The sequence below is a fragment of the Diadema antillarum genome, unplaced genomic scaffold (genome assembly GCF_040938485.1).
Source record: "Diadema antillarum isolate AM-2024a unplaced genomic scaffold, OU_Dant_1.0 seq00000203_RagTag, whole genome shotgun sequence".
Lineage (NCBI taxonomy): Eukaryota > Metazoa > Echinodermata > Echinoidea > Diadematoida > Diadematidae > Diadema > Diadema antillarum.
This window is the reverse complement of record NW_027271262.1, coordinates 2003769-2147947: the sequence shown is the minus strand read 5'-3', so window position 1 is coordinate 2147947 and position 144179 is coordinate 2003769. Positions and strand designations below refer to the sequence as shown.

Genomic DNA, 144179 nt, shown 5'->3' with positions numbered 1-144179 from the left:
CTTTCAGTTACTATTTTATTGCAAAAGAAAATACAGTATAATCTTTTTAATGTTATGACTGATGTTATAATTTCTTCTTTTTTATGATTTGCTGGAAAAGAAACGATTACATATCAATATCTACATTTTAACAATGGTAATATTTTCATCTATGTCTTTTGATTTTATATCGTAGATTTTGTTTACTCAGTATGCATTTATGTTATGTATTTTATTTTGCATGAGAAGTGTGTTTTCTTTCGATATTTGTATCATCAAAAAGTTTCAGATATATATATATATATATATATATATATATATATATATAAGATTAACTGAGCTGAGTAAAACGATTTTATCATTAATTTTCATCGCGTCGGTTTGCATTATCCTTATCATTCCTAGAATCACACCCATCATTGACCTCACTAGAATAATTATTCACCGTCATCCAAATAATTGTATTACTTGTCATTATCTGTTAATGCTTGTAGCAATGTCTACATATATTATCACTATCATACTGGTCACCCCTCCCCCAATAAAAAAAAAACACAAACAGACAACAAAAACAACAACACACACACCGCTACCAAACAGTGGTATTCAAGCCACGTGCCCCACCTAGCACCCTCTTGACCACCGGGAGCACACCCCCGTGCGAGTATCGTCGCCCCGTTCACTCTCGACCTCGTTCCCGCTCCCGAGTGGTTGGTTACACTGTGCGCAGAGGACAGTGACATTCTCAATCACATCCTGCCTAACACTTTTGGCTTTCACCTGATTGGGTTTCACCCTACAAACCAGACAGACACCCTCAATATTAGGATATGTATATATATATATATATATATATATATATATATATATATATATATATAGGTGTACCTGTGTTTTGGTGTCTTGTCTGCTACCGGCGCGGCGGTTTCTCGCTGTGACGATCTTCAGGCAGTATATATATACATATATATATATATATATATATATATATATATATATATATATACATATATAAATATCATATATCATATATATATGTATATATATATATATATATATATATATATATATATATATATATATATATATATATATAGTGCGAGAAGATGAAGCGTTCAACGGACGTATCTGGTTCAATGTGATTTATTGCCGAGCTTTCGGTCTAAAGAAAAGACCAAAAGTATATATTTTACTTATGTATGTCTCAAAAAGAAGTCGCTTGTTTATTGAAGCAATCTCAGAAACGGGAGTTCTTTTATTGCTTCTTTGAATATTGCTGATAAAGAGTTAAACAAGAGCGCATTAAAATTTATAGTACTGGCATCATGAGCGGAAATGCCATGAAGTGCCGTTTTGTCATTTCTTGTAACAGCATTATTGTTTTATTGCTAGGAATGTTACACTGCCTTCCACCAGCAGTACATGTTGGCTTTCGGAAAAAAAGAAATGTTTAAGGGTAATACATCACTGTCATGTAAATACGCGCTTGAAAAAAAAAAACCGACCGAAAGTCTTTTTTTTCTGTGTGTGTGAAATGTAATTGTGATCACTTCCTGGCTTGCGAAGATTAAAAACTGTAGACGTAAGAGAACGTTCTACTAATGTGAAGTCACATTACATTAGGAATCGGATAGTGTATCCGCCGGCGACGAGCCTCGCAGACAGACGTCACATAAATAATTCGGGGAGGCAGGGGGACAGATCTTGAGAAGTAATTTCCACATCGTCAGGAAGTCGGAAGTTTCTCGTCACACTTTTGAAATATTAGGTTTACGAATGGTGTGGCAGTGGCAGGCAAAGAGCTAATTGCTGAACAAGGACATTGATATGTCCCTTTCTCCCTCTGTCTGTGTGTCTGTCAGTCTGTCTGTCAGTCTGTCTGTCTGTCTGTCTGTCTGTGGCAACATTTCATAATTCAGAGCGTGCCGAAACGCAGATACCTTCTCTATTCTCCTCCGTCTTTGAAGTTTTACGACGCAAGAGAACATTAGTTTTATATACACCAGTGTCTTTTTTTCCCTTTCTGTCTCTTTCTATCGTTCCATTTATCAATCCATGCCTCCTTTTATTCTATCTAGGCTACATATCATATGTGCAAGCACGCACGCACACACACACACACACACACACACACACACACACACACACACACACACGCATTCACACAAGTGAATACGTTTTAACCTACATGCGCGGCATGCGCGAATCGGAACCTAAAAAAAATAACTCACCTCGAAAAAAACTTTTTTTTTCCGGGGGGGGGGGGGGGTCTTTCTATGACCATGATCTTATTCGGGACGATGTTAATATCATTTTTTAATTTCTGCACGTGGTAAACATAATTGATCGATATTGAATTTTGGTTTTCATCTCCTATAATTCTTATAAACTTTAATTGCATCACGTAAGAACTTAAGAGTTTTGTCAGGAACGATCACGCCAATTCGTAATTCTATCTTGCTATATTGTTCTGCCTCCCCTCCCGTCTCATTAAGTGTAAATATAAAATGCTAGATTTGGCAGCTGTTTTTCTTTATACAGGTTTTTTTTTTCTTAGATGTAATATTAAATTTATGTTATTACTGCCTCTCAGAACGAGCTTAACATAGTGCCATTAAAATAAACCTTTTCATTATTTCTCATTCTCTTAATTTCGTTATGAATGTTCAAACAAAAAAGACTACATTTACATTCAATTCAGTTCAATTCAAGTGTTTTTATTACAGGTAACTTCAATAAGGAAAAATCATTTAAAGTAGGCTAAGATGTTTTGCGTTTCATCTATATTTCACTTCATTTGCTTCGCTCATCTAGGCGCGAACTTTACTAAGAGCGATCAGACTAGATCGAGCAGTGCGTTTATGCTTGTGTGTGTGTGTGGGCGCGTGTATTTATGACTCTAAAGAGGACCATTTGATAAAACTAAATGAATTTGCGCACCGAGATCTTCCAATATAACTTTCATCACAAAATTATATTAATGTAGGCTTGAAATATGACGCCATGGCATAGATTGCATGATAGCGTAGGTCGTTGCACTCAATACGTGGTGTCGCCACGCCTGAAGTTCAGTGTTTACAACAAAGACTATACTACTATCTATGTATTCTGCACAAGACCCTACTTCAAAATAGCAGAATGTATCACACAATCATGGCACTCAATTGTCGGAGGTTAGGAAACCAAGTTTGCATGGACTTGGACATATTAATTCTGTTAATCTGTTTAATTAGTTAATTCGGTACCACTGTATGAGGGTTATCCCACATGAAAAAAAAAGATGTTTATGGCAATGCAAGCAAGAAAAAAGTCTAATAAAAAGCACTGAAAGCACACGTGGGGAAAACAGACTAAATAACAATAACAGTAGTAGAAAAGGCAAAATAGTAATAACTAGAACATAAGCAGCAAAAATAGGTGTACAGCCTGCGAACTCGAAAAGCGAGACCTTTCAAAAAGTCGTTTGCCCCAGGGATGTGTGTCGTCTGTCATATCTCCACATCGGGAGGTTGCTTTGTTAGAAGTACTTCGCGAATCTATCCCCCCTCCCCCCCCCCTTCTCTCTCTCTCTCTGGAGAATCATTTCGCGTTTGAAGGCATCATGACCTGTAAGCGTCTTTGTATCTGAGGGTTGTTGTGTTGCGATTAGCAAAATGCATTTTGTCGATGATACCATGGAGCTATGCTCCACGGTGATATATTTTGAGTCACACGGTGGTGAATACTTCGAGAAGTCTCTTGCTCCTTGTATCCCAGCTAAAAGCAGGTCATGGGAATTGTTCTTTTGTCGCCATGAATACCCATGTCTTATATCCCTTCAGAGTATTACGTGCATTTCATGTTTGCAGGGGAGATCCAACAATAAAATCTGTTTCACTCACTGGTAGTGTTAATAAATTTATGGCCTGTCTATATAGTATACCCTATGTGTCCCGTTTAAAGGTATCCTCTCTGTTGTAGCGGAACTCGGACACTGAATGAATCTTGTAGGTCCGGGGGGGGGGGGGGGGGGAAGAAAAAGTTCCATAAATAGGAGCTTTTGGCATATGCATGCACTGAATGAACTTGACTATTTATAACCGAAAGAGATATAGTCAAAACATTTCAAGAAATACATATTTGATATATTGAATCGCCGTGGAGCGAATTTTCAGCAAAAGAAAAAGATCATTTGTTTATTTCTGTTTTGTCTGTCACTTTTTTTTATTGTTTTGTTCTGTTCCCACCCCTTTAATTCTGCCTTCGTCTTCCATTCTCAAACATTTCATGTCACCTTCCGTATTCTTTGCACTTTGACAACTGCTTTAACATGTCCTTATCTATGAACGGTTTCTCTAAATGGCTCTGCCTTGTTTGTTATGATTTGTCTTGCTGATTGTCATCTAATGTTTGCTAGTGATTTTCCATTGCCCTCCATATTTTTCCACTGTCCGCTGTGAAATCGTTTTCCAATGTGTTAAGCGTCTGCATTGTCACTGTGTGGATGCCCTAAGAAAGACTGAGTTGCTCTAACCAATGCCGAGCAAGCTTTAAAACCAAAGTTATAGGAACTTAGTAGCTGCCCCAAGGAGTCGACATGTCGGAGCATGCTACTCAGAATGAGATCAGTAGTGATGATAATGATAATGGTACTAAATAATAAATGTCAGGATTTGTAACACGCCAATTCCACCCGGTTAAGACTCTCTAGGCACAGTGACGAATTTTCTTCACACGCTCAAGAAAAATAGCGATGGGAATAAAGATGGTCAGAGGAAGAAATACACAAAGGCAAGATTGATTGAGCATTACAAAATATACCTTCGGGCAGATTGTCAAGGATTCTGCAAATGAAATATTTTGAATCTGTTTAGGGCATTAATTTCAAAATAACCGTTCGGCATGAGGCGCCATTCCCTCGAGTGTTTCGCTCTCGAGTGTTTGTCTCTTAGATATTCCAGACTATAAGCTTTTTAGTGATAGGTGATTTGTCGAAATTTCTTTCAAAAGCTCTTCAACGGCAACGGTGAAAACATATTGGATATTGGATTCGGCTCCCAAGTCTTTATGCAGTCAGTCAAGCATGCACCAAAATTAGGAATCTACGGGTAATTATTATATTTTTAATCACCTTAGTAACCTTCTTCATAACAATCGAAATCTTTTCATACAAAGAAATACAAAGTATAGAAGGCTGGTAGTTCAGATACCAAACTTCATAATTCGGAACCAACATCTTATTTTTCAGCGAAATCACATTATTTTGCTGTTGTTTTGTTGTTGTTGTTGTTGTTGTTGTTGTTGTTTTTGTTTCACTGTAGGCGACTTAATCAGTCTAACATGTTCACGAAAATGAGCTAAGTAGGTCGTCTGTAAATTTCTGCTGAAGCATGCAATTTTCTTTGGAGCTTTTTATCAGCATTAGAGCCAGATTGCACGCAGCACCCATTGCTGGTAGTTTCACTTTAAGGGTATTTTATTTACATTGGACTGATTATGAAAAGAGTGTTTCTGTATTTGTATCCTTAAAACGCTCGTCAACCTTCTTCTTTTGTGTTGTTGTCTTATCACATCTATGTGATAACCAACCGCCGATTCCAATTATTTGCACTCTCAACTGGGACGAATTCTGCTTTGTTATAGTTCGTCATGCAGTTTACTATATGTGACTGCAGGATGCTGGACCAAAACACGTACCTTGTCAATGGCACTGAAAAGGTATAATATCACGTTGGCGACTAACTCACGAGTTCGACGCAAGCGCACCCTATCTCAGTGCGATCTAACCTCGCATCGCAGTCTCCGATGATGATCTTTGTCAGTACTTGGGAAGAGATAGGGGGCGGATGATTTGGAAGATCAAATTGCAGGGAGCTGAGGTAATTGGCGGCTAAAATTGCACGAGCACTCCATCAAAGCAATGAGAGCGAGTAGTCATTTGCAAGATTGAATCAAAACAGACTGCAATATCCGCCCTCCTTATATATTAGGTGTCCCATGGGAAAAAAAAGAAGAATCATAGGCCTGCTGGCTTTTGTTTTTCTGCTGATTTGGAAATACGAATTGATGTTCAAGCTTTTATTGTTGTTTTTTCCTCAGTCCTCTTAGATCCAGATAATAAAAGTAGATTTCATGTAGGGAATTTATGATACTTATTGTACCCTGGAGGCGAAGAAGCATGCACCATGAAACCGTAGAAAACAGGAGAGAAAGAATAGCGGAACAAGGAAGTATCACCACTTTCCCCCAAGAAGTTCAGCGGGCGAAGAGAGAGGCAGCAGAGGAGGGAGATGATATAGGAAACTGATGTCGATCGGCAGAGAAAAAAAAAAGAGAAGAACAGAAAGAAGGACAGAGAGAGAGGAGAAACAGACATGGATTGAAAACAAAAGAATTCAGATCCTTATAGCACTGTCAATGTTGATTACCTAGGCTGATTCATTTCGCTTTTCTCAAATCAAGCACCAGACATCCCCTTAGAACTATACCATAGCACATGACGGAGTGTTATATGAATGTTTGAATAATACAGTGATCACCACAAAGATTAAAATCCTCCAGTGTTACACACAGGAGTTGAAGTAAATCTGCGAGTAATGAACGCTTGCATAATTACAAAATTGAAGCGTTTTTGTTTAAGTGAGTTAATAGACCTACAAATACTACAAATGGCATATCCTTGGTAGAAATGGGATATAACTTTTATTTGTCAAGATTTTCATTTTCTATTATATTGACATGTTTTATATTGCCAAGTAATGCATGGCACAGGGGAACCTGCAATAGTTTTCAGTTCAGCTTAGTGCACTTGTGATTAAAGTTCGTGGATATACATTGTTGTCTATACTCAACAAAATGTGAATAGTCGAAATATGGTGTGATATAGTTTTTGCCAGTCCGACAAGACTATATGCCCCGATGTTTTCATGTTATAATGTATATATATATATATATATATATATATATATATATATATATATATATACTTATACATACATGTTTGGGTTTGGTTGTTGTTGGGGTTTTTTTTGGGGGGGGGGGGTTGAATGAGCCAATGTGCGCAATGTATCACAGTATGTATATTATATGAATGTGTTGTCTTCTTTTAGTTTCAAGATTGGTAGGAAATGTTAGCACTGATCTCGTTTTGCAGAGACAACTCTGATGCATTAATGTAGTGGTCCTTGGGAGATTAAATTTATGCTACACAATTAACGGCGAGCTTCGGTGGCAGTCAATCATTGTGCCTAATGGTGGATGACCTATTACAGTTGCTTTCTCTGCGCTGATTCATTGTAACCCATCATCAGATATAACCACCTTTCTCGACTCATTTTGCATTGTAATGCGTCTGTCTTCAGAAAACATATCCCTTTTTGAAATCTGATATCACAAATATAACGCTTGATATGATGAGCGATGCAACAGGTGTCCGGAAACCACGAGAGATTTTCGATAGGAAAAAGAAACAACCCACCCTTTGAAATAATAAGGGTTAATTACTCAGTATGTGGATTCATTAACAGTCCCGATTTCCCCTATACACTGTCTTGACAGAGACCCATATACAAATATATATTGCGTAATCTCTGAAGCTGTATTTTGGAGTTATGTGGCCCCAACTGGAAAATAGCTATTCCTTAAAAGAAAAGGGTTTCTTATTGTCATTTGTAGCAGCTGTTTAGTAGGCTATCAGGAGCGGATCCAAGAATTCCGTAAAGAGAGGGCACACGCGCCCCCTCGATTTTTTTTTCTTTTCTTTTTTGTCTTTTGTTTTAGCAAATGATAAAGCGGGGCGCGCACTCGGTGGCGCCCCCATCTAGATCCCACTGGTTATGATCAGTACAGGAAGGTGCACATTGCGTAAATAAAAACGCATCAGAGCATATCACAGAGTAAGAAAAAACAAGATTTATCTCCTCCCAGTTTGTCTGAATCCATCAGTGCCTGCTAAATCTATTCCTTTTTTTTTTCGACATGTATATTTTATATACCTTTACTAAAACTTCAGGTGTATCTCCGATTCTCCCACTAATGGAGGTGAGGATGATCCTTCCTGCATTGAATAACTCAGATGCGTTATGTATCTGCTTCCTTTTTGCCGAGCGTTATATCGCACCCTGGAGATGTTTGCCATCGATGCCCCATCTTGTGTCTGGGATCTGGTCCATTTGTTTCAGGAACGAGACCTTGTTTTTCCACTTCAAATAATGAGTCGGGTGAGAACATCATGGACTCAAATTCATGGCCACCCAGGGACACCGGAGATGAGAAATTCAGAACGTCGGGGAAAAATGTTGACACTGACATAAATCAGATAAGAATAAAATTTTTACTTATCCTATCGGCAAGACACGCATTAATGTCTCCCGTGGTGTACTACTTTACCCCCCCCCCCCCCCAAAAAAAAAAAAAATACATATTCCAAGAATTCATATCCCAACCTCCTCCAAGACTCTTTCTATCTTAATGTCAGTCGTTTTATTCCCAACTGATGAAGTTTTGACAAATTTCTTCTTCGTTCTTACATACAATGCTTCGAGGGCACTTGTCACTATGTTTCGTATTAGACCAAAGTATATCATGTGCCCAAAGCAACTGCTATTTCAATTTCGAGCCAAACTCTATTTCAGACCTTTAATGTACAACATTGGTGATTGATATTCGACACGTATTTGCGTAATACACAAAAAAGCCAAATAACAGTATGCCTTTGTCTATAATCAACTAAAGCACACGCACACACACACTAACACTAACACACACACACACATACGCACATACACACGCACACACACAACTTACATATTCTGCGAAGAAATGGAGAGGCCCACTGAAAAGACTGATGTGCTTGTAATATATGAGTCTCCCAAAAAATTTACAACTATAAGCACAGGAGAGAAAGAAAGGAAGGAGAGAACAAAGTAACAACAACAACAACAGACAAAACGGGAAAGCGAAAAATGAAAGAAAAAAAAAGTGAGCATTTCATATCCTAAAGCAAAATCCTAGCAGCCTAAATCAATGGTAAAAGTCGACAGAGAAGATTAGCTAGGACGGGACACTACAACATAAAGCAACCATACAAGACGTGCATGAAATCACTGGCAAATGATCATCCATATGGATAAACATACCAGGGGTTTAGTCTTTGAAGCATGTAGAGTAGGTAGTAAAACGGATATGTGATGTGATCTGTTATTATGCTAACACAACCTGCGAAGAAACAATAATGTCATTGCTCATCAGCTTTATATTGGACAACCTGCTTGCGTCGCTATTGTCACGGATCACAGAGTTAGGGTTCTTTGAAGGTGAAGGGTACGAAACCTACTTTTTTCCAAGTTTTTGGTTTGTAAGGTACGAAACCAACTTTTCTGTAGGTTTTTGGTTTCATCGGGGTTTTTCCCCACCAAGTTTCAATGAAATGCTATCCCCTCTGTTAACATTTTGCGAGTGACTGTAATTTACCATCTCTGGTGAGTACATCATTCAGCCCTTTTCCTTTTATGCACCAACACCTTTGACGTGTCCAACTCCCCTGTCGACACAAAGCTGTGAACGACGCTGCATGTCTCGCACTACTCTTCTAACCATTACGAGATCATGACGAAGAACATCGATCTCATGCTGAATACGTGCCTGCAAGTCATCCATATCACGTGGTGGGGATGTGTATACCCTGCTCTTTGGGTATCCCCAGAGGAAAAAGTCACAGGGTGTCAAGTCAAGAGATCGTGGAGGCCATACCACCTCATGCATTGAGGGTTATCATGGCCGAATAGCTCTACCAGCCTCTCACAGATAGCTCGAAGACGGTGAGCTGGAGCACCATCCTGTACCCACCAAAGGTGGCGAACACTCCTCGATCCTGTCTTTCAAAGTTTTCTTCCAGCTGGAGCACAATGTCCTCATTGATCAAATCTAGGTACATGCCACCATTCATGTTTCTGTTGAAGAAGAATGGCCTAATTATTTGGTCCCTTCTCTGCTCATGTTTACGTCGTTATTGAACTCCGGTGGGTGTCCTGCACTTTCCCGTCCATGCTAAATACGCCCTCAATCCTGCCCAGGAGCCACCTCAGAAAGTTGAGCCTCCTCTAAAAGCAACTGCGTAGCCAGGATTTCATCTTAGGGGGGGCGGTGAGTCTGCGAGGGAGCGAAGCGACCGAGCCCGAGCGAGCGGAGCGAGCGAGGGGGGGGGGGAGGGTGTGGGAGGGGTGTCCCCCCCTCCCACGGTAAGAACTTTTTGCATTTTGATGTTGTAAATGGTGTAATTTGATGCATGTTTTTGCGCGTTTTATCGACGTGAAACAGTACCACTTGTTTATGGTAGCAGCTTATTTTGATGTAGATTATTATGGAACAATTTGCCTATAAAAGGGTATTAGATACACTTCTTGTATTAATTCTTTTCACTGAATATCATGAACGCGACTGAACCCGAGCGAGCGGAGCGAGCGAGGGGGGGGGGGGAGGGTGTGGGAGGGGGGTGTCCCCCCTCCCACGGTAAAAACTTTTTTGCATTTTGATGTTGTAAATGGTGCAATTTGATGCATGTTTTTGCGCGTTTTATCGACGTGAAACAGTCCCACTTGTTTATGGTAGCAGTTTATTTTGATGTAGATTATTATTGAACAATTTGCCTATAAAAGGGTATAATTTAGATACACTTCTTGTATTAATTCTTTTCACTGAATATCATGAACGCGACTGAACCCGAGCGAGCGGAGCGAGCGAGGGGGTAGGGGAGGGTGTGGGAGGGGGGTGTCCCCCCTCCCACGGTAAGAACTTTTTGCATTTTGATGTTGCAAATGGTGCAATTTGATGCATGTTTTTGCGCGTTTTATCGACGTGAAACAGTCCCACTTGTTTAAGGTATATAGCAGTATATTTTAGTGTAGATTATTATTGAACAATTTGTCTATAAAATGATATAATTTAAATACACTTCTTGTATTAATTCTTTTCACTGAATATCATGAACGCGACTGAACCCGAGCGAGTGGAGCGAGCGATGGGGGGGGGGGGGGGGGGGGGGAAGGGTGTGGGAGGGGGTGTCCCCCTCCCACGGTGAGAACTTTTTGGATTTTGATGTTGCAAATGGTGCAATTTGATGCATGTTTTTGCGTATTTTAACGAGTTGAAACAGTGCCACTTGTTTAAGGTTGCAGTATATTTCAGTGTAGATTATTAATTCATTGAACAATTTGCCTATAAAATGATATAATTAAAATACACTTCTTGTATTAATTCTTTTCACTGAATATCATGAACGCGACTGAACCCGAGCGAGTGGAGCGAGCGAGGGGGGAGGGGAGGGTGTGGGAGGGGGGTGTCCCCCCTCCCACGGTGAGAACTTTTTGCATTTTGATGTTGCAAATGGTGCAATTTGATGCATGTTTTTGCGTGTTTTAACGAGTTGAAACAGTCCCCACTTGTTTAAGGTTGCAGTATATTTTAGTGTAGATTATTATTGAACAATTTGCCTATAAAATGGTATAATTTAAATACACTAGTCTTCTTGTATTAATTCTTACACTGAATATCATGAACGCTGTCTGTTCAGCAATCAAACAGAAAAAGCATGCACACGAGGGTGTAGATAGGGGCATATCCCCTGCCACACGAAGGTGATTTTGCGTTTTCAGACCTGAAATTCAGCGATCTGGTGCAAATTTTTGGTGCAATACTTTTTCATCGAAGTGTTAAAATCACGGAATTTAGCTCTTATTCCGAATGTACACCATCTGTGTGTATGTATAAAGTCTAGTGAGGTAGAGCTTAGGGGAAGGGGGATTCCCCCTCCCGCTCGTGGAGCTTTTGCGTTTTTAGAATTGAAATAAAGCGATCTGGGTATAGCCACAGTCTACTTCTATGCATGGCGGGGGGGGGGGGGGGGGGACGAGCAGGGAGAAGGTGTGGGCGAGTGTTATCTCCACCCTTCCCTTCCGATGGAGCTTTTGCCTTTTTAAGGTTGAAATTGAGATATCTCGTATGCGCATATTTGATGGAATCAACATTTGGGAAATCACCAAAAAAAAAAAAAAAAAAAAAAAAAACCTGATGGGGGGGGGGGCTGAGGGAGGAAAGGGTCGATTAAAAGGGGGAATTCCCTTTATACATGAGGGAACCTTGCGTTTTCGGAATATAAGTGATAAGTCTTGTGCACTCAGAATTATTCATAATTTTTTGTAAATCTAAAAAGTGTACATAGCTAGGGAAAGAGGCACAGAGGGGGAGGGTTTGGGAGGGGGATACCCCTCCCAAGCATGAGAGATTTTGCATATTTTGAATTGAAATTCAACGATCTGGTGCACACTTTGAGTGAAATATTCAAAAAAAAAATATCTTATTTGATGAAAGGTTGCAAAGGAGACCCGCTTCATGTGCATGCATACAGCATACACGCATTTTTTTTTCCGCCTCCCAAATCCCCGGTCCAAATCTTAGGGGGGGGGGGGGGCGACCGCCCCCATCGCCCCCCTGGCTACGCCAGTGTCTAAAAGTCCCTCTCCAGCAGTAAATGACCCTCATGCACCTTGTAAGGATACAAACCAAAACTTTTCATGATCCATGCCCTAGCTTAGGTAACGTACAGTATCAGGAACGAATACAATATAGATAGTAAGTGTTTGAGAAAGTATAACTTTAGTCTATTTGTGACGCCTAATATTTCCATGAAACAGTTCTACAAACGTTATCAATGTAACATTTCAAAGAGAGTTTGTTATCTACTGCAATGCCAAAAATTTTGAAGGCATGCATGTGTACTTATTTGTGCCTTATAGATCTCTTTATGATTACGTTTATTTTCATATTATTCGTAATGTAATAGATATTTTTCTTTTTTGTTTTGTTTTGTTTTTGGTTTGACAGAATGCAATATGCAAATACTATTGTAGGGTCTTACAAGAGTAAGACTTTTAGATCAGGATATTCACACTTACCACTTGGTTGATATCATCATGGATCGTTTGCTTTGAATGTCTGTCTTTCACATCAATCCTCGGTAAAGAAATCATGTATTATGACACAATGATAGATTCACAAAACGATTCCTTGTAGAAAACAGTTAACTAAGAAAATGCTTGTGCTATTAAACGCAAAATGAGTTACGTCACACAATCAAAGGAGGTCGTGAGGTGGCAGAAAGAATAAAACATTCTGTCCGTCATTCATTCAGTCGTGAAACCCTGACCTTGTCTTCACAAATCCCGGTCTAACGTATAGTGAAAGCTTGACGTCAAATTGCGTCAATCTTTCTACTTTTTTGAAAAGGGAGATGACGCATTCATTACTATGCGTTTTCCTCTCTCGCCCTCACAACCACTTACACTCACACACACACACACACACACACACACACACACACACACACACACACACACACACACACACACACACACACACACACACACACACACACACACACACTCAAACTATAAATGTAAGAATCTGAAAAAGTTTTGAAACAATATTTCACTCATCACACACATTCACGTGAGTACCTGGTTGTACCTGCTATAATATGCATAATTAAAGACGCACACACGCACACACACACACACACACACACACACACACACACCTATCCACCAACACATACAGACACACAAGCACAGTATTGTCTTATACAATATTTGCATGTGCTTTCATAATATATTCAAAAGTATACCAGTGTTTGTTTTATTGTTATGGTTTGTTTGTTTGGTTTTTTTTTAATGTGACTTTACACGCTCCGTTGTCCTTTGTCCTTTTATGCTTTTCGAGAGCTTCCCGAACAGATAAAGGTTTTTCCATCCTCCCAAAGTTCAACAGCTTCCCCTTTAACAGTCCATCTCAATAGAACTACATGAAAAAGCACTTCGATATTATAACATATCATTTCAAACTCACAGACAATCAATTTGACACACGATTGTGTCTTCTTCTGCGTGCAGTGCCATTGATATTTTTGGGGGTTGAGTATAGTTATGATTGTTTTAACCGTGATAATTTATATGCCGAAATAACAGCTACCTAGTCACTTTGACGACAATGCAAAACTGTTCGGGAAGGTATCGTGAATCTGTAAGCATTATAATGAATGACTCGATAAAGCTGTATCATCTGTTCAATGTGATTTCATTTTTAGACCTAGCACATGCAGGAATGAAAATAAAGAAAACCTAAATTTTAAATAGACAATCATGATCTAAAATTACGTCTAATGATTTTCTCAGCACTCCTCTATCCATTGAACAGCTTGCATTTGTCTTCCTTGATAATTTCCTGAAATCTTCAGAAGACCTCATGTCTCTTACACATCGTGAGGGATAGAAAGAGAAAAAATGGAAAAAAGGATAGAGATGAGATTTTGTGTTTTACGTGTGGAGAGTATGACTGAGGTTATCTCATTCGGATCCCATGTGTGACATTATTTTACTGAAAAAAATTAACTTGGTATATCTTAAAATCTATACCAGCCGACGTTGACCTGCAAGGCGAGTTGATAGATTGAAAAGATTTCTTCCCAGATTGTACTGAATCAGAAAGGCATGGCTATTTAAAATGGAATGACACCAATGATTATTACGACGAATCACAAACGAATGCAGCTTAGGATGAATCGTCTTTGCATTTACGAATGAATATTCATTCTGAGAAATCCGGAAATTGAATCCGTGTGTAATATCTCATTAACTTATGTCCGTGGGCATTTTTGTCTGTTATCTTGAATTTCTTCGGTCGCAATCACTTAATCTATGATTCCCTCTTCATTGACCATCTATTTTTTTCTCCCTTTTTTTTCTCCCTCTTCTTTTTTTTTTCCTTGACAATCCTTACATCTCTTCTTGGGTGCGATGGACGAACCGTCTTGCAATATGTATTCGAGCCATTACGGAGGATTCTGGGAGCGGCGTATAGATTTGCGGAGAAGAACGTCAAGGATTTGAAACCTATTAGAGCCACTAGAAAAGGATTCCTTCTATTTATTGGGAGATGAGTGGAGTATCCAGTGCGACGTGAACAAGAAAGCGCCTTGCCATAGCTTACCCATGCTTTCAACCGACTTACAAAGCAGATCACACTTTAAGTTTTCCCTCCAATCGCATGCCGAAAAAAGACAAACTAAACCCTTGTGCATCATAGACACGAATGCACAAACCCCCAAATTTCATTTGCGTATCTTGACGACGGAGATTTTTCTGTTTTTCTGTCCCTCTTTCAATCGTTTCCAACTATTTTTCGTCAAATCTACAAGTACGATGCTGATTTCCCAAGGCAGTGGTCCTTTAAACAGATACATAGTAAAACGACAACGAAGCTTCCCCGTGTTGTTCAAAGAATAATTCAGGACGAGCCGACGCCTTTCCAAATAACAACTCTCCAGATACATTGTCCCAAGACCACTTATCGATGGAATGGTTTTCTTACTCCTTTTTTTTTCTTTTTGCTTTTGTAACGCAGCCTTACGTAAATATAGGTTTATTCGGAAAAAAAACGCAGATAAAGAAAGGCACCCCCACGCAGAAAAGAAAAATAATGTTAATGATTTGATAACTTAGCATGCAAACATAATTTGACTTATTCGTTTGGGCTTCAGCAAGTACGATAGCTAGCGATATTATTACAAGGTCAAAGCATGTCGACTAAAAAAAGGGATAAAGCGTAATATGTAATGCAATAAGGTCGTGAGTATAGGTGCAGGTCCGTAGTATGATTACCAGCTGGGTAGCTTAAACTATTATGTGCTCTAATTGCCAAGGTTTTGCTCGTATATGAATGTAATCCGCTCGATTTTGCTTGATGCAAAGGTCTTTGATTTATTTTACGAAACAAAGCTGAAGTTTCTTAAAGCTATTATTGTTGTGCAACGAAAACGAAGATTCATTATTTGTAGTAGACATCCACGCTAAAAGTATGACTTTGGAAAAGAAAATAAATATCATTGAATGTCAACTTTTTTGTCTTGATAAAAAAAATTAATCTTAACTTTCAAAATACGTGTTAAAAGATAAGAATAATATCTCGATCTCTTCTCTCTATGCTCAAAATAGATATATTCTAATATACTTGCATATTCTGTTTTTCCTAGCGCAGATGAAAGTTAGATTAATCATTAAATATTTGCAGTTTGAAATTTGAGATAATCATGTTTATAGAAACAAGTTAAATTCTGAGATTCTCAGCTGAGAGAAGTAACGTTCCGTTGTCAAAGGTTTAGGACAATTGGATGATTGTGCAGTGAACATCTTCAGGCCAAGCAAGAGGGGAGGATGATGCGAGGAGCTTTTTTAAAAAAATCTCAATATGATTTTGATTTTGAGGAGATACTGGAGCAATTTGCGAAGTGTATTCAAACCGTAACAAAGTGAAAAGTGCCTTTGAAAGCAAATGTGAACCTTAAAAAACCTCCTCAAAAAATAGGGTAACTAACCTCTCACAGCCAACCTTTAAGGCAATTTAAGGCAAACGTACAGTAGTCAATACGATGCATCTAGGTGTATTGGGGAAACGATGTCTTCTATGGGAAAGGCAAGATGCCTACTCACGGGAGGGACATCTCTACCGATTCACGTTTACGCTCTCGGTGATGGGCTACCATTACATTCCCCGGTTTTGGCAAATGTAATTGACCTTATGCTCACGGGACTTGGTTAAGTATCTTCTGCGGAAGGTATCCAAATCAGGAGACTTGCATCAAGACACTTCTAAAAGATAGAAGGGTGTGTCACTATGCATGTGATGCCGAGAAGAGTCAATGTTCTCCATAAGAAGTAATTCCTATTTATCACGTTCATTATCAAGGACCTCGAATTACGAAAATCGACACACAGTAGTAATTTTGTGAAACACATTCTGAGCGTACTGTAATCAGTCTTGCAGTTAATTGAGCTTTGTACAGTAAGGAATCCAGGTCGTGTAATGTTCAACCTGTGATGCTAAAGACGTTTTTAATGTTCATTTTTATCCATCAAAGTTTTGCATTGCTTCGTCCAATGATTATCGTTGGGTTTATCTGATCTACAAGGGTATCAGTAACCCGCATTTTTACTTATTCTTCGATTGCTTCGTAATTACTTCGTGTAATTTCTCCACAAGTATAGACAGTTTAGTCATTATGCGTGCTATGATTATATATTATATATTACCTTCATTTTTTCGGGATATATTTCGAGCCATATTCGGGAAAGTAAAATCCTTCTCTTAACAGGGACAAGAGCAAAATGTCTCTTATATTTTGAAATGCTCTCCTAACGCGCAGCACAATAGTCTTAGTGAGAGTGCACACTCTATGCAGCATGATGAACAATACCCGTTGTCTGTTGATTGCATTCATGAAAGTGACATGATACAAAAGATATTAAGTGATTTGCTTCCGGATTTCAAAATGAGGGGTTTCTGTAGTATTGTCCAGCATACGCATCAAATTTTGAAATATAGCAAATGAATTACTACAGCCCTGGTAGATTCTGGTTGTCTTATATCATGATAATGTTTGTTACTTGTGATTCCAATATACTTCATTCAATGTTCGTGTAGAGAAATTAATGGGTTTGTGTATATACTTAAGAGGAAAATGGCTGCAATTTCATGTATATATCAAAGAACCCAAATTCAACAGTGAGTTTTCAGAAGTTCAACAATAAAAGCCAATTTGCCAATGTGTAGTAACAATGCAATTTTTCTCAGAGGAAATCAGGGGCTCAAAGAGGTTGCTTATAGCATTCTAATTTTAGAATCTTGCTGAACAGTAGTTCTGCTTCCATTCAGATGAGAGAAAGAGTACCAGCATAACTCGACGAACAATATGTCTTTTGTTCATAACGTGAGCAGGCATTAAATTGCAATATGAGACTCCAAGATATAAAGTATTCTTTGAGTGGGAGTCCAAACGTGTCGAATATTCGTATCAGACATCTAGTTGGTAATCCGATCTTTTACTCAATGATGATAAACCAAATATCAGCAAAGGGCGGAACGAGTATTCCAAATTGCGAGTGGGACGGTTTTTGGCGGCTCCAATACAGATCAAGCCGAGTTTTCTGAATTGTTGGGAATCACGGTTTACATTACGGTCGCGACGACAGCATAAATTGAACGATGTGGCGTGCTCTCGGGATTGCTGAAAACACGTTCTCCGTTAGGGGACAAAAAAAAAAAGATACGAAAAGGTGACGTGAGCTTTATTACTCTTGACTTCTCGATGATCGGAAATAAAGGGGGACACAGTCTCTGGTGAGAGGACTTATCGTCGCTTCAATCGTCAACTTGAGCTAAATATTTAGTTTCGTCGGCTGTCTGATGCGAAACCCATTCCCGCCTTCTGCCATTTGTATGCCATCGCATCCTGGGTGATGATCTTCACGATTTGGTCTGTTCGATTCTTCTTTTCGAAACTTGTGTTTGCTTTCCGTCAGGAGTTTTTTGTTGTTTTTGTTGTATATTTTTTCTGGTAATTTTTCCCCCTGGTCATAGAACCGACTGATGCAAATGTTTCCGATGCATAATATCTCTCCATGCTAAAAAAAAAGAAGAAGAAAAGAATAACAGCTAGATCCATAGTTTAAGGCGCACAATTTTGAAGTTCACTCCATGCAACGTTCAAGGCAAATGCAGTATCAGGCATTAGTAGGGAATGAAACGGAATTCCTGGTAAGAAATTTCGTAATGATAAAAGCTGACCTTGAGCCGGAATCTTCACAAATCTTTTTTATAACGAAGCAAAAACAACAACAACAGCATCAACAACAACAGCAACAACAACAGCAAAACAAAAGGCGCCAAAACGTCGTCCCTGGTCGAGGTCACAACTAAACTGAGATGACCCGGTTCTGTGGTGCTCAATTACACCCACAACCTCTCGGAGGGGTATACGAACTTTGATTTGTGTAAACACACACACACATATATATATATATAGTACATTCAAAAAGTCTGCATATATTATATTGTTAAAACGCAGGAAATAAAGAATCGTTTGTGAAGTGTGATCAAGCAGGAAAACAAACAATCGCTCAACGTCAAAAATGTCAACTGTTTTCTTTTATGATTTTTTTTTTTTTTTTACTGCAAAGGGTTGTCCGTGAGAAGTTAAAACTCACCAGACGATGAGGAGCGAGATCTTATTGTGGGCAAATTTCATCACTTGTCTCTTGAAATCCTTACGTGTACCTATTTCCGATGAAGTTCGCCAACAGCAGCTTTTTGTTTTCTATACATATCCACTCGTTCGGATGCGATCTCCACATTGATAAAAACGATACCATCAAGACCCTGGGCAAATGGCAAATGATTGAAGATATGATTTTATTGGTTTAAAAAAAAGGATTCTTTTCCTTTATTTTTTTACTTCCATTATATTCAAAGTTTACTGCTTCGAGGCTTTTCTTTTGTCTCAAGATCTAATCTGTAATATTTTTTTTTCCAAAACCATACAAATTAAAATTCACCTATCACCTGCGTGGTGTTCCCACGCATTCTGTACGTTAAACTATCACATAGAGATTGTCATACGGACATCTTATATTTATATTTGCCTTTCTTCATCTTTTCTCTATGATGTTCTTTATGTTTGTATATTGAATTTATTTGATACTGATTTGGGGAGTGCTTCGTAGGTGGTATTGTAATCTATAAACTTTCCTATTCAACATTATGTTTTAATTGTGGTACTTTTCAAATGATAAATTCACCCCTGGTTTGATGAATGCTTAAAAAGGTTTAATCACAATCCGGATTCACAATCACAATCCGGAAAGGATTCGGAAACAATCCTGAAACAATCACAATCCGGAATAACGCATGAAACAGTTTTATACTAGCAACAGTGGCACATCTCAAACTATGCATGCAACACCTTCTCCAGTCCCCTTATAGCCTCGAGGAACAGTGTAGCCAAAAAGACCTGATCACTGCGAATGAGAAGGCTCTGCGATGTGCAAAGTCCTGGCCGCATATCTAAAGACTTTGTAGATGTTGCATAAGAAGAAGACTAGTAAGAGTTAAGAATAGATGTAATGATGTCTAAATCTCAAAAACATGTCGCTGTTGATCAGACCTATTACGACACTGTATGATGAAGCCGTACGAGTTGAAAAATACAGGAGACCGCCGGTTATTTGGTTTTGTCAAGTCGATGGACTGATTAATCAATGTTCATTTTGTGAGTATCAAGTGGTTACTTTTCAAACATCAAGCCGTGAAAACCAGGTGATATCAAAATAAAACTTTTTTGTTCGAAGAACATGAATTCAAAAGTACAAACAGTCAATATGCAGGACTCCTGCCTTTTTCCGAAATCCTGCACCGGGTGTGTCACCAAATTTGCCAAACCCTGAATTTAAACGTGTTTCCATCTCACAGTTCTTGCACATGAGTACATCCAAACTTCTTCACTTCCATTCCAAGTCCATTTTAATGGCCTTATCCTGTCTGGGTTATATCAGGAAGGGAATCCAATCAGGCGAACTGCTTTTGCAACCTCTTTTTTATCATTTTGGTTTGTTCTTTCGTATAGACGTGTACAATGTTGACGCTCTACCGTGGAAGAGTTACCGCATCTTCGTTCACTTGCCTGCCCGCTCCCGAGAGATCTTTACCACCGGCTGACTAAAATTACGAAAGGGAAGAATCAGAGGAGAATAGAGTCTAGTTAGATTACCCATTCCCAGGTTGTGGCCGGCGGTGCTTTGCCACACACTCTCGCCATTAAAGATTTGCAAATGAGAAACGTTATCATAACGAATTTAAACTTTGCATAAGCAGCCGGTGATAGGGTTACGGTCACTTAAAGGTCATTTTTGACCGTTACCATGCTCAAGAACACGTGATTTTTTTTTTGGGGGGGGGGCCCTGATGTTTCTCGCCTTTACTCTCTTTCTCTTTCTCCCTTTTAAATCCTTATCTGCACGGCATTGTGCGTAGAAAGTGGGCTTTAGCTGCTCATTCGCGAAGGGGATTTCGTATATCTAAGCCGTTGTAGCATACGCGACAGATCAGTGCTAACTTTCAGGACAAAAGAGAGATTATAACATTGTCAATACGTTTCCGTGTTATATATTGATCAATTTGTTCAGTGCAATCAATTATCAGTCATCATGCTGTTCGATTGGTGAGTAACTATATGGAACATGATTATGCTGGAACTCCCTTTCCTTCTCGGTCCTTCACTCTGCATCTGGACCCTGCACAGTCCAACTATAGACCATAATAATATTGTCCTACATCTAAGACGTGCTACACGTCAATGGTGACTTGACAACCCGGAGGGAAGCGGCCTATTCATAGGGGACGATGGGCGTCCGCCCCTCAAGGACTGCTATCCCGGAGAGGAAGTACGTGCCTAGCAATGGCATGGAATGATTACTAGGGAAAAGTTTCGTTGACCTCCTGCGATGACGAACTGAGAGCTTCAATCCCTCGTCGCCATTGGAGCCTCCATCTGCTATTGAAGTGTAGGAAAAATACAAACAAACCCATAAATATCACATAGAAGTGGAAGTATGGGACGATGTTCCAAGAAAAAGAAATATGCTCTGTAGACATATCTTTAGAAGTTGATGTCGGAGTTTTCATGACAACCGCCAAATTCATGCGTTGAGGTTTTTCATTACTGTCCGTGTGAATAGCACCGAGATAGAAGTGCATTCACGAAGAACAGCATATTGTAAGTATATTGCTGCGTGAAAGAGGTATTTATGTATAACGTATCATTTTGCTGATTAACGTTACCTGAAGTTCTCTTTATAATTTACGTTTAGAGGGTGATCCTTAAGTCCGAGGATGAGCTAACTTCGAGGATAAACTTGTAGTTAAGTATGGGGTGCCGGGTGTCACGTGAAGTGACAATTTCGCTGACGAAATAACAATATCGTCACGAAATGACAATTTTGATAACTAAATGAAAATTTCGGTCGACGAAATATCAAATTTTCGCCAATGAAATAACAATTTATCACGAGATTGTCATTTCGTTGACGAAATTGACATTGTCACATGTCAAACAAAAACAGTTTCGTTACAAAATTGTCGTTTCGTGACGAAAGCAGCTATGCGACACTTGGCGCCCCATACTTAACTACGAGCTTATCCTCGAAGTCAAGGATCACCGTCTGAACATATCTATAGTTTTATTCGATAAGCTGAGAAACAGCTAGAATATGTTTGGAAGAATTGCTTGTGGGGGAACATTCGAGACTTAAGTAACTTGTGAAAGCTATATATCATTTTGTTTGTTTGCTTGATCCATTTTTTCCCATCTGAAAAAATGGCTGGATATCCCATATTCAGGTACATTGGCTGATCTTCCATCGGGTCCTGTTTGATGTATTAGGCGACAAATTTACCGGGCCTGTAGCGATGAATAAATGAAGTGGGATCTTTGATGTACATGCTAGTTGTGACTCTCTCATACACGGGACCTCCATTAGAGGGTTAGATGGTTACGCCTCTTACTAGAGAGGACAAAATGATTTAATAAAGGAAACCCAAAACCTAAAGAGAAATGTGGATTGAGTGAAAACAGCAACATTAGTAGAACACATCAGTGAAAGTATAAGGAAAATCAGACAATCGATGCAAAAGTTATGAATTTTTAAAGTTTTGGTGTTGGAACCGCTGGATGAGGAGACTACTTGAGTTCATGACATCATATGTGGACAACAATTATAGAGAAAATATTAAAAAAAAAATCAACATGCTTTCACTTTTCTAGCATAATGAAAGAGCACTTGACTAACCGCTTTCAGAAAGCAGGGGAATAATTACTACCCTTAACATAATATGTCAGTATCAAGTTGATGGAATGTGTAATTTTCATGAAAAATGAATTTTGTGGAATTCCCTTTATATTTTCTTTATATTGTTGTCCACACATGACGTCATAACCTATAGTAGTCTCCTCATCCAGCGGTTCCAACACCAAAACTTTAAAAATTCATAACTTTTGCATCGATTGTCCGATTTTCCTCCCACTTTCACTGATGTATTCTACTAATGTTGCTGTTTTCATTCAATCCACATGGCTCTTTGGGTTTTATTGCTCCGCCAAACTTCGGAGTCGCACCCGGTTTGCATGGATTGGGAGGCAGACGCGAGCCCGAATGAGTTAAATCAACTCTGAGAGATAGAGAGAGAGGTCTACGAGTTCAATCATCATGAAAAATGACACATACGGGACAATGTATCATGAGTTATGATATATGCCTCATTTTTTGACATTTGCTTTGGCATGTGATATATTACTTGCTGATTGTTCATCGTCATTGGATATAATGCCACCCCTGTGTTCGCTGTACAGTCATAAGTAAGCCAAAGTTGACAACATTGTTGGGGTGCTTATGATCCTCTCATTAGATAAGAAGTTAACAACCCTCAACTTTCTGTCCTGATTAAACTCGTAGACCCCATTTTGTCTTCTTCTTCTTTTTTATTAGCGTGTATATAGCTTTGTTGTTAGCTACAGCATTTGATGAACACCAGGTTGGTGACGGATGTATGCCGTGACTACGGGGAAGTGATGAAAGTATGGAGTATGAAGTTCCACGAAGCAATCGAATATGGCCGCGGGTGATTTCGTTTCGTCTAAATGGATCAGCTGTTTATTCTTAGCGTTCTGTCAGATCACGTTACCTGAATATTTGTAGGTTAATAGAAAGTGATGTTTATTCCCAACGGCCACAAATCATGGAACGTCTCGGACATGAGGATCATAGTATATTGCAGTTGCAGAGACAACTACAAAGGAATATGTAATCACACACACACACACACACACACACACACACACATCTAGACACGACAAAATAATCGTGAGATCCTCAAACTCTCATCCCTTTGCTCTTAGCTCTGTCTTCGCGGGAATCATTTGTTTGTCTCCTCAAAGATTGCCGCGGCACAGAAATGCGTGATGATGATAGCCTTGTGGCGATGCCAAATCCCGTGAGAGTCATGCCAGGCAGTGGATTGCGAGTTTCCGTCTGGAAAATTAGGAAAGATTCTAAATACTCACATCTCTTAAAGTTCAGCTTTCCGCCGAGGTCCCTACAAGACAGCCCTTCTTGTTTATCTCGGTCTTCAAACGCTCGAGCTCCTGCTTTCTTTAATTCTTATAAACTACGCCATTTTCATGCAATTCTGCTCTTTAAAAACTAGAATCTTTTATTCTTATTTTGAAGTCCCATGTCGTTTTACTCTAAAAAATTTCAACAATCTACAAACCCTATCAAACAAGTGTGATCTCCTCCTTTCCCTTGGTAGTCAAATTGGCATTATCAGTATATAACAATTGGTCTTTTTTTCGCTGTAAGAATTTTGATATATTCGAGAAGTCACATTAAAGAACAGCAGCGAAATTCTATCTTCAACCCCCTTGCCGTCAGGAATAAGAGTTTGTATGACTTCACTGTTTTCTCTCGAGAGTGCATCAGACTAGATCCATGTTTTGTAGTCAGGATATCAACCCAGGGGCCACTGAGAGGGAGCAGCTACTCATTTATGTCCAGAGTTCAGAAAATTTGATCAGGAATTCTCCTGACAGCAGAGCATGCGACAGTTTGTCAGTCATAATTATCTCGGGCCGATTCCATCGTTAGATATTGCTATCCGAGGACATCTACATTATTGCGACGTTATTGAAATTTCTATCGAATTCCCCTTTTCTGAAATGTCGAAATCAAAATGTAATGTACAATGTCTCAAATGCCACTGGAGTATTGTCTCACCATAATGTGTTACCGTCAGTTTGCAGTATCCCATGTCACATGCAATGTCATGTGACATGGTCTGTTCGCGTGCCATGGATGCGGTGATACCTATATGATTAATACCAATGTCTACAAAATACATAACGCGTCATGCCGACGGCAATTTCAAAGATTCTTCTTACGAACATTTCAGCCCATTTTTCAAAATGGTCGCTAGCTGTTTGTGGACTAAATTAGATTCAGAGTTACACTTGCTCTATCGGCATTGTAGGGACCTTAGAGGTACTGTTTACCATTGGGAGCAGTGATTTTAAAAATGTTCAAGTTATCACATTTGATGCATATGTGTGGGTCAGTTGTATCACAAAACATCCTACCATACAAATTTTTTGCAATAAAGTCTAAAATATAAGGAGATATCACTATTTTCTCATTTTTAACCATAACACTGAAGACGGTCTAGTCTAGAAACAATTTTATTATAACTATTGTTTACATTTTGTATATTTAACAATACTTAACAGTGATTATACTGATTAACTTTTTTACACTGGCGGTTTCTATCCCTAACTCACGTTTTAGAACTATTTTGAAGCACTAAAGCTGGATTTTTGTTTCTTCTGCAATTGGTAGATAATGCCTTTACATGTTTACATGCCATCAAAGTGACAGAAATGTATCAAACTGAGTAACTTTTTGCTCCGGAGCCATAATGAAATCACGCATAGCTGAAAAACTCGGTTCCGCAAGGTGAATGGAGAGTAGGTATAAGAGTCTTATTTCATCCCCTGCGCTCCGCGCATTTTGTCTAATTTCCCAGGCATGTGAAATGTATTTGCGATCCGCCCAGGCAATCACGAAGAACATGGGTTCGTGTCACTCACTGATATAAGCGATATGGGCAGGGCTCGAAAAGGGAGGTTGTAAGGACTGGAGATGTGTTTTAAGAGGAGATTTTATTCAAACACCTGGACCCTGTTGCATAAAAAGATACAATCAAACATATGTTGGAAAATCAAACATAAGCCAGGTGTTAGTCAATCAGAATTGAGTAGTCAGAGACATGTGTTTGATTTTCTTACTTATGTTTGATCTAAAGTTCTATGTTTTAACAGGGTCCTGGAGTAGGTGTAGATATGTACATGAATATATTGTAATCGGATATGCATGCACACATACATTAATGCATATCATGCAAACTACTTGCTTGCGGTCACAGATGAATTTTCGTGATTTTGTTACCAAAAGGAATAACATGGATCATTATATGCTATTTCTTTCGCAACAGAATAGTACTTTCGATACCATCATAGTTATGATCAGGAGGGTGATTGCAACGAAACTCCTGTAAATGAAAACATGAAAGTTATGAAACACTAACTATACACACCGCGTGGCTGTTATGTAAGACTCATGTTTTGGTATCCTCTGTAGGACAGGAATAACTGTATAATGGTTGTTATTGAGTCTTTCCTGAACGTACCGCAAGTATAGAGTGAATCCGACTCGCCCCAAGTGATATAAAATGTAAAAAGATTCTTAGGACTCATTCCAAAAGACAAAAATAAATCATCATTGACGTCAACTGTGTTTTTCTTGGGCCCCGAAAGTAGAAAACATGTGGTTCAGCCTACATCATCAGCAGGATTTTGAGCCATATAGATTTTCAAGGTTCTCGCTCATGCAAACACGCACGCCATTGCAAGGATAAAAACAGAGATATCTATTATACTTGACTATGCATCCAGGCCACTCTTATACTCCTGCGAGTGCCGGTAAATCTCTGTTTGAATGATTCTGGAGTTTGGAAACGCCGAGATGGCACTTTGTCTGTTTACCTACGTCGTTCAAGGTGAATCAAGGAAAGAGAATGTTGATTATGGAGGTTCATATTATGCTCCTCCCCGCGAGCTAAGTCAGTCTCGTGATTGATGGCGTGTCTCCACTTATCACGCCTACATGGAGAGCCCGCCGTCAGTCAGAGCTAGGCGATGCATTCTCTTCGAGTTGAAGGCTCGTTGACGTCGAGACCCGTGCGGGCATGAAACCAGTGCTTTCAGGGGTAGATGTTGACCAAGCGGGTTTTAGTAGATATGCAGGTTCACAATACTCTAATACGCTACAATATACATTCAAGAAGCATATACAAACACACACACACTCACACAATTATGCATGTGTATGTGTGTGTGTGTGAGTGTGTGTGTGTGTATGTACATAGTTTGATCGAAAAACTGATCGGGCACCATTTTTGCACATTTCTAAGTAGGTCCATCATTAGAGCAAAATAAAACCTCTCCGATGATAGCTCACTTGTTACATCACATGGAATATTCTTAAAATTATGATTTAAAAATATCCCACTTATACTTTCTTATAAAATTCTTTGTTTTTAAGCAGCTTTAATCACAAATATCTTAAATCAACAAAAAGGAATTAACTCTTCTAATATGCATACTTATTCATTTATTTATTCATTCGTTATTTATTTATTCAAAAAGTTCATGTATGGACTGACGGTCAATGATGCAATAAACCAACACCTGTCTGCAATTTCCGGGCTTTAAAAAGTTCATGACATCTAGATTATACACTGATATCATCTGGTTTCACATAAGCTGATAAGTATTTGGCATTGCGTCTCTCTTTCTTTGAACATGCATCCTGTATTTGTCGGTTCATCGTCCGATAATATTAGATGTCTCTTCATTTTATCCGTCTCAGATGAACAACTGTCTTGGAGATAGCGGTTCTGCCACGTTTATTGAATTGATTTCAAACTTGGGTGCATCTCATATAATGCAAGAACTATTCCTGTTAAATTGTTGAATTAAATTGTTGAGTTTTCCTCGGGGGTTCACTTTGCCACGTCAAGCGTTTATCACATTATACTGTTTTGATGTCCTTGGAAAGAGAGAGAAAGAATACAAAACTATGGAGAAGAGAGAACGTAAACAAGCATCACAAAAGTAGATAATGTTCTTTTTTAATAGATGGACATAATGAACAGACAGTATAGTGTCTTTTGTACCTTTAACGTGAATGCATGTGAATGAAAACATCATGTACATCCAATAGGTGCTCTAAGTACTTATTTAAAGGTTCCAGAAATCTGTGAAGAAGATAGCTGGAATCTTGCTTGAAACGTTTCGTACTTGTTTGTTCTTGGGTAGCCATAACCGTTTCCGTGGATAGGTGTGTGTGTGTGTTCGTGTGTGTGTGTGTGTGTGTGTGTGTGTGTATGTGTATGTGTGTGTGTATGTGTGTGTGTGTGTGTGTGTGTGTTTACAATGTAATTATCCAACGTCAGTGACTTTCATTAAGTCGGACTGGCAGCTGCCTTATAAGCTAATAAATGCTATTGAGCGACACTTGCCAAAATTCGTAGTGGAACAACCACGCACTCTGTGGCTTATACCTAGCTGTGTATTTTCCTTCCATTGGAAATTCGTGGCTGCTGCATTTTTCGCAGCAATCATAAAAAACACAGTATTCAGATTGTGCTATTTTTGTTCCATCACGCGAATTATTCGTCGAGCTGATGATGGTGATGATGATGGTGGTGATGACGACGATGATCCACTGCTTAATTTTGTATAGCCCCATATATCTGTTGTTGAAACATTCAAAGGCGGAGACTCCTCCAAGAGAGTTAGCAATATTGAATGCCGTTATTGCTGAAAAATGTGAGTCTTGAGTGAGGTTTTGAAGTGATCCAATTTGTCAATATAAGATTACGTCGTAATCAACTCAGCAGGTTACATTCTCGCCATCCCCCCCCCCCCAGGATAATTATCAAGCGCTATAGCACATTTGCACTGACACCCACACAGTCATGACAGTGATGTTTTTTCTTCTCTGTGGGGGGCCTTATAGCTTATTGGATACACATGAATGTGACCACTGCATGACTTTAATAAATCGCCCTCTTATAATTACTCCACGGCTTGAATTACAAATGATGTAAGACGATGATGGCGCGAAGAATGTGAGGGAAAGGTGGGAGAAACTAAAGAAGGGACTGAAGGACCAAAATCTCTAAATTCAAGAACTGTTTATAATTCTGCCATTAAAATTGAAGTGTTGATTTACATTCTGAAAATTGTTTTGCTTTTTTTTAATCTCAAAAAGTGAATACCATCCAGATGCTCTGTGTGTTGAATTTCGATGACGTGTAATTCTTTTTACTCTCTATCCTTCTGCAGATACAAGGCAGACACTCCTCCATGATGGGACCAATCAGCCACTGAGGAATATGAGATCGAAGTGTTCAGCCGTGTCATGAAGCCAGCCAATGACAGTCCAAGTCACCCTTTCTCATTACGCGTCGACAGGCGCACCACCTCCATAACTGACAGCGCAAGCGACAAACCACCTCTGCGAGTTTTCCCTCGCTTTTATAAACTCGGCGTCCGGAGCTCACGGATTTGTGGTAAAAGAGTGCGCATTAGTCGAGAATTTGTCGCCGTATTTTGCCAGCCATGTTTTCATCGAACAAAAGGCACTCGGCATCGTTTCGTCGTAAGTAGGACAATTCCGCTGGTTCCGCCAGAAGGTCTCCTTCCCGAGCGATTCGTTGACATCACTCAATCTCAGACACTCGGGCGTCAGCTTACATCATTATCAATCACCTCGACATCAGATGTCTCTCTCTTGTTTCACATTTGTCTTAAGCATGTTGCTTCGTGTACGTTCTTCAGTAGCGTGAGGGATGTCTCGCAGATAGGACACTAGCATATAAATATATCGTGAGTTACCTACAGTTTTCCCTTAAAGCACTTCTCGATCCACCTAGACTTTTGATCGCATCTTTCGCATCAGAGAATGCAGATTCGTTCATGTCATGATGTGCATGCATGGCAGCCACACGTCTTCCTTCAGGGGTACTTTCGGTATCCTTTTTACGAATTATATGTAGCTCCAGAATTTCATCCTTGCTAAGTGCCCTTGCTGTCCCCTGGAAAGCTACGCGTCATTCATCAGAATATAGCGATGCGGCCCCCAAGTGAATCTATCACGCCGTTAAGCCTCATCGTTCCGTCAAGAAACTGTGCAGTGTGTCAGTAACACCAGATCGGAACAAAGTGGAAATCCTCAAAACTCTTAAATAGGTGGGAAAAAGTATATCTCTGTGGTCAATCCTAACAAAGCACACAACAGACTGTAACCGGCAACTAATGATATTCTGAAATCTTTGTGGTTATGGACATACTGTACTCCATTCTCTTTATTTTTTTTTCTCTTTTTGCTGTCGCGAGTAAGCTGTGATGGATATCAATGTACAAGCTTTACTTTGACCGCACTTGGTTGACATTCACACCGAAATAACACCGAGCAACGCCACACTGAGGCTTCATCACGATAGGTAAGCTTATGCCGAGAAGCAAAAGGTTTCTGAATTTATCAGCTTTACATGAAATGTGGTGTGTTTTAAGCTTGAATTGGCTGCAGAGCGACATTTCGTTATAGTTTTTATCATAGCGGTAGTCAAAATCTGACAACATGGAGCTGGAAGATGCGATGGCATATTCCTTTCACGATGAACTAAAGAACAAAAGCTTGGATTATTTGCTCTCGTTGTTGAACCTGACTGACACGAAAGATTTTCTGGATTTCTATGATTATGACTTTCATGGTATGGTCCATGATCTCTCGACCACAGCCGACATTCTTCTGATCACGTGCTACACGATAATCTTTGTGCTCGCTCTCGGCGGGAATTTGCTGGTCATCTTTGTGGTTACTCGCAAGAAATACATGCAGACGGCCATAAACATTTTCTTCGCTTCGTTAGCCGTGTCCGATCTCCTGATCGCTGTCTTTTGCATTCCGTTCACGCTGATCGAAGTCGTCACCGTCGACTGGATCCTGGGTCCCTTCATGTGCAAGGCCCTCAACTACGTCACTTCCGTCGGCGTGGTGTCCAGTATCCTAACAATGATGGCGATAGCTATAGAGCGACATCAGGCAATTTGTCATCCTCTTCGGTCGAGGGTCATCCAGACCCCGAGACGCGCCGTGTTTCTTCTCGGCTTCCTCTGGATCATGTCTACAACAGTCGTCTCGCCTCTCCTCTTCGTCCTAAAGCTGGAAACTAAAGTGGATCCTTTGACGGGAACTCAGTATCGCTTTTGTCGAGAGCGCTGGAACACTCGCCAGCAACAGAAGCACTACACCCTTCTCCTGGTAGTCTTGCTGTACGTCACACCGTTGGTTATCATGATCGTGCTCTACTTGCAGGTGGTTCATAAGTTGTGGATCCGCAAGCCGGTAGCTTCGGTCGACTTTGTGCCAAGGAATCCCGAACTGAACAACGCCATCTCGCTCCGCTACAAGAAGCGCGCCATTAAGATGATCCTAATGGTTCTTGGGCTGTTCGCCGCCTGCTGGCTGCCCTACCAAGTGGTGGTGCTCATGCGGGAATTCTCCTTCATGGCGGATAGTGAGCGCAATCGGCTGCTGCTTGCAACCGTCCAACTAATCGGCCTCAGCAACAGCTGCAACAACCCTATCGTCTATGCCTTCCTCAACGACAACTTCAAGCGGAACTTCGTCAAAGTGTTGTGCAGCCATCGGCGAATGGTGGTGATCAGGAAAGGCTCCTCGAACAACAATCTCGTGAAACCATGTGTTGTAACCTCTTTATGACATAACGCTCTTTCTCGCTGAAAGTTCAGTCCTCAGATTTTCAGGAGACGAATGACACGACTCGATACGATTATACGCGATGATACTACATGATATTCTTCGAAGAGATGGTAATAATATGTCAAGGCTGGATAACACACGTGTTCGTATGGTGTCGCCTCTAACAATCGATTATGAGCGTGGAAATGTTGAGGTGATAAACGACATCATGAAACAGTGTTAAAATATGAAACGGATCCTATCAATGTAAATCATTTCAGCAGCTTTATCATGTCCGCATTACTTGCGAAATGGCTACAGACCTTGTACAGAGATTTTATGAAAAACAAATGCCTACACCACTTATTCATATTTTGTCTATTTGTCTTGTCAATTTTGCTGTGCTGGAGGTCAGTGGACTCGTTTCAGCTATATTTTTGAAGAACACATCAGCGATGTTTGGTCGTTTCTGCAGTGTGGAGTCTTAATCTATCTATTACAGTAAAAAAAACTCCAAAACAAATTACTGTCATAATAATTTTATTATGCATGCATGTTCAACCACACTACGTCTTCAAAGGTTTAGATAAACACATAAAACAGACATGTTTGAAGAGGGAATATAGCGGGAAAGGTATCACGATTATATAGGTCCCGCTGAAATGCACGTCAATTATTCATCCGTCGTCAATTGTTAATCCATAACTTGTGTGTATTAAATATGTATCATCGGGGCTTAACATTTTCCTCCTTGTTTCCGCAAACTATCAACAACATTTAAACATTCATATCGTTAGGCGAAAAACTTTAACTGGGAAAAGATACTCATTTCGTCACAGTTAAATCCATCAAAGTCTAATAATGATCATCGAAACGTGTCTGGTTTGATACCTTCTGGAAAGGATTGTTTATTTCAAGAAGATTCCCAGTGCCCCGTGGGGATAGCTTGATACCATCTTTAATACCACGCGTACATAGAAGAGATGCGAAGTGTTGTATCACTTCGTTTGAGTATTTTATATTTTGGTGTTTTCTATTTTTTCATAACTTAATTCATCTTCAAAATGTTCTAAGATTAATGTCGTCGAATCTATTTCACTTACTATAGTCATCTCGACGTTACATAACAAAATGTTACTTTTGAAATTTACATCTACTCACTTTAAAGTACGCTATTATAGTTCTGCCATTGGACACGTTGGACAAAGGAAAGAAAACATTTTAGCATTGAAAAACGAATATGACTGTGTATAAACCGGTTTGTAGTATTTTGCGTATACAAACGAAAATTCATCGTGCAGCTTAATAAACATTGTTGACTGTTTGCGTGCAAGTAAATGATGATTAATCTTCTTTGCTGATATTTTTTCTCCTTATGTGGGTATGGTATGTGTGCACAGTGAGCGTGTAGTAGTTGGGAGTAACCAGTATTGTTGTCCATGTTTTCCTTCCCTAATTTCGTTATGTATGTATCCCATAGGCTCGTCTACTTTGTATGAGCGTTATGCACACTAAACACCAACATAAATGTACAAGCGCAGTAATATGATATAGATGCATATTATATATATATATATATATATATATATATATATATATATGTATGTATGTATGTGAGATATGAGAAAGGAAGGAGAAATCGGAGCGTAGCTTTGACATCATTATTCCTCGTACTGTTCCTCCTTTTCGGAAAAGCGCGAGAGTTGAAAAATTGGTCTCCGCCGGGAATCGAACCCGGGTCTTTGGCATGGAACGCCAACGCCTTACCGCTCGGCCACGGAGACGTCATAGCGGTTCAGGCAGACCCAAGGTCGAATACCCGACATATGTATGTATATATATATATATATATATATATATATATATGTGTGTATGTGTGTGTGTGTGCGTGTGTTTGTGTGTGTGTGAATGTGTGTTACTTAAACTGACCACATAAAAAAACAACGTATAACAACTGGTTAGCCTCCACTTTTGTTTTCATACTGATGGACATGTACTTTTGTTTGTTTGCATGGTTTTTTTCCACTTGAATGAGAATAGTCCCCTCAAAGATGCATCGGAATGAAAAACTCATGCCATCTCAACCTTCTTTTTTTTTCCCAAATCAATATACAGAGATTACATTAGCACGAAACAGTTGGAAGCGATGTTTCTAGGAATTTACGAGAAGTTCGCAAACGTTAATTGATGATCTATTAAATTCAACACACCGTGCACCGTATTGTACTATTGGAGCAGATGACGTGTTTGTTTGTTTGCTTATTTTTGCTGTTTGTTTGTTTGTTTGTTTGTTTGTTTGGTTTTGTTTTGTTTTTTTGCTCTGACTACTTTACAACTCAGACTGACCCATCCAAACCTGATGCCACAGAATGCTTTTAGCTAAAAAGGGCTGCACTTCTTGCTTACGCAATCAATTCCATAGTCATCCCTAAAAGCATTTCTAGAAATATTTATTAGGAGAAAAGACAAATCAAAACCTTGCAACAACAATAAAATAAAAATTGAAGCTCTGTTTAGCTATTTCGTATTTATAGGCCTACTTGTCTCTTCCGCCCAGCCAAATCATAAAAGCAAGTTCTCTGTCACGCCTCTGAAAGATTTAGATTGACGACATTGCTGTTATCATCCTTCTCTCACAGGAGCGTGTTTGTCTGATCGGTGGAAGCAAGTTTAGTCAAAGAGCGTCTTTTTTCCAGAATTCTTCTATAAATATTCATTTCTGGTATCACATGCTGAAGAATATTCATGATTACTGCGTCGTAGCTCCAGACTCACTCCACGCCATCATTGTTACGGAGGAAACAAATGCGGAATACGGAATATGAAAGGAAGATCTGAAAAGAACAAAATGGGATTTTCAACATGGATTTCACTTCTACTGTGTTTTATACGGTGTTTATGTCAAGCCGCACACCCTCTTCCTCGTCTTAAATGCAACGCCAATTTGCCAACTTATAGTTACACATTCTTGACTTTCAAAAGAGGAAAAAATAATTTAATTGATAATCGGAAATATATATTTACTGGGAATTATAAAACATGCCGATCGAATGAAACAAGAAGATATAATATTTTGTCCCGGTTTAACGGGAAACTTATGGCCTGATGACACCATCCCGTCCGCTCGTGGTTGTGAGCAATGTAATTATTTCACTGAAAAAAAGTATTCATATCCCCAAAACTGTATCGTGATGAGGACTGCTGTCTTTCTGTTTGTACACTCTTAAAACATCCGAGTCAGAGCTGACCCGGAACTGGGTCCGTTGGGGTCACACACCGTTCCGGATCAGAAATGACAAGGAATGGGGTCAGATATGACCCATTCAGAGTCATGAATTGGGTCAGGGTGACCCCATTCGGGGTCTTTATGACCAAATTCCAAGTCATTTTTGACCCGGAACGGTGTGTGACCCCAACGGACCCAGTTCCGGGTCAGTTCTGACTCGGATTTTTGTTAGAGTGTACATTTCTTCCCGGTATAGACATCTCGAACAGAAACTGGCGTCGGGCTTTGCAATATTTGTTAAAGAAATAACTCAAGTCGTCCACATAATATATACTTTGCCCTTAATACTTTAATGCCATGCCAGCATTCTTCTTGATAGTTCAATGTATTCTTCCTTCTCTGGTTTCTATTTCTTCTTTTTTTTTTACTTCCTTTTTTTTAATATTCTGCTTTTGTTTTCTGTGCATTTACCAGCTTTACTATCAGCAAGCTAAGGAGTGGTCGATACCATTCGGAGAAACGAAGAATGGAGGCTGCAATTTTTTTTTTCTAATGCCGCCGGCATAGTTAAAAATAATTTTCACTTGATTTTTACAGCTTACTACAGCAACTATTGAAAGTTGAGGATCTGCCGTAAAAGCGAGTCTTGCCTTGTATATGAGTTTTGTCCACTCTCGATCCGTGCTGACCATTCTTATCTCACTCTTCCTGGGTTCTGCATTTCATTCAACCGATAACATCGTTCGGGTCATCGAACGAATACCGAGGATATCGCGAGTTAGATTTTCACGGAAATCTCGAATGTTGAGAATCTCCTCCGGGGGATATTCAGTGTCGCGCGCTATACGTTGTGTTCGCGACGAGAATTCCGCGCTGATGTCATAACAAGTCATCCCATGCCAGGTTTTTTTTTCTTCTGTTTTTAAGAAAATATTATCATTATTATTATCATTATTATTATTATTATTATTATTATTATTATTATTATTATTATTATTATCATCATTATTATTATCATTATCATTATAATCATTATCTGAACGTCTCATAGTGCGCACATGTATGGGTGCCTAAATCGGCGTAGATTCTTCAATATCACATTTTGCTTGCTTTGAATCCTCTATCACATGTATATGGCACGCTTTCCTTTCATCTTGAAAATGCATTTCCTCTCATCTACATCTGGTATATGGGTGTCTCTTATATTCTTTTCGATCCCTCTTACAATTCCGTCTCGTTTCTTTCCGTTACCTCTCTCTCTCAATTATCGCCACCACTGCTCTGTCGTTTTTGTTTCTTTTGTGCATCAAGTGTTGTTGTCAGGTCTTATTTTTTCTTGTCGTATCTTTCGGCTTGCTCATAAAATTTCAATACTCTGATATACATTCGGTCCTCCGCTCGTAATGTAGAAGCGCTGAAATGAACTATATAGTTGGTAATATACAAGATTGCAGGCGACATTCTCTGGCCACGTTGCTATAAAATTTGGAATACGTTCCTGTTTTTAATCCGGCTTGACGTCAACCACCATGAACGCCCTCGCTCACCGAAGCTGAGTAACCTCTGTTTCGCCACCCTTCGTCTCGAAGCGGGGAGTGATTGGTGACGATCGAGAGCCCTTTAGTATTTCATCATAGCCAGCGCTCTGCGACAGGTAATCAACTACCATCGGGGGCCACAAATTGCATCGCAATTCGATATCAGCAATATCGATCGACACGACGGGGAAATCGGGGAGGAATCGGTGACAGAAATATCGACAAAGACCGGAATGGAATCGGAAAAATCAAGGCCCATTCACTTCCTTAGTTCGGGTGTCTTCTGTATACGTCAGTTCTATAGCTATTATAGAGTAAGGCCAAGAATAGATGGATTTGCATTCTACACTGGTTGAGCTATATTCGAGTCTTTCTCACCATGGTGTATTTGAATTGCATGTTTCTTTCTCGGTGTCAAACTCCCTGCATTTGACCAGAAGGCACTTACGTGTTGTTTAATAAAAATACAAACACGAACATTTCAAAATCGTGATCGGCTGACATTAAGACTATCTCGTGACTTTAATCATTGCGAAAATCATCCAACGAGTGCTATACGACATGATCCGTCAACTAGATCAACAAACTGCTGTATATGAACATTTTGTTTTCGGTTTGTTTGTTTTTTGTTCATAGGATTTTTTCTTCTTTTTTTTTTTGGAGTTCATAGGACTTTTCCATTATTATCTCTTATATAATAAGAATGTAATTTATTCTAAGATTTTCTTTATCAAGCAAAACAAGCGCCTAAAGTGGGGTAAGACATGTAAATTATGGTGACAAATCCATGCATACGCAAACTCTGAAAAAAAAAACTTAGGAGGAAAATAATTCTGTATAACGTTCTGTCCATGCAATTACACTTAATACAATATGCAAGCACTCAAACTACTTGTATTGCACAGACGTGACTTCACCACACTTGGTTCAGTGGACCTCTTGTCTTGCGATATTTTGCCGCCACTGCTCCCGAATCGATCGCGATAATGGTAACACTGTACGCCACAATGTCTTCCGTGAAACATTCTGATGTTACGCGCGTCCTGAAACATTTTAAGAAACTCTTCTGAATATCACTATCAGATTCCTTTTGCTCGCCTAAACTTTTATAGAATTGAGTGCAGGTTCAGTTCGCGCTCAACGATCTCTGTCAAGATGGGCTTCTTCAGTGCGCAAATTAATGGACGTTCGTAGCAAACAGCTGGAATGAAAAGCACTTCTGTCTAGGCGGTACTGAAAAAGACGATTGCGCATTAAGTACCGCAATTTATTTAAGTCGTCTAGAATCAGACGATCGATGCATCAGTGCCGGACGAATACCCCATGGCTGCTTCTCTTCAGGCAAATCTATAAATATGTGATCTTCTGCGTCAAAAAGCTTCCAGGGGTTTTGGAGCTAAAACGTTATTATTTGCTGTTTTCCACATTGCCATCCCTGCCGTGTATTTTTTCCCCTAAATTTTCATGCTTATAGCATTATTTCAGCTGCCAATTTCAATTTATCGACAGTTGCTGCAGGCAATGGCCATCAATACCCGGAACCGCGCATGCTAAAAGTGCAAGGGCATTCTATGACACTCACCTCTCATGATTTAATTTCTGAAATCGAATGCCTCGTGACAGGAAAAACATGTTGGCGGTCTTGAGAATCTTGAAACCTTTTCAGGGGAAATCATCCTCACGACAAAATGCACGTACATTCAATACTGGCAGCCTTATAAAGGCTATACCTTATCTTGTTTCCCCTCTTCCATTAGGATATGAACGGAAGAGATGCTCAGACACTCGCAACATGATGTGCTATAAATGGAGGAAAAGAGTACTCTTTTGAAACTAAAGAAGTACCCCGAATGAGAAGTACTTGAATAATTATGTCACACACACACACACACACACACACACACACACACACACACACATATATATATATATACAAACAAAACCTAGCTCTGCTTGCGTTGTGTAATATATCCGCTGTCTATAGGAACCCTACACGCGTCAGTGAGAAAAGATGCCGAAACATTCAACAAACTCCGGAGATGATTTTCACGTTAGACATTTTGGAAGTTTAATCTGTAACCATTACAGTAATAACGCCAACTCCAGGTTCTTAAAAAGTAAGAATCATTTAGTGAAAGAATATGATACATGTAGTCAGTGTTTGTGTATAGCCGCGAGAGTATGATCTTTGCGTTCATCGAAAAAATCTGGTATGTGAATAACCCTTCGAACTATATTCATTTGAATACTTGCCGACAAACCCACAGTTTTTCTTTTTCAGTTTAGCACAATGGTGTGGTCTAATCGACACGCTGTACACATGTCGTCGTGCTCAATGCACAATTAAAAAAGAAAATAAAAAAAAATGACTGTCAGTACTCCTGTTGGGCAATTATTGAGTACCGCGGGTTATGTATTGAAAGCATTCTATTTCTGTCTTATTTGAATCTAATAGAATCCGCAGCAGGGTAAGAAGTGAGTGCAATGTCCCATCTTAATTAACCAGCGAACATCGAGATTCGAGTTTGTGGCAAATTTCCAACGTCGTCATTCTATTTCGAGATCATATCAGTATACAAAGACAGCCTTAAACATTATTAAGACTGCAGCTGGAAGACAAGCCAATAAGATACGGGAACACTGACGTCTTGAAAGTTGAATAGTACAAACACTAAAGCCTAGTTTGGAACACTGTGTAGTATTACCTTGCTTGCATGCGTAAGCACACATAACTTCTGTTTAATACATACATAGATAGAGACTCTACGAAGTGAGAATATAATAACATACTTGGACAACCCACTATTATGCCTACACACGTGCGTGAACGGTGCTGTGCATTTGAACTAGTTTAGAGGAAGGAAAACGATACCTTTACACGAGTCCTGCCGATTGCAAAAATGCGTCTAATTTTGTCGATGGTGTTCGGTTTCTTTTGCCGTTCTAAAAATAAACGTAAAATATGGCTGGACACATTGTCTTATCCTTTATTTGATTTCATTTTATTACAATTTTGGTCGTGGTTTAAAGTAATAGAGTGGAATGTTCCTGGCCCATACAGTTGCACGATTATAGTCTCATACCAATCTCATGCTTATATTTGACCTTATTATCTATATTTCATAATCATGCACATTGAGCAAAAAAAAAAAAAGAAAAAAATGATAGATAACGATTGATTTGCTTTGAAATTTTCCTATAGGTATTTTGTTCATTTCACTTGTTACTATACTTTGAGTTCCTTGAGTCGGAAAATGTAATTTTTATCATGAAGATATTGAAAATCTTGGGATTTTCGCTATAGAGAGGATAAGCTATTCATTTCCAAACATAAATGATAATAACAGTGGTTATTTACATAGCTCACAGGTTGCAGTCATCCCACGAGACCGACAATCACGAGTCATATGGCTCACGAGTCCGACACTAAAAATAGTCCATGAGTCATATACATCCCACAACGGGTCATACAGCACATGAGTCCTACACTTTAGGCAAACACGGCCCACGAGTTCGACACTGGGAAAAAACTGCCCAAAAGTAGTAGTTCGTAGTGAGTTAGTAGGTCTCGTGGGCCATGTTTGCTTAGTGTCAAACTGGCGGGCCTTGTTTGCTTATTGTCGGCCTCAAGGGCCATATTTGTGTGATGTCAAACTCACGGGTTGTATGATTTGTGGGCTGTATAACTCGTGGGCTGTATAACTCGTAGCTGCATGATTCGTGGGCGTCGAACTCGTGACGTGTACCCTACAGGTCCCCCTTTCGGTGCTCATGGCGATTCAAAAGAAAATACATTCCCAAAACATGAGAACAGGGAAGAAAATAACAAACAAACTTACAAGCAAACACATACTTGATGAGGAGCATTTTCTGAACATTATAGATTGCAGAGTAATCCTCACCGGGAAAGGAACAAATACGTGTTCAGTTTGGATTTGAATGTGTCTCATTTGACGTAAAGAAAGAAAAATAAAACCATGGGGATGCTGAATTGATGCTAGTTGGTATACATGGACTTCCCAGAACTGATAGGTAAACTGCGCTATGATCATGACGCAATTGTGTCAAAAACGTCAGTTATGATCTTGTATTTTCACGAGCAACCTTGCAGGGATGCCAAGTTCAAAACATTTTTATGAGTGAGATTTTCATGACTCAACGTCTCAGCGCGTACATGTGCGCGCGAACGAGGGTGTGGGAGGGTTAGCAGGGAGCTTATTCAATTTTTAGCTCTCTTAACGGTGCGATCAGGTGCGTACTCAGGTGACTATTTTTTACTTATTTTGAAAGAAAAAAAGGAAATATACCTTCAATTGCAACCCTCACTTTAATCCTTTGAGCTATGCTCATTATTGATATGTCCAAGTTGCAGATTTCACCCAATGCGTGAGAAAAATAGGTGTCATGCGAGAGATCGTGAGACGGATCCTAAATGCTTGAGTCTCACGCAGAATGCGTGAGACTTGGTAGCTCTGACCTTGAGTAAATCCTGAATAAATAACACTTTCAAGATAAGCCAGGGCACTGTCAAGATTCTGTCCTCAAAGCTGTATGAAAACGCTTTGTGGTAACATACCTTGAGGAAGGCCTCACAGATGATTGGTAGGGGAAAATTACTTTCTTCTTTTGAAGATTTAGAGTGGATGAGACGTGAAATAAATCTTGAAACTTCACACATTCTACTAAACTGTCAACCGCTTGCCTCTAATAATGAAGGTCAACGTGAACATGCAATCGTGGAAGCTTCGTCAATAAGTCACTGTAATTACTCCAATAGGAGGATGCGAATTGGAGGGGAACATGAGAACACATAAGTTAAGATAGTTCGTCGGGCAACAACAGACGACGGGAAGAGGGATGTAACGGATGTGTTCAGGGACAGGGCGTTTGGCGCGCTTTTTTGGAATATTCATTTTGAAATTCAATCTGAGTTCGTGCTTGCAAATTGGGGGCTGCGTGTGGGACGATTACGAGGAAACTGACTGAGCAGACATTGGGGAATCGGTCTTCAGTTATTTGTTCGTGTTACAACAATCGACACGAAATTCGCAAGGCGTGCGGAGGGAGGCAGACGATACGCTCTATGTATGCTGACACTGTATACAGATGCGGTAGAATGAGCTGATAGTTTTCAAGTATCAAGTTTTGTTGTATATTCATCACCATTTGAATGTGTGATTTTGTGGCGTGATCGATAACATTGGTCCAAAATCTCAGTCTGTGCATGTCTCTCCCTTTCTTCTCTCTTTCTTTCAAAAGATATATATATATATATATATATATATATATATATATATATATATATATATCATCTGCAATTGCAAGTGATCTCACTGCACCGTAATTTTCTCGGGTTATGCCCTCTAACATTGTTGTTGTGATGTGTTGGGAGAAAAGGATTAAAAGTAAGAATCCACCATATTTTCATCATCATCAAAAATAAAGTGTCTGTTTATCTTGGTGGTTATTCACTGAGGTGGTTTGTTTTATCTTAACTTATAGGAATGAAGTGCTGAATTATTGTGTTTATGTCCTGACGTCATGAGATGACAGTTTTTGAGGAGGAGAAGGAGCAGGAGGAGGAGGTGGAGGAGGAGGAGGGGGGAGGAGATGCGGAATAAAGTGATGATGATAATGAAATATACAATGTAATCTCTATTCTTGCATGACTCGCCACAATATAGTGCATGCGCATGAATAACTTGATGCGTTCTTCTAAATGGATGACTGTTTGATTGCTTCAAAGAGCCTGCCTCTCGCAAGTATGGATGGGACTTATGATCGACTGAGACACTCGCTGATGAGCCAGATCGGCTGGCAGACGCCCAATTTCCGGACAAACTTCACAGGCCTTGACTTGCTTATCCTCTACTTCGCTGCATTCCTGATAGCAAATATATACTGATATATGGTGAAGAAGATGAAATATATCAACTACATTCATCTTTATAGACACGTTACTGCACATGAATAATTGTCTGAAATCGTCTGGCTAATACAACAAATGCACTCTCAATGTATCGAGCGATTGAAACGGTTGACTTCGATTCATCAAAATTATGGGATACATGAAGAAAGTTCAATGTGATAACCCAAACTGACATACATGTTTGTGATAAACTCCTTCCAAATTCTCATGTTTCTCTTAAAACTCCCCCTCTCTCTCTCGATATGTCGTATTAGTTTTTGCCCAGACAATCTGGAAGACGTATAAAATTAGCTTTCTTCTCTACTAAAAATTCACAAATATAATTATCTAAATAAGATCCAATGGTCCACGCTTTGAATAACTATATCCACATCAACATAAGATAAACTTTAAATCAACAGTCCTCTGATTATTTCTGTCAGCTTGCCTTATCAAAGTCCTAATGCCAGAAAACCATATCTTTCTTTAGTTCGCTTTTCAGATATCCTCTTCTTTTCACATTGTGAGTTATGCTTTTATAATTATTGCTCAATCTGTGTCACTTACAGTTTGCTGTATTTATAAGTTGTTTAGTGGCATATACACTGTAGTCAGGCGTTTCTATCTGATGCCCTCTTTTATTTTTTTTCCCTTCGTGTGAGAGCAGCATTGGTCCATCTTAGGGAATCATTATCGGAATAACAGTCCTGTGTTCACTGAATGTATGTGAACATTTGTATTTCATATGCTATTTTTACTGACAACCTGTACATAATAGAAAATGAACACTCAAGCTAGGTACCAAGTTCATCAGGACTGTTTCGAACCACTTACGATACGGGAATCGACTGTTAAATAGAAAGATGGTCAAAACCGACAAGCACCACTATTTTTGTCAAGTAAATTCACAAAAGAATTAATACACAACAACTGAGAAATATATATATATATATATACTATATATATATATATATGAATATATATATGTGTGTGTGTGTGTGTGTGTGTGTGTGTGTGTGTGTGTGTGTGTATTTTCTACTGGTGAAAATATAGTTGCTTACCACTTTGTTGTTGTTGTTGTTGTTGGTGGTGGTGGTGGTGTTGTTGTTGTTGTTAATCGTCACCAAAAAGCGAATATATGTTAACTGAAGTTCAGGGACTAATGCCGGGAGATGAACCACCCGTATGTTTCGACTTCTTCTCAATCGCTGGAATGCGATTTTTGCCAACATCAGGTTATCCTAAAGTACTCAAGTAACCCAATGCAAACACAAGGTGGGATTGTTGTGGATATACTAACGAGTAGGTTGTTTAGGTATGCAAAATGTTAGAAATGTGTGGTAGAAAGTGGAGATAAACAAATTAGTGTAATAAGAGGTCCACCATTACACTACAGAGGGCGCCATCCATATGAACGGCAGAAGAGGAAGTTGATATCACGGAGGCTCAGTGAGAGAAGACACGAAAAGATAACATCGCTCCGTGGCGGTTTAATCGTAGTATCCCACGAAGGATTTGTGCGTAATAGTTGTGGCGGGCAGGCAGGCTAGAAAGGCGCCATGTTTTATTCATCGCTGTGAAGGGTAAATTGCAGTCTAGCTTTCAATCATTCAGCTTTGTTGTTGTTTTTTCTGCTCCCAAGAGAGCACCGTAAGATTTTCTTCCTTTGGTAAAAACTCATTTTAAACTGGCGCTCCAGAGTTGGATTATCTGAGGGGCGATGACACATGAAATAAAAGAGTAGAACGTGACCACCGTGGTGAGCATTTGTTGTTGTTGCTTAGTTTTTCATCATTTGTTTGTTTATTTGTTTTATTGGCTTTGCTCGTGTTTTTTTAGCAATCGCTGCAGTTTTATTGGCAGTACTGCAAAAGAGTACGAATGGTTGCATAAGAAATCAATGACAATTACATACTATTCGATGAATCGATGAACAACTGAAAAGTGCAATTAATGCACGAGTGAATTAGATGAATAAAGACATCGAAGAGTAAGGTATGATTTCAGGGATATAACATTTATGAATACATATTATCCATGGTTGCGTGTACAGCGATTATGATACCAGATTTGTAATGAATTCTGTCAGATCAAGCAAAAGGTAAGCGGAACGATCTCATCATGCTGTCATGCTTACGTATGATAACATTGTGGTCATCGTACTGGTAAACATGTACAATGTTCTGTGCAGTCACAGCGCTTATTTAAGAAGTACAATGTCACGATTTATTAGACATCCGTGCAGGTGAGATGGAATGAGTATTATGGTTAGGGGCTTATTAAGTTCAGAAACTATAAGATATATAAGGGGAAGTATGTGTGTGAGTTTAACTCAGTAATGTACTCGGTCAATGACTGCGAACATTTCATTAATAATATTTATGGGAGCATTTTTTTTTTTTTTGATGATAGCTAAAAGACACACACTCAAAACAAACAAACAAACACACGAACGAACAAAAACGCCAGAACGAATGACAGGAGAGACCGATAACGACAATCTAAAGCTTGGTATGGTTGATACATTATTTTGTAGGGGAATTGGGAAAACTTCTTACAAATAAAAGCAGCATATTACCAGAGGTATAGTCGAAGCCCTGCGGGTATTTGGATGAAATTAGGTCTGCGCTAATAGAGGGCAAAAGGGGTGTGTCTCGGTGGTTTCCATTCCATATTGTTATGTCAGTTCTGCTTCAGAGGTTTAAACGCATGTTCTACCGGTGTCGCTGAATCGGTTTGATTTGATTAGTTTCGATTGGATTGGATGGGATTAAATTGGATTTAATAAATACGATGTGCTCTGATATCATTTCGTTATATCACAGAAAGAAACTAAGATTTACAACGTCAAAAAGAAAACCAACTGTATCAGAAGAATGATATCAGTATCAATAGTATAGCAACCACAAACTACCCATGTTTGCGTATCCACTTCAGATCTTAGTGATGATGTCATGGTCTCACAGCCTCCCACTGACCCAAATCAAAGTTTTCACTGTATTTCTTGTCAGACATAGGACCAAGACAATACTTGCGTATTCAGCATCAGATTTTTGTCGTGTTGTAATAAAATAACCCAGCAAACAGTGGCAAATGTGATTTCTCTTTTTATTTCTTTTAATTCATTTTTTTTTTTACAGTGACAAGGTTATACGTTATACTATAACATACATAATTACTTATCAAAAACTTGACTCATGTATGCGTAATATTTTGGCACGAAATAATGGGAGAATTATAAAGTATTTCCATCACCTCTTCTCATAATGTACATAATCTGGTCACTTGCTAGTCAGGTGCTTGAGATCAAAATCTATTCGGAAAAAAGCAATAACAGCAACCCCCTAAAAAACTTTTAATTCAGTAACTTTGTTATCCTTTGTCTGATTTTGATGAAATCCCTGTCATTATGATCGTATTATCTTACTTTATTATACAGCTTGGACGTAGTGTGGACAGGGACGTGGGATTCCATCCTCCATAGTGTAGAATTGTACGTTAACGATGATGCATGTAATATCTACCCACAAAGTTTTCTTTTGTCTCCCTTCCATTATCTCTGTCTATTCACGCACCTGGAAGATGCTCATATATGTTTGCTTTGCATGTACGCTTGTATGTTTGCATGTATGCTTGTATGTTTGCATTTATGCTTACATGATGTTTGCATGTATGCTTGCATGTTTGCATGTAATGCTTATATGTTTACATGTATGCCTGTATTTTTGTATGTATGCTTATATGTTTGCATATAATATCCTTATATGTTTGCATATAATATGCTTATATGTTTGCATATTATATGCTTATATGTTTACATGTATGCTTATATGTTTGCACACTCAGCAAAAAAAAGAAGGTAAACACTTTTTCAAGTTCATATTTCTTATTAAGAATTTGGCTAAGTATTGTTTTATATACCATGTTCACGATAATTTAATTGGCTATCAACCTGGTAGGTGAATAAAGAGGCAAACTTTACTAAGGAGTGAACACATTCATTTTTCTCGTCCAAAGCACAAAAGCAAAAATTGCAAAAATGGACAAGTTGTATTACATGCGTATGTGCTCTTCCATGTAACAATGACAACAAAAGACAATCCAAAACAATAGAGTATACAAATCAAGTCTCAAAAATTATCCTATGATTTCTATGATAACTTTGTAACCTGCAAAGATAAAGAAAGGCAAAAAAATGATAGAGTAAAATATGAATCTTCTGTCAAATCCAAATTCAAATGGCATGAAAGAGGCAATATTAACAAAAATTGCAGAAATTTCAAATGGTATTTCAAATTCAGAAATTTGAAAACGATATTTGGTTCTTGAATTTGTCTCATGAATCCTTGAATTCCTGAATCAAAATAATGAAATATAGAAAGTCTGTCCATTTTATCACCTTTGTGGGTTACTCCCTGTGTGTGTTTTTTTTTTAGTCAGATTCAATAGAAAACTCTTTATTTTTCCCCTCCACACCTTGGTCTTTCATTGTGCTAAATCTGTCTTTTGTTATCATTGCTGTTGTGAAGGGTGTTTGCTAATGAATGACAAAATGAAAATTTTTCGCAATTTTTCCTTTTGTGTCTTGAAAGACCAAAAAAAAAATCAACCTGTTCACTCAGGCATGAAATTCCTTTCTTTAAACCTTACTAGATGATAGCCAATTAAATAATCTTTAATATGGTATTTACACAATGGTTTGGATCAAAACTTCTATGATAAATATGTGCTGGAAAAGTGTTTACTTTCTTTTTTTGCTGAGTGTATATATTTACACACACACCCACATATTTTTTCTTTCAAACACATGCACATATATACACACACACGCGCACTCACACACACACATTTCTACCACATACATGAAGATGCATCTACTTCCCTTTTTTTCTCTCATTTCTTCCATCTGTTGGTGTTTGAAAGAAACGAAGAGAGAGAAAAAATGGGACCCTATTAAACAAAATTAAATAATTTGCCCCAAACAATACTCACATAAAATCAGACCATAATATTAAGGAAATCAAACATTATTATTAGATATACAATATAATGTCTATAATGGCTCATATTGGATGTCTCCGCAAGGGGGCTCATAAAAAATATCTCCACAAAGGATCTTATACAAATTTTATTTATTATGGTATATTGTTCAGTAAAACAAGTAATAGGCATGTCTCAAAAAGAGGTCATAATAAATAAATATCATAAGGAGACAGTATTAACGCTGATGAATTACCTCACTTCCATCACCCAAACATGAATGGCTGACAAGCACATGTGTACTACACACTCCCTCACACACGCACACACACACACACACACAAATATCACGAAACAGCCCAAAGTGATATATCTTCCATCTACCACAATATAAACTCTTTCATGAAAACACAAAACTAAAAAAATTACAGTTGTTTTGTTGATTTATTTTTTTTAGAAAGAAAACAGTCATTATATACATTTCAATTATTCAAAACATGTGCAGACAACACAGGATGATACTGCAACTCTTCTACTAAGACAACCCAACCACATGCCATGAACATGTAACAACAAAAATGGGAAACGTACATATTTCATAGTTTCCACTTTTAAAGACACTGTGAGGACACAATAAAATGCATAAACACAACACCAACAAAACAGCAAAACAAACTGTGTATACTTGAAATGGTATGAGTGAATTGATCTTTTTTTCACAATTAGTACTAGCATGAATTCTACTTTTCTTAAATACATAAAACAAATCCATGAAAAAAAAACAACAAACAAACAGAGAAATTTATTTCCAGCCACTGCTTTCGAACTAAAAATGGGAAAGCTTCCAGTCCTGATTTAGAATATCATGTCTGGGGTGACGAGATTTTGCATGTCAAAATAATGTATTTTTAGGACAGCAAAAAACTTCAAGCAACATGACATCAATGTTGATGTCAAACAAAATTTAGACATTGTTTTGGATTACACTAATAATCAGTATGTTTTAAAAATCACATCATTATATTTGATATGCAAAACTGAGTAAGGTGATTTTTAAATAAATGCTAATTGAGATAGCAGGTCTCATTGCCCCAGGGACAACATGCCCTTCCAGAAAATACACTTTATTACCATTGCTGTGTTTCAATCCATTGAGGTTTATGAATTCTTTTAAGTGACAGTCCTAAGCTGTAAATTGATATCAATTTTACACTAGTTCACAGAAACATCAATTAAAAATGGTCATTTGGTTCTGAAGTGAACAAATTACTATAAAACAGCAAAATAAATGGAGAACACATATGCTTTCTTCAGGAATTATGATGCTTAAATAATTACAATGCTTCATGACAAAGGCTACAAAAATGTTACTCATGAATGAAGTATACATGAAAGTGGAAACTGTACAAAAATAAGTGTGGAAAAGTAGGAAAATTAAGTATGGTACACAAAAGGTATCTGATATATGGGGAGGGGGATATTCTAACACAGAAGGGAACCATAAAATTTGATAACTTATATACTTTACAGTGTGGCAATTTCACTATTGACCCAAGATACCAAATTCATATTTACATTCCTGTGAATACAGATAATTATGCATATGTTACATAAGATGTAAGCTTTGTAAGCCATTTCTGTGTTTATCATTGAACATATTTGCAAATGCTTTGATTTACCATTCCACAGTTATATGTACATGTATATATTCTGTGCATTTACAAACATATCTGACCCATAACTGACTTCATTCCCTGTAGAACCAGCAATCTGGAGAAACTGCAATATTGAAATTCTTCGTAACTGTGTGATAAAAAACGAAACACAGGCAACTGAAAGGCACTTGTCCCATTTGATGTACTAGCAGACTTTGATTTAGATTTGGTTCCTTCAAAATGACAATGAGGGCTGTTTGATCAGTACAACACAATCTTCTCCAGTCCCAAAACACACAGATTACTTCGGGCAATATGAGAGAAGTCAGCCTCACACTGGAGAAATCAAAAACCTATATCCTCAAGTGAATATTCAATTCTTGCATTAGCGACAGAGTTCAGCGCAAGAGATCTAAACTTGTTTCTTCTTGTACTCCACAAAATACACCACTGCGAGTTTGTTATGTGACACTTTTCAAAGAACATATACTATTTTGGGCCACGACTTGCTCTTTTTCTACACTTCTAAATAATGTAATTGTTATTCTTACCGTCACTGTACAGTACAACTGCTGGACTTGAACTACCACTGTCATGGCATAATTGCTGCTTGTCAGTTAAAAGAATGCTGTCTGCAATATTTTCCATTGACACCAAACACTCCTCAAGAGAAGTCATGACCAAACTATACACAGTATTGATTCTGAGACACTGAGTTCTTGTGTCAGGAGAGCAATATGCTACAGCATCAGCTGAAAACCACATGGGTCTCACACCCCATTCATGAACAAAGTCGGGCCCAGGAGTGCTCCTGAAGCGCTTTGAGTTATGCCCTTCTGCGTCTTTAAATACAGAGAATCACCCATCACTGAGACCACACGCCACATGGCCGAGAGGACAAACCTGTCATGGTGACCTTTGAGTGCGCAGAAACTCCTCACATACAATCTGTCTGCTCAGTGCATGCCACATTCCACTTCCAGAGTGCTCTAAACATTGGTGATTATTTGTGTTCAGTTCAGAGAGCTTAAGGAATGCTCCTGAGCCTAGCCTCGAGAGGGGCATAACTTTAGAGCGCTCCTGAGCCCTAATGTCTGTTAACAGAGAGTTTAGAGGGATTCAGCAGCGCTCCAGGAGTATCAGTACTCTTAATGTCCTGTCTAAATGGGGGACCCAATATGTACGTAGTCTGAGGACTTGTCTCCATTCTTGAACACATACAAGTTGTATGATAAGTCTTATGGCTTATCACCAGGATGTCGTATCATTTCTGTGCATATGTGAAGAAAACATTTACAAACATTACATCTTTACTCGAGAGTATGAAAGAAAAATCTGGTATACCACATAACATAGAAGCATCACATACAAAGGCTAAATGAACAAGAAAAAGGAAAGATTGGATTGTCATGCTGGGATCCACTTATTCCTTTGTGCTCCATGATTGACGTTCCTAGCCACCTGAAGTGCACCACAAGGGGTCGGTACCATTCACTATTTATTATTTATTTATTTATTCATTTAGGGTAAGCATGGGACAGAGCACTTCATCACGTTTGCAGTTTTCTTGGAAGCACTTTCATGAGAAAATTTTTATTCTCCCTTCCCCATAGGACTTCCATTTCATGTCATATCCAAAAATCTGCAGTTCATTGAGGTTTTGTTGAAGGTGGGTTTGTCTCTTCTTTTTTTTTTTTCTTTTTTTTTTGGTCTTTTTTCCCTCCTTCCAGACAAGACAGCACAACACACAACGTTGCTCAGCTAGACCCACTGGGCCCTGAACCCACGTCCTTGTACCTCAGGGCAGACACACCCCTGACCTAGCTACCCTGCCACCTGTTATAGCAATCACTCTTCAACGCTGTTCACAGAATAATGCCAATGCACATGAACTAGGCATCAAGGGACATGGTTTTAACACATGAACCAGCCTGATGGGAGAAAATGACTTTTCATAGTGCTCTGTCTGAATAATTCCTGCAACAAAGTTATATCCAACTGCCATGCAAGGAAATGGAAGCTGATGTCACACTTCATGCTACAAATTTCTCCCGAATTTGCAATTCATCGCGAATATCTCACAAAACCAATGATGCATGTGCCAGCTTGAAGACAGCAACATTTTGATACTCGTATGGTAGCTTATTGCAGACATCTCAAACACAGTGTACATCTTACAGGTATTCCTTTTTCACTCTACTCTGAGTAAATTTTCTTGACTGAACAGAAAACATAACAATAATTTGAAGCAAACATCGGCTAAAAAGTACAGGTATTCAGAGAAATAAAGAATGTGAACCTGTACAACAACAATTTGAAAATATGAGGTTGTAACTTTAGGCATATCTTCTAAAAAAAATAAAAATCTCAGTTTTAAAACGATGAACAATCAAATCTAAAATTAAAAGCTCCCAATGAATTGAAATAAGTAATAGAAAATGCAATTTCTTGGATTTTAAATTTCAAAGTAACTGCTACAAATGCACTACCAGATCTTCCAGAACCTTAGTATATTTAGTTGTCATTTATCACTATGATTTTTTTTTTTAAATCTTAAAAACTCATTAAAAAACACCTCCTTCACTGTTGTCAAGTTTTACGTCTAATCTTTAGATCCAGCTTTCATAGTAAAGGATTACTTTTTCAGAAAATAGAAACAAAAAAAAGAACAAAATCTGCACCTTTCACAAAGACACATATTTAAGATATTCATATGACTTTTTGTTGTATTTCTGACACTACAACGTAGATCACATATACAAAAATACAAAACAAATTATAAAAGGGGCTTTCTACTTAGATGGTTCAAGCACTACATAAAAAGAAAAGAAAAGCATTATGACATGAGCTTTCAAGTAGAAAATTGAGAATGTGGGCTCTACATTTTGAGGTAACAATGGATGTTTTCCAGCATGTTTTTCAGCAACATTCTAAGTTAAGCCTCATTCTTTATTTCATGTGGTAGGAGGAAATATGACTTGCAATAGTACATGCCTGGCAGAGCCGACTATGCACAGAGCTTGGCCAATTTGGTTACAGCCAGTTGCAACATGGCGTGGATTCCCTTGTTACATGATAGCCAATCAAAGCATCATGCCGCCATAGTGTTACCCACTTGAGCAGTGTTGGCTAGACCCTATGTATACCTGGCACTGATTCATAGTTTGTGAACACTGCCCTCTGTAGCCAGCTGTGCAGTGGCTTTCAAGAATTGCTGCCTTCACATGAAAGGGAGGCCCTACATACCATTCCTCCTTGATTGTCGCGGGTAGGTACTTGAAAATGTCGTCAGATAAAAAGAAACTGAACAGCTAATATCTTTCAGCCCTGTCTTGAAATGTAAAAAAAAAGTTATTTCATTTGCGTCTGCCCTGCAGAAAGCTCAGCCTAGCATAATCATAAATGGATGTCAACAGCCACAAATGCCAACATATAAACACATGTCACAGAGCCACACAATTCTTTCTCAAGGCGCACAGTCTACGGTGCAAGAACCCTTTGAAGACGGTGCAGCACTTCAAAACAAAAACTCCTCCACCGAATCAGCCCAATTTTACTTATTGTTTCCTCGCTTTACAAAAATGGCTTATTTACAATGTCTTTTCCATTACTTCTCCCTTGAGCTGTTTACTGGTGCCATGTTAATAAAAAGAAAGAAGTTGAGACTACACTTGATGGGGTCTGCTTACATCAGATTATGCAGCTCTTGATGTGTGTTAACTTCAATGTCATATACAAAACCTACCAAACATGGTAGCATATAATTTTCTGTCTATATTTCTTGGCACTCCAACATTTTTGTGACTGCTTCAGACATGATGAACAGATTTTTCATTGCCATAGAATAATGACGCTTTGAGATTTCATTTCACCCAATTCCTACACCAATGTTTGGCTTGTCAACAGTATGCTCACAAATCACACACATCCATCCAATGTCCAGGTGGGTTAGAATAATAATATAACAGCTAGTTTTTATAATAGTGCATTTCAGACTTGTTAAGAAGTTCAATGCGCTTTACAAGCTATTATTACCCCGGTCACTGGATACATCATTTCCAACCAGTATAATAATCCTGGAGTTCCATCACTTGTTTCCTGTCGACATCACAGAGAGCGTGACAATCTAAGATGATTTTTGAAAATCATTTTGGAAATTTTTGTGGCATTCCGGATTGAGGCACGTGCCGAAATGCATGCATGGAGACATTGTCAGAGCTGATCTGGACCCCATTTCATAGAAGATGCACAGGATAGCAAGTCTTGCTGGAATGGCAACTTCTCATAGCAACAGACAATCAGGGGACCGTTTCATGAAACTTTTTGTCAGTGATTTACACTGACAACTGTTATAAGCTACTGAAATCCTTGCGTCTGATTGGCTGATAGCAAATTTGTCGGTGAAAACCTCCGGCGAACTCGTTGATGAAATGCCCCCCCTGGGCGCCGGATTCTTGTCGTTACTATGACATTAGCCACTCCAGCAGGAGTTGCTATGTGAACATCCCTTCGTGAAATGGGGCCCCTGGACGAGAATTAGTGTCTTCTCCATCTGGCCATTTGTCGCTTGATGTCACTCGTGAGGGACGTCGCGAAGCAGAAGCCAAAAATCTGAATTGATGCACGTGAGAGAGAAAGGGAGGAGGGTGAGAAAAAGAGATGCAGAAATTAAGCTTGGGAAGCTCTGATATACAGACACAGAAGCTCAGCTTTGATATACAGGCACAAAGAGAGTAAACAAGAAAAAAAAATCCGTACACCTTTTCAAGAAGGCCACAATATACAACATATTATACAACACCTAAAAAGAATGTAGCCATCCGATTGGTAGATTGCCAACCACGTGACATTCAGGAGTTAAAAGTACCATCGCACGCAGTGGCTGTCAGCCGTGCAATTTTTTGTTTGAGCAAAAAATGGATAGCACATGGCTGACGTCACCAATTTCCACTGACTCCCATGTTAAACTCACGATTGACTCAAATTTTTTGTTCCATTGCACGGCTTTGATGTCACAATAAACAAACATTTGGCGCGTGCACTCAACAATTACAAGCGCGCTTACAAGCGCGTACTTTTGTCACTCATTTTGTACACAGCTTCAATGGATCAGTTTCATGTACGTATGTACACAGTGACTGTGACCATGCGGCAGCTACTTATTTGTCTTTCTTGGAGAATAGTTGCCATATTTGTGCTATAAATTCAAAAATCTGTGTGGACCACATCTGTTGACGTTGAAGGTGTTGTATAAAACAAATGGTGTATGGTCTTTACTTGTGCAATGGAACAAGATTTCACACTCAGTAGAAGATGAGGCGCACTATTTAACTCAGCTTCACCTTGTTGAATAGAGCGCCTCTATCTTTCACCTCGAGCGAAATCTTGTACCATCGCACTGGTGACCATCCACTATTTGTAAATTAGTGACTTCACTGTACAGGATGTAGGGCTGCATGTGATAGGAAATTATTTACAAGACATCACACACACACAAAAAAAACATCAAAAACTATTCCTTTTTTAGCATTCATGAAACAGTTTTATGGGTTAAAAGTTACCGATGCTACAAACCTGAAACAGAGTGATTTCTAGATCCTTCATTACAGGACTATTAAACTAAAGGAGATACATATCTTAATGGAAGTTGCAAAAATTGAGGACCTTAATGCTATGTATCTGGATTAACTATGAGTGTGAACACATACATGTTGACGCAATTGTAAGCTGCGCATGCGCTGTGCGAAAATATATGCTTCGGAATTGTAACTCTCTCGAGTGAAGACTTGTTTCTTTCGTTTCTGTACTTAAGTCACTTTAATATTCACTTTAGGCAGGGCTCGACACTAACGGTGGCCTGGTGGCCAGGGGCCACCAAAAATGCACGTCGGGCCACCAAAATTTCAGAAATGAAGCATTTGGTGGCCTGATCGGGCCACCAAATAAGGTTGGATGTTTGCCTTTGGGCCATCAAAAAATAAAAGTTAGTGTGGAGCCCTACTTTAGGGAATACATAACACTTAACATATTAGGAGCAATGGTATCAGAAAACCAACTTGGAGATGAACATACCTGGACGAGTAGGATAGCTCCTGCTCCCACTGCTACTACTACCAGATTAGTGGACAGCCAACTCTGGAAGGCACCAATGCATCCTCTTGTGTAAATCTTGGTGGACAAATCATCGCGCTGCCGAGGAAGAAAAATTCAATCCGTCATTGGTTACTCTTATTCTGCCTTTTGTTTTTGTTTTTAATCAACCCTGCATGTGCCTACTGAGGTGTTTCCCATCCAGCCCTCTAAAGGTGCCAATCTTTTAGAAGTGGATTTCATTCAAAAACTTTGAATAACTAACAAGAGTTGACTCTTGGAAGAGAGGGGTATCATCAGCCCTAACAAATTGAATCTTTGATGCTGGGCAATTATCCCCACAGTGGAATCAAACATGCAATCCAACAAAAATGATAAACAGAGACAGCAACTGTACTGCCCACTGCATGAAGACAGGAAGGCTGCACTCTTGCTATAAGCAACTTAAAATGAATACGTCACTCTGACAAGAGGTGAGCAAAAATGAATGTGACACATAAACGATTAAAGGGATGGTACAGTTTCCATTGAGATGGGGTATGAGGTTTCCAACATTTTTTTAATCATTTTTTTGAGATAGTGAGAAGCCTCTTGTAAAATTTGAAAGAGCATATGATTCTAAGAGGAATTCTAAGTATAAAATTGGTTTTTGAAATAGTTGAGATATCCAAAATAAAGCAATCCCAATAAAAGGCGGGACCCATATATTCTATTAGGATTGCTTTGTGTTTACTTTGTTTTGGATATCTCAACCATTTCAAAACCTCTTTTCCTCAAATAAACTTTGGATTCCTTTTAGAATTGTAGGTTTCGTAACATTTCATAAAGTGGTTTCTAAATATCTCACATAAAGTTAAAAGCTAAATTCTCGCCTCAACCAACACTATACCTTCCCTTTAAACTACTGATAAATATTTTGTACACTCCACGGACACAACTAAATGAAACATATGAGAGCTTGTGGTAATAACAGAACGATGAACACATACTGTCAGGAGTTTCATAAGTGTATTCAATCTCTTATCTTATTTTCTATCCCCTATGCTCCTCTGGAAGGAGTACTTCATATGAAAAAGCTGTCAATGCAACTTATCAAATCATCTCGTGGATTTCCAAGTCTCCAGAGATTTCCTGCTGTTACACTTTCTTAGCCTGTGCCTGTGTCCTTGTGGATTGAATGTCTCAATTGGAACACCAGAGGGCAGCAAATAAAACAATCTGAGTCTGGCTTGTCGGCTATGCAGCAAGTTGCAGTGGAGAAGTTATCTATTTTCACCTACCACACACCACATGCACATAATCTAGGAGATTGCTTCTCTTTAAACAGCACTCCTGCCAACTATCTGCAGTGTATTAATTTAGCAATTTGGTATCTTAGAAGCTGAGAAATCTGGAAACTTGTCCACTTACCTTTGAGGGGTCTCTCACGTTGTATCCACACTGTGTATTGATGACACCACTTGTATCCTAATTTGGTGGTAGAGAAAAAAAGGATGGGAGAAAGTGTAGGGATTGGGGATGTAAATGTCATAAAATCATCATAATTGTCACACAAATATTGCTCAATCCTAAATCCTACCCACATCCATGAGAGAGGGAAACTTGAAACATCTGTTGTCATGATCTATGAATAAGATGCAATAAGTTTTTTTTTAAATAATTACGACTGACATGAAAGGTTGATGAGGGTGTATTTTCAAGGACATTCAATTTACCTCAACTTGATGATAAAAGGAATTCAAGAGAAGGTAAACATGATTTATTTTGAGTTTTCTGGCAAAATCATCTTCATATGACAGCTGCAGATACCCACAAGAATAACAAGAATAACTTTTGAAGTTTAAACTGTGATAAATTGGTCTTCTTTTTCCATGAATTATGCATGAGTAGCATCCCAAAGGGAAAGCTATGCTGAAAGAAGACATACACAAAGGAGATAATATTTGGTTTCAAGACTTCATCTGAACATCATTAAGATGATATGTTTCTGATCTGCAAAAATGTTCAACATGCATCGGCATTCGACGCACCATAAAAGCATGAGCAAAATTTGAGCAAATTGTCACATGACCTCATCTCTAAATGAAAGAAAATTACACTCGATTGCTGCCTTCAATTACAGAGAAAAATAAAGTTAATGACACGTGAGGTGACCACTCAATCTAAACCTAAAGATACAAAATGACAGATCTCTTGTTGAATGTATTCTACTGTGTCCTTCATGGTCATCACAAGATTGACGGTCATCGGGCAACATCATCATGAGAAATGACATAAACATTGACGCAGAGGTATCTGGAGGCTGCCGAAATAGATGTTATCTTATTCTCATTCAGATGTCTTCAAAAATTTTGAGGAAATTAAGCAAGCATGTTAAAAAAAAGGAATAAGAGGATAAATCCTTTAGCAACTTGGAGTCAGACAGTCTCTTCATCCTGGCTGAGAGAGAAAATAATTGCTCTTTTCCTGTGGCAAATGTCGACAACAGTTGTTGCTCTACACAGCGCCATCGCTGGCGACTTCTTGACTTACAGCGGGATCGGGGAGGCAGCACGAAAAAGGCACCCCGCACGCCTCCGGATTGTAGCGACTGGTGGCCTGAGTGCAGTTGAAGTAGATGTTGTTGTCCCAGTCGTTATAGTCGTTCACACCGCAACATTTCAACTGTTGAAAGAAATGATAGGGGAAAAGACTGTCATTTGTGTCATAATCTATGCAAAAGAGGGGTATCTGTATGACCAAAATGAAAAAGTGATGCAGTTTCAATGTGAACAAAGTTAACTTGAGCTCTGGCTTAAAGATAAGCTTTTGGGAGAAGAAGGACTCCAAAAAGGTCTGCATTCAAGTTAGCTGAGCAAAATAAATCTATGCATATCAAATCTTCTTAAGCCCTCCTCAAGGACCTATTCAAAAGAGAGTGAAAGGGTATATGTCATGCTAGAGTATCTCAACATCATCACATACAATATTTTTTTACAACGCAATGCATGCACGGTCTCTATCATTTAAATATATTCATACATTCATATATTCCATATCAAACTATATGATTGGTATTTCCTATAATTTGTCAACAATAAGACTCATCAAATGCATACTTTTGTTACAACACACCTACAAGTACCCACTCTAAAATAACAGATAGATTGATATGTAGAAGGCAAATTTTAAGGTCACTTCAGAATCTGTGATCATTACTGGAACAAAAAAAAAATAAACATTTTATGAATAAAGGTCCAACAGATACAGAATAATAAAGTAATCCCTTTTATTATCAGTGAATATGGCCAGAACAACAAAATGTTTCTATCAGTCACAGTCTGATTAAAACAAACACCAGAACTTGTTTAAATCCTCACCCCAGATTGCAATCCATCGATTATTCCCTGGAAATCTTCGTTTTCTCTGTAATTCTTGATGGTAAATTCATCAAGCTTATCTGTCACAAAATTGAGGATCTGCACAGTAAAGGAAAGACAAAAAAGAAGACATGTTAATTGTAAAGGAAGACTGGATTTCTTGGAGAAGGGTCCAGGTCACTGTGGCATCATATCAAAGTAACAGATAACTCCCTAATAAGCACTGAATTAACAAGCTACAGTGTATTAGCAGTTTAGCCATGATTAAAAAAAAAATCATGGGCATACTTCTTTTAGCATGGCTTCTACTACAACACTGATCAATTTGTTGGCTATTTCGATCAGTGTAGAGCAACTCATTAATTAGTTGAATAAAAACAACTTGATGCAAGAATTTCATAAATCATTGCTATTACTAAAACACTCTGGTTAATTTGGTGCTCACTTTAATACATCAATGTAGGGTAATCTGTCAATCAGTTGCAACAGGTAACCCCCTGTGCTCTGTCCTCTGAAATCACCAAATCACTCTAAAGATGTTATCTGTCATACATAATTATGATGCTGCAAGACATACCCCAGGGTACTGTCATACCGCGGGATACAGCATTGTGTAGCGCCATCTCGTGTTTGTAAGATGTACAGTTACACATTGCTATCATGGCAGCCAAATTTTATCAATCTGCGATAACTATCTAAATGCCAATTCAGCACTGTTATGATGTGTTCGATAACTATCCAAATGCCAATTCAGCACTGTTATGATGTGTTAACATAATTACGACATTGATAATAATAACTTTTTTATATAATCACTGAGGGAATGATAGAGAAAAAGTTAGGCTGGCTTATTTATTCTGTGCAGGTGGTAGGTAATTTCCAATATTTTCCTACATTCATACCAATGGTTATGAAGGAAAAAGCCTGTCAAAGTTGCGGGGTTTTAAGGGAATGTAAAGGAAGTGCTCACACTTTAAAGGGTGTGTACAGTTCTGGTCGAGGTGAAGATTTAGCTTTTAACGTTTTGTGAGATACTCAGAAACCACTCTATGAAATGTCAAAGAGCATGCGGTTCTAAGGGGTATCAAAAGTTTATTCGATGAAAATCCATTTTGAAATGGCTGAGATATCCAAAAACAAGGTGAAACAAAGAGATACTAATAAAGTTGGGGCATGTCGCCTTTTATTATTAGCACTTTTTTGGATATCTCAGCCATTTGCAAACCAATTTTCGTCAAATAAACGTTGAATCCTTCTTAAAATTACATGCTCTTTCATATTTCATAAGAGGCTTTTCATTATCTCACTTAGGAATGTTCAAAACATGAATCCCTGCCTCAGCCAGTACTGTACAGTCCCTTTAAATACATAGCATTATTTTAATATCAAATAACAGAACTTGACACTTAAAATTCTGTTTTGGATAATGAACAGAACTGAATTTACAATTTACGATTTACGACGGAAGACCCAAGATCCATAATCAAAAACAAATTCACAGAGTTATTTGTATTACTAGAGCTACAAAATCTTCTTGCACAAAGCACTGAAATTGCTTTCACCCATTTTGGGTACCAAGGATACAGCACTAAAAAGAGAAAAATAATAATAATAATTAAACAAATGGCAGATTTTATTGGGCACCTCCGGTACCAACAACCTCATCATATGTTCAGCCACTAAAGTAGAAGAACTGAGAAAGTAACAATCCACTGGCTATTATGGCTAACAAGTTATCATGGTGGTTATGCTTTTCACTGATCTTTGGCACTTATGCATCAATAATGGCTTATTTTCTTTTTGAAGGAAAAAGGTGGTTTTTCTGTTGGTCAAAATAAGTAGCACGAGATGGCAAAGCCTTCAATACGCTTTCCGCACATGCCCGCCTGTACAAAGTCCACGAATGATCATGTTGCATTCTTCCTTGTAAACCAAGATCACTCATACCCAGAACTCACAATGACAAAGATCGAAAGAAAAAAGAAAGAAGAAAAAAAACAAAACAAAACAAAACGAGTCAACTAACCTCTGTCAAAAAAAATATATGACTTTCCACACAGATTTGTGTTAGAGTCATTTCACTAGTTCCACAAAAGATTTTCAACATTATCTGTAAAGGTACCTTTATTTCCCCCTCATCAAAAGTTCAGACCAATTTTGAAGGAAATACAAGACCACAGAGAAAACTTAGCATGACTTGCAAAAGAGTGTGAGTGCATTTAACTCTGCCATTTTCATTAGTGAAAAGTTTGCATACTGCTCACTCCAATCTGTTATCAGTTTCTTGTCTTTTTTTTTGTGTGTAAAAACAGGTTAAAACTTTAACTGCAACCAATTTCAGCACAGTACAATCTGAGAGGACTAATGCAAGCCAACAGCCACTTGAGGGCGCTCTTCCAACTTTGCACTGCCCTTCCTAGGCTGGAGCTCTCCAAGTGATTCTGCATTCCATTCATTTATTGTGAAACATAGTTACCATGGCAACCAGCCTTGAGTAGTATTCAAATATTCAAGCTTGGACTGCAAATGCCTGGCTTGAGAGATTGTTTCGAGGGGAGGCGAAAAAGAAATAAAATTTGATGTGGACGTCACAACAAACAAATCTATTCTGCATAATCTTACTGACTACAAAATTGAAGGAACCTGCAGTTGAGTCAACCATGATTTTATGTATGTACGCACCATTACATCTCTTGTTTTTATTCTTGCATATGAAAATCTGTTTAAATTTCTGTTAGGTAAGTTCATTATATTTTGAGAAGTATGGAAATAAATAAATGAAAAGTAAGCACATGATACACACACACACACACACACACATACACACACACACACACACAGAGAAGATATGATTAGCAGCACTCAGTTCAGTATTCATATTAAAGCTTACATGGTTGTGTTGTAATCTGAGAAGCATTGGTAATATAAACATCAGAGGCTATCAAGTACCTATTTGATAAAGAAAGAAGGCATCCGTGTATGATCAGATTACTGTTTTGAGGACAATCATGGACTGTTCACTCTGTTTGTGATAGTTTCAGAATACCGCCACACCCATCTATTGCATCAAATGTGATCACATCATAAAGTTTAAAGAGGTAGAAGGGCATAACCAGTTGACTAAGATTACGATGTTAACATTCTTCCTCTTTCATCATAGACAAGACCATCTAAACAACAACAGCATATCAACACTCTGCAGAGAGACATAGGATACCGACAAGATACCCAAGAGGCATTCGAAAAAAAATGAAGGCAATATAAACCGCTTGGTGGAAGAAAACAGGATGTGTGAGCAAACACTGAGAGGTGTGGGTCATGGTGCGGTTAAACTGGACGACTCCAAAACACAATCTTGTGGCTCCCCAGTGTTGGATAGCTAATACCATTCTTTTACCTCTCCTAGACGTAAAAGAGGCACATATAGCCTCCCCAACACATTTCAGTATGAGCTGCAGCCAGACATTTGATTTCATTTCAATCTACTAACAATGCACAAAGGATCATAAGAAGAAATCAATGTAATATTGCATTACTGACTTCAATGCCTTATCGTTCTTATTTGACTTTATTCAGCCATGCTCAACTGGAGAGATAAGAATTATTCCCTGCTAATTTCTTTTGATGTTGTTGACTATCTCGTTAACATGTATCGACTACACTGTACTTGTCTATTTACTGATTCAATTTTAAATGTCATGCTCTAAATAATATTCATCAATCTATATGTAAATCTCAATTCTCATGTGCTGCTTTGTCTGTTGATGCCTTCCACACAGCCTTCATTGCTATGCAAAACACATAGAAACACTCATGTTACAGTGCCTGGATATCAATGCTAATCTGCGCCTGGCACTGAATATGAAAGTAACGAAAACATAAGGGAGAAAATAAGTATATAAATATCAGAGGTGATTGACGTGGGAGGATGTAACGTTCTGGAACCTCGTTAACTCATGATGTAAAGGCCTTCCATGCAGACAAACAAAAAAGTTTCAACACTCATTTGTTTATTGTGTTGCTCTTGCATTGTATATATGAATAACTAGTGCAAACTGTATTTAGGTTATTTACACTGAAGTACAATAGAAGATTTTTTTTTTCCTTCATTTGCCAGAGGATATATAACTTATAGAGCCCGTAATCAAGGCTAGTGCCTGCGTAAGCACACGATGGTACGGGAGACAGGGCTAACCGCACGGTTGAAATGGCAAAGGAAATCACAGCTGATCCGAATGATAGAGGCAGATTTACGTTGAAAGATGGAGAATGAAGAGGAAACCTTGATCTGCAAACACAAGTATCACTTTCATTTTAGCCTTGTTTTCAGCCCATTTAACTGCATTAATCACTCTTTCAATGGGGTTTGCGAGTACAGAATACCTCACTACGACACTTCCCCATTCCTTCAAAGGACATTAATGATAAAAGCAACAAAAAATCCTGCCATTAATAACATATAATGTACATCTCAATTATAAAGTGCATTTCCAGGAAGGTTTACTGAAGAGCACTTTACAAATAGGCCTACTGCAATTCATAACAGACCCATACACTTTTGACACGCTGAAAGTGCTTTCAAAGGACACAATTTTTCATACAAGCTCATCTCTGAAAATCATTTTTGCTAGTCTCCATGTCTTACTTCCTTTCCAGTTTCACTTCACAGTCAGGTATCTTGTATATCATGTAGTCAAGAATGCCATTCGGTTTGCTCTCTGTCACACTATACAACTTTCAACACCTATACAGGTAGTAATTACTTGCAACTTTGCAGTGTTACATTTTGAGGGAGGTTGAGAAAATTTACAAGAGCAGACTCACCATACAATGAAGCTTCAAATACAGACTACATATAATCCATTCAAATTATAAAATGCATCAGATTAGCAAATATGTTCTCATTGTAAAATGAGGGGTGAATATGAAATCAGAAAAACAGAAGAGCAATATATATATGCAGTTGACTTGGATGCCTCTGCCTTCTCAAAGTGTGAACAACTCTTAATTTTACAACTTTAATCACTGAGCAAGAGTGGCCTTTGACCTTGCTTTGTACAGAGGATACACTCCCGAATTCATCTCATACATACACTATCAAATGAAGCAGTAATCATTACACCCATCAGAAACAGTCAGAGGGTACAATCTGTTCATAAACCATGCTGCATGCATCACTGAAAAGCAGTGTTTTAATTCCTTAAAGGAGACTTGGACTTCCTGCATTTCAGGGAATAGGTTTTTGCGGGCAGTCCTTGTTCCCTGGAAATGAGTCTGGGGGAAGGGAGAAGAGGAGGGGGAGGGGGAGGGGAAGCACACCTCCAGGAAAGTAGAAAAGGCTGTTTCTTTTCCCTATGGGTGCAAGCCCAAGAGTGATCACAGAGAGAGAAAAAAAAAGTCCCGCTAAATTTGATCATGACGTCGCAAGTCAAAGGCCACTGATTCACGCTTGCACCCACGACCCATTATATTCTTTGGGCATTATTACCTTATCAAGGCTCTCTATAGGTGAATCATTCACAATAAGCTCATTGTATAATAGATACTACCAAAGAGATACTACACCACCAATACGTGCAAGATGCACATGAAAGTGTCCCTGGAGGACAGGACAGGGGATCACTTTGAATTGAGAGGTTGACAATGTGAGGTGCAACAATTGCAGTTAATCTGGCAGCAGCCACAAAAACAACCAATCAGTTATGAATATTCACATCATTGCCAGAGAACTTCCAATTGTTAAAACTAACAAATTTTTATTGTTTTAAAAAGAATGAATTTAGGCCCTCAGTAAGTCTCAAATTGAGGGAAGAATAGATAGAATCTTACATAGATCACGAAAGTTGATCAGAAAATATCTTAAGAACTTTTCAATCTCACGGAAAAAACAATGACCAAAAAATAAATGTCTTTTTTTTTTTAAGTCTAAGGACGATACCAACCATTACAGCAAACTTAAAGACCACCAATGTGATCAGTATATCATCATTTCTCCAATTTGATTCAAAATTGTAATTACTCAACAAGTTAATATTACTAGAGTAGATATGATCATTATTCTGTCATTAACATCATCATCATAACTTCTACCATAACATGTAATGTTAGCAGTAGTAGCAGCAGCATTGGTGGCAGTAGTAGTAGCAGTCACAGCTAGTCTCTTTGGAACTATTTAGCAGACTTCCCTTTAAGGACTTCAAGGAGCCAAAAATGGATGTATCATCGCACACGCTACGATTACTGTTTTTGTGAAAGTCACATTACCACTGGCATTATCTGCTGCTTCCATTTTCCCCATGCGCCTAATCAGCCATTCCTGGCATGCTGACAAACAAGCTAATTCCACGGGAAGAAAGAAAAAAAGGATCAAATCTGGGAAAAATCGCAAAGGCCAGAGAGTGGATTCATAATTCAAGTAAAAAAAAAAAAAACCTGCCTCATCTCTCCACAATTTGATTAAAACACACACACACACACACACACACACACACACACACACACACACACACAAAAGGCTCAAAGTCTTCTCCACTTTGCCACTTCTCCATTTTGGGCAGAAATGAAATACTGTATACACCAAATATCAACCAAGTCTAAATTTTCATGAATTGGGACTTCCCCTGACAATTTCGAGAGTGGTAAAATTCATGATCGTGGAGTATCGTACTGAACACGAAAATGTATGTGTGCACGTCACATTCATATTGGGACCAGAGTCAATATTTTCACGCATCTTTAAATTCGCGAATACCACCTCACTCGCAAAATCTGCGAAAATAAAAAATCACATGAAATATTCAGCGTGTACAGTAATTGTGCACTTGATGACTGGACCATTCCACTTGAGTGATGTTTGCCTCTACTGTGTGGAACACAGCTTGGTGAATTGATGCATTTAAAAAAGGGTACAAGCATTTCATTGTTATGAGACAATGAGCATCGAACAAAGAGGAAACAAGATAGAGGCCCTCGGGTATTTGTTCCAAGTTCATGGTGTCATCACTATGACCCGATTTCAACTCAGTTGACAACACCACTGCCTTGCAAGCAGTAGGTGACAGGGTCGAATCCAAGGCTAGTTCCGTCATTTTCACTTCGTCTATGACTCTACAGATCATGCACGCGATCTCGCTAATGTGCAAGTACGGCAACAGCACCTACTACATGAGTGGATACGTGATTGATACATAACTTTCTAATTACTGCAAAATGTATAAACTTGTTTGTCAATGCGAAGTACTGTAAGAAAAATGCCAGTGATACAACATGTAACATCCTCTCACATCATTGCTTATTACACACACTACATGGTTACCCATGGGTTCATGTTTCAGAACATTCAAACTGTAATCCAATATCTGTGTGCAGGTGGTAAATATATTTCTTTACAGGAAGTAGCGAAGAGGCAGGAGGTGAACGAAAAGTTAAAACGGTATTATCTTCATTTTTGCAGCATCCTGCGCGTAACCTCATCGCAGCGGATACCGACATTAGCGAGACCAGAGCACATTAGTGGACCAACCCGACTGCAGGAGTCGTATACTCCCATGCGACATCCCGCGCTACGTCCCCCATGTGGTGCCAGCGCATTTTCTCGAGAGCGGAGTCGAGTCTTCTCATCGCGCGGAGAGCGTACTCTCTGCGGGCGACATCAGGGCTTTGTTTGTGCCTTGTCACCGCCAGATTGGGCTCGGTGAGGTCACTGTCTCGTGACTCACGATGTAGATCGAAGCAGGGCCTACGTAAGAAGCCGACGTATGACGTCAAGTGGCGATTCGCAGCACTTCCTAAGCGGGAACAGGAAGGAGAGTGTAAATCCTGGAACCAGTTTGGAATGCTTGTTCTGTGTTTGACCTTTTTATCCTACCTTTCTGTTTTTCATTCAATACTCCCCCAAATCTTCAAGTCTGAATCAGGCTGATACAGATAGGACTTTGTAAACAAGGTCACACAAATCCTCTGAAATGTCATCTTTACTTTGTATTCATACATACAGTGAGTTAGTCCTATTCTTTTACCATATAAGAGTAATAAATGTAAGGGGCTCAGAAAAACAGACAAGATATACCAACAAGACTTATGCATTTGGAAGGGGTGCATGAGGATGTCGCACAAACAAATTAGTCCGTTCACTTGTAGCTGCTTTGTGCCTGACAAAGTTCGTCAGCATGGAACTTGAATTTCCTGTATTACAGCAGCCCTGATTAGGCTCCATAACAACTGTGATGCATGTATGCATTGTGAAATGACGACGTGTTGACAGTAAGCTGGCCTGGGCACTGAATATTCTGATCCCTACTCTGGCACAAAGGTCTTTTTTTTTAAAAGAAAAGCCTCTTTGAACTGTGTTCAACAAGACTCTATAGCAAACTGGCATTATGGTCTGTAAATATGGCCATTGTCGGATACGTTTGGAATATTATGTACAGAAGCACTCAGTGAGAGCTTGGAAACAAAACAAAACAAAAAAAGCTGATGAAATCCTTCACACACATGGCAAACATTCGCTTCTATATCTATTTTCCCCCTCATGATCCAGTATGTTTCTTGGCACATGGAGGAGGGGCAGGATATTCCCACCCTTGAGATAGAAACACATTAGATATTCAACAGACTATCTGCTGTGATGACATATCCAGGCATGCAATCACATTTCTAATCTCAAGTTAGAGGTAGTCTGCGCCCACACTTGTCCGTTTTTGTTGTTGTTGTTGGTTTTTTTGTTTTGCTTCTATTCCGAGTTTCGTCTGTGTTTTCGACTTTTCAAGTTCTTCTAGTTCATGTGATATCTTTAGGCTTTCTGCGGTTTCTAGTAATCATTACTGAGGATGGGTTTAATACAGCAAATTCAACTGACAAAGTTACACATAGGCACGATGCTAACAAATCTCGTACAATGATGCATAATGCACGGAGAGACAGAATGTTAGCAAGGATATTCAAAAACATTTTATGCATACCTTTATTAACAAAGGCTGTTACCAAGGCTTGCCAAGGCCTGCTCATCTTGGCAACAAATGGAAATGCATTCAGTGTGTACCGGTGGATGGAATAGGCTTGGAAGAAAAATTTTAATAAATCTGAATACATTAGTAAAGTGGTCTATTGACAAAAATATATTGTGGGTTCGGCTTTGTATTCCCTCATATACATGGCACTGACATGTACTAGGATGCTAGTCAAGAGGGACAAAAACCCCTGCATGTTATGAAAGGAAGTGAGCACAGCCACATTGTGCCATTGACAATCTTAATCCCATCGATGCTCCCGGCCACCGATATCGCAAATCTCTAATGACGCACACGAGCCTTGTTGTGGCAGCAGTGCTTTGACAACCATATCAATACTGATGAGTAGGTTAACTCTGTAGGCACCACCGGTGACCTGTCTGTGCACAAAGTGAATGCCACTCTTTGAGGTGGCGATCCTTGATGGGTTAAAGTAGCACTATGAGATCTTCACTCTTCTCAATAAAGCCATGAATTTATCATAAGCATGCATGTAAACCATTTTTGTTGCACGTATGTGTACAAGAGTGTTTCCTTCGCCAAATGATGTGGTCTGCTCATGATGAAACTAGACTGCATAATACCCTGTAGTCAAGTAACTAGCAAACTGGGGGTGGGGTTCATGATACCCTCAACATTCTGTAGCTGCTGTTTACGATAATGCTAAATTTCCAAAAACTTGTTTTGGAGTCACACACCACTGACTCCACAAATATCTTCGCATTGATGTCACGTGGAATGTGAAGGGTATGCATTTTTTTTTTTTTTTAAAGCATAAGGTGAAACAACAGTCTGTAATTAGATGTGCTGAAGTCTATTTGTATTGAAGATCACTTACAACTCTTGTGCAATTCCAGAAAACATGGGAGCATTACTAATTGACACAAGTCTGAAGCAAAGATAAACAATCTACATGTGCATGTGTCCATCACAAGCAAAGCCTCCTCACACAAGTTACTGAGGCAGCAGCACTCTCCTTGAGGATGTCAATTACATAACATTTGCCTCCCCCTCCCCCCCCCCCCCACACCCTCTTTACCTGGAAGCACGGATATTCACTACAGAGGTCATAGCATCACACATGACTCTTACAGCTGATAGACTTCCAGCTCTAGCTTGTGAGCAGTGGCAAGATTTCTGTCATGTTAGCTAGCAGAGGCTATCAGTGTGTGTACAGAGATCTATGCATTGTATGAATCATGACCAGTGTGAGCACTCGAAGACACTACATGTCCGCTGTGCTTGTGTCGGTTAGAGTCAATGATACAAGGTATATAGAGACAATCTTGGCATTTCACAACCAGAGTATGTCAACATTAGCCTTAGAAGGCAATAGGCCAGTTCACTCCTTGTTCTTCCTTCAGAAACTACTTATATTTAAGCTATTTCATCCACCGAAGAATTATGTTTGATGCATTTCAATACTTTGATTCCACTTTGCATGCAGTCATTGTTGCTATGCCAGGCAAGCCTCGGGCAAGCATAGGGCAAGCTTGCTTTCTGGTTGTCAGATACAAAGTCTCGGTAAATTGTGGGTGGGTATTTCATTGGGCTGGGGAAAAGTTGGCGACCTGGTGGCAACTCAAGTCTCCCTGGTCCCAGAGTAGTCCGCGAGGTCTCATGGAATGTAGCCGAGTCTCCGCAGCGTTGTATATAGGCCGTGTTTATGCTTCCCCTTTTCGGGCCAGAATCAGCGTTTTGAAACGTGATTAGTGCATAACGCTGTTGCGTTCATGCTCACTTCGATAGAAACGCTGATTCAAAACGCCGATCCAAAACACACAAAAAGGTGCGTTTACAATTGGCGTTTCTGACTAATCACGTTTGACGGGGAAGCATAAACGCAACAGCGTTTCTAAACGCGTTTAGAGTGACGTCATCTAAACGCCTTTCCGGTTCACGTGAAAAAGCGCGCGCCCGGCCAGCCAGCTACCCTGGCCTGTGCAATTTTCCCATGTACTGTGTATACGCATGTCTTTCCCAGCTGCTCTCCCAGGCCAGGCCACCAATCGCAGCGCGCGCCCCAATTTGACCTGCCTCTGCTGAGGTCAGCGAAGCAATCGCAAACGCTCTTTCCAAGGCTCGAAGAAAGTGAGCATAAACAGTGCTCCCATGAACGGCGTTTTGAATCAACGTTTCAAAATGCTGATTCTGCCTTTGCAAATTGAGCATAAACACACCGTAAGAAAATTGAACACATTTGATTTTTTTTTAAAGGCTCTTTCCAGTTTCTAGCTGGTCGGAGAGACTAATTTTATATGCAAGGTCTCCAAGACATCTCAGAGATGTTGCGGCTACATCTCTGCAACTTCCAGATGAGTATATTATCATGTTATATGGATTATGTCTCTGAAGTTTCCCTGAATGCATCACATTTGTATCTAAGCTTGCTATCAACATACTGTATTCATGTTGACTTCTGCTTGAGGTGTACAAAGTTACTTGAAGGGTCATTACCACACCTATGCCCTACACTGACTTAAATCAGAATAAAATGGTTAATTTCAACATGCATTCTTGAAAAAAACCTAATCACAATGGGTACTATTGAAATGTGACATGCATGACAAGATTACAGTTAAAAGCTAATTACAATAGATACTGTTGAAACATAACACCCCACACCCATCCCTAAATTCATTTGTACATTGCAAATATTTTGGCAGAAACAAAAAAAAACACAAAAACATGAAAACATCCTGTCAACATAAAACAAAACAACTGCAACTTACAAAATGTACATTTCTACCATGATGACAGATCATTATTGCAGTCCATTCATTGCTTTCATCATATTTAAAATAATTCCATACATCACTCTGACCTTGCATGTAGCACAAGGAAATTAATGGCATTCAATCCACCGTATCATAATCTAACACAAACACATTTATTTCCTGGAGTTGAATGACAAATCTGCATAGGATACCAAATGCCACACAACCAGCTGTGGGGAAAATTTCCTGGCTCATTAATTTGATGCCTGGTGATTCATATTTAGCTGAACAATGGACATTGTACACTTTCTAGCTGGCTGGGTATAGAATTGGATACCAGATCAGAAAGGAGCTCTGATATTACTATCCCACACCACATTCAAGCTGACTTTAAAAGAATCAATTTCAATCTTCGACAAACGGCATTAACAATCAATGTTGGGTCACCAAATTTCCAAAAAGGAAAACAAAGGTCAAAGAAACGTAAGCTTCAAAGACCACTATGTACACAGGTGATGATGTATATTTTCTTTTGACACTGATCTGCCAATGAAACCTGCAAATTGGTAACTCTGAACCAGTAAATGGACACACATGTTTTGAGTGAAGATGATTCTTCCTCCTTGGGCTGGTTTTGAAACAACAAAATGCGTGCCAACAAAAAGGGTGCAATATCTGTTTTATCAAATTTCAAGGAATGCGCAAAGTGAGAGGCTACATAGAGTGTCTTCTTCAAACAGTTTTAAAAAGTTGCAAATCTTTTATTTTACTTCACTAGTGGGTGCCAACTTGAAACTACCTCTCTGCATAATCAATAACAACGACAGGAAGAAAAAATGGTTTTGAAGATGAGGACTAGTTTTCTAGAGGGCAGTTAGAGGGTTAGAGGGTTAAAGGCATAATTTACCATTTGCAGATGAAACAAATACCCAGCATTAGTGCTTTAAAATAGTTCTAAAATGTGAGTCTAGGATAGAGACAATCACTGTAAAATTTGAATATGACACAACCATCTTCTAACTGACTTCACATCAAGAGTGAATCAGATAAGCAGAGTGGTAAAAGTATCATTAGCACTTGACATATAGAGTAAGAAATTATGGGATACTGAAATTTTAGATGTATGTTTTCACAAAAACAGTGTCACTGTCCACAACCTACACTAGGGACTTTTCGACTGTGTGGACGAGGACGCCATTCTCGTACTAGAGCAGTTCAAAGTGGTTGCAGTCCACTTGTTATGTTTGTGGTGTTATCACCCATTTTGATTTTTGTGCACGCCGTTCAATAAGTACTGTTATGACGTCATGGCCCTGTCCCCTCCAGAGGGCTAGCGATTGGTGCACCAAGCAATGGCGTCATCCCCGTCCTGAATCTAGGAGGACATGAAGTCTTTAGAAGATGCGTTCACAATTCTGGTGTTAGACTTGCTGGAGAACTTGGATCCTGCGCAGTTCCTTAAAAATGGCGTCATTACATCGGCGTCCACGTCCAGGGCATGAAATCAAAGAGTCTCTATTGTAATATCCAAAGTACCTTGAGGAGATAAATTCTCCTCACAATACTCCCACACATAATGTAGGTTCGTATTCAAACACATTATAGATTCTTTTTTGTGGGGGGGGGGGGGGGGAGGTTAATACTTCATCACTAACAACCCTATAACTCACTAAAAGTTATCATTGCTATCATTACAACATCATGGTAATTTGATGCACATGGTACAGGATACTTGTGATATTGTTTTCAGTTTCGTTCACAGGAAATTTCGCCAATATTAATCTGTGTAGTCAATCTGTGGGTTCTATGGGATAACTGTGAAGTTGTGCTCTCATCATCTGTTTGGTTGTAGCCAAAATCAGTGATGTGTATATATGCATCTTCACACCCCATACTATTCTCTTCTTATATTCAAATATATAGAAATTTTTGTCTCCTTTTGATATTATTCTTACATTGTATTGTCATAGACAACTTGAGTGCATGAAATAGCATCCCAGCCCTCCCAGCAGAGAGTAGAACAAGGATGTCTAGAAGGATAACAGCATAGGGCTCGTTTAGCCAACGTGAAGATAAAATGCAGCATTATATGAGTACTAGCAGCACCCGTGGAAATCCACGGGTCTGAGGGGTTTTACTCTTTTTTTCCCTCTCATAATATATATACGATTTTACACATTTTTATTGATGAAATAAAAAGAACAGTTACTTGTGCTCTCTTCTACTCATGACCACCATCCCCTCACACACATTTTCACCCTCGCAGAACAAACAAACAAACAAACATTCAGGGAAAAATCACCAAAAAAACGCTTGATGAGATTCTCCGAAAGTTCTGCCCACAGATTCTTCCCGTCTGAACGGGGAGATGCTATACACTGTATGACTTTGATATTAATTATACCTCCTGTTCTTGCATCCATGCAGGCACCCGAGCGAATCCGCGGCTGGTCTCAAGGCATCGCATTTTTTTTTCATTCCTATTTCTTTTCCCACGTTATGAGAGAAAAATATAATATTTTCGTCTTCAATCGCTCCCTCCTTTTTGTTTTTAATCACCAAAACTTGGTTCGATGTATCAGAGAACCATCCGTTTATATACTTCAGACTAAACATCATCATTATTATTATCATATTATTATCATTATTATGCTCCTACTGTTATATTATTATTGTGATCATATAGTCATTAGGCTTTATAAGTATAAGAAACCCGTGGAAATCTACGGGTCTCAGGGCTTCGTATTCTTTCTTTAATATTTCTTCAACCACGTTATGACAGAAGAAATACACAAAGATTATTTTTGTCTTCATTTGCTCCCTCATTTCTGTTTTCACTATCAAAACTTGGGTTGATGGATCTAGAACCGCCTGTTTATCTCATTGATACTGTTTATTGTTTTTACTATCATTATAATCATTGATTATGATTATGATTATGATTATTACCATTATTATTATTTTCAGGGAGGGGAGATCATAGTCATTCGGTTTCATTGCTATTTTATATAATTCATTGACATGGGGATGACTCAAGGGAATTCAGAAAAAAAGTTTATCGGTCAAGGATAGTGAATCTTTTTGTCCGTCATGTCAAGGTTACTCTCCAGGTTACTTATTTCAAATAGCTTCGCTATCATTGATATTCATTTTTAAACATTAAAACAATCCAGTACCTGTTTGCGTCTCCTCCGCCCACTCTTAGTTATGGATTATAGCACCCCTCCCCATTAATTTGTATTGGCCTATTCTCTTATTATCATTATTACAGTGTAATATTGTTATTGTTATTATCATTTTTATTATTACTAACATTTTTATAATTATTATTATTTTTTTAATCATGTTCCAAATTTCACATTTCATATTCAGGTTACATATTCCATTTGATTTTGAAGTAAAATATGTTTAACACAACAGTCAATTTTAGACATAATTTCACAAATGTAAAAGGACATGTAATACAATGATGTGTATGAGGAACCTACTAAAAAGCAATGCTTGTAGGATGTAGGTTCCAAAGAAATAATGTAAGCGTTTAGTGCAACATGCTAATTACGAAAGATGACGAAACACATGCGAAATTCAGTATGTCGAGATTATAATGAAATCTACGGAATGAACAAAATAGTTTATAATTTTCAAGGTGAAAACTCAAGGATTTAATGCTACATAAAATTGCAATATTGGTCAAACAAATGTAGTCAAATGTAGTCACCCGAGCGAGGCATCATTAGGGGAGAGGAGAGAGTAGAGTCATAATATAGGGATGATCAACATAGGGAGGCAGAAATGTTAATTTGTTAAGAATTGTAAAAATCTCTTTCCCCCATTTTTCTGCTCTTGATAAAAAGCTTTTCTGAAGACAGTCCTGCGCAAACTGTCCAAAACTGCTTCACTGCACTAACATACTCAATCTTGTGCTGAGCAGGACTACCCCAGTTGTGTTTTTGTTGCTATTGTGCTGAGAGAAATACAATATTTTCGTCTTCACTATACTGCTCTCTTCTTTTAGTTTATATCACCAAACCTTGGTTTGATAGATCATAGAACCACCCGTTTATCTGCTTCAGACACAGGTACATTTTATCATCATTATTATCATTATTGTTATTATTATTATCATTATTATTAATAATAATATTATTATTATCGTTATTATATTACCACTATAATCTCCACTATTATTTGTGGAGGGGGAGATCATATTATAGTCATTGGGTTTAATAAGTAGGCACCTGTTGGAATCCATGCATCTCAGGGCCTCGTATTTTTTCTTTAACTCTTTTCCCTCGTTATGGGAGAAAGAAGAATATTTTTGTCTTCATTTGCTCCCTCTTTTTTATTTTTATCAACAAAACTTGGTGTGATGGACCATAGAATTACCCATTTTATTTCCACTTGGAAATTCAAAAAAAAAAGCGGTCGGCAAAGCGAGGGTTTCCTCTACGTCCGCTCATCTTATGAATATTCATGTTTACAGCAGCCCTACAGTAAATGAATGGACAGCGGCGCGTGTAATCTGATTATGGAAGGATACGATCGGCAAGGACAAAATTTAAGTGGATATTTAGCCGTCCTAAACAGTCTGAGTACAATGATACCCGCTTGAGAGTAAACTAAATGACGTACCTGAGCTGCATATGTATAGTATCCTGCAGTTGTGCAAAATACAATAAAATAACAGCATTCGTTGTTTTCATTAGGGCACGCCAATGCCAATGGCGAACGTCACTGTACGTAAATGCCCTTGTATGACCGCGCGCGCCGTGTATTATACGATATGAGAGTCCATCACGCGAAAGCAGATAGTGTTTCATGTAACCATCGTCAATACATACACAGGCGCAGGTCACACACTGGCGTACCGTGCCCACCCGAGAGTACATTGTGTGCGTGCCTGCGCGTCCGCCGGAAGATGTCAAAGATTTCGCTGCATCCATCATCTTTAGTATCCCACTGTCTCTGCCAGATAAATGATACACTATCGAGAAAGTAGGAGTCCAGCGCAGGATTGGTGAATATTAAAACGCTCGGCTCTTTCGTCTTTCACAAAAATGCATTATGCATGTAGCTAATTAATTTTTCTTTTTCGTCCTCGACGTCGACACGGAGGCGGAGAGGGGACGAAACCCGCGCCATTCGATGCAGGATACTCTCCTGCGGCCGACGGCACTGGTCGCAGCTGCCCGGAGCCGACGGCTCGGGAGGAGATAGACAATCCAGCAACGCCGGAATAAAACAGGAAATACATAAGGCCGCGACAACAACAACAACTTCGAGTATTATAGTATAGGACAATGGATAAGACATAATGCGGGGGGGGGGGGGGTCTTAAGTTGATGGGAGGAGGGGGTTAGAGGCAGCTCCAGCTCCTTTACAGGGTAAATGTGGCCATTTGTACCCTTAAGGTACTTTACTGCTTGAGTAGATGTAACATGGAGAAGCTGTGTGGGTAGCTCCATGGGTACAACATCTTTAAGAGGTTTGATCCCTAAGCAGTATTGTGTCTAAAAAGAAGCAGCATACCAAAAGTGGCATCATAAAGCAGTTAGTAGGAATTTTGAACTAATTAGAGAGTATGAAAGATAGGACCAACATTGAGTATTGACATTGTTTAAGCCATTTTTTCTTTTTAATGGCAGATATATCTGCTATTGGCTGCCCCTAAAAAAGAAAAAAAAATCTCAAACAATGAAAAAGGTGGATGGCGACCATCATTCACACTTGGCCAGTGGCCATCAGTTTTGTTTTGTTTTGTTTTGTTTTGTTTTTTCAAATGTTGTCATAACATATTCAAATGTGTATTTTGGCCAACATTCCATGCTGAACCCTTGCTTATAAAGCAACTATGTGGAATGCAATGTTGGCCATGAATATACACTGTAAAATCGAAAACTACACACAACACTGATACTTCGGAATGAATAACCTTGCTTCAAAGTCAACAAAGATTGGTGTAAATTACACAGGTATTTTGGAGAAATAAACATGCAAGTGTTTGCATAGTAGGATGTGTTGTGCTCCTCAGAATGATCCCTGGTCTTTTTTTTTCTCAGCAATACAGTCACTTTATTGCTCTGAAAGATTCTGCTTGAATTGCTTGGCAGTCATGCTTTGGTGAAGCTGTGAAAGAACAGACACTTTGTATTCTGCTAAGCAGTGAGAACCTCTCTACGTGCTTGCATTTCAAAACTATGGAGATATCACAAGAGGGAAATGATTTTGCACTGAAATACATGCACACGTTAAGCCTGAAATTACAGCACGATAACTTTTTAATTCCAAAACACCCCTGTAGACAACCCTTCCTGACACCCACACCGCACCATGCTTGCACATTTTCATTATTTCATCTGTTCCACGCTCTACTGGGAATGATTGCCCACACATGGACACAGAAATTACCTCATTCCTTATTCAAGAACCTTACATCATGCTGGGATCTTGGCAAGGAGTTTGTTGTGTGAATTACTCACACCTCTCTCTCTTAAAGTACAACATCACTCAACCTTCAGCTCACTTACATGTAGATAATTAGAGTTAAAATCAACAACTGATGTACAGATTGGCTGAAGTTTCATTAAAATGGGAAGTGAAATAATGTAGGCCTAATTACAGAATTTCGATGGTTCATGTTTTCGAAAAACAGGAACATTAGTGGCAAGCACATAAAACTGCAATCAGATGAAGCTATGACGTCATCACCATACAGTCTTTGTTTACATGTAAACAAATTTGCATCATATTTCCTCTTTCAAAATCAGAGCAATATGAATACATGTATCATGAATCTTTTGAATCAAAGCACTATACAGTTCTGCAGAAACTGAAAAATGATAACTTTCAAAGGAGTATAAGGGTGGCAGTCGCTAAATAATCAACAAGGAAAAGTAGAAATTACGCGGTGCGTAATATATGTCCCCGCCGGAAGTAGCATTTTGTAACAAAATGTGCAATATAGGTAAAAAATCAAGGTCAAAGGTCAAAGAAGTCAAAGGTCAAAATTCTGTGTAGAAGTTTTGAAGCCCTCACCTAGTGCCATCACATAAAGCAAATGGAATCGAAATTGGGTTAGAAATGGCGAAGGAGTAGCATTTTGTAGCCAAAGTACAATATAGGTCAAAAATCAAGGTCAAAGGTCAAAGAAGACAAAGGTCAAAATTCTGTGTAGAAGTTTTGAAGCCCTCACCTAGTGCTATCACATAAAGCAAACGGAATCGAAATCGGGTTAGAAATGGCGAAGGAGTAGCATTTTGTAGCAAAATGCACAATATAGGTCAAAAATCAAGGTCAAAGGTCAAAGAAGTCAAAGGTCAAAATTCTGTGTAGAAGTTTTGCAGCCCTCAACTAGTGCCATCATATAAAGCAAACGGAATCGAAATCGGGTTAGAAATGGCAAAGGAGTAGCATTTTGTAGCAAAATGTACAATATAGGTCAAAAATCAAGGTCAAAGGTCAAAGAAGTCAAAGGTCAAAATTCTGTGTACAAGTTTTGAAACCCTCACCTAGTGCCATCACATAAAGCAAACGGAATCGAAATCGGGTTAGAAATGGCGAAGGAGTAGCATTTTGTAGCAAAATGTACAATATAGGTCAAAGGTCAAGGTCAAAGGTCACAACTGAAATTCTGTGTAGAAGTTTTAAAGCTCCCATGTAGTGCTATCATATAAAGCAAACAGAATCAAAATTGGCTCATAAATGACAGAGAAGTAGCAAATTGAACATTTTGATCACACACAGACGCACGGACGGACGGACGCACGGACGGACGCACAGACACACACACGTACGGAGCCCGTTTCATAGTCCCCTGCTCGAACTCGTTCGGCGGGGACAACAAATCTGATTGCTTTATTTTAGTGTAAGAATCTATCAGAGTGTACCTGGCATTATATACAATGTACAACTGCAATCAAATATCAATATTTGTCAAAAAGTGTGAAAAACTGAAATTCCATATCCTTCTGATTTCCTATCTGAATTGGATGCAGTGTGACTTTTTTCATGAAAACTTTACGAGCCTCAATGCCCATTCTGTTTCCATTCTCTTTGAAAGACAAACATCAATAATACAGTAATAAACTTAAATTTGTCCCAAGTTACTGTCTGAAAAGACAAAAATCCATGTCATATGTTTGGATGGACCTGCAAAATAAACATTATCAAGGAATATTACATCTTGACTAAGCATTTTTAAAACTGCCTAATGTGTATCCATAGGCAAGTAGAACTAGTATGTATGATCATAAAAACATTCACAGGTCATTAAAAAAACCCACAAAAATCTTCGGTTTCAATGTAAGAATGGCAACATTTTGGTTGTAGCTCTCTAGGACTTTCTGGAGATTTGGCTTGTACCACGGTGGCTACCAGTACATCTGCCAAGCAATGATAGCCATCTGCGATCTCCATCTGAAACATCCTGGCTAAAAGCAGCACACTGGGATGAAAATAGCCATCTATTTAACATCGCTGCATTCTCCACACATCTGCAGGTTGCGTACTTCCTGACGATGGCAGAATAATGTTTCATACACCTCGCCTGGCATTGGAGTGTGAGTGTGTGAATGTGTGTGTTCTGCTTCTCCACTGGGCATGTCTTGATTCTTTCTACCTATTTTTTAGCATTATTTGTTATTTCAAATCAAACTCCTGCTAAGTGTCATCTTCAGGTGGCCGTACCCCCTTCGCTAAATCAGACTCCACCACATTATAATTTCTCGACTGGTCAACTGGACATTTTCTATTGATGTACTGATTGCACACAAGGCACGTTGCAGCCACCCTATACAGGACAGCACCTGCACACACTGACATTATACACACGCTGCAAATCTGGAACCTCAGCTAAATGTGTGTATGAAGAGGGTAATTCACTGCAACAGGCAATCTTCTTCTTCAGATTTTATCCCTGCCTGCTCCGTCTGTCTATTAGGCATTACTAATGCTGTTAAAGGCAGCTTCCTTTTTCAACTTGTCCCAATTTCATTTAAATTTCGTCCAAATTGGCATCGATTTAATACTACATGTATGCTTTAGCCTAGTATTAATATCACATACAAGTTCAATTGTACTGTTTTCTGGTTATAATAATGACAAACTAAATGAATAAAAGAATGAAAAGAAATCTGTATTAATCATAATCTATTTCCAAGTTCTCATAATGCATGTGCAATGAAATGTCATCCCGAGTTCAACAAGTCTATTTCTTTCGGAGATCCCAAACAACAATGAAAGAATGCATCAGCATTGCTATTCTTATTGAGCTGATGGTAGTAGCATCACATTTCTACCCACGCCGATGAAAATCGGCAGGGGGTTATGTAAAGGGTTCCGTATGTTTGTTTGTTTGTTTGTTTGTTTGTTTGTTTGTTTGTTTGTTTGTGTGTTTGTTTGTGTGTTTGTGTGTTTGTTTGTTTGTTTGTTTGTTTGTTTGTTTGTTTGTGTACAAGATAACAAGAGAACGGGTAAACGGATTTGCACGAAATGTTCAGGGGATGTCTGGATAACGACAGGAAAGAATCGATTAGATTTTGGTGATAATCGGTTGACCCTTGCAAATTCTGTGCGACCTTTAAGTTTTGACCCCATGGTATAGTGACCACTCCGAAAATTTCCCGTTTATCACTTTGCGATTTTCCGCTACCATACGAAAACATAAACTCCCAAACGATCGGACTTCGCTGCTCAAATGTTCGTAAGAATTCCGAAATTTACGTTTAGGCCTATTTGAAGGACTATGTCCTTCTGGATTTATGAAAGTTCGTTCTCCGTCGTCACAAACTGGCCCGTATTTTGATGATTTTTCAAATTAAAATTGATTGTTTTTTTCGTTGGAGGAGCATTTGCTCGGTCGCAGTCACACTGCACGATATGCGCGCTCAATGTCAATGCGTGTGCAAGGCCGCTGAAAATGCATCGCGCTCTACCCTGTTGGTGCAAAATAGCATCGGGGACGTTGCGGCGCTCGTTGGTGACCGAATACTGGTGCAGTAGACATTTGCATTTAACCCTTGCATTGAATAATTCCCGTAGACACTAATCATAGGGGTAATTGCCTAGGGGGTACGTAAATTTTGTTTTTCTTTTGCGCTTTTGTGGATACCATCAAAGATCGTACACTCATACGACCTTTGATATCAACACACTCTCGGCTTGCTATAAGCAAAATATCCCGCAAGAAAACGGCGTATTTCTCGGTGACCCGTCGCGTAGACAATACTCTTAAAACTGGACTTAATTCGCGCGCGCTTGGAAAAGTTCCGAATCTGCACTTTTGACGGTGGAATTTGGGATTTTCGATGGATTTTTGGAGGAGACTAAAGGACTTTCCTGTGGTGAATGAGTGTTACCGTATGTGAAATTATGTGATTTGCGTGTGATGTGACTGTAGAACCAAAGATCGTACACTTCAGTGTACGATCTTTGGTAGAACGCACTGGCTGGTGATAAAGGACACTGGCAATTAAGTGACTGAATTCTGGTAGATGACCGAATGCACAGTATGTTTACCCCGACTTTGTACAAGGCGTGGGTCTGCCGCCTTTCACGGCCCCTCTCTAGTTTGGTCAAATTTTCAGAAAGCTTCCAACAATTAACATCCTTTTCAGTGAGAACTCAATGAGGGGTCACAGAGGGTGAACATTAGAGATGTACAGAACACCAGACTTAACTAATGTAATTAATGGAGACTGAGGTACTCAATTGCATTACTTAGTAAATGCACAAAAGTGCAGTACTGTAAAAGTGGATATTTTCGCGCGACTAATTTTTCACGCTTGGCCGGGTCAGAAGTAGTGGTGTAAACCGGAGCTATGATCGGATCGGAAAATCGGATCGGCAAATTTGCCGAAAAATCGGTATCGGATCGGAAATCGGCAAAATGATCGGCACCGTATTTTCGCATGTTTTGCATATTTTTACCCCCCCCCCAATCCCCGGGCAGCGCACCCGCGCGTTTCCGCGATGTGATTTTTTGTTTTGTTTTTTTTTTTACCTAAAAAAAAAAAAAATCGAAAATGTGATCGTTACAATAGGCCTACGCCCCTTTCTTCCGCGTTTACTCTCACAAACACGAACATACTTGTGTGTCGTACACCATACCTAACTTGCGCCGATTAAAAATGTTAACTCAAATATTTGGGAAACTTATGTCACAAAACAGCATCGCACTATCGACGCTGCGTTTTGCTTCATTTTGCGCCGCTGAAATTGTGACTTAAGTGTCTGAAATTATCTTTTCTTTTATGATGTATAGTGTTAATACTCATCACGTAACTTAGTGAATGTTTGCATCGCATTTTGTCCTTTTGTTGTTGTTTTTTTTATACTTCAAAGATCACGCTATTCTAAATTGAAGAAATAACATGGAAAGAAAGTGAAGAGGTTGAAGACGCTGCATTTTTGCGTTGCTGTGAAATTTGACCTGAAGTGTCCGAAATCATCTTTTATTATTACATGATCGTTGATAATGATATTTATCACGTAACTAAAGTATATGTTTGCAACGCATTTTATCCTTTTTGAAGAAGAAAAAAGTTAAGAAAAAGACATCAAAAGTAAGGAAAAATACGTACGATACAGGTGGAACTAACGAGAGCGACATCGCACTATCAACGATGCGTTAATTGCTGAAAATGTGACGTAAAGTCTTCCAAATCATGTTTTCTTTTATGATATAATTGTTGATACATATATAAATCACGTAGGCCTCATATTTTGTTATAGGTTTGTATCGCTTTTTATCCATTCGTTTGCATTTCTTTTTTTAATTTCGGGGATCACCCTTAGAAGAACAAGGAAAGAAAATGAAGAACAGGTATAAGAAAATATAGCGCGACTTTCACGAAGCGGTATCTGTGCACTATTAACGCTGCGTCGCTGTGAAATTACAAGGACCCAAAGTGTCCGAAATTATCTTTTGAGTGAAATAACTGTTAACTTACCACGTAACTAGATGTATTTCCATCGCATTTTATCCTCTCTTTTGCGGTTTTTAAAATATTTTGTTTGCCTTTAATTCCGAAGCTTCATTATTCTGAATCACAAATATTCGGTATAGTTACTTGTTAATCGGAAAATGAAATAGGATTTGTTCATCAGAACAATGTGCGGTTGTTCGAGAGTTTCGTTTATACGAAAATGAAATTAAAGTTCGCTATTCCCCAGCTTCGTTAACCAAAATATTAAATCAAAAAAGCGTTTTTTATTTTTAAAAAAATAGATACGACTCGTTAATTATATTTAAATTTAGTTAAAACAAGGAAAGCGCACTAACGAATCTTCGAAATTACGAACTTTATTTCATTTCCCGGATGAACGGTCTTTCGATTTTTTTCTATTTAAAGATCTACGAATTTAACGAACCTTCGCATGAATTTCATTTAGTTTTAGATTCGAGTCAAAGTGACACGAATCTGATCATGAAAAAGTGATCAGACGATTTTGGAAAAAAAAAGTGACCACGTTTTTTGAGAGTGCAAAGGATAGGCCTAAACGAACCATTGAAATAAAGATTTTTGTTTGTTTGTTTTTCATTTTGGACAACGAACCTTCGGCAAAACTAACCTTACTTCATTTACGGAATAAGAAATAACGAACTGTATTTCGTTTTCAGATGAGCGGACCTTCAAACCCTTTTTTCTTTCTGCAGGAACAACAACCTCCATCAACCTTGTTTCACTTTGGACTATAAAAGAAACATTGGAATACAGAACTTCGTTTTCGAATTTCGTTTTCGGATCGAGCGAACCTTCAAAATTACGGACTTTGTTTCATTCTCTGACGAACGAAACATTGGAATGACTAAGCTTGTTTTCATGTGATTGTTCGGATTAAACGAACCTTCGGAACAGCGAATCTAATTTTATTACAGGATTGACGGATCTTCGAAATATAGTGAATAAGGTCCAAGGATGATGATCGTTAGTTACCACTTTTTCATCATTAATAATTTCTTGCAGTTACACTAAATTGCGGTGTTGCGTTGTCTTTCATCCCCGCGACGTTATATTTTGTGTAACGCGATGCTGCTTCGTTATTTAGTTGCACTATTTTACATTGTATTTTCCTCTCACTCTTCATTTTCTTTCCGATGTTGTTTCTTCAATATATATACAAAACGTTATTTTGAAGTAAAATAAAGAAAATTAAAAACGAAAGGATAAAACACGATGCAAACATATTGAACACTTGAAGTTACGTGATGAGTATCAACAATATGCCATTCCCTAAAAGAAAAGATAATTTCAGGGCATCGATGCCGCTTCGTTATTGTTGTTTTCTCCTTCCTTTTTCTGTTTTTTTTTTTTTTTTGGTCGTAAATTGCGTGATCCTTGAAGTAGAAAAGCAAACAACAAACGAAAGAACAAAATGCGACGCAAACATACATTTTATATCGTAATTACAATACGTGATAAGTATCATCAATATCGTAGAGAAGACAATTCCGGATACTGAAAGTCACATTCATTTCAGCGAGCAAGTTAAGCTAATAGACTCCAGCGTTTTTGTTTTGTTTTTTTCTTGACAGTGCGATACCGCTCCGTTAGTTGCACTATTTTTCTTCTTCCTCCGATTTTTCTTCTTCCTTCTTAATCGCGTGTATGCTCCATGAAAACAAAATCCCCAGAAAGATAAAATCCGATACAAACATTCTCATACGTGACCGAAAGATCGGTCAAGTCTCCGGAGGAGAGGGATAACGTAAAAAAAAAAAAGAAGAAGAAGAAGAAGAAAAAAAAAAAAGGCTCCTCCGGACAGATGGATCTTTCTTTCTGTTCTAATTAGTTACCTGATAAGTGTCAACAGTTACTTTTATTAACATTTTTCATCGACGCAAGTTAGTAAAGCTGTGCGAAACACTGATTATGTTCTTACATAGACAGAAAGATCCGTTCCGCCCGCAAGAGTACAATGTATTTCATTTTTATTTTTTTACGTTATCGCTCCATCCTCGTAAGAGGGCCAGGGATTCCGTTAAGCCACACGCAGTCTCCGTGGAACATATCCCCGACGACCAAATACAGACCGATCTTTCGGTCAAGTTCTTACACTATTTGTGAGAGTCAATACTGTAGAAAGGAGAACAATACATATACGTGAATGATGCGGCGACGGTGTGGCATATGTTGGTTTTTTTTTTTTTTTTTTTTTTTTGGGGGGGGTTTCGATTTAGTTTTTTTGCGTTTTATTGGTCACCGATATGCCGATTTTTTTCGAAGATCGGCGATCGGTAAAAAATTGCCGATCATGCGTGATCGGTATCGGATCGGCATCGGATCGGATGATCGGTTACACCACTAGTCAGAAGAGTTTGGCTTGTTTTTAATTCCGCGGAATCAAGACATCACGCACAGGAACATATGGCAAGCAATATTCGCATGCTTTTATTTTCACGCTAGTTTCTGGTTGCGCGAAATGCGCGAAAATTTCAACACCGCGAAAATTTCCACTTTTACAGTAATATGCTGAACTTTCACTTACTGTTCATTCTAACATATCGTTGGCTGAGAACCAGAAGGCCATTATCACATTTTTTTTTTTTTGGGGGGGGGGGGAGGGGGTTACTGAATTATTGGTACCACATTGTAGAGCTTGATCTCCTGTACATACATGTAAATGGTGTCAATTTCATATTATCTTCATTTTCAGTTAAATTTAAAATTCAAAACCAGACAGGTGCTCTTTTATCCAATATTTGGAACAATGCATATAAATCTACTCACTTTTGATTAATTTTTTTTCATAAAAATTGATAGTTTAATCTTTATGTATGCTCATATCATAGAGCCTGATAGTGCCCTTTTGATTCTCAGCTGACATTATGATTGATTTTTTTTCATCCCCCTTTCATTCTCCCCTCTCTCTCTCTTCTCTCTCTCTCTTTCTTCTTCTGCTTCTCCCTGTTGAATAGTAACTTTCATTAATCACGAATATATTCTTTAAGGTTCTCCGAGTTACATATTTCGTATTTGTGTAAAATCAGATAAAACTCCTTTTTAATTGACTTACAGTATTTCTGTAGAAGTAGATGGCCACTGCTCCCCCTATTTCTGTAAGCAGCATCAGACCAAGAACTGTACTGTACTGTGGGGCCAAGAAGAAAAGAAAACATAATATAGTCTATTAGTTGTAGGCATATAAATGTTAATTTTTAACAATAACAATGTAACAAAGACTCCAAAGAACCTCACATTATGATGTTCTGGATAATGATCACATGAGAAAACAAGAAATTTTACAACTATGTATTGAAACCCAGTACTGTAGAATCAATCAATTTCTGCATGCTCTAATGTTATGATACCTGCAATAATATCTAATGTACTATCTGGCTGAATATTTTCTTTATCTCTCTTTTCTTCTGTTGGCATGAACATGAGAAATAGTTCCACTCTCAACCAAAGTGCATTATCAGCAGGTGAGTACATAATAATCCCTCATAAAATAATAATAAAAAACAAAGCACTTGATAAGGGTACCCTGTATATTTTGAAGTTTTGACCTCTGCGGTGCAAGGTCGTCTATTCATCAACAGCTAAAAGTAACTCAAACCTTTGATTACATTTAGCCTGAACGTGCAACAACTTCTAGAGGCCATACAATTTGTCTTTCATCTTCCACTGTACATTCCAAAATTTTGCTCACTGCATTCACAAAGGATATGGTGTGCAAGCATGGCGTAGACATGGTGTGAAGATAAATAAGACCCAAATTATGATACCATACCTTTACACTTGCCAACTATCAATACAAACAGTTGGCAACAAAGAAAGAAGAAGCAAAAAAAAAATATCCCGCTTGTGTGCAGTCTAACTTCTCCAACACCCATAAAAGTTTCCACAGTTAACTCATTCTCCCATTCTGCACAATGTGGCCAACTTGAAGAACAAATTACTCTTTTAGACATAATCTGGATTCATAGTCAACATAATCGCATGTTAATGGTGACAAATAATAAAAGAGAGAGCCCACTGTGAAAACTGAAAGCACATAATCTCTGAAACCATACAAGTAAAAGTGTCCTCACACCACTGTCACATGGCAGATAAAAGAGCAAGGACCATCAGCACACTCTCAGGAGTGCATAACCAGTCACCATAAAAACTCTGTAATACAACAGAAACACATTAAAACCAGCATCAAATATCGAGTTTGAACACAGCTCAACATGCTGCCCTGAGGTCTAAAAGCAGCATCCGATCACTATCTACAATTCAAGGGTGTTATCCACATGACCTCATCAATACAATAACTTGAATTTTAGCTTGTCTTCAACAGTTGCTTTCTAACTACAATAATCTATCCCCCTCCCCCACGAAAGGTCAAACACCAGCATTCATTTCTCACAGAATTCAAAGTTTGTTTTGCATTTCTAGAAGTGAAAAAAACATGCAAAATGTACAGTTGTAGTCTTGTTTCAAGTCTCACATACATGTACAAATTTGTTGACAAACAAAACAAAGAAAGCAGCCATCATCTATGAAACCATGCTGGTCCATTTTTCTGTCACAGACAATAGCACAACACTGAATCACTCCTTTGACATGTTCCACCTCCTTAAAACAGTTCTCAGAGCTGTCAAATGCATTCAATCTCTCAATGTAGATGCCGGGGTAAGTGTAATCCTGTCAATTCTAAGTGGCTCGTCAATGGGGTAGGTGCCAATATTCATGACTGCCGTTGTCATACTTGCGCACAACTTGATTTGATTCGTTAGATTGTCTGATTGTTCATTTGATCAAGTCTGCCTGCAGAACTTGGGACCAGTCACGTTCCTTCGTAGCTTTGATGAGCTTTGATATCTGCAGTACTGGTACCTACAATGTACCCATTGCTCTTTGCATTTTGAGCAATTTATTGATAAATGTTATACACAAGTGTAGTTTCCATGGCAAAGGCCAACAATATCAAAATTACTTCCGGCGTGCCACTTGCATGTATGTCACTGTACTTCTGCAATGTGATATTGGTGCAGAGTTGCATGACTCAGTAGAAACATTAAACATCCAAAGATATGGAGGTACTGTACATGTACACGTGTAGCTTGTACATGAGGAAGGTCTTTTCCCCCTCATACTGCTTGCATCATACATGTTTGACCAATTCATGCGTGTCATTAAGTATTTTAATCATTGACATACAATGTAGTTAAAGGCTGTGCCAGTTTTATATGGGCCAGACAAAACTCTATGTTTGTACCAGATGAAACTCTACAGACACAATGCCTGATTTATATATATTTTTTAAAGTTATCTGTGGGTGTTTTAATGCATTTTCATCATTTGCCCTCACCACCACGTCAAAGGTGAATTCATATAATTTGCTTTGTAGGCTGATGAGGAGAATATCTGTGGTAAAACCAGCGGACAAGCACAGACCACAATAAACAAAGTCGACATGTCAATACACTTTCCTGGTGGGCTATTAGTCCAGTCAAAATACGACAAAAAGTGGGTTAACCCACAACTAATTGCAACAGAAACGATTCCACTTGCATTTGACCCAGAAGAGCTATGAAAATAACATATTAAAAGTTCCCTAAAATTCGAGTGGTGGATCAGTGTCTAATTTGCATAAATTCAAAATGGCCGCCATACAACCTATTTATGCCTATATCTCGGGATATATAACCCACAGAAAGTAAATTCCGGTGTCTAAACCTATGTTTTTTAGGTCAAGGAATACAAATATGTTATCTTTAGCAACTTTCAAGCATCCCTTTTATATAGTTTTTGCATATATTTGCATATAATTACATACAAAATGGCCGCCATATTGCCTGTGCAAGCCCGTATCTTCGTATTACAGTAATGTAGTACACTCAGGAATAAGTCGCTATATTATATCTGGACATAAAACCCGCAGAAAATAGATTCTGGTGTCTAAACCTTTGTTTTTTTAGGTCAGTGAATACTATAATGATATAAGCAGTAACTTTCAAGCTTCCCTTTATAATTTTCTGCATATATTTGCATTTTGATTAAATGCAAAATGGCCACCATAATGCCTCTACAGCCTTATATCTCTATCTGTAAAAGGTACCCAGTGATGGTGTCTGTGGTCTTAATTTTACTGCTGAGAATCACTGATGTAGAATACGTTCCACTCAGGAATAATAACCTATATTTCACACAAATTTGCATATATTTATACATGAATCTATTCAAATTAAGAGTAGCTTATATCCATAAGCTACTCTACAAAAGTTTCATGCGTTTGGACATTAGATGACGATCTTGTCATATCAGGGTACCATGTCACTTACTCACTTTCTGAATAAACGACCCAGGGGTCCAGCCCTCATCCGAGTATCTCAAGTTCCCCTTCCTTGCATGTTTACAGGCTATTACTTGGGAGAAAGGAAATTTGAAGACTTTGGGAACCTGTAGGGCCATATCTGGAAGCCTTTAGGGACCTCCAGGGCCCAGGGAGGCATGATGTCCATATATGCATGACACTAGCCATAAATGCACATACAGTACTAAGTTTGTTGTAAATTTGACCATGTGTTTTCAAAAGGAGGATCACCAATCAAAAGTGGCCTCCAATAATTTGGTCCCAGCCCAAAGGCGGCCGCACCTAGATCAGATTTGAGGTGCTTTTGGGCATCCTGTGGAGGGGGGGGGGGGGGGGGGGGGAGGGGGAGGGATGGTTCCCATTTTACTGATATTCTACCAGCTTTTTTTTTTTTTTGAAGATGAAAGAGTGAAAATTGGTCCCTATTTGGCACTAGCCCCAAGGAGGTCACCCCTGGATTTGCCACAATAATCTTGAAAGTATGCTAATACACTCACTGATGTATTTACTCAATGCTCTTCTGGTTTTATAAAAGCGGCAACTCTAGATAGAGAGGGAGACATTAGTGCCCACACGTAAAAAAAGAAATATATATAATGACGAAGTAGGCTGGTATTACATTTCAGTCCAACAATGCTATTTATTCAGACCAAATTTTTGACGAATATATTTGTCTTCCTGAAGGTCGACAATGGCAATTCTGAAGAAAGACGAATGTATTCGTCGAAAATTTGGTCTGACTATTAGCACTGTTGGACTGAAATGCATTACCACCCTACATCGTCATCTTTTCTGTACTGGTACTAACACGTGGACTATATATATATATATATATATATATATATATATATATATATATAACGCTGGTGGGGTGACAAGACCTTGTACATGTATCTGCAATTTTGGGGAAAATTATTTTTTTAGATTAATGGTCAAATAATGCATTAAGTGATGTCCTGTCCAAATCCCAACTGTTTTACTCCAAAAATGAAGGCACCACGGTATGTCAAAGGAAAGGCTTTCCCTTTTGCCACTGTGCTTTGGCCGCCATTTTTTTTGGCTCTCCTGAACATTTGACATTTTGTAGATACAAGGTCTATCGCCCCAGCGACGATATCTATATATATATGTATATGTATATATATATATATATATATATATATATATATATATATATATATACATATATATATATATATATATATATATATATATATATATATATATATATATACATATATATATATATATATATATATATATATATATACATATATATATATAATGTGTAATATTTCGAAAAGAAGATAAAAAAGCGAAACTTAAAACTATGCAATCTCCAAGATATTCATCTTTGTACTTTTTACCTGGCTCTGTTATAACTGGTTCTACTTTGTGTGTGTGTGTGTGTGTGCGTGTGTGAGAGATTTTTTTTTTTTTTTAATGATAGATAGATTTCTTAATTTGGGGGTTCTGGGACCTTTTGGACATGGTGTCTATTCGAACAACTTGATAGTCTGTCATCCTTGGGATGCTACTTGCCTAGCTTGTTGAAAATCTGTCATTACATGGGGTCTTAAAAGAGAATCTGAAATGGTTTTTGAAACTGCATGCATGACTGTCGACGGACTCCAGAAGATAAATGATGGCTATTTGCAATATCAGCTTGAACCATTTTTTTTTTGCTGTCTTGAACCTTTGGCTCTGATGAATTTAAAATCTAATGAATCAAAGTCATTGGATTCTAAAAAAAAAATTGTTCCGTTTCAAGTACATCATTTTCATTTTCTGTCTTGCGATAATACAGATACTTAAGGTATGTAATCTGATCTCTGTAAATATAGATCAATGATAAAAGTGTAAAACATGTAAACTCGCTTGCACTCAAAATGTTCTATGCGTTTACCACAAACTCTGGACTATAGGATAGTGTAAAATTGCAGTTGATTAATTTAAAGCAAACAGGATCCTGGCTTCATTTCATACTGACGAAAAGAAGAGTGGTAAGTCTCATATTTGTTGTAAACTGTGTTGATGTTCACGAATGCTATGTATTCCTAGCCACCAATTAGAACAGCATCATCTGACTCCTCACATATTTTAGAAATACAACATTACAAGATGTGTCTGATATTGGCCCGCATCTGCTACTGAAATGGGTTGCGTGCAGTCAAATCTGTTTGCCCTGCAACTATACCAGATGCTAACAGCCTGTCTTGCAGTTGCATCAGACTTCCTTCAGGAGTTCCTTAATAGCTGCAGCTTTGTCTTTAGTGACCAGAACATATTTTTGATTAAACATCTCCCTCAAATCATCCTAATTCCAATGATTGTATAATTTCCCTTCCACTGTTTAACTCGAAGAAAAGCTGCTGCTGAAGTGGAGGGAAGGGACCTTTTGGAAGTGTTAGGAACAGAAAATTATGTTATGTATTTTGTTTTTTATCTGACTTCTGACTGCTTTTTCGCCTGCAAAATTGAGTTCAGGCTTCATGCTGCTGGCATTTCCGAAAAAAAATTGTGTGTTGATGAAAATGTTATTAGTGCGAAGCCTCAATGCAATAGGAAACATTTCTTTTAATAAAGGTGCAGATACAACACGAAAAATGGTAAAAGTAACACTTATCAGAATTTATAAGCGTTTTATGGGTTTGAAGCCAATGAGAAGGATACTGTTTGTATTGATCGACTGATGAATCCAGAGTACTAGGAATAGAAATGTTAAGGCATTTCCTTTTTCTTTTTCTTTTTTGTATCTGGCGGTTTTCTGTAAGGCATTGGGTGAAACCACACAAAAATATGACAAAATCCACTTCCATACAAATTATCACGGTCATATGTTGCTCATTGATAAACATGCCTTTGCCAAAAGTTTTGCAACAAAAGACACAAGTATCGACTAAACATGGATGCAAATCATCGCAGGTAAGGAAAAAGATGTTTGAACAAAATCTGCTGAATGATTTAAGACCAATTTTTGTGTGGTTACACCTTAAGCACACTTTGAAAGCCATATGAGATAATTTGACAAGAACATCCTCTAAACAAATGTCCAAACTCATGAAACTTTTGTAGAGTAGCTTATGGATAATCATGATCTTGATGACTCCCCCCCCCCCCCCCCCCCACCCCTTTGGCCAAAAAAAAAGAAAAGAAAGAAAAGTATTGCAACATAGACGCAAGTATAATCAGTAAGCATGAGGGAAAATTACACGATATAATACATTAAATATCATGCAATCATAAAGACCCTTTTAACGATTCCTACTACATAATTTGAGACTTTGCTGTTGTGTACCTATTTGAGCACACTTTGGAAGCTAAGTTGAGATTACAGTTGCTACTTACAGTTGTTTTCTGTTCTGAGGCTTTATCTCAAGAAAATGTGAGTTTAATGTAATACAATGCTTTTAATCAATGCAAGAATATAAAACTGGGTGTAAGGATAATCATTACGGTTGTGAATGGAATTCTAACAATTTTGCCCTTGAAATATTGGATGTAGAAATTACAGTACAATTAACGTTCTGTAGCTCGTATTCGTATATCTGAAATTATATTCACGATAAAAATTTAAAATGATTTATGCATAAATATAGCTCTGCAAATTTTTAGTGAAATGTAGGTAATTATTCCTGAATGGAACGTATTCTACATCAGCGATTCTCAGCAGTAAAATTAAGACCACAGACACCATCACTGGGTACCTTTTACAGATAGAGATAAGCCTGTAGAGGCATTATGGCGGCCAATTTGCATTTAATTAAATGCAAATATACGCAGAAAATGTATAAAGGAAGCTTGAAAGTTACTGCTTGTATCATAATTGTATTCACTGACCTAAAAAACATAGGTTTAGACACCAGAATCTATTTTCTACGGGTTTTATGTCCAGATATATAGCGACTTATTCCTGAGTGTACTACAATAATGATATACGAAGATACGGGCTTGCACAGGCAATATGGCGGCCATTTTGTATGTAATTATATGCAAATATATGCAAAAACTATATAAAGGGATGCTTGAAAGTTGCTAAAGATAACATATTTATATTCCGTGACCTAAAAAACATAGGTTTAGACACCGGAATTTACTTTCTGTGGGTTATATATCCCGAGATATAGGCATAAATAGGTTGTATGGCGGCCATTTTGAATTTATGCAAATTAGACACTGATCCACCACTCGAATTTTAGGGAACTTTTAATATGTTATTTTAATAGCTCTTCCGGGTCAAATGCAAGTGGAATCGTTTCTGTTGCAATTAGTTGTGGGTCATTTCATATTTTGACTGGACTATATGCGGCAAGGACCAAATTATTATTTCTACTGTGAATCAAAATCATGACATCATCACGACAAATGGACTGCGGAAATAACATTCAAGTTGCTTGCATTGCTATAAACCAAATTACTAACCACAAAAATGGAATAAATACAAGTAACAAACTTTCACTGCCATGGCTACTTTAAAAAACAAACAAAAAATATATCCTGTATTACATGTATGCACACCATCATGTGACATGTGTCCTAAAACTGCAGGTACATGCGTGATAATGGCAACAAAAAACAAAACAGTAGTTAATGACAAACCTAGTACAGTGTACTTTGGTATCTCGCACGAAAATCCCATCACTCTTTCTTTCTACAGCCAGCATGTACATGGACTGGATTTTCCTGCTGAGTTTCATATATATATATATGCATGAAATCTACAACAAGGTATTCATTGCAATATTCTGTGCTTTCAACCATCTACAACTAGTGTATGGGCAAAAACATCTGTTCTGATAATTGACATGGGCCAAGATGACAGCCAGCTTTTCTTCTTCTTCTTCTGCTTTTGTTTTTGATTTTTGGCAAATCCAAACAATATATTCAAATATATGGCAGCCAAACAAAACGTGCCTGATGTCTCGATTATGGACTGTAATGAGGTATGCAAAAGGTATGATATGGCATCTCATTGTGTTGGAAGTGACACACTTTGGCAGGAGCACCACTATCTTTGTAGACTAAAAGTTGGTCTGAGGAAATCATTCAAAAATTTGTTTACTTTCCAGTATATTTCAGACTCATTTGGAAGAAGAGATGCTGCATAAAACACACACAAAAAGGGGGTTGTGATGAAAAACAAATGCTTCCAAACCAAAGAATTGAATAAAATCAGGATATGTTTTCTGTGTAAACAACAAGTAACCATATTAATCATCAAGAACAAAGACTTAAACATAGTGCTGTTCCATACCACATATTCATTTAATATTGGTTGCTTTCTGGAGATGTAGTCTTTTGCTAATCTGAATGACTTTGGTACGTGATAAGTTCATAAAATTTCTGATTTTACAGGAATTCATCTTCCTTGCATGATTGAACATTTTGTGAATGAAACTTTATGATGGTTTAAATTGTGCTTTCAATTGCATCACTAACAGAGAGTTGTATCTTCTGTAACAGTGGCAGTAACAGCTTTGAAAAACACATGACATGTTGAGTGACACTTCCTTTGCAATAACTTCTATTTAAGTGGCACTTACTGACACATCCTTCTCGAAAAGTGACAGTTCACTTACCTAGGGTCTCACAGTACCATGCACAACAAGATCACATGATGCTTTGTAAGTTGTGATACTGTTGTTCAAATTTCACAATGCTGGGAATTCCCCTGAGCAGTGCAGGCTTTATTCTTAGAAGAGGATTTTCCATTAAAGAAAAAGAGACTGCCATGATGGAATCTTTGATATCCAAAGATATGCTTGAACATTAAATCTCCCACAAAATAAATCACACTTTAACAGATATATGTGGATTTCTGTGGACTGTAAGTTTTATACTAATCATTTTTGCTCTCAGTTATCTAAACATCATCAACCACTACACAATTACTGTAGTTAATGGATGCACAGATACAGAAAATAATAATTTCTGCAATTGATGTCGACATGGCACCAGTTTATCAAATTTCTTCCATTTAATGGTCTAAATATGACGCAAAGACTTGAGTTATTTAGTGAAAATTGGATACACATGCATACAGTAAGCTTTGGAATGATGTATACTCAGTCCCTCTGCTGTGCCTTATCAGTTTGCAAAGTTAATGAATGCATCCCATTCCATTAACGCACTTAGCATGCCCACTTGTGCATCACATTTTTATAAAATGGGTGCATTTAAAAAAAAGTACTGCAAAGGTGAGATTACACCTAGCATCCCATTGTGTATTTGGAACACTGAGTCACACATCCTGGGCAAAACCATACTGAAAAAAACAAACAAAAAACAACTGACTCACAAATTTACAAGAAATATTTCACTGCAAGAATTTCACCAACACATAGCCCAATATTGTTAACTATTTTTGCATGGCAATCGGCTATAATCAGATTGCAGAGATTCTGCGACCCATTTTATGATTTGCCTCACTTGCAAAATGAAAATGAGGTGTAGCAGCAATGCCGTAGATGGGGTTCCAGCAAGCAGAGGGATAGTTCGTTGAGGTTTTCCAAATGTGCTGGGGATCATGTTCAAAGCCGTGTCCTTGATACATTAAAATCAGATAAGATCCCGGAATCACGTCATCGGCTGCATAGAAATAGTGCACATCGGTGAAGAACTCCCCATGAGGCGCATTGTGCCTTTAACAACATTGTCGATCTGCTATTTAAGCTTACTTAATCTGATAATTCCCGAAATGACTCACACGAGTACATACAAGCACAACCGTTTATCCTTGACTTTGGTGGCAGATCATGTGCTTCTACGTGATTTGAAAAGAGTAGGCAAACCTCTCACTGTCACTATTAGAATGAGGAAAACCGTTCTACATTGCACAGCACTACACTGCATCTAAGCTTAACTTTCATACAGTTGCTTAACATTTTTCATGTTTGAAATGTATATCATTTGAATCTTCATGGCTTGAGGTATTCATGTTACATTACTTTTTTAAATATTTGCATTCATGAGAACTTTCATATCATTACTTTCAGATACTCTTCCCCTCCCCCCAAGACATCACTGTACATATTACAGTATCCTCAAGGTCAGCCGTAATAAGTGCACCTGCGCCATCCCAAAGTTTCAATACAAAAAAACTCTAATTTGTGACTTGCGACATCAAACCCGGTCACAAATTAATGTGCTATTTGCATAGATCTGAAGATGCAACTAGACCAAGCCAACACAGAAAATATCCTGAGATATCTCCCAAGGTAAAATGTAGTCTGATGGAAGTTGGCACAGGCTCTCTCCTCATCTGAAATCTTCACCAACAGTTGAACAATTCAAAAAACAATTTGAAAACATCTATTCTGAAACCCAACATGCTCCTTGAACTTGCACTCTCACTGCTCAGTAGATTGTACATATTTTGACTCCAATAATAACCCAGGGATGAACTCTTAAAGCCCTCTGTATCCACAGGAAACGACGCAATATGAATAACAGCTTTCATGATTTGTGATAAAGAGCATTATCTGGCAAAATAGATTGCATCAAGTAGAGAAGATGCACTCAAGAAAATTTTGGGATGCCAGATGATGGTGGACATATCCATATTTTTGGTTGTGTATTCTAAGTGAGCATTTCCCCTTCATTTCCATTAAATCTTTAATATGAGGCTCTTTTCTCTTTGTGTGACACACACACACATACACAAACAAACAAACACACACACACACACACACACACACACACAATAAACATGTAAATCGAAATGCAATTCATTCTTGCTTCAGAAGCATTTTGACAGAATGAAATCAACAGAACAGATAATATTCAACCCAAGGAGACAAATAAACTACAGAATATCCAATGCTGAAGTGTCATTATTAAAATTTTTCTTTATGCTGATGGTGTCTGTCATTCACCCCCCCCCCCCCCCCCCCCCCACCACACAAGGGACTCTCGTTTAAATTTGAGTTTTGATGCCTTTTTCTATTAACACCTTTAAAAGGAGGGGACTGCAGCAGCTGAAAATTGACCTCAATTTCTGGGATAAAACTGGCCCTTCCTGCCTCACCTTATCAGATGGGGACAGCATAATAGCTGCAGGGGTCCATGGGTAATCAAATATTGAACCTCTGAGAGGGTATGATTCTACAGGATTCATGGTTCATGTATGTGACACCATTCAGACTGCAGGGTTCTTGGTTGTTTACACCCTTTAAAATCAAATGACTTTGCACAACACTGCATTGCAGTCCACTTATTTTCAATCTCTCTCTTTTTTTTTTTTTGGTAAATCCTGGTACAGGCCTATATGCAATTTTTTTTTTCTCCCCACTGCATTTTGTATAATAGCACAATTTTCTCAACTTTGCTCACCACAAAACATCACATTTTCTCATGAATGAATATGCCATATTAAAGTACTTATAATGATGTACAACAAGACCGGGCGTAATTTTCAGACGTGCCACGTTGACTCGACCTCCCCTTCCATCACTGGCAGGGGACATCATTTAACACAATGCACCAATACAGCATTCCGAAACACACATACTGCCCAAGAATAAGGTAGTCTTGAGTTTCCACTGCTATGCACTGTCACAACAGGGGGCATGTAGGCCTACTAACTATAAAGCAGAATATTTCTGCGACATGAAATTTTCACGAATTGGAACCAACAGCTTTTTTTTCGCGGCTTGAAATTTTCCCTATTTGTCACTAGCATTCAACGCACATACATAGTGTAGACAAGAACTTTTGAGAGCATTATGATTTCGTGAATCTTGGCTCTCGCAAAATTTGCAAAATCAAAATGCATGCAAACATTCCTGGTTTTACAGTACATGTAGTTTGAATGCTCTCATACATGTACATGTATGCATCTACAGTAAATGCTCTCATGTTGCAACGTTGCATGGCCATGTCACTATATCACTACTCTGTGTGTATAAAAGTGACCATCAAAAATATACAACTTTCAGAGTTGCGCTCCTCATAAATCTCAATTACACTGTTTGCATGACACTGCATTACCTTGAAGCTGAAAGAATGTAGACATCACATTATACTTAACAAGATCATTTGAACAGTGAAGGAGCAGAAAAAAAAATGGGTTTCTTAAAGGGCTGCTTCTTCTTTATCTGTCCATTATTAATCACACCGACAAACGGCACAGACAAATCACCAGTGGTAACCGCTGAGTTTAGGGCTCACACCCATAAATATTTCCCCATAGGGACGTGTGTTAAAAATCAAATTTCAAAAAATTCTGTAAAATAGCTGGGAGAAATGAGGTGTTTCAGCTTCACTAACCTGGATAAGTTAGATGTACCCTTTCATCCATCAAATTCTCAGGGTGGATAATTCAGTTCAAATTCTGTTCAGGGGTACGAAAAGCCAGACTACGAGTTCTTGTCACTCAAAAAGTCACCCATTTTCCGTGCACGTACCCAATGAAATATAGTCCCCTCAAATTCCACCAGAAAAGCTTTCATCTTCTAACCAAAATGCAATTTGTAGAGGAATTCATACTCAATATCTACAGCTATTCATTTTTTTGCCAAACTGCATCACTGATTTTTAATTAATTTTTTTCTTCATTTATTTTGGTATCTTTGGTACGAATTTGTGAAGGGGTTTCGGACATTCCATTGTATTTACGGGTGTGAGCCCTATAGTGAAGGTCATATTTCTCACTTGACTTTTAAACATCATAAATGTGTTTTTGATGATATTTGCACCTACATCATATGGGAAATTACACATTCTAGGGTTATAAATCTTCTCAAAGGGACACTTTTGAAACTCACACCCTTTGAGGTTTTTTAAAGAAATAAAAATGTAGTGTTGATCAGTTCTTCATAAGATGAATACCTAGATGCAGGTAGTAATCTTTGATTATGGGGGTGTCATCATCACATTATTGCCTACAAAATACTTGAAAAGACTTTGTTCTGTCAAACAGACTAACTTTATGAATTTTGACCTCTTCCAGTGGTAGCCAAACAAAGAAATACATTAAAATAACACAGTCATTCAAAGTTGTGTGATACTGATGACTGCTATGTACAAAGATCTATCTATACCACAACAACACAACAACATAATAAGAAAACAAATTATAGCCAAACAGAGTTGGGGGGGGGGGGTAGAGGAGAAGGGGGGGGGGGGGGTAGGAAGGGGAAAGGGGGAGGGAGGAAGAGATCTGACACAATACAACAACATAAACCAGCAGAATTTGTATGGGATGAATACTTCCCATAGACTTGTGTGCATTGCATGCATCCTCTATAGGGCTCACACCCATAAATATTTCCCCATAGGGACGTGTGTTAAAAATCAAATTTCAAAAAATTCTGTAAAATAGCTGGGAGAAATGAGGTGTTTCAGCTTCACTAACCTGGATAAGTTAGATGTACCCTTTCATCCATCAAATTCTCAGGGTGGATAATTCAGTTCAAATTCTGTTCAGGGGTACGAAAAGCCAGACTACGAGTTCTTGTCACTCAAAAAGTCACCCATTTTCCGTGCACGTACCCAATGAAATATAGTCCCCTCAAATTCCACCAGAAAAGCTTTCATCTTCTAACCAAAATGCAATTTGTAGAGGAATTCATACTCAATATCTACAGCTATTCAGTTTTTTGCCAAACTGCATCATTGATTTTTAATTAATTTTTTTCTTCATTTATTTTGGTATCTTTGGTACGAATTTGTGAAGGGGTTTCGGACATTCCATTGTATTTACGGGTGTGAGCCCTATAGTGAAGGTCATATTTCTCACTTGACTTTTAAACATCATAAATGTGTTTTTGATGATATTTGCACCTACATCATATGGGAAATTACACATTCTAGGGTTATAAATCTTCTCAAAGGGACACTTTTGAAACTCACACCCTTTGAGGTTTTTTAAAGAAATAAAAATGTAGTGTTGATCAGTTCTTCATAAGATGAATACCTAGATGCAGGTAGTAATCTTTGATTATGGGGGTGTCATCATCACATTATTGCCTACAAAATACTTGAAAAGACTTTGTTCTGTCAAACAGACTAACTTTATGAATTTTGACCTCTTCCAGTGGTAGCCAAACAAAGAAATACATTAAAATAACACAGTCATTCAAAGTTGTGTGATACTGATGACTGCTATGTACAAAGATCTATCTATACCACAACAACACAACAACATAATAAGAAAACAAATTATAGCCAAACAGAGTTGGGGGGGGGGGGGGGGTAGAGGAGAAGGGGGGGGGGGGTAGGAAGGGGAAAGGAGGAGGGAGGAAGAGATCTGACACAATACAACAACATAAACCAGCAGAATTTGTATGGGATGAATACTTCCCATAGACTTGTGTGCATTGCATGCATCCTCTATAGGGCTCACACCCATAAATATTTCCCCATAGGGACGTGTGTTAAAAATCAAATTTCAAAAAATTCTGTAAAATAGCTGGGAGAAATGAGGTGTTTCAGCTTCACTAACCTGGATAAGTTAGATGTACCCTTTCATCCATCAAATTCTCAGGGTGGATAATTCAGTTCAAATTCTGTTCAGGGGTACGAAAAGCCAGACTACGAGTTCTTGTCACTCAAAAAGTCACCCATTTTCCGTGCACGTACCCAATGAAATATAGTCCCCTCAAATTCCACCAGAAAAGCTTTCATCTTCTAACCAAAATGCAATTTGTAGAGGAATTCATACTCAATATCTACAGCTATTCAGTTTTTTGCCAAACTGCATCATTGATTTTTAATTAATTTTTTTCTTCATTTATTTTGGTATCTTTGGTACGAATTTGTGAAGGGGTTTCGGACATTCCATTGTATTTACGGGTGTGAGCCCTATAGTGAAGGTCATATTTCTCACTTGACTTTTAAACATCATAAATGTGTTTTTGATGATATTTGCACCTACATCATATGGGAAATTACACATTCTAGGGTTATAAATCTTCTCAAAGGGACACTTTTGAAACTCACACCCTTTGAGGTTTTTTAAAGAAATAAAAATGTAGTGTTGATCAGTTCTTCATAAGATGAATACCTAGATGCAGGCAGTAATCTTTGATTATGGGGGTGTCATCATCACATTATTGCCTACAAAATACTTGAAAAGACTTTGTTCTGTCAAACAGATTAACTTTATGAATTTTGACCTCTTCCAGTGGTAGCCAAACAAAGAAATACATTAAAATAACACAGTCATTCAAAGTTGTGTGATACTGATGACTGCTATGTACAAAGATCTATCTATACCACAACAACACAACAACATAATAAGAAAACAAATTATAGCCAAACAGAGTTGGGGGGGGGGGGGTAGAGGAGAAGGGGGGGGGTAGGAAGGGGAAAGGGGGAGGGAGGAAGAGATCTGACACAATACAACAACATAAACCAGCAGAATTTGTATGGGATGAATACTTCCCATAGACTTGTGTGCATTGCATGCATCCTCTATAGGGCTCACACCCATAAATATTTCCCCATAGGGACGTGTGTTAAAAATCAAATTTCAAAAAATTCTGTAAAATAGCTGGGAGAAATGAGGTGTTTCAGCTTCACTAACCTGGATAAGTTAGATGTACCCTTTCATCCATCAAATTCTCAGGGTGGATAATTCAGTTCAAATTCTGTTCAGGGGTACGAAAAGCCAGACTACGAGTTCTTGTCACTCAAAAAGTCACCCATTTTCCGTGCACGTACCCAATGAAATATAGTCCCCTCAAATTCCACCAGAAAAGCTTTCATCTTCTAACCAAAATGCAATTTGTAGAGGAATTCATACTCAATATCTACAGCTATTCAGTTTTTTGCCAAACTGCATCATTGATTTTTAATTAATTTTTTTCTTCATTTATTTTGGTATCTTTGGTACGAATTTGTGAAGGGGTTTCGGACATTCCATTGTATTTACGGGTGTGAGCCCTTTAACATGCATATATTAACACATATAACCACAACCTCTTGATATCATCCAGGTAAACTGCTGGTTAAGAGTCTACCTTGGATTCATGAGTGTCAATTCTGGGGGTATATTCACAGATTACCCAGGCGTGTCATTCTTTCTTCACATCAAGGCTTGCATGGTATGTGTCAGCTCCTCTCAGAACAATCACCTACAGAGCAGGAAGTTGATGTCTCATAAACTAGGTACAAAAGGCCATATTCTACCCTATCCTTCCCCTCCAATCTGCCTTGAACATCTCATTATTCTCACTAATCTGAATATCCCCACGTGACAGAGGCAATTTTAGATGAAACACTAACGGAATACCTACAGCCATCCACACAACGTCTACGCCTCATTTTGCACTGTGTAGAACTTTGATAACTTACAAATCTCAATGGATAAAGCTGGCTACGGGTACATCAGAATACCAAGTTTTCGTAGAATCTTTTATTGCATTCTGCAAACACTCAACGTCTGCGATTGCTATGGTGATGTACAAAACTAGCACCCAGGGAAAATCTAGGGTCAGAGGATCCATTTTCCCCCATCCCCCAAAAGTTTTGAAGATCCAGTGAGAAATGTTTTGTCATGCTGATTTGCCTCTAACAGGATATTGGTCTATGGGGTGAGGTGTTGTTGTTGTTTTTTTTTTGTGCTAGTGACTGATGACTACTAGTAGTATTCACTTGTAAAAACATTTTCCTTTAAGACATCATTGTCAACACTAAAGTGACTTGCAGGTACAACTGATTATGGTGCTCTTCTTCAAGTGACTGTTTTTATTTTATTTTATTTTATTTTTTATTTTTTATTTTTTTTATTTATTTATTTATTTATTTATTTTTTTTGGGGGGGGGGGATCAAAAGCTATGCCTGGCTCTTGTAGCGGCAGTTGCCCGCAGAAGAAATGATTCCTCATGTAATCAATAGTGTGAAACATGTGACTAACTAATCAGAAAACATGGAGTACAACTGAATCATGACAGAGCAATGAATAATTGCATGCCAATGATATCATCTTATATTATATGTATATAATATATAATATATAAGATATGGGTAATGAATATAGAGCCTATAGATGTGTTCATGGTTATTCTAATGTGACCCAAATGGCACTCCTTCATTTTGAACAGAAAATGCCAAAACAAGATTTCTTCTGAACTGGACATTTGCATGACAGAGATTCTCTCTCACTGATAAGGAACAAAACAGTTTTTCATTCACTTACACGAACTGTATTGATATGAAATAAGGCATATCTTGTACAGGTTTCCAGGCTAGGAAAAAAAAATCTGACATTTATTTTCCAAGAAATAATGACTGGAGAATCTGACAACAAAGAGTTTTGAAATCAAGTCAAAGATGTATGGGCCAACAATTATTTTGCTCACATTAATTACAGTTTTGAATGACATATTTGACCACTAAAACTTAATGACAATACACTGTAGATGTAAATTCACTAATACAAAAAAAGGAACAAGAAAGAACATTGTATATCTATTGTTGTGTGAAAATGATTTGCTTCAGAATGGTCTCATATTCAAGTAATGTGCAGTTTAATGCTTCCAGATTAGCGTCCCTGGTCAGTGACGGAGCATTAATCTGCACATTACTTGAATATGAGACCGTTCTGAAGCAAATCATTTTCACACAACAATAGATATACAATGAACTCTTGAATGAATCCCATAAGGATTGGAACAATCATCTCCCAGCATTTCCACTGATTCCCACTGATCAGTTACTAGCCTTCCCCTTTAAATATTTCATCTCTTTGTAAGGCAACATAGAGAAACTTTAAAGGTAAAATACAAAAGAAGCACTTCAAATTCCCACTAGTACATTGTATGTGACTCAAGCTAACATTTGGTTTCAGAAACATGTCAAAATTGTGGACGAAGCCTGTGGGTTTAGCAGAGAGAATTTACTGTGTTTGCTGAAGTTTTTTTTTAAATTTGCATTGACTGCGTGATGGTCGAACATAAAGTTAAAGTCTGATTCAGTCATTTAAAATTTCATTTCGACATACTGTTTAAATGTGTCTTTGCAACTAAAGTTTTTACTGGAAGTCACAATGACCCTATTTCTTGTCTAAACTCTTCATGATAGCTTGCCAATGTGGGCCAGCTCACCTGCTTGCAATGTAGATAATACAGCGAAATTATTCAGGCATATATAGATATAGTCAAAATCTTAACCACTAAAAGCAAATGCAACAAGATTAAATTTTGTACTTTTGGGGGGAAACAAATGTAGACAAAAGTACTAAATACAGGGTAGCTTGTTCAATACAGCAAAGGTCTCTTTCTGAGAAAATAAAGCATGTTTATGGCTATTCTGTAGTATGCATGATAAGCACTTTGACAGAGTTCTGCGGGGAGGATAAATCATACTTTAATGACTGTCTCTATGGGGAAAACCCCCTTTCTGCCTGAAATCTGGCTTTTCTAGATCAGGGGAGGCAAAATGAAAATTACAATATGCTGAAGGTCAGAGGTGAAACAGACACACCTCTCAGAGTCAAGGTAGTGTCAGCTATCATCAGAAAGCTATCAACATGTGCTCTCCCCACCCCTTACTCACTGCCCCTCCCTCTTCCCATTCATACACTTTTCTCACATGGTAATAAAACTCTGACCGCTTTTCAATTCACTTTCACCCTTGACATTCTAAACTACAATGTTTGAAGAGGAAGTCACATTTGACTAAACATGAAAGTAACTTCAAATGGTTCACCTTGAAAGTGAAGTTACTAGTACTTAGTCAAATGATGATGACATGTTACCATTCGGGCCTAGGGCAATAACCCTCAGGCAATTACTCAGGACCCTTCCCCTGGCCTAATCCTGGCCTAATGCTAGTCCTAATCCTGAACCTGATCCAAATGTTAACTCAAACACTAACCCTAAATCTAACCCTAACCCTAATCTTTACTCTAACCTTACCATAAACCAGTAATTAGCAGGGGGGGGGGGGGATTTTCCTTGGCAGTAATTGCCCTGATACCATTGTATAAAGATTTTCTCTTTAATAGTGCAATGGACACATCACACCTAGTTTAGAAATGGATTAGTATGCAATGTTACTTTGATAGTACCAAACAACAACAACTAGCATCAAGAGATTGATATTAAGTGCCATTCTACCCACCCTGCCATTTTGAACTTCATGCTGATTTTAATTTGAATAAAAATCTACCAATCAATCAATCAAGCAATCAATAAATGAACAGAGACAAAGTAAAATCAGATGTCATATTGTAATAATACAAAACCAGCATCAAGTAATACTTTTACGGTGCAATAAGATTTCTTTTTCAACTTGACTTTGATAAACTCATATACATATATATATATATATATATATATATATACACTTTGATAAATTCATATAAACAAAATAAAAGAAAATGTATTGGATTCACACTATTCATTAGTGGTTTTAACATAAATTGGCATTGCATCTTAACTCTCCTCTAATGGCACCATTATACTACTGAAATTGTACACCCGCAGAATAGCAATGAAAATGCCAGACTTGATATGTCGCAAACAAAAAGTTTCAAGGAAGATGTCACTGACGCCTTAGCAGAGTTGAAACAGGAAATAGCTCGGCAGAAAATATGAAATTTCTGACGTCAGCTAAACTACTGCACAATTTACATTCTAAGAAAGGTTGCATTGCATTGTACCATGCACCAAGGATTTTCTTTCCCTATTATTATTTTTTTCCCAATCCATGCAATCCAATATGTACCTATCCAACATGAACTGTGTCCACACAATAGTGAGTGTGTCTAGCTTGGTTGGTTTTGAAGGGCGTGTCAGAGAATGAAACACACAGTAATATTTGTAATGCCTTATTCACCACTCAGTGGTACCATTTGGTGCAAGCGTATGACCTGAATGGGCCAGCAAACAAAGCAAGGCATTATTTGCAAAGCCAGTTACGTGTAATACTGCAGCCCCTTTCCCTTACTTCCTGGTATTGTAACTGTATTCTGTGAATGCCTCAATATTGTTGTATACAGCCTGTGTCCATTCTAGCCTGTACTCAATTTGTTAAATCTTTACTGGTGGAACCACTTGATATCATGGCATCCTCATCTCTACAGAAAATGTGATGCAGAATCATTTTTAAATCCAATATCAAAGTTTAACCAAAGATGGTATTTCACATAGGAATCATGTGCACTGATTTCTGACTGGCTGCATTTGTGTATTGAGAGGGAAAAAAATTGTAAGAATGCTGGGCATTTCACTCTTTTCTTGTGTTTACACTTTGTATATAATAGTTTTCTTTTTTTTTTTCTTCAATTAATTTTTCTTCAATTAAGTTGAAAATATGTTATGGCAATAGATGGACATTAATAATTTATTCAGCTCAAAAGATGTTTCTACAACTAAGGGTAAACTTATGTTTGAGTCTCAAACTGTATCCAAGACTAAAGAGATACTGATGTAAATATGACAAAGTGGGTTTCGTCACTGTGTACAGAAAGAAAATTTTAAAGATCACACTTTAGAATGAATTGGTATGCAGTGTTCTAAAAAAAACCCCACACACACACATATGTGTAGACTTAACGAATTAAGATTGGTCTTTGTTCATCTGAAACATATTTTGTTATTCTCTATGACATTAAAGCCATGTCTATGGGGCAGAACTGCAGTCAACCCTTGACATTTACTCGCTGGCAGGCTCAGGCAGGATGCATGAAAAATTCATGTCAAGGTGCGCTCTAGTTGCAACATCCTGAAGCCTGAGCAGTTCCTAAGATACAATGTCACACATCACGATGTTTGGGTAAACCATCTTCACTCTGTGGTCAGAGGCTAAATTTGAACATCCAATAATTTCAAACATAAAGAGAACTGAAACCATCTCTGAAGGGTAGTGTGAGGAAGAAGAAAAAGAAGAAAAAAAAAGGCAAACTCGGAAATCAGCATTTGGCTTCCCCACGCCATCTCCGCTCAACTACAAAAATTTTCATTAGATTTGTAATTCAGATCATCTCATATCCTTATGCGGAGCAATAAGACATTATGTCACGAGCATCTGACAGAACAACATATGGATGTTCTATGACTGTGTGCATGCTTCCATAATAAACAAATACCTATAGATGATGCCCGCTTAGCATTACAATAAACATTACAAGAAATCTATATATTTACATGAGAAAACCAATTACAAAAGTGGGGAAAAATCATAGGATGTGGTCAAAGGAGCCTCATCAGAAAACACAATTTCTAACAAAGGAAAAATCACAGAAAAATCTGCAAATACATCTACACATCATCACTTTAGCAGCATAACTCCTTGGTGTCATCAATCAATGTATAAGTAGACTCAGTACTTACAGTTTTTAGAAGGCAAATATTTTCCCTCAGAGCTCCGATGCACCCAAATGTGGCCATTATGAGGATGACTGCCCCGATTATGGTGAACCAGAGAACTGGGTCCACATACCATGATGTGCTTAGCTCATCCAAGTTGCTAAAGAAATCCTGGTGGCAGAAACACAATCCAAAGACTTGTAAGCACGTATAGAAGGTTTGAAGGCAATCGCTGACTGCGCTCTGATAAAAAGTCTAGACGTTTAGCCCCCACATCCTTGTCAAATATTTCATCGGAACAGTTCATATTAGATGAGAATTCTTTTCTAAAACAAATTTAACACAATGAAAATCAAAAATTATAAATCATATAACAGGTAAGATATAATCAATATATAAGTATGCATTTTCTACTAAATATTGTATCACAATTTCAGAGGAATAGCTCAGATATGGCCCGTATTATCAATTCATATTTCAAGATTCTTTAACGTAATTATCACTTCTAGTGTCTTCTTCAAAATGTTTTTTTCAATTTCACTGAATATTTGAAACACTCGGTAGGTTTCATGAACCTAGTGTATCATTCTCGTATACATTTATTACTTGTAAGGCATCATCTAACTGACAGCAGTACCCCTTTTATAAAACATCACTGACCCGACATTTATGTCTGAAAATAAAGACATACCAGTCCCTACGAGCTATGTTCCATCCAATTCCTAACACTCCCCATCATTTTAGTTGAACATTATTGCACAGCTGCCATCAAGCACTAGTGAAGTTCTCAATATGTTAATCTCAAATTCCACTCTCACATACTTAAGATGAGGGATGAACAATAACGAGACCATTAATCAAACATGTGCTGAAATACGAAACCAAGATCGCATGCAGCAGTATTCCATTTATCACTCCTGGCACTGACTTTGAAGTGGCATATGGCCATGCTAATGTATCACATGTCCTCCTAAATTTCAATCAACATTATGGGGCAAAACACATCTGTACGCACTTCACCATAGTTTTCTGTTGAACATTTAGTTGAGAAGAATCGTGTGGTTTTGAAGATCTTAGTTTACAAGGGGCTAAATGAACTTCAGTCTTGTGACAAGCACACATCAGGTTAATAGGCAATGCCGCACTCAGATCATCTCATGCAAAAACACAGAAACTGAAACAAATAAACAACTTTAAAGTACCAGCTTCATGTATTACCTACAGGTACCTCATCAGTGCACACGATTCTATATCAACAGAGCACTTTCTTCATGAAGACAAAGTGAAAATTGCCAAGGGTATCTTGCAATGCCAACTTACTCTATCAAGCCACGCCCAGATTCCAATTCCTATAAGTCCCCCACCAGCCAGCTGTAAGATAAAAGGAATAAGAAAAATTATTAGTATAAAACAAAAAACTGCATCTAAATATTTGCATGCTCTTTTATCATATATATTCAATTTAATCCATTTTGATTTTCTTCTTTCACAGAACATAATGTAAGAAAATTACAGATGATCTTGAGTACACATTAATTGGCTGTATGTTGAAATTAGAGGCAAATATCAATTTAAAGTAATTGAAAGCATGTACACAAAGTTTCAAACCAAATTTGTTACATTGATCCATGCTCTGAGGGAAAATAAGAATGCCTCACATGGTAATTTCAAAAAATCTGTCTTTCTTTCCCACTCAGACTTGCCTGACCTAGCATCAAATAATGTGTACACAATCTACACTCATCCTGTAGAAAGGCACATGTCTTCAGCAGCTTCCTGTATTTCATGAGTTTCTTGGGCCCCAATCACTTAATGTTCCAGATGGCTGAATGTTTGGACCTTGAACTTGATGCCGCTAGATTGGAAGTGCTTACGCCTTACGGATGGTATGACGATCTGAGACAAGGGTCACACCAAGGTAACTTTAAAGACTCCCTGACTTCCCATTCAATGTGGGCTTCTGCCTATGTGATCGAGTCTGGAAATCGCGTGGGCTTCTGCCTATGTGATCGAGCCTGGAAATCACAAATCTTAGAATTGCTGCATTAAAGTATTTTTATCATCAATTCCTAATCATAAATTTTTTACTTCAATTATTTTGTTCCTGCATCCAAATATCTCTACCCTAGAAAACATTTTTTCTTTTTGAGGTTTTGTCAAAAATGAAGTCAGCCAAAATGGGCAACACAATGCCAAATGATATGCACTGATACCAACTATTACACAAAGCAAAAATCAACATGCAAAAACAGTACCAGTATAGTCATTGCTTGATGGAAAATGTTCCATGACTGAGTCTGTGGCAAAGAGAAGTTTGGAATTGCATTGCATAAAACCTATTTTGCCATTTTGAGTTGGAGCACCGAGTTATGGCAAGATGCATTTTATCGTCCATTAGATATTGTAATTCTTATTTCAGCTGACTTTATTGCTGACGACACCACGAAAGGCACGAAAGATGTCCTACAGATGGAGCTAAGTGGGCAAAGTAGAAATGTATAGAAAATGGAATGATTGAAAAAAAGGTGATATGTATTCAAACCAAACAATTCTTGAACTTGTGATGTGAAGACCTAATCATATCAGCAGAGAAGTCATTGTGGAATGGGATATCATGGGAGCAGAACTAATGTTGGTCGACCTTTAAGATGATCATCCAACATGTCTACTTTAAATTCATTTTCAGCAACAGGTGGGTCTAGACAATAGCAACAGACATCCCCTGAATGCCACAGGTGGAGCACAAAGGGAAACCATTTGGAAATGGAGAGACGAGCCAGCGAAACTTAACAATGCTGTAAAACAATAGGTTAAAAAAAGTAAGAAAGAACAAAGAGAGATAGAAATAACAATAGGTACCTATTTCAACATATCTGTGTAGTTTGCTTTCAATGTTAGGGATGTGTGCAAGGACAGAACTTGGATATTTGACATGATAGGTGGGGTATATGAGGACCAATGGTGGTGTCAATAGGAAACACTCCTATCCCTGTTGATTAAAGACGGTGAACTGAGGTAATTTTGACAGGGGTTTATCAAATGGGATGTACAAGAGCCAGTGGTACCACCAATGGGAACCTCTCATCCCCGTTGATCAGTGAAGGGGGTCTTTAGATTAGGATAACAAGGGTTTTGCAGACATGCTACATGAGATCTACATTTATGACGACCAGTGGTGGAGCTAATGGGAACCTCTCATCCTTTTTGATAAGTGAGAGGAGACTGAAATCGGGAGGGCAATTCACGAAGCATTTTGTCATATATACTTTTTTTTCAGACAAACTGTTATAAGCTGTACAGAAATCCTTGCATCTGATTGGCTGGGAGCAAATACGTCAGAAAAAATATCCGACAAAACACTTCTTGAAAGGCCCTCAGTTCAAATGGGATCCACATTGATGTATAAGAGCTAGCGGTTGCAGAAGAGTGACCACTCCTTTGCGGTTTATCAGTGAGAAGAGATCAAGATCAGTGGTACTTACAGGAGCTTTCAATTAAAAGCTAGAGGGGAATACATGTATGGTTACTGCATTCATTTTACTTCGCTTGTATGAAGCATTTTGAAAATGAAGTGGCTGTCCACTTAACTGTGAGTGTGAGAAAGTGCTCACAGAAACTGAAATCTCCTTCACAACTGTGTGGGGACTGAGAAAAGTTTTGTATACTTTACAGCTCCATCATAATCATGAGGAAGTTGAATATCACTGACAATGGGGACTGTGTGTATATATTGAATCGATTGCATAGAGACTGATGGTACTTTCATACAACACAATTTAGTCACTTGTTTTCAAACGAAAGTCTTTAAAGTGGTGGAAGATAAAAGGAAACACCTTGATATGCCAGTGTTCAATCTGAGTAGTCTGACCAATATTTTGACGTGGTGGTCTGGGGCTTTCTTTTTAAACAGCGTTTGGTAAAACACACACACTCGTGCACACACACACTTGCACACACACACACACACACAAACACACAAGTAGTGAAACCTTTGCTGTATCAGACAGGTGATGAAAATTGATTGCAAATGTGTGGAGCTGTATGAAGGCAAAATAACTATTGCTAACCAGCAACTCAGAATATAAATCCTAGTCAAGTGACAGCGATGTGATGGGAACTCCTCACTTAATTGTATGTATAGAAAAACAAATCATACTATCTTTTATTTCAGGGAATGGAAGCTTTGTTTGTTTGTTTGATTTGGTATGTTTGTTTGGGTTTTTTTTTTTCGTTTCTGTCGCTGCTTTCAATAAAACAGCTTTTTCTTTGGGGTAGACTATATCCAGGTAACAAATCACTATTAGTATTCAGAAAGTTTGAGCACAGTGGAAAGTGATACCTGCAAAAATGAAATATGATTAAATCTGTCACCTTGTTTCATTTCCTCAAGAAGAGTAGAGTACAAGTAGGTACAGCTGTATACTTTAAAGGAGCTTAAGAACTGTAGAAACCCTTGAGGAGCATGTTCTGAATGTAAGATGACTTTTAAAGGGGAAATCCAGTCCAAAAATAAGTTAAGCTGAGGAAAATCTTATGAGTTCAATGGTAAAAATTTGACTGAAGTCGGATGAGAAATAAGGAAGTTGTGAAATTTTGAAGATTTGCTGATTTCTGCAAAACAGTTCTTGTACAGTGGATATGAATATGCAAATGAGTGAGCTGACCATGTCATAACCTCACAATTTTCCACTGATCGTATACAAAAAATGATGAAAATTCAACGTTTCTGTCATTGAAGTCTGAAATATGATGTTATTCGTGGTTGAAGAACTTCAGAATACTGATCAGTTTCACAGGATTTGAACCTCAGGCATAATTGTGTTTGAATCAAAAACCAGAAATTTCAAAATTTTATGTACAAACTATATGGCAAGTTGTGAGGGGATAACATGCTCACTTCGCCATTTGCATATTCATATTGACCATTCAAGAACTGCTTCCTCAAAAATTAGTGAAACTTCAAAATGTCATAACTTCCTTATTGTTAATCCGATTTCGATCAAAACTTAACTGTTGAACTAGTAATATTCTATTCTTTCTTTATCAGACTAACTTATATTTGGACTGGATTTTCCCTTTAATGGAATCAGGATCTACACAGATGGGAGTCTACACAAATCTGTACACATGTACAGTCTATCTCTGTGGTTCACTCAATCCTTCAAGATACCTGAACATAGAATTTGATCGATTCAAAACTAACATGTACATTTGCCTTGAGTATTCAGTGGTAAAGAATGCTGTACTACAACTTCACTTTGCAATAATAAAAAGTGAATGAAGAGCAAAATGAACAAATAAATGGATACAAACATGACGCGTTTGGCTCATACGTGAACCAACCATCCACACAAAATGGCAAGTCCATAATGGATGAACATCACAGGAAAAGACAAGGATGGTGTAATTATTCTGTTTTGTGTATGGATAATGTTTGTGCCTGTGATGTCATCACACATATTGTGCACTTTCACCTTGTGGAATTGAAATGCACTGTTAAACAAATTTCTGGTTCGGCAAATCACTATTATTCATCAACCAGCTTGAAGGCAATGCTTAACGTTCCCTTTGTAAGACCACCTCATCGGCCATGAAATTTCACTGGTGAGTCACTTTTTCTATATGCTGGTCACACAAACACACACACACACACACACACACACACACACACACACACATGTATGCATAATACACAGACCTTGTGCTTGGCTATATTTACACAACACTTCAAAAAAACTCTAAATGGCTAAGAGGTACTTCACTGGAGAAACTGTTGAGAGTGGCCACCACAAATGGGCAGAAATACCCTTATCTCACAAATTTGCATGATGTGCATCATGGACTTAAAGTTGAGATAATGGCAAATTTAACAATATTGCCCAAATTGACAGCCCTGCAACTAGAATTGGGATATCAAGCCAGTATTCACTGACCATTTCACTTGTACCACCTCTAAGTCAAATCATCTATGCACTACACAATCCATTATTACACTGACCATTAGGCCAAAAAAAAAATTGTTGCATTGGCGTAACCCGCCCGACCCTAAAAATTCCGCCGACCCCATGTTTTTTAATTATTTTTTTTTGCTATCGATATCAAATATCTTGTTGATTGCGATCGCGATCGCACAAACCCGGAAGTGGAAACGGCTCTGGGGATATCGGATGTACGAGGGAGAGATCTAGCGCCTCGCATAAGCCTTCCTTGATCAGTACGTCATCTGTTTCCAACACGGACACGTACTCTAACAAGATTTATTCAGTGTATACGTAGCATTCAGATTGCGATGTATTGTGCACAGTTGCAGTTTTGCCATAGGTTTCTTGTGTGGAGAACTTACACGAATCTGTATATGTGGGACTGTAATAGAGATCGCCGTGTGCGATGAAAAGATCGTACATATGGGTCAATTTGCATCTATCTTATCTAAGTCAAAATAGTAAAATATGAAGTGAAAACATTCAGGATAGGGATTTCAACATCTTTAAATTCTGTGAAGGGGTATAATTCCAGTAATATCGGCCTCATAAATGATTTGTAGAATAGATGAACACAGCACATTCGGTGCAGCAGTTGTAACTCACTAACTGTTTACTGAGCTGAGCACCAGTTTTACATGTAAAATGCAGGTAGCAAAAAAAAAAAAAAAAAAAAAAATCCGCCCGACCGACCCTATTTGAAAATCTCATGTTACGCCAATGCAACAATTTTTTTTTTTTGGCCTTAGTAAAACACATGCTGTATTTGTATGATACATATTACTGTATTTAAGCTGTTATTTTCGCAAAGGTTATAATTAATCAACAAATTTTGCAAATCACTGTTGGACCACGAAATTGACAACATGCAAAAATGTTGTCATACACTAGGGTATTAGTCCACTTTACCGGTTCAATAGCATCAGTATCAAATCGTGAAAACAACATCTTGTGTAAATGTCTGGAACTTCCCCATTTGCGAAAATATCGATGCGCAAAAATAACAGCTTACACAGTATATTTCACGGTACAATTGTACATGTGTCTGCAACTACCATCCATCAACATACATTCTTCATTGCAGTTGATATCAAGCAACAAGTGAGTCACTCTCGGTACTATGGAGAGTGCATTTCAAAGCATGCAGAATGTGCACTGGATGCAGGACTTGCCCCACAGCCTGTGGAGGGTCACAACACAATGTCGATCACACACTCACTTCTCACATAATCTATGAACAGGACGACTATCAATGTGCGTCAGCATGCTTCCATTTGCATTACCAGGAAACCAGGCTGCCTGAAAAATATATCACAAAATGGAGCGGTAGATTGCTTGTCGGAATTTGACAAATGAAAAAAAAAAAAAACGATAATGATTTATAATTGTGTGAATCATCGCAGAACGGATTTATATCATTACCTGGTAAATTGTGAAATAATTAGCAGACAGAGCTTTGTTCAATGGGTTCCTTTAAATCAAGCAATTTAGATGTTTTAATTATCTGGTCACATCTAGGCTATTTTTTTCAGAAGATGGCAGACTGTGAATGATTGCCTTGAAAGCATACATTGTATCTAAACAGAACATGTTGAGTAAAGTAGTAAAGTAGCACTATACCAGTGCATACACTTCTGTTGATAGCATTGATTAGAGAAATGGTCTACAATTGTATGCCATTCAATACGTACCAGGCACAATCAAGCATAGTAATTAGCATAATTAATTTCTGCAGAATTAGATGACTCACTAGGGATATTATACACATGTAGATAGTAAAATACAACAGCCATCTTTATACTCAGTGTCTGAAATTTCTTTGAATATTCTTGAATGGGGGAAAGGGTGAATGGAGGGGGTGAGGTGCTCTATATAGCATCTGACCTAATTACACATGTATGTACATGGGGGTGCACTGTGTCCATATTGATTGGCAACATTCTTCCCCAAGTGAACACTGCAATGCAATCATTAGCCAGCCACACAGGGCAATCTACTTAATACTACCAATCTCATCCTTCAGCACGATGAGATCACAAGTTACTTCTGTGTATCATCATCACGTTCTCTTTTTTCCACACACACTCTCTCTCTCCCCCCCTCGATATAATGATATCTGCAATGTATCTATTTGACCTTTCCCCACCTACCTCATTGTAAATTACTATCTATGTAGCTATGTGTTACCTTCTCTCTGCACATTTATACACATGTACTATACCATATGAATAGCACATTTGATTCAATGTACACATTATCTCGGCATTCCTTATTTCATTTATACTTACACATAATGAAAATTTAATATTATTTCTTTTTCTCCCACTTTCTCTCTTCCTCTCCCTCCCCCCCCCCCCCCATTCCCTTCTCTGTCTGTCATCCCCATATTTTTCATCTTCTATGAGTGCCAACATACATTTCATTTTTTTTCTCTATCTTTATCTGTTTCTTAAAACATTCTCTCTGTGTATTTACAGGTATACAATACATAATATATTGCCTTCACTTGTAACGTACAAACTTCCGATCCCCAGCAAATTACTTTCCATCATGAGCAGATGAAGTGGATTCCGACTGCATAGAGGCTATGATACCATACATCTCAATTACTGTGCTGGGTGAATCACACTGCTGCATTGTCCTGTTGCCGTGTCCACACCCGGCTCTGATGATGGGGAAGGCCGTACAGACTGCACTGTCCAGCACTGATTTTCTACAGCTGGCCCATTCTCATGATTACACGAAGCCCCTTGATCGTATCACAGTGGCACATGCTATGTACAGTAGGTACCTACCCTGTGTACGGTAGTTTGGCCACTACTACTATGCACACCCATAATGTCCTTTTGCCCAAAAAGTGATTGCCTGTTTAATTCTTTCAGTTGTTTTTTGCAGAAGTAGATTGCAAATTAAAGCAAGTTTCCCCCATGTGTATGTGTGTGTGTGTGTGCGTGGTCTATTCAGTAATATGATGGATGTATTGTACTGTATTAAAGGTATTGCTAAAGAGCTAAGATAAGAGCAAATTATAATATGGGAACATTTCCCCAAGCAGAACATCTCATTTTCTTAGTGGCTCACCAGTCTGCCTGTAATACATGCATTCTGGGTCTCATGGACAACACACAATCATATCAGTAATCATATCAGTAAATGTAAGGTGTTAAAGATACTTTGTACCATACTTAAAATTCAATTTGCTTTGTGTTTAAATTTAAACTAATTTACATTTTAGATAGAGACAAGAACATTAACATTTAACGACGATAATGAATGCAGATGCTTTGTGTTATGTCTTGTTTTGTTTCTGTACTTTACATTTATAACACCCTGTTAATCTCTTCTACGAGTGGTATATACTAAAAGCAGATCAGTACATTGGAAAGCCAGACATTTACATTCTAGTAGTGGTAGGGTCAATATACCTTTTCTCGACTCCACCCTCTCTTCATGATTGAGCCACCTCAGCCGTCTGTCCAATGTTCAAGTTTCACTTTTGTCATTTGTCAATGCATTTATTGATCTGTTTTCAGTCCCTGTGCAAAATGAGACAGCCATATGCTGTTTAACATACTAACAATGCTCTGCAGAGGTGGGTAAGTAGAGTGTTGTTTCATTCGCTATACACAGGGGTGGATCCAAGAATTCCAGAAAGGGGGGGGGGGGGGGTGTGCGCAAAGTGAGGGAGCGTAGCAACTGAGCCCAAGCAAGCCAGAGGGCAGGGTGTGGGTAGGGAGATTTTTTAATATATTATGTTGGTCATCATCGTGCAATTTCATGTAGGGGTGGTGTGCGCTTGGTGCCCCCCCCCCCCAATCTGCCACTGTACATCGTGTACATAAATCTTGCATCTAGAATATTGTGAGGGCTATTGGATATAAAAGTCATTCAGGAAGGCAGATTTCCTCCAGCTAGGTGGTACAATAATAATAATAATAATAAACCATTTTTATAGAGCGCAAATTACATTCAAGTCTCTAAGCGCTTTTAGAAATGAGAAAAGACAGATTATACATGTGTAAGAACACACAATACAAAGTAGAAAATTACATATTTTTTATTATCAACTTAAAACATATCATTAAACAATTTACAGAACAATGGTTACTTTACAAACAAATGAGACTTCAACAAGGACTTGAACTGATCTAATGATGAACATTCTCTGATATCATTTGGGAGCTGATTCCAAAGTTGAGGTATTGAATATTGAAATGATCGTTGACCGTATGACTTAGTCGATACATTAACCGGTTTTCACAATTGTTTGGTGCTTGAACGAAGTTGTCTGGAAGGTTGATATTCTTGGAGGACCTGTTGCAAATAATGAGGAGCTAACTGATGTTGACATTTATATGCAATTACAAGTAACATATAAACTAACCTATCTTTGACTGGCAACCAGTGCAACATGTGTAATGTTGAAGATATAGTCATATGTGTGAGTTCGGGTAACCAACAATGAAAGTACATCCAGTGTTTTGCGAGGACTGCGGGACAATAGACCGGTCTAATACTCAATCAAGCCCAAATTCCTATTTTAAAAAAATGAAGAAGAAAGAAAAATACAATTTCAGATGCTAAAAAGTAAAGTGCTGGTACGTACATTTTGCAAACAGGTGTAGAGGTAGGTCAGTTTATAACAGTCACATAACCACTGAAACAGCATATGGACAATTTTTTTTTTATTTTTTTTATTTCTAACAGGTTGTCACAGTAGCAGTTAATGATAATTTGCATGCACTTGATTTCAATCAACTTTTTATTGATTATAAAAAATCTGTGTTGATTTTGACTTTGCTACATAGCAGTCTTGTAACTTGTCACTTTTGTAAGCTTGCAGAAAAGCCTGCAGCTGTCACGGTTATTATACACAACATGCTACATGTACTTCTGCATCTACTGCAAATAAAATAGTCAGCTCATCGTAGCGTAAATATGAACAACTGAATGACACATCTGCCTCAAAAATCAAAATAACAACATCACTGCCCAAGCTCAAGATATACAGTACAGGAGGAGTAGGTGGGGCATCATATGAGTATTGATATGATTGATGGCTGCATTGAGTTTCCACTTAAAACAACTCAATGTTGACACAATGCCCCATCACAAAACTCGTATATCATCTGACATCAGGGATCATGTGGGAGGAAGACTAACCTTAAGAAAACAAAAAAGATCTGCTCTTTGCAAACTAACCTAGCTTTCACACCTACCAATACTGCTTAATTTGAAACACAATTGTTATGAAGCATCACTAGAAATGTGTTTCAAATTATGATTAAGATACATACAGTGTACATGCAAAGTGTACACTGTACAAGACCTGTATTTCACAAATACTTCTACAGAGTATGTACAAGTTTACCACTTGAAGTATTTTTCAAATTGTTTCACTATACCTAACCACAAAATGAAGCATTAAAGCTGAAACTAAAAAAGTTGCAGATGAATGTATTTTTCTACGGGGTTGCTTCCAGACTTTCCTTCATGGCAGATTTACAATGGAACCCTGTGTGTCTGGTAAACAAAGTCTGGGCTAATTGAATTAAACCTCACTTCCAAGTATGATTTGAAGGAAGCCTGTACTGGCACAGACAGCTGAAACTCTCAAAAATGTAAAAACAACTTAAAGTCAATCATGTTAACACTCCTGGCTTTTTTTTCTTTCTTTCTCTCTCTCTCTCTCTCTTATTTATTTATTTATGTAATTTTTTTATCTATTTTTTTTTCGGGGGGGGGGGGGGGGGGGGGGGGTCTCACTCTATTTACCCAAATAACAACGTTTTGAATTCTGAGCCAACATAGATTATTAGAACAAAATTTTTGAACTTTCGACTCTCTGGACTACACATGTGTATGTTTCCCTACAACTTTCGAATACCTCAATTAAATCCAAGTTAGCAAGATTAAATTGTAAAGTAATTCATAAAATCAAAAGTGCACTCAAATAAATCATAATTAAATTCAAATTCAATTCAGAAGGGCCTGCCCCATGCACTGAACACAAGTACGGATCACCCACAAGCGTCATGCTACAGTATAGGCTGTACAGTGTATGCTAGCTACAATGTCTGATCGCAACATGTTGAAATGACAAAAATGTGTTGCTGGCAGTGACATTGCAGAAGAGCCCACTGGATCTTGTGAGGTTATACAAACTGAAAGTATGGAATGCTCTGTTTACCATTAGAAAGATTTATTGAAAACTTTGCCAACACTAAATGTAGCTTATTTCTGGACTGCACATGGTATGTGAGTTCATGTGTGTGTGAGTATACATGTATGAGCATACACATGGGGCAGCATTGTTGCTAACTCTTTGAGCATGCATCCTAAAATACAAATTATATAAAGTTTAGCATTGAAAACGTTCAACAGTCTGAAAGTAATTTGCATTAAACAACAAATTGTTTTTCAGTGGGTTAAAAGCATTATTCCCTGACAGTACTGGTATTGTCAATGATACAGACATATTGGATAGGTCCCTACTGGAAAAAAAAAAAAGTTGTCGCTATAATCATACAATACAATACAAAATAATGTATTTCTTGAAGTACACATGTACCAGTATTAAAACATCAGTGCTGATTGTGAACTACATGTGCACATACAACTTGTATACTATATTGTATTGTATATCATCATTTACAGGACATAACAATTGTGCAGGGTCTTTGTGAGTTTGTACCTTGTCCTGATAGAAAAAAAAACCAAAACAAACTAACTTAACTTAACAAGCAAAAACAGTGAAAGCCCTTGCTATTCAGAAGGTATAAAAAGTGGAAAACAACAACAACAACAAAAGATTGCAGGATGAAGGCATGCACATGGTGTAGAGAAATGCCATTTCCAGTATGCTTCACCAGTCAGGGATGAGCAATCAACCTTGACAAGATGGAAGTGACAGGAAACCTCCTGACAACAGAAATGGCTACATTGTATCATACAAATCAGTGGTGCAGTGTATCACAAATGTATACAACGGTACCAGAGTGTACATTGCAAAATGTGCATGTATAGTATTAGACAACAATGTATCACATGTTATTCTCTGTTAATAGTGTTATAACTGCACATTGCTATTGATGAAGCCTTAATTTACAGCAAGCTAATAATATGGATTTAAGTTAACATATTCGCAAAATCATATACTGGCTTTGGTACAGGTATCTTGCAAAATATCAAAACACCATACAGTACTTTGTATGTACATTGTATTTAGAAAATCCTGCAAACTGCATGCTGAATGTATTGACCGATTCGGGTTCGTTGAGGGCAGCAGACATTTTATGGCACTGGGCGCAGCCATGAGGTGTCTCAGCCGACCCCCCCCCCCCCCCCACCCCCCGGGCAACATGTTTATCGCGCACTTGTAACAAAGGTTCGCGCACTAAGCAAGCATTCGCGCACTCAGTACGAGACGCCCATTGGCTAAAGCAACCATGCATCAGTTTTTCATACTGCGCGCATGCTAATGTAGGGAGAGGGGTGGGGAGTGGGAAGGGGGTCGGCTGAGACACCACGTAATGGCGCTGCCCATGCCAAAAATACACATAGCGCGTCACAGAATCGGTCAACACATGTCAAATTTTCCGTCCTATTGGTCCTGATGAATAGGGACTACCATACATGTATGAGATATTCACGGTGAGACTGCAGTTAGTATGCATAATGTACCCTCATGAAGATGAACAGATGGTAATAGCATATGGTGTGGCACAGAATACTGTTCTACCAATGAGGTTCCAGAAATGGAGTCACAACAGTCTTATTCGCTTTGATCCCATGCTCGAAGCCGCCACTCAAAAATATTTGAAGTCTGTGTCAAACTGGATCTGCTGCTCAGATGTGAAGACAATTGACTCGTGTCTCATTGCATAATCACCAGCCACTTTCCAAGGAAGATATGTCTTTGTGATGGTAATTACTTTTCGCTATCCCTGTTGTCTACCGCCCATTGTTTTTAAGTAGGGCCTACTTACAAACAATGGGCGGTAGACAATGGTAAAGGTACGGAGGTGCGCGAATAGAAATTGCTCAAATATTGCTGAAATAGATATCAAAATTACTCGACTGTACGTGCCTGTTCGCTAAGCTGACATATCAATTTATAAAGAACTATACTTGAAGATGATACCATATTTGTATTTTCATTTTACGGAAATTAGGAGAAAAATGATAAAACTGGCTTTCCATGAGGGTAAAATTTCAAACACTTTCACAAAATACAGCTCAGATTTACACTTTTGCACATATTTTCAAACGGAATTGACTTTTGTTTTATATGCTTTATTATTAGGTGAAATTTCATTGCATTTGAGTTATATATAAACAAGCAGCATATACCCAATATTATGTTTTAACTGAATCTTCAGATTGCTCAGAAAGATGGCGGTTTCAAGCATCGAACATCAAAGGCACAAATGCACCTGTGGAATTCTTTTGTCCATCCATAGAAAACTGACAGCTGATTGAATAATTATAGTCAGTTGTAACTCCATCTCTCGAACCTCCTTGGTTCTACAGATGTGTTCCTACGCTGTATGTATAGCACAGTATAAGATGGAGTATACTGAATGGGCAATAGTTCTTCATATCAATAGTACAATGTAAGATCACTTTATTATCATCATATTTAAGTTTTTCCATAGCAGCACAAAGGAATAAATAATCAGTTGTGTGAGCACATTATTTGTTGCCATAGCAGCTTCAATATTAGTTCAGGCAAAAGGATCGAACAAAAATGAAATATCAACCAAAAAGAGGGTAGTCTGTGTATGGGTGGGGTTCTTTTTTGTCTGATCTAAAATGATGAATTATCTGATAGATCCCATGGAAATCACAACCTCAAACAGTACAGTCTGTGTTCACCAATAGCTTAGATAGGGTATAGAAAAAAACAGTTTCTGCTTTGTATGTATGTAGTGTATTTCCTGTCCAAGTTCTTTCACTAAATCAAACTAATGTCATATACTGTAGGTGTAACTGTGCTAGAATCATATGATGAAATCTTATTTGCTCGTCAAAACAAAAATAAAATTCATTATTGCCCTAATAATACTATGCCAACCCAATCTAATCAATTTGGCAAATTCCATGTACATGTAGTGTATTAGCACAAAGCACTCTTCAGTCATATTGGAATATCACCTTCATGATCTTGACAGGCTCTAGCTCAGCACACAAGGTGATCAATGTAAACACAATGTGTGCCTGCATCCTGCGTTAAGGACTTATTTATAGGATGTTCATTGCAGCTCTCTTCATAATCTTGAAGTACCCCAGTACACATTGTATTGTGTGTATAAGGCAATGAAGAGAGCGATAAACAAAGTGCAGAAATGACAGCTAAGCCACTTCAGGAAGTAGCACCTTTCCCTGACCCTGCACGCCACAGGGAAACTGGAGAGCCAAACATCCTCTCTTCAGATGCTAACAGGGGGCACATACTAATATAGTGTACCTAATCACAATTTCATGAAATTCACAATCTAGATGTTTTATGGTAGTACAATGTAAGTGCACATAGCAGGATCAATTTTGAAGAAAAAAAAAATCACAGTCTGCACCATTTCTTAATTCTAATCAATTTAAATTGACACAATCTCAATGTACAGTGTAATATAATATCCATTTCAAAACAACAGTTAAATGTTAAAGATACTGACTACTGATGACACCACACTGATGGACCTTGTCTTTGAGAAACTACAAGTTTCAACAAACAAAGCGGATATGGCCTGCAGCAGATGGGGTATGAAAATCAACCCCAGCAAATGCAAAGTCATGTCACAAGACAAACGTCACATATCCTTGAATGGAGTAAACATCGACAAAGTGGATAATTTTGTATTCTTGGGTAACAACATTCCTATATACAGTGGCAAATGATGTGAATCGTCGTACCAGATTAGCGGCCTGGGCATTTGGCAAACTGAAAAGCACCATATGGACGAACCAGATTATCTCCAGATCACTTACAGTGAGAATTTACAAAGCACTCATCCTTCCTATTGCCATCCACGGTGTGGAGTCGTGGACACTACGCCAAGCCGACCAGCGTCGATTAGACACCTTTGAAATGAGATGCCTACGAGTAATCCTTGGTGTGAGGCTCATTGACAAGATAAGGAATGAGGAAATTAGACAGAGGCTTCATCTCACCAACACCATCTGTGATGAAGTAACCAAAAGGAGATTGAAGTGGTTTGGGCATGTAATTCGTATGCCCTCACATATGATCCCATTCCAAGCCTTCAAGAATAACTTTCTTGGGAAAAGACCACCAGGACGCCCTCCTGCCCGCTAGAGAGACCAAATTGAAAGAGACTTGGGCATTCCCCTGAAAGAGGCTGAACATCAAAGGACAAGTTCACCTTCATAGATATGTGGGTTGAGTGAATGCAGCAATAGGCTTATTAGTAGAAAACATCAGCGAAAGATTGGGGAAAATCCGACTATCCGTTCAAAAGTTATGATTTTTTGAAGTTTCTGCTCGGTCATGGCTGGATGAAAAGACTACTGTAGCTTGTGATGTCACATGTGTACAACGATATAAAGAAAGAATAAAGGAAATTCAACATATTTCCATTTTTCCTGCATAACAAAAGAGCACTCGACTTCTCTCTTTCAGAAGGTAGGGGGAATAATATTACCCTTAACATACGTCAGTAACAAGTCGAAGGAATGTGCACTTTATTCAAAAAGTAAAGATTTGTGAAATTCTCTTTTTATTTTCGTTATATCGCTGTACGCATGTGACATCATACACTGTAGTAGTCTTCTCATCTAGCAGTGATTGGGCAGATACTTAAAAAATTCATAACTTTTGAATAGATTCTCCGATTTTCCTCAAACTTTCACTGATCATGTTTCTACTAACATTGCTGCATTCTCTCAATCCTTATGTATATGAAGGTACAATGTAGACTTGTCCTTGAAGCCCAGGGAAGACCAAACTGGAGAAGGATCACTCATATTATGTAGGAGAGCAAAAGGACACACTGTCCTATGCAATTAAGTCAAGTCAAGTCAAGAAGTTTGTCACTTGTCAATTCATCTCATACATGTAAGGAAGTACAATTTTTTTATATCACATACTTAACTGTAGTCAGGTACAATTGTATGAAAGACGAAAAATTACTGAGGAAACAGAAATGTATCTCGAGTTCATTTATATTGCTTTGGGGTACAGCTGAACGAATGCAGCCTCTTCAATTTGAATCTAGTTCCAAGTGGCATCAAAGGACTACTGTATACACCGAATATTTCGCAAGGTTTTATCTCCGTGAATTTTGCGAGTCGGGTGCTATTCGCAAAATTAAAGACACATGAATAATAATGACTCTGATCCCAATATGAATGTGACGCCCATGCATATATTTCTCCTTTCAGTACAGAACTCCACGATCGCGAATTTAACCACTTGAGAAATCGTCGGGAAGTCCCGATTCGCAAAAATTTACACTCGCTACATATTAAAGCCGTATACAGTACCTACAATGTAAGCATATTCTTCTTCTCCTTCTCTTCAGTTCTGTTCCTCCTCATCCTTCTCATTTTTTTTATTCACTCTTCTTTTAGTCCCTCTTCTTCCGTACCTGTGCACAACCTCCTCAGTTTACACCAACTATATTTGACACCCTTTCTACTATCTATTTATTAGTAAACTATTTCCTTCCAGATGCAAAATATTTTCTTCTTCATCATAATACTTTCTTGTCCAAAAAATATCTATGAAATGGCTTCTTTTGGATTGAACTGCCAATTTAAAATCCAAGATATTTCATGCAGATGGATTGTATACTTTGACATACGGTACTACTTGATTTAATACTAGGTACATTGTATGTCTCAGGGGGCCAGACTACATTGTATTCTGCAAATCTGTGCAGGCTCTTCGCAAACACTACTGTACATACATGTACGAAAGAGCTAGACTTGGCTCTAAAAATGATACCTCAATATACATGTATATATACACGTGTAGTAAATAAAATGGCGTCATGACACATCATGGCATGAATTGTATGATTGTGTTTATACTCATAGAATTCCATCAAGTTTCAAACTATACAATCTTTCTTTTTTTTTTCTGGAAGGCAGGTTATAGTGTAAACTGCATAACAATTATGTATAAAGCAAGCCGCCCATAATTCGACTGTAACGTCATCTAAAATTTGACTGCACGCTACATGTAAAACCTGTGCCTTTTGCATGCGGTCGAATTTTGGCACGGGAGGTCGAACCTTGGACAATTTGCTTTAATGCAGAATGTATGCATACCTCAAAGAATCACAGTACAATTTGTCTCAGTCATACAGCATATTACAAGGATCTGAAATCTTGTCTACAACTTCTGGAGAACATCTTTAAAATTTCAAAACTTCACAGGTCACGGAAACAAATGAGATCTCACTTGAGAAGAAAAAAAAAAAGGTTTGTTTTAAGGGGTCTCAGACAGAGATCAATCTTAATTGTTTGAAACATATTCAATGCCAGCCCAGAGTACCGAGCAATCATGGAAGATATTTTCTTCACATTCCACCTTCACTTGTGATAGAAGACTGAGTTGTTCAGCTTGGGCAAGGGTTTATTTAAATGTCAGATCCATCGGTGTCATATGACTTTAAAACTGTCCCACTCTGAGAAGAAAATTTATCCCAAGAAGACACACACTGGACTTTTTTGTTCAACAAGGGCAGGTATGAGTTGTGTCCATCAAGTTTGCTGTTAGTGTTAGTGTTACAAAGTTTAGACCTCTTACTGAATAAGCTGAACGAACATTATTTTCGCGAGGGCTTAATTTTGGCAAATTTCGCGAATCACAGTTGGATTGCAAATATCAGTTCGGGAAACCCACTCACAAGGGGGGCCCCTCCTTTTAAGTAACCCGTCCCCCTTATAAGTAACCCCGTCCCCCTTATAAGTAACCCCCGGGGCACCCCTTATAAGGAGTCTCCACGCTTTTTTGCAATGCAACGCGAAAATGAAAGGACTGCGGCAATTCGCTTGATTATGTCCATAAAGCTTCACAAGTTTCCTAGTTACTCACGAAATTTGAGCAAAATCGGTTTGAGGCATCATATCTAAAATCATGGATTTAAATGCGATGTCAAACGACCCATGCGAATGCTGAAATGCGAGCGATTACTGGCGCGAGTGTCGCCAGGCGCGGCGGCGCGGCAATGCTTGAGTGCAGACGTGGCGACTGAGTACATGTACACAGTCGCCACGTCTGCACTCAGGCATTTGCCGCGCCGCCGCGCCTGGCGACACTCACGCCAGTAATCGCTCGCATTTCAGCATTCGCATGGGTCGTTTGACATCGCATTTAAATCCATGATTTTAGATATGATGCCTCAAACCGATTTTGCTCAAATTTCGTGAGTAACTAGGAAACTTGTGAAGCTTTATGGACATAATCAAGCGAATTGCCGCAGTCCTTTCATTTTCGCGTTGCATTGCAAAAAAGCGTGGAGACTCCTTATAAGGGGTGCCCCGGGGGTTACTTATAAGGGGGACGGGGTTACTTATAAGGGGGACGGGTTACTTATAAGGAGGGGCCCCCCTTGTGAGTGGGTTTCCCGAACTGATATAACACGCTAAAATGTCACCATGCACTACTATGTAATAATAGAGCATTAATGTAAGCATCGGCGCTGATTCGCGAAAATGTGTATGACCTCGTTTGATATTCGAGAAAATATCTGTACGCGAAAATGACAGCGTATAGAAGCCTACAGTATCTAAGATGTGCCGCTACAACCTATGTACATCTGGCCGAATTTACCGTGTGAGCCTTGTGAGTGAGCTGAGTGACTCATTACAGTAGAAGTGGAGCAGAACTGAAAGTAATCTCATAAATACTTAAGAATTCACTTTTATTAACTGTTACACGTAACGTTACAGTTACACTGTGACTGTTTAATTTACTCACCCAAAATACAAAGTTGGCAAAAAACAAGCAGTACTTCGTGCAGAGACTTATTTCGGATGGGGCACTATTTGCCCGTTGCATTTTTGGTCTTGCTTGCTGTTGGGGAGGAGGCGCCTGTGAGTGTGATTTGTTACCCCTCTTGTTCTTGGGTCGACCCCTATTCTGCTGCTGTTGCGGTACACCCGACGTCGGTCTCTGCACCGACGAGGTCGGAGTGATAGGTGGGGCCGAGGCCGCTGGCTGTGGAGGCGGTGCGCCGTAGCCTGCTGCTGCATGAGGCCCCGGGTAATCGTCGTAGTACATCGGGCCGGCGGAGGGAACGTAGGCATGGGACTGAGGCGGTGGATTTGTACTATAAGGAGGTGGATTTCCGTAGTAATCAGCCATGATGCACGATGCTGAATTCACATGGAGTCAACCGAAGACACTGACGTAATATTACACTTTGATAAGACGGAGGATATACATGCACGAGTGACGGTATTTCCTTCTGAAATTTCAGATAAAGATCTTCATCATGTTTTCCAGCGGCTCACTCAGCTCAGTCCCCAGTGAGCTAGCTGAACACGGCACGGTCATCAAGTGAAACTTGGTGAAGCACTATCGTTTGGCTATTGCAAATCACTTAATTGACGCAAATTACATCGAAAAAGTAAAGAATATAGCTTCTCTAATATTTCATGAAATTAGTAAAGGCGTGGAAAAGAAACAGATGCCCATGTCAACTGCAACTCAAGTAATTTTGCTCACTCCTGAAATGCACAGCGCGCACTCCGCTCGGATAAACATGAAAATGAAATCACACAAAGCAACTGCACGTAAGCTTAGCTAGCTGCATAACGTCCGCTGATTATTGTCGTCGTCGATCTTTCGGCTCTGCACAGCACGCAGGTAAGGTGGCGGTGTACAATAATGCGATGCTAGGAAATGACACGACTGCACTGCACCCACCACACTCAAAATACAAAAACTTAAAACACGGAACTCACGCACCTCCTCCTAGGACTACATTTAATGAAAAATACTCGTACCAACGTACGGTAATATTCATGAGAGAGAATGATACATGTGAATTCTTACATGATTGATGAAAAACCTGATTTTGTACTATAGTTCGAAAAAAGAAAACATTTCTTATTTTTCCCCATCTCTGTGTCATTGCGGGACGTTGATGTATAACTTGAAATAAATGCGTCAACCCCTGCCCACCAACCAAGTGATGCGATGGCCTAGATCCTGACTAGTGTCTCATTGCAATAAAAGGGTGGACCACCACATTCTTGACACCATCACCACGAGTTTACCCCGATCACTGTAGGTGGGGTACGGTTTCTTTCCCATATTACCCCTCCCTGCTCAGATGTCGCATGTGACACGGAAACATCCCCCCCCTAAAAACAAAACAAAATAAAACAAAACAAAACAAAACAAAACAAACAAACAAACAAAAAGCAGTCAAACAAATAATTATTTCATCCACGCATAGTACAAGTGCACTGCCAGTATTGTTGTGACCAGAATGACGTCAGATTTCCAGAGTACAAAGGAAGGCACATCGGGACACGCCCTGTCAACCTGAATACTATCAGTAGTCAGCACTCGGGGAACCAAAACAATATTACCTGGTAGCTACATATGCCTATATAGCTACGCATGCCTACATGTACTAGGCCTACACTATTCGGTTCTCGAAGGCTAAACAGAATTGCTTGTTTGTGTATGCATAATTGGATTGCATAAAACATTGTGATACTAGTAGTAGTACACAAAACAATTTAGTAATTTGGATCACAAACTTGTAACTGGGAGGGGGGAGGTCGCTCTTCGTATGACTTTCTAGATTAAATGCACATCTGTATAAAGCAAACAAAAACCCGTAGAAAAGCGTTTTGGGTTTTTTTTTAAAGACATACGACGTCATCAACGTTTTCCTTTTTATTTCTGTCCTGTTTCAATAAATGCGATCTCGACGTAAACGGCATGTGGTTTTCATCCTCAGTCATTCTAGTGTCATTCATACATCAATATCATACACTTATTGTATTGTCTTAATGGCGGTTTTCAATGTACGGGATATCAATATTTAACTTTGCCCGCATTTTCATGCTCTGGGCATTTTGTTCATTTGTTGTTGGTTTTTGGGTAAATAAAGTGTAAACATTCCTTTTACGTATTGCTGAGGTATACTAGTACACCTGTGGCAAATATCCGTTCTCGTGGGGTGCTGTTCGTTATTCCGAAGGTTTGCTATATATTCCGAAGGTTCGTTAATCCGAAACACACAAATTCCCTATACCTAGATGTTCGTTAATCCGAAAATGAAAAAGGATTCGTTAATCCGAACATTTATGGCGTTATTCCGAAGGTTCGTTATTCCGAAGATTTATTAATCCAATATTGGAATAACGAACATTCGGAATAACGAATCTTCGGACTTAAGAGCCTTCGGAATAACGAACCTTCGGAATAACGAGCTGTAACCGTCCTCGTGCCATAAAATGAAAGTTGTCAACAGCTCATTCGCATATCCTATTGTCAATTATGTTGAATTTAATGAGATCTCTTCTGCAATATCTTTGAGGTAATCGTTCTACTTTCCAGAGGTACTGAGCGATCAGCATCGAATCTCTGCAGTTCATAACTAGAGAGGGCGGCATAAGGCAGTCACAAGAACTTCAGATAGCTCCATGAGTAAAACTGTTACTGAATGTTTCAATAATACAAGTACTGTATTTCTGCGGTCATGAGAGACAATATTTTATTTGTTTGGGCAAAATTCACTTTCAGTAATCAACAGCTATTGCCTTATGATTTACCAAAGTGCTGCATTTCAATTATGTAGAGATTACTATGTAGTGCGATCGAGCAAAATCAGTCTAAAGTCGGCAAATATCATTTTTTTCTATCGTAATTTTCAGCGCACATTTAGCTTCATATCAGTGAAAACCAGACATCAAATATGACCTTTCATTGTGAAGTTATTAGAATTTGAATGAGAGTGTAAAATACAGACACAAAAAGATAAAATCGACATATCTTGGCCCATATCTCAGAATAAACTTTGCCTTGATCGCACCACGTTATACACATGCGATACAGTCCAATTTCACCTGGCCTGCTTCGGTGTGTATAATGCAGGGGCGGCGCAGCCGTGGGGGCCGTGGGCCCCCACACTTTTTGTGCACCATACAAAGGAACACCTAAGGTGTCATCACTTTGGGCCCCCACACTTTTTTCAACCCGGAGGTACGTAAGAGGCACTACAATGGGAGGGGAGAGAATGAGCTGAGGACTTTTTTTTTTTTTGCTTGTCAGCTGAAGAAACCCGGAAGTGGACGGGTAGAGATGAGCTGAGGACCTTTTTTTTTTTTGGCTTGTCAGCTGAAGAAACCCGGAAGTGGACGGGGATAGATGAGCTGAGGACCTTTTTTTTTTTTTTTTTTTTTTTGCTTGTCAGCTGAAGAAACCCGGAAGTGGACGGGTAGAGATGAGCTGAGGACCTTTTTTTTTTTTGGCTTGTTAGCTGAAGAAATCCGGAAGTGGACGGGGATAGATGAGCTGAGGACCTTTTTTTTTTTTTTTTTTTTTTTTTTGCTTGTTAGCTCATGAAACCCGGAAGTGGGCCCCCACACTGTCTTTTGAAAACAGTGCGCCGGCCCTGTAATGTCCACTATAATACTAGTACACAGTGACCCATGTAGGGGGGGGGGGGGCATTGACCTTAAAAATGACCCCTACTCCTACTCCTGTATAACATGTACCCCTACACGTTATTTTGTGTGATTGTGAGCGTGTGTGTCCCAGTTCAATGACTGTGCGTGTGTGTGCCTGATGTGTCATAATGATGTACGCAGACCCCGGTTTTTATACTTATTTATCTTTATAGGCCTGTATATCTATCCATATGGATTCAAAAATATATGAAATGAAGAAGAAACAATACATAAACTGTTTGTTAAATTTCTTCATTTTATTCTTGAATCAATGTTGTGTCATAAACTAATTTTGTAAGCATCAATCTCGTTTTTATATTCCTAGCTTTCCTCCTTGTAAAAGACCTGGGGCCCGTTGCATAAAACTTACCGTTGAATTTCAATGGTAACTACCGTCAAAATTAGGCGTCACAGCCAATCAGCATCAAGGATTATAAAATTTACCGCTAATTTGAAGACTTACCGCTAGAAAGGAGCGGTAAGTCCAGCGGTAAGGGTTTTATGCAACAGGGCCCTGCAGTGTAAATTTTTCTTTCTTGCCAACTTGCCTGTCTCCCCCCCCCCCCCCCCCCCTCCCCTTCCCCGTGTCCTGCATGTATGTCTCCCTGGACTTCTTTGTTTGCATCTGTGTGCATGTTTACAATCATGAAATTCCTTCCCCACGTGACTCCATTCAAGACGCCGAATTCCGTAAAGGGGAGGGCGCACCTGCCCCTCCCCCATTTTTTTCCTTTTATTTCTTTTGTTTTAACAAAAAATAAAGAGGGTGCGCTCCCTCTCGATCCACCACTGATAATGAAGAAATAAAAACAGAAACACGTTTTATGAGGATATTATACAATAATGTCCCCCAAAAAATTGCAATCAGATTTTCGCATTGATAACACATGATTATAGTCTAAATACTACTTCAGGGTCTTAAAACAAAACATAGTCTAGCTTTATTTTACAAAAAACCCCATTCGATTTGGTCAAGCGGTCACAGAGAAATATGGATTGTTGTAAAGCATGTCATGAGTCTGATTCTTCAAAGTTCAGCACTTCGATGATCTTGTGTGTGAATACAATAGACAGAACTTGGCGGGAAGAGATTCCCGACATCCTCTACAAAATTCCTTATTTCTTTTTGACCACTGGAGGAAATCGAATAGGGTTTTCTGTAAGATGTGGGCAATGAGTTATAGTTTCATACCCTGAATTTGTATTTAGATTGATTCAGTATTTTTAAAGATATCATTGCGGAGGGCCCCGTTGTAATTTTTTTTTTTTTTTTTTTGGGGGGGGGGGGGGACATAATTTAGATATTACTATGGCATATACTACGGAGCCCGCCAGGTGACATGAGGAAAAAGAAAATCAATGGATTGCGAGGGAACGCAATAATCCAATGAGGTTTTTTTTCCTCATGTCACCTGACGGGCTCCGTACATAATAATAGCATATACGGGAGAATAAAAAAAAATCATACACTGTTTACTGGATGAAGGAGGTAATATATTCGCTCTTTATGAATGGCGGTTCATACAAAAGGTTTTTCTTCCATCTTCAATGGACATTCATTTATTGTCCATATCATGGATATTTGTCTTGCCCGCATGCTTTCAAAAATACAATTACATAAACAACATTTAAATGACATATAAGGCATAAGAGACATCATATTGCTAACATTGAAACACAGTGAAACAATAACATGTCACATGCTTATTAATGTTGAAATATTCAGATATCTTTATGTCACTTTTTAAACTGTGAAAACCACAAAACTGATGTGAGTGTTCGGTGTCTTGGGGTATATGACAAAACTGATATGAATATGCAACAAAACTACATGCAATATATGGGTGGTTTATTTCCTTGTCTTGAAATACAATATACAAAACCATACAAAATATAATCACCGGATGTGATAAGATATAAAAATTAAGTAAAAAAAACAGTAATTATCATATACTCTCGATATATGTTATCCTACTCTTTATGTTTTCTCGGTTAAAAAAGAGTATCATCGACTATACAAAAATCCAAACCTTCTCATCACACTATTTTCAGAACCTTCCTAAACCGAACATTATCAAGCACTAACAATCAAGTCAATCAATTCCAATCATTATCATTATCAAATATTTGTTATGCCTATATACATATTTCAAAGAATATTGTATAGCATTATGACCACATAATACAGAATACATTGCATGCCCAGCATTGAAATGACATGTAGCTCTGAGAAACATCAGACAATGTTATTACTTATAGCAACATTATGAAACTTCTAGGATAGAAAATATCATTAAAGACATTGTTCAACACATCCTACCTCATCATGAGTAATTTATCAACAAATTACGTGTATTGGGGGATATAAACTGAGTGCAACTTGTAATAACATTAAAACTGAACGTATAACACTGACCTGCTATATAGAGGTGATTTATTTCCATGTTTTGAGGATCTAAACACGATGCATAGTCTACGAATAATTCAATAACCGGATGGATTATATAATTTCAATTTCAATTTCAATTTATTTTTATATTTCTCGATGAAAAATTACATCAAATATAACAAAATTAAATGAAATACATGACATACAAAGAATATTGCAAATATTTAAAACATAATAGTGGTCGATCTGTTCAGTTTGGAATCTGTGAATGAATGCTAAAGAAATATGAAGGAACCTACTTAAAAGCGAGCTTGTTGAGCGTAGGTCCCGGTTAAAAACGAGTTTAAGATTGAGAAGGGGAGCACGGGTACAACAATGACCGGAACATAAGAGAAAAACAAAATAAAAAAGTACAAATATACAGTTATATAGCAAATTCTTCTCTAGTGCAGGTTAGGGATCGGAAAAACCACATGCTGTATATAGGCGGATGAACCATTGTCGTTCTGGCAATACAATATGACTTAATATAGTTATAATAACAATGATACCGTTCAGACAGTATTAGAAATGTGTACATTGCGTGTATTAAGAAGGGAACACATGCACCTGCAAATCCATTAAAAAAAAGACATCGAACAACCAGTTGCAGTGCAGTGAGAATGTGAAATACCAGCTGTTTCCTCGTCCCAGCTATATTTAAAGAAGGAAAAATATACATAAACACAGTGATAGAATTTAAGGGCACAAACAGCTGGGCTCTTAAAGTCTGGTTTAACATGACAACAACCGTGGAGTACAGTATAACGGTATAGTCCTGGACAGCACAAAACAGAATTTCAATGAGCTGATGTAGCGTAATTATTCAATAAATACTGTCTTAATTTGCATTTGAAGGATGATAGTGATAAACAACCTTTGAGTTCAGGGGGGAGATCATTCCAGTATTTCGGTCCCGCATACATAATTGTTTTCATCGCGAAAATTGTGCGAGAACGTGGAAGGTGATAAGCGTCCCGTTGGCGGGTGGGATTGTGAACTGAGTAGTTTCTTTTGAACATGTGAAGAAAAACATCAGGAAGATCATTCGTTGAGTACTTATACATGAAAATACCTAGATTGTAATCAAACAAATCAATCAATTTCAGAATTTTATTCTTGTGAAAAAATTCATTTGTATGAGATAAATATCCGGCGTTATTGATTATTCTGATGGCGCGTTTTTGAAGAAGGAATAGCGAATCAAGCAAAAATTTGGACGAATTACCCCATGCTAGAATTCCATAGTTGAGGTAAGGGGAAATCATTGTTGAATATATAATTTGTAATATATGTATGGGGAAATTATATTTCAGCTTGTTTAAAATTCCAATGTTTCTAGACAAAATTTTACTTAAATAGTTAATATGGGGTTTCCAGGATAGATCACTATCAATGTAAAGTCCCAGAAACTTGATACTGTCTACCTGGTTTAAATTGATACCATTGATCTTAACATAATCAGAAACAGAGTTCAGAGAATTGCTGAAAAGCATATAATGCGTCTTATCAATATTTAGTGACAACTTATTTGCGTGGATCCAGGACTGAACAAGTTTCAGTTCATTGTTTAACATATTTATAAGCGTGTTTGAGTTACGATGTGAAAGAAATAAATTTGTGTCATCAGCAAAGCATATATATATAAAAGAAAGAATCTGGGACGAATTTTGGAGGTCGTTTATGTACAGGATAAATAATAACGGGCCAAGTAGGGAACCCTGAGGGACACCACAAGAAGTTGTTTTCAAAAGAGACTCATATCCATTTACATAAACATATTGCTTTCTATTAGTAAGGTAGTCTTTAAACCAATCTTGAGCTGTCCCACGAATGCCGTAATGGCTTAACTTATAAAGCAAAATATCATGGTCTGTCGTATCAAACGCTTTCGAGAAGTCGAGAAAAACACCTATAGTATGGGAAGCGTCGTCTAAAGGCTTTTATGTGCTACTTTATCAATGAAAGCTAACAAAGCGTGGGTTGTGCTATGCTGTTTTCTGAAACCAAACTGAAAATTCGAAAGAATATTGCAGTTGATAAGGAATCTAAGAGTTCGTTTGTGAACAAGCTTTTCTAAGATTTTTGAAATTGAAGTTAAAAGAGATTGGACGATAATTGCTAACCGATTCTTCAGCACCCTTTTTGAATATGGGAACGACTCTAGCAATTTTCATCTTTTCAGGGACCTTTCCAGTCGACAAAGATTGATTAAAAATATAAGTAAGGGGAGTAATTATTTCAGTTATTATGTTTTTTAACAGAAAAACTGAAATTCCGTCATCACCTGTACTTTTCTTGTTATTTAGTTTGCGAACAATTTCTTTAATTTCTTCCTCAACAATGGGAACAAAAAACAAAGTGTGTGCATTCCTATCCCTTAGAAACGAATGAAAAGGTGTCCCGGAGCGAGGTATTTTCTTGGCAAGATCTGGCCCAAGGTTAACGAAGAAGTCATTGAATGCATCTGCCATCTCCTCTTGATTGTCTATCAGGCGACCCTCTTTCAGAATACGATTTGGAGAATTCGCCTTAGTGCTGGATTTTAAAGCTGTGTTAATCACCTTCCACGTACTCTGTATATCAGATTTGCATCTATCGAACTGTCGGTAAAAATACTGATGCTTAGCTAAGTAACGTAGAGGTCAGGGTATTTCGATAACAAACCATAACGAGATTTAGTTGAAACATTTGGGGATTTGCGGTATCTACAAAATAATCTGTTTTTCTTATTAATAGACCTATAAAAGAAGAGATTTCGTGATCCAAGGCTGTCTTGGGATTCTTTTATAATTAGATTTAGATCGTTTTAACAAAGGTATATGATTATCACAAGTTTCTATCAAAATTTGCATAAAAACCTCAAAGGATGAGTTTACATTTCCTGCGTTGTAGACAGGAGACCAGTCAACGGACCCAAATCCCTCCCTGAGCCTATTTAGATTGCGTTCAGACATATCACGAATACCATGGTTAGATGTTGGAGTTTTTCTTGCTGTAAACTGAGGTACAAGGGTATAAATCGGGAAGTGATCAGAAATGTCAGAGACTACAATACCAGATGTGACATCAAGAGATAAATTATTAACAAATATATTATCGATAAGAGTTGAAGTGACATCGGAAATTCGAGTAGGTTTTCTTATAAAAGGAATGAAGGATTTGGACAACATAAGGTTGAGGAAATCTTGACAGACTGTAGTATCATTATAACTAAGGAGATTTATATTAAAGTCTCCCATGATAATGCATGTCTTGTTATCAAAATATTTATCAGAGAGGAGATCATGAAGCAACCCAATACACTCAGTAGGGTTAGAATGCGGGGGTCTATAAATTTCCCCCAGTATGATGTTACCTTTGTTCGGAGTTATAACCTCCACAAAAATACACTCTATACATTCTGAGGTAATGCTGTATTCATGTAACAATTGACAATTCAGAGTTTGTGAAACATAAAAACCTACTCCGCCACCTCTTTTCCCGGTTCTGTTATTGGTAAGCAATTTAAAACGATTGATGGAGTATAGAAGAAGGCGACGTTTCCTTTAGCCAAGTTTCACTGAGGCCAATGATCATGCAGCGATGTGACTAAATTGTAACTCGTTAACAAATAAAAGAAATTGATCAAAATTTTTATTCAAACTTCTGATGTTGATATAAGGCACAAAGGAGTTCAGGTAACGGTATGTTCTTGCTCTGATTAATTTTAGTCTCCTTCCACTCCTCAACATGTTGTATTGGTCATCAGATGATGGGTAAATAATCGGCGACAATGGATAGGGCTTTATTCACAACCTTATCTTTAATCAACTCTGGTTTTGGTTATCTTTCTCGCTTACTTTATACAAATGTGTGCAATTTTACCAAGTCAGGATTTTGCTTCGCAATGCTGAACCACACGACACTGTCATTATGTTCATTTTGCTTCCCACTTTATCCCTGCTGGTTGTGTTTCGCAAAGAATTTTAAGTTGATCTTGAACAAAAATTATTGTATAAATGTGTCGTGTTGTTTTCAATGTTGTTCTAATATCTGTACATTTCGGAGATTTTTTTTTCATGCAGCCGTATAACGACTAGGACTTACAAGATAAGAATACACTTGTACCAAGTACTCTAGTATTGGGCGATATATTTAGTATTTATGTGACAAAGTGGTATCTCTTTTGTCGTATCAGGACAACTCCCCCGGAGGACTAGTCCCCCGGGGACTACTCCCACCTGACAGCTCCCCCGGAGGACCACTCCCCCGGAGGACGTCTCCCCCGGAGGACTACTCCCCCGGAGGACGTCTCCCCCGGGGGACAACTCCCCCGGGGGACTACTCCCCCGGGGGACAACTCCCCCGTGGGACAACTCCCCCGGGGGACAACTCCCCCGGGGGACAACTCCCCCGAGGGACCACTCCCCCGGAGGACCACTCCCCCGGAGGACCACTCCCCCGGGGGGCAACTCCCCCGGGGGACAACTCTCCCGGGGGACAACTCCCACGGGGGACAACTCCCCCGGGGGACAACTCCCCCGGAGGACAACTCCCACCTGACAACTGTCCCGGGGACGTCTCCTGGGGGACAATCCCATAACTGAACAGAGATGTTTCTTATTCGTGTCCTAGAAATTAAAATTGAATTCATCTGTGTAAAAACAGTATTCTTTTTGTACAGAATTTAAATTAAAGTTAACGTTACCTAAGACACGTCCATCTTTATAACAAAGTTTTTTAAATCTCAGCACAAAGTTTTTACTTTTGTACACGCTACATGTAAAGTCGAAAAAAGTAGAAACGCAGGTCCATTTTATCACTGAAAGTTGGTCAAGAGATAAACACATTGACGGAAACACGCTTTTGAGGGGAGAGTTCATTCCTTAGCATGTACCTGTTATTCTTCATTATTTTATAATATTTTAAGAAGTCCATTCTTTGATGATTTTCCTTTTCTTTTTGCAATTCATGATTATGATAAGGAATATGTTAAATGAAAGAAAGATATTATTCAGAGGGGTGAAGGCTCAAATTTTTGAGTTTCTTCAGTTTGTCTCCCTCTACAAAGGAATATGTTGTTAGAAATACCCTTTTAATGGGGTTATGATTTTCATCTTAGATTCTTATAATAGTTACTATCCTATATGTCACTGTCAGTAATACTTTATTGTGCAATTTTCGTTTGTTATGTTGACTGTGAATTTATCTGAACATCATTATATTCTTAATGTCGGAGAAATAATTGACAGAAAAAATATGAATATTCTGTGCCTGAAAAGACTTGAACGTGTAAAAAGGTAATATCTTCCAACAGCCCTGGGAAAGCACACCCGCACGACCAACACAAATCTCTCAACCACAAAGATGGGATGATTCGAGTTTCAATTAATTGAAAATTAAGTTTTGTTTCACACAGTTTTATTTGATAACGTTTGAACATGGAAAACAAACAAAAAAAATGTCTAGCGTAAGAGTAATTGAAGTTAGTATGCAAACAACGCTTTTGCACGTAATGGTATACCGGAGATTGTGGTATCAGATAATGGTACACAGTTTACAAGTGACCAGTTCAAAGAGTTTGCTTGTCAGTACCAATTCAAGCATGTCACGTCTTCATCACTTTCTACATAGCAATGGGAAAGTTGAAAAGACAGTACAAATCGCAATGTCTAATGAAAAATGCAATGAGAGATGGAACACATGGGCGTCACCAGGGGGGGGGGGGGGGGTGCGTTGGGTGCGAACGCACCCCCCTTCAGATCCTTAAAAAAAAACAACAAACAAACAAAAAAAAAAAAAAAACAGTCTGCGAGCGACCTCAACGCCGGACGCTAAATAATTATTCTTTTCTATTTTTTTTTCATATTTTGCACCAGGGACACACACACACACAAGAAAATCGTCGGCAAAAACAATTCGCACCCCTGGTTCTGGCAGCACTGATTTTATACATATCTATTAGTATTCTACAGTGTTTACTATTTATCGATGTATACTGTACATCCGTACGATACGGACCACTTATACACGTTTGCATGTATGTGTGCTACTTACAAGTATGTAGGGTCTATGTACGTTACTTCTGACCAATCCATATTGCCAGCCCAAGAGCGAGCCTTAGCCTCATTAAAAAAAGAGAGAAAAAAAATGGAAGGGCAAGCATATTTTAGTTTTGCCCCCCCCCCATAATTAATAATTCCCGAAATGAGAAGATTTTCTTGCTTTTGAAAGAAAACAATAAAAATATTGAGAGGCAAGCGCACCATTTGCCCCACCCCACATAATCATATTTCCCGCGATGAAAAGATTTTCTTGCTTTTTTTGTTAGAATCAAGAAATCTGTCCAATTATTTCACCCAAAAGCAGTGGCGTAACTACGGAGGGGGGGGGGGGGGTGCGCCCCCCTCCCAATCCGCTGGTAAAAAAAAAAAAATTACCGAAATAGTACAAGTGTTAGTAAACTGCTTTTGAATGAAAGGGTGATCCAGAAATAAGATATCTTTCTATGATTTCTTTTAACCATAATTAAATAGGTATATAGTGTGAAACATTGTTCAAAAAGCCCGGACCCGACAAAAGATTACGATTCCTGGTTGGCATTGTGCATATAAGCAGGATGTGCGCAGTGTACTCAGTACATCCGAACGAAGAGTCGCTACAATGTTGCGCAATGTGATGTAGAATGTACACCTTTGTACCTTTAATACGCTTCGTTTTATCAAAGCTAGATCATTGCATTTTGCAGTGTTGCTTTACATACTAGTCTATATAAAAATGTCTTGCATTGCCAATAAAAAGACTTGACCTGGGCTAATTCCTAACTTTTCCATGTATATGATACACACACACAAACAAACACGCACAATTAGTTTAGGGGATGCTCTAAAGTGCAGATTTTGGACATCCTTTCCCCGCTTGGTCACTTCGACGCCACCTCGCTGGTCATACCTCCCCCAGTCATGAACATAAACCCACACCCTGGACTACCAGTGGCGGATCCAGGGGGAGGGGCGCACCGGGCGTCCCCCCCCCCCTCTTTAATTTCCAAAGCGAAAAAAAAAATTGTTGCAAACAGCAGTTTTTGGACAGTAAAATGTCAAAATTTTCAAGCTCCCTCGCTCCTCTCGCTCGCATTTAGTCGTAATGCCATTCTCCAAAGTTGCTGCCAGTAATTGCCGGCAGTTGCGCCTGGTGCGCCCCCCCTTAATTTCCAAAGCGAAAAAATATAGCTATACAAACGGCAGTTTGTTTTTTTTTTTACTGTAAAATGTCAAAATTTTAAAGCTCGCTCTCTTCGCTCGCTCGCATTTAATTGTTATGCCATTCACCTGATGTTGCTGCCAGTAATTGCCGGCAGTTGCGCCCGGTGCGCCCCCCCCCCCTCCTTTATTTCCAAAGCTAAAAAATATGGCTCCAAATGGCAGTTTTTGGACTGTAAAATGTCAAAATTTTCAAGCTCGCTCTCTTCGCTCGCTCGCACTTCATTGTTATGCCATTCACCTGATGTTGCTGCCAGTAATTGCCAGCAGTTGCGCCCGGTGTGCCCCCCTTAATTTCCAAAGCAAAATGATATGGCTACTAATGGCAGTTTTGGGACTGTAAAATGTCAACAATTTTCAAGCTCGCTCGCTCGTTCGCTCGCATTTAATTGTTATGCAATTCTCCTGATGTTTCTGCTGGTAATTACCGGCAGTTGCGCCCGTTGCGCCCCCACCCCTCCTTTATTTCCAAAGCGAAAAAATATTGCTCAAAATGGCAGTTTTTGGACTGTAAAATGTCAAAGTTTTCAAGCTCGCTCTCTTCGCTCGCATTTAATTGCTATGCCATTCACCTGATGTTGCTGCCAGTAATTGCCAGCAGTTGCGCCCGGTGTGCCCCCCTTAATTTCCAAAGTAAATAAATATGGCTACAAATGGCAGTTTTTGGACTGTAAAATGTCAAAAATTTCAAGCTCGCTCGCTCGCTCGCTCGCATTTAATTGTTATGCAATTCTCCTGATGTTACTACCAGTAATTACCGGCAGTTGGGCCCGTTGCGCCCCCACCCCTCCTTTATTTCCAAAGCGAAAAAGTATGGCTCCAAATGGCAGTTTTTGGACTGTAAAATGTCAAATTTTTCAAGCTCGCTCTCTTCGCTCGCTCGCATTTAATTATTATGCCATTCACCTGATGTTGCTGCCAGTAATTGCCAGCAGTTGCGCCCGGTGCGCCCCCCCCCCTTAATTTACAAAGCAATAAAATATGGCTATAAAACGGCAGTTTTTGGACTGTAAAATGTCAAAATTTTCAAGCTCGCTCGATCCCCTCGCTCGCATGTAGTCGTTATGCCATTCTCCTGATATCGCTGCCAGTATAATTTGTCGTTTCACACCGTCATTCCATAATCCATTTATAGGGGGTACAACCCCCTCCGGCACTTCCACACCCTCCCCCCACCCTTGCTCGCTCTCTCGCATACTAACCCCCCCCCCCCCCCCCCAAGATGAAATCCTAGCTACGCCGGTGCCCCTTCCCCGCTTGGTTTCCCTAAAAAAAAAAAACAGTAAAAGTCTAGGGATTGAGAGCTTCCTATATTCCAAATGTCTGTCCAAAAAATCTCGTAAACATTTAGTCTCAAAACGCACCCCCCTTGAAAAAAAGCTGGTGACGCCCCTGGAACAGATCCAGGTTTGGCATTTCTTGACTATCGGAACACACCGATCGATGGGCTAGATGCTAGTCCTGCACAATTGTTGATGCAGAGGAGGACAAGGACCACCCTGCCAACAGCTAGTCAGCTGCTGAAACCAAAAGTAATAAAGAATGTGCAAACAAAGCTGACCAAGAAACAAAAGTGCAGTAAAATTACTTTGATCGAAGCGAAAAGAGTTGCTGTTTCAAAGACAAAGTTTCCAAGAAGTTGCATAGTGGAATGTGAAGGAAAAATGCTCCTGTCAAAACAGAATTGACATCAGAAGAGGTACAGCGGAAAACAATCCTTAATGCAACAAAGCTAGATGACTCAACATAATATCGTATCACAAGATCAGGTCAAAAATATGGACCAGTGTAAAAACTTATCTATTTTATAGGATAGATACCGGAGTTTGACGGGAAATGAATTGACAATGATCACGGGATTGTGATAAAATGTTTAGATGTTGAACTATTCATCTGGAGAGTAGAGTTGGTTACATTTTGAGTGCAATAAAAGTGTTTCATCTAACTTATCAAAAGTAACAGCTTTGTCGATTATTATAAGAGAAACAATGATTAACGTTTCTTCAAAGACAAAAATAACACATTTCTAAAAGTGAACAAAAGTACAGTTTACAAAACAATCACAAGTATTCCTCCAAGTGTGAAGAGCGAGATTGAACTTACGTCGTTATAAGAGTGCGTTGTAATGTGTCATACAAAGCCGTGATATCTCAATATTGAAGTGAAGTGTTACTCACTTTACAAGTATCAGTAATGTTTGTGTTTATAAGATGTGTTGCTATGATTACACATGTAGTAAAGTTGAATGTAAGATATAAGATATGGCAAGTCAAACACGCCCATACAAGACGTATTTCCATTATTACTCAAATAGGACAAGTATATTGTGTGAACAACGTATCAAATAATTGCCATGATAATCCTAAAAAGACAATGGCTTATTAATTAAGTTTCAGTGGTAGTTGATAAATGAAAAAATCTGTGTGAAAAAGAGAAACTTTACTTTTCTAAAAAAAGGGAGATGCCAAATGTTTGAAATTAGTACAGTTTGAACGCAGAGACTAGTGCCTAGCTATGCACCACCAACCAATCCCCACAGAGATGATGCTGTTGCTATGCTCTATAGTTACCCCTCTCGAGAAACCCCGGAGGTAGATGTACTACCTCAGCAAACTTCCTTACTTGCACCCAAGACCTAGAAGAATAAAAACATATCAACATATCACCTGCGTGTTAACAAACTGTGCACATATACTTTATGACCAGTTTCCGTTTCTTCCCTTGGGCATCCGATGCAATCGATATCGCTAAAGCATTTGCATTGTTCAAACTCGTCATGATTGTAATACAACAAATTACTGCCAAGATCGTGTGCTTATTCTGACTGATTAAAGAAACAACTAAGGAACTCTCTAAATAACAGGCTAAATATTACAGTCGTCATCCCTTGATATCTCTTAGAGATGGGCTAAAGAGGATGACATTTTCAGAACATGCTCATCACACCTTAGTTTGATGACTTTGTGCCTACTGACACCATTTTTGAAAAAAAAGAACGAAAAATGCGAAATCCAGGGTGCCCCGGCCGAAAAGCTGGTCGCCGTTTCGGCTTTAAAAAGACATTTCTGGTTATAACTCGGCTATTTTTTGATCAATTGTGATGGTTTTGGTGTCTAACCCCATGTTTTGGGGGTCAAGGAAATGGATTATAATGATAATTTTAGTGTAAAACCTAATCTTCCACATGATACTAACCTTTTGCCCATATTTAGGCATAAAATTTCCTTGCCTTTTAACCCTACCCCAACTGCCATTTTTTTGCATTTTTTCTGTATTTTTTCAAGTAGTATTGACTACCATACTCTTAATAACAAGTTCTAGCTATCAATCTGGTGTTTTCTACCAACAATAGTACAGCAAGGGTTATGTTATACGTGTGTCATGCAGATACCGGTATGTGGCTGGTGCATTCAGGATGCATGGTAACTGTGCAACCAGTGCTAATACTGCTTCTGCATTATAGTGCCTAATGCCGGTTGGAAGATATTACCTTTTTACACGTTCAAGTCTTTTCAGGAACAGAATATTCATATTTTTTTCTGTCAATTATTTCTCCGACATTAAGAATTGTAATGATGTTCAGATAAATTCACAGTCAACATAACAAACGAAAATTGCACAATGAAATTACTGACAGTGACATATAGGATAGTAACTATCATAAGAATCTAAGATAAAAATCATAACCCCATTAAAAGGGTATTTCTAACAACATATTCCTTTGTAGAGGGAGACAAACTGAAGAAACTCAAAAACTTGAGCCTTCACCCCTCTGAATGATATCTTTCTTTCATTTAACATATTCCTTATCATAATCATGAATTGCAAAAAGAAAAAGAAAATCATCAAAGAATGGACTTCTTAAAATATTATAAAATAATGAAAAATAACAGGTACATGCTAAGGAATGAAATCTCCCCTCAAAAGCGTGTATCCGTCAATGTGTTTATCTCTTGACCAATTTTCAGTGATAAAATGGACCTGCGTTTCTACTTTTTTCGACATTACACGTAGCGTGTACAATAGTAAAAACTTTTTGCTGAGATTTCAAAAACTTTGTTATAAAGATGGACGTGTCTTAGGTAACGCCAACTTTAATTTAAAAAGAATACTGTTTTTACACAGATGAATTTAATTCTAATTTCTAGGACACACACACACACACACACAAATCTCTGTTCAGTATGGGATTGTCCCCCAGGAGACGTCGCCGGGGGAGTTGTCCTCCGGGGGAGTTGTCCTCCGGGGGAGTTGTCCCCCGGGTGAGTTGTCCCCCGGGGGAGTGGTCCCCCGGGGGAGTGGTCCCCCGGGGGAGTTGTCCTCCGGGGGAGTTGTCCCCCGGGGGAGTTGTCCTCCGGGGGAGTTGTCCTCCGGGGGAGTTGTCCCCCGGGGCAGTTGTCCCCCGGGGGAGTCGTCCTCCGGGGGAGTCGTCCTCCGGGGGAGACATCCTCCGGGGGAGTAGTCCTCCGGGGGAGACGTCCTCCGGGGGAGTTGTCAGGTGGGAGTAGTCCCCGGGGGAGTTGTCCTCCGGGGGACAAGTCCGTGTGTGAAA

General features: G+C 38.5%; 2 protein-coding genes and 1 non-coding gene across 3 annotated transcripts; 1 reads left to right on the top strand and 2 right to left on the bottom strand.

Annotated features, from left to right (window-relative positions):
* Positions 1-30146: 30146 nt before the first annotated feature.
* LOC139728832 (QRFP-like peptide receptor) lies at positions 30147-31298 on the top strand. The gene has a single exon (XM_071639768.1). It carries the CDS (start codon positions 30153-30155, stop codon positions 31296-31298), a length of 1146 nt encoding a protein of 381 aa, XP_071495869.1. The 5' UTR covers positions 30147-30152.
* Positions 31299-32990: 1692 nt separating this feature from the next.
* Positions 32991-33061, bottom strand: Trnag-ucc (transfer RNA glycine (anticodon UCC)). Its single transcript has one exon. It is a non-coding gene; the product is annotated as a tRNA-Gly (tRNA).
* Positions 33062-50309: 17248 nt separating this feature from the next.
* LOC139728844 (tetraspanin-17-like) lies at positions 50310-127029 on the bottom strand. Its single transcript, XM_071639783.1, has 9 exons — positions 126243-127029; positions 107637-107687; positions 106341-106487; positions 84774-84848; positions 58034-58132; positions 57207-57338; positions 56085-56141; positions 54657-54773; positions 50310-53195 (listed from the first exon to the last, which is right to left on the bottom strand). The coding sequence occupies exons 1-9, from the start codon at positions 126627-126629 to the stop codon at positions 53121-53123; spliced, it is 1140 nt and encodes a 379-aa protein (XP_071495884.1). The 5' UTR covers positions 126630-127029; the 3' UTR covers positions 50310-53120.
* Positions 127030-144179: the final 17150 nt, after the last annotated feature.

Bases quoted from the DNA above. Each gene is read 5' to 3' on its own strand.
- LOC139728844 (XM_071639783.1), bottom strand. From the start codon at position 126,629: ATGGCTGATTACTACGGAAATCCACCTCCTTATAGTACAAATCCACCG. The intron at 58,133-84,773 runs GTAAGTCAATTA...TTTACTGTGCAG, and splicing joins TCTACTTCTACAGAAATACT to ATCCTCAATTTTGTGACAGA. The intron at 54,774-56,084 runs GTAAGTGGACAA...CTTCCTCGGCAG, and splicing joins ACGTGAGAGACCCCTCAAAG to CGCGATGATTTGTCCACCAA.
- LOC139728832 (XM_071639768.1), top strand. From the start codon at position 30,153: ATGGAGCTGGAAGATGCGATGGCATATTCCTTTCACGATGAACTAAAG.